This window comes from Cyprinus carpio, chromosome A1 (assembly GCF_018340385.1).
Source record: "Cyprinus carpio isolate SPL01 chromosome A1, ASM1834038v1, whole genome shotgun sequence".
In the NCBI taxonomy this organism is placed as follows: Eukaryota; Metazoa; Chordata; class Actinopteri; order Cypriniformes; family Cyprinidae; genus Cyprinus; species Cyprinus carpio.
Genome location: NC_056572.1, coordinates 37,865,979 through 38,010,157, shown reverse-complemented (window position 1 = coordinate 38,010,157; position 144,179 = coordinate 37,865,979). Strand labels below are relative to the sequence as shown.

Genomic DNA, 144,179 nt, shown 5'->3' with positions numbered 1-144,179 from the left:
GTAAAGATCTGGAGAAACCAGTTTATTGGCATTTGTCTCACACATTCAGTTCAGAGAGAACAGGAGGAGCTCAGTGACTCTTCATTCCACTAATCACAGTTCTTAGACATTATGGTTCAACTGCTCTCATGCTTACTAAACACCTCTGACATCTGAAGCGTGAAGAGAGAGATTTCTCACAGAGAAACTAGACTCAACACCAGAAAGGTTTGATACGCTTCACTATTTACAGTTTAACTTCACAGTTCTGCACTAAAATCTGCACTTTCCTGTGTTTATGAGAATCAGCTGGTGAATCCAGCACTAGAACCACCATCTATGACTGAGACACTATTCAGAGGAACTTCACAGAGAAGATCCAGATCCACAGCTGAACCCCAAACCTGCTGAATTTGACTCAGACTATAACCCAACTTTCAATTAGCAGTGTTTTAATGACTAATCGATAACTCAAGTTCAGTATTTTACACTTAAAGTGAATCTCAATAAAGACACATCACAATTCACATTCAAATTGCAATTCTGAATTCTATCTGCTTACTTCCCTTAAATTCAGTTCAAATTCAGGAATTTAAAAGACATTCTCAGTTCAGCTGTGAATGGTGAACATAAACATTAAATAACGTTCTTTGTTTTTTCCAGAAGGGGGGGTCAAGATGTTCATCAGAGATAGAAGAACATTCAGTTTCCTTATCCCAATCCACCATAAAACGTACAGTTAGATACAGTTCACACAAATAGTTCATACATAAAATGAGTAACTAGTGTTATGAACTCATCTAGTGTAAATGTCTAAATAATTTATCAATATAATATTTTGGTCCTTTGCCATGGTGCATTAGTGAGCGTTGTTTGAAGCAGGTCTATTCAAAGAAAAACATAGCCTGCTGTATATAAACTATGAGTTTGGCTTATTGTGTCCGTTGAGTAATTTATCCATATCTGCTTATCTACTGATGTCATTACATTTCTGGTGTAGACACAGATCACTTGTTTCTTATGATCAGATTTACAGTAAACACACTGCAGGAACAGCATGTCTTTAGGAACTGGTTCAATTGCAGTGCTGAAGAAATTATGGCCTGAATGTGACTCGGGCTATAACTTAATGTATTTGCATAAATTAACTACAAATAAGACACATCACATGTTGTTTTATGATTGACTATATTTAGTATTTTAACACTCTCACATTTTACAGCATGTTTTTATAGACATTTACATGTATTACATTTTCATACATTAATTTAGTTACATTATATACTGTTATATATATACATTATATACTAGTTATATTCTATATAAAACGTACACAGTGATTCTTACAGGTATCATCAGACATATAACCAAGATTTCTATGGAGGTATAAAAAGCAGTGTCAGAGGTAGGCTGTGTGTGTGTATTTGTTGTTAAATCTGACACAGAGACAGTTCAGACTCAAACACCTTAAATCCAGCATAGAGGGGTTCAGTGAATATGGTCTTGAATGTGTGTAAATGTGTGAGTGTGTGTGTGTCAGAGACCCTGTAGAAGGACAGAGTGCCGGCCGGCCAGTCCAGATAAATGCCTACTCTAGTAGAGGGAGGTGACTGTGTTACAATAGTGAAGACATTGTTGTGCCAAACAGCAGTTCCATTTAAAGAGCAATTCAGACACCAGGATTTGTCATTGTATCCAAACTTACAGACAGTCCCTTCTTTCCTGCTGATTCCTTTATATGTCACTGCTATACGAGCCCAAGTGCCCCATTCAACCTCCCAGTAACAGCATCCAGTCAGACTCTCTCGACACAGAACCTGAGGAATATCAGCAAATCTCTCTGGATGATCAGGATACGGCTGATGATCTTCCACATACGAGATCTTTCTGTTCTCCTCAGACAGGATGAGTTGAGTGTTTGCTGTGTTTGGATCCAGTGTGAGATCACATGCATCTGAACACAAGAAGACAAATAAAAACAGTTTATTAATCTCAGTTGTTTTCATTTAATGTGCAAGTCTGTGTTAGAGAGAGAAACCTACATTTTCGAAGTCCTGGTTTGATCCTGAAGGGCCCTCCATGATCCAAACTAAAAAGAGACACAAACATACAGAAAAAAAACTAATTGTGACTAGCTGAAATAGTTTTTCACATACAGTCCATTACTATACAGTCATGCCAAATTTACATGCAGTGCTTTTCCTTATATGTATCATTTTAAATCAGCTTTACAGAGCTGTTTGACTCAATGTCTTTAGGTCCTAGTGAACAGCCGAAGGAGGAAAAGGAGTTTTGATTCATGGATATACTCTTGGATAAAACATTACTTAATATTTAATTTCCATGTATTGAGTTCTGTTAAAACTTCAAATTCTCCTTACCCAATTTGCATCTTCTAATTAATGCCCTTCTCTAATTTTTTGTTCTATTTTAAGCTTACAATTTCTCTCTTAGATCTAGACTGAGAAGAACAATTCTTCCCAGTAGGTCTGGGCCTACAGACAATGTCATCATCCACTGCAAATATTGAGGTTTATTAATTGGACTCAACATACTTGAGTATCTGCAGTTTATAGTTTGGATCCTGCAGTTTGTGGTTGAGCAGCTGGACTCCTGATTGTCCTGGGTGATTGTAGCTCAGATCCAGCTCTCTCAGGTGTGAGGGGTTTGAACTCAGAGCTGAAGAGAAATAACCACAGCCTTCCTCTGTCACCATACAGCCAGACAACCTACAGACACACAGACACAGACACACACAGAGACAGATCATTTACAGACACAGAGACAGATCATCTACAGACACAGTCAGATCATCTATAGACACACACAAGTCATCAACCTACAGACACACACACACAGACAGATCATCTACAGACACAAAACAGACAGATCATCTACAGACAGATCATCTACAGACACACACACAGACAGACCATCTACAGACACACACACAGACAGACCATCTACAGACACACACACAGACAGATCATCTACAGACACACACACAGACAGACACTACACACATTTACACACACACACACACACACACACACACACACACACACAGATCATCTACAGGCACACAGAGATCGACGACAGACACACAGTCAAATCATATACAGACAAACACAGTCAAATAATCTACATACACACACAGACATGCAGGTCATTGTTACTCAGACACATCTTTCTATATGTTCTTAATACCTCAGTATCTGCAGCTGACAGTTTGGACTCTTCAGTCCATCACAGAGCAGTTTCACTCCCGAATCCTGCAGGTCATTGTTACTCAGATCCAGCTCTCTCAGGACATAGTTTGAGGATTGTAGAGCTGATGACACAGTTTCACAGGACTGAGCAGTGATATTACAGCCAGCAAAACTGAAAGAGAATAAAACACATAATATCAACTGCATTCTTGTAAAAGTGGTTAAAAGGTGGTTTACTGAACAAACTGGCTCTGTCAATACTGCTGCAACTGGCTGAAAGCTAATATACAAGTAAAATTTAATCGAATCTAATTTAATTTAATCTAACATTTTATATCAAATAAATATATATATATTTTTTTTATAAAATAAACATCCATTAAGATACAGCATTTAGAACAGTGCTTTAACTGTACTGCCCTTGTACTAAGATAATGGTACTATATTATATTTGTTTTCTAGAAAAATTTACTTGTCCACGTTGTTTTCAGAAAGAGGGAATTTCTCTCAACCAATGCCCTGCATTATACAGAAAAGGCTATTACACTTACTTGATACATTTACGAATTGAATTACTTGTAAAACTGACAGAGCCCAAACTTTTAAATTAATTTACTTTTTGAAGTTGTAGTTTTACATCAACTTCCTAATTATATAACTACATGGTTCTACTCCAATTTGTGGTATAATCACACAGTCTTTTCATGATATATTCAACATACATTTATTAATACACCACTAAAATATTAAGTAAAATAAAATAAATATATAATACAGTACATATATTTAGCAAAATACGCCTCCCTAGAGTTAATTTCTCTCGCAAGTTAATGATCAATGGACACAGAATGGTTTTCCTGAGGTAAATGTAGTGCTACGTGACGTTATTTACAAACTGTCTTTCCACGTTCTCATTAACAATTACACAAGACATGATACATTTAAGTCATTTGTACTGTATCTTTTAACATACCTTCTTAAGTTTGTTAATGTTTATTTCGTGCTGTAACTAGTAGAAAAGAGGAAAATGTAACCATTCACTCACATTCTGCGCTGTCAGCTCTGTTACATCACAGTGTCAAAATGGTATAAACTTTGTGATTAAAATGAGCAGAATTCGTAAGCTGAGAAAGAATTAAACCATTCTAATTAAAAGTAGCTCAAAGTTCATTCGGATAATTGGATGACATGTGCACTTGGCACAACAATCGAACTGTAATTCCATTTAGAAAAAAAGTTACAATTAATCACTCACAGGGCTTTTCTGCAGTTGATCACAGCTGGTATCAGTCTTCTTCTCCCCTCAGCTGATGTGTTGTATGTCATGAGGTCAAGTTCATCCAGCGGCTCATCTGATATCTGAAGCATGTAGGAGATTGTTGAGCACTGAGCAGCAGAGAGTTCCTCTGAGTGTTTGTCTGATTTCACAAACTCCTGAATCTCTGTGGACAGAGTCTGGTCTTTCACTTCCAGCAGACAGAGGAACAGATTGATGGATCTTTCAATTGAGAGTTCACGTCCATCTTTGATCTTCTCTTTAATGTACTGTGTGGTTTCTCTGATGCTCTCTGAGCTGTTCTCTGTGTGTGTCAGTAGATCCTGTAAGAGTCTCTGATTGGACTCCAGTGAGACGCCCAGCAGGAAACGCAGTAACAGATCCAGCTGTCCATTCTTACTCTTGAGAGCTTTATCTACTGCACCTCTAAGCAAATTATGTAATGAATCAAAGACCTTAAGTGTCTCATTGGTGCTGCTTAAATAGCAGTAAAACACATGGAAAGCAGCGAGAAACTCCTGAATGCTCAGATGAATGAAGCTGTAGACTTTCCTCTGATGAATCACAGATTCCTCCTTAAAGATCTCATTGCAAATCCCAGAATACACTGAGGCGTCAGTGACGTCTATTCCGCTCTCAATCAGGTCCTCCTCATAGAACATCACATTGCCCTTCATCAGCTGTTTGAAAGCCACTTCAGCAAGTTTCACAATCACTTCTCTGTTGGACTGCAGGAGTTCTCTGGATCTCTCTCTTCATACTTCTGGTTCCTCATGTTAATCTGAATCAGCAGGAAGTGGATGTACATTTCAGTCAGAGTTTGAGGGATTTCTGCACTCATATCTTCTTCAAGGAGCTTCTGAAGCACAGTGAATGAGATCCAGCAGAAGACGGGGATGTGGCACATGATGTGGAGGCTTCTCGCTCTTCTGATGTGTGAGATGATTCTGCTGGCTTGATGCTCATCACTGATTCTCTTCCTGAAATATTCCTCCTTCTGAGGCTCAGTGAATCCCTGAATTTCTGTCAGACGGTGGATGTATTTGGAGGGGATCTGATTGGCTGCTGCTGGTCTGGAGGTGATCCAGATGAGAGCAGAGGGAAGCAGCTCTCCTTTCATGAGCTCTGACATCAACACATCCACTGATGAAGTCTCAGTCACATCACAAACTTTCTGAGCATCTGAAAACATCAGTGTGATTCTGCTTTCATCCAGACCATCAAAGATGAACACAACTTTACACTCCTCATAAATCTGTGAGTCCAGATCTTGAAGTTCAGGATGAAAGTCCAGCAGAAGTCTGTGAAGACTGTACTGATGATCTCGGATCAAGTTCAGCTCTCGAAATGGAAGCACAAACATGAAATCTACATCCTGATTGGCTTTTCCCTCGGCCCAGTCCAGAATGAACTTCTGCACAGAGACGGTTTTCCGATTCCAGCGATGCCTTTAGTAAGAACAGTCTTGATCTGCTCTTTCTCCTCACATCCTGCTTCAGCTGAGGCTTTAAAGATGTCATTGCAGTCAATTGGAGTGTCTTTCAAGTGTTGTGTTCTGGCTGTTTTCTCCATCTGTAAAACCTCATGTTCTTCATTCACTCCTTCTCTCTCTCCCTCTATGATGTAGAGCTGTGTGTAGATGCTGTTCAGGAGGGTTTCATTCTCCTGGAGTTTCAGTCCCTCAAATAATCTCTCATACTTGTTCTTCATGCTCATTTTGTGTTGGTCTTTGACTCTCTGTAGTTCATCAGTCAATGATTTCTGCAGGTCTCCAGTTTCCTCCTGCAGGGCTGCATTATTCTGCCTGGGGTCTGAAGTCACGGCTCCATCACTTAGACCAGGGGGTTGAGTTATGGATCTCTCACTCCTCAGAGACACCTGGCTCGGTTCTGGAGATGTAACTGTTTGAGTTCTTCCCTCCTCTTTCTCCTCATGGAGACTCATTTTAGAGGCAGGACTGCTTTTCTTTTTCATTAAGCAGGCTATTACTCCTACAAACAAATGGTTCACCTAATATAACACTCAAAATGATTTGACAGCAGTGTTCATATTATTACACATTACTGTTTTCAATATTCATGAATTGAGCAAAAAAGAAAAGAGCACTATAGAGACAGAGCAACACGTGTCATAATCTGAAAACTACGCTTAATCCAATGCTCTCCATTGACTTTCTATCGTGGGAAGCTCATGACCTTGTCACATAGCAGCTTTTAGGCATTGCTCTGTTTTTTGTTACAAGTCATGAAAGACAAGAAGGCAGCTTCCCACAATAGGAAGTCAATGAGAGAATTGGATTAAATTAGCAGCTGCCTGCTGGTATAATATGGTCCTTAGCTGGTTGTGTGCTGGTCCTAAACTGGACCTAAGCAAGCTCCTGCTCAGGACCAATTAAGGACCAGCATATGACAAGCTTTAGCCAGCTCATGACTACCTAATGACCAGCAGTCATGATTCAAAACATATCTAACCTGCAAATGCTGTTTTTTTTTTCAACAGGGTGTGTAATAGAATGCAGCAAAACAATGCAAGAATTTAAAATAAAGGGCCAATTTGGCCAAATAAACTTGTTAATTTTGGCCATTTCTAAGTGGTGGGAACTTGTCCCCCTAACACTTGTCTCTTACAGCCATTACCCACGGTCATCAAATCTTTTGCAAAGACAAACAAAACAAACAACAAAAGCTGAGTAATGTCCATGCCATCTACTACGTGATTTTTATTGCGGTTAAGTTGGTTTCATATTCTCACCTTTGGACTTTGGATCTTTCCAACAATGGATGCAAAAAATGTTAACATAAGATAATTAATATTATTGTCATGTTTGACAAACAGCTACAACTAATTCCAACAAGAAACATATACTATTAATAATCTGCTCTCATATTTTGTGCTGAATGTCCTCTGAATATCTTTCTTTGTGCGCTGGAAAAGTAAGGGAGCATCTAAAAAGTGTTTGTAAGGAGTAGGAGGTGGAAACAAGTCAGTTTAAAATGTGTCTGATTTCCTTGATTTATTTCATATCGTAGTGCGTGAAAATAGTAAACTTTGTACTTTATTGATTTATATATACATAAATTCATTTAAAACAAGTTTGAAAACTTTTTGAACATAGTAGAGTTTCACCATATTCATTCATTATACTTTTAATGGTTATAAAAGTTTCCCTTTTAGCCTTACTGAATATACCACAGTTAAAAAGTTTAACCTCAAATAAACATTGCAATTGGCACAATTATTTTTTTTTAAGATGATTTGTTCTGTGTTTGTATCACATCACTGTCTAGACGTGCGTCAGTGCTGTGCGTCAGTGTATTGCAATAACTGTGTTTTAATTTCCTTTAAGTGAATAAATATTATATTAAGTTTGTGCCTGGATTGTGATTTAGATGATCTTTTCCAGTCAAATGCTTCTAGACGGCGTATATCCAAAATTATTTTTTTCAGTACGTCGTAACAGTAATGCTCATGGTGTTTGCAAAGACACTATCAAACAACTAAAAACACTCTAAAAAAAAGGTAAAACCTTAAATAATCTAAGCGACACATTTTTAGCAGTTGTGTATAGCTTTATAAATGTACTTACGTGGAAAAACTCCTCAGCTGTTACAGCCAACTTCTTCCCGGTCAAACTATCCGTGTTCAAATGGTGCGATTGACTGGTTCTTCCTGTTCTACCTGCTTTAGTCAGATTTCGTGAAGAACTTTAGAGCTCAAATGTTTCTTAGAAACAAACACATTTATTTACTGAACACAAACTGACACGCACACATACTTTACACAAGTTCCTGTATCAATAACAAAGCATCAACTACTCCATCAAAAATCTACCTGTAGTGCAAGACAAAACAGAGTAACAGTGTAAACATTTACAAACTATATAGAATGACTGGATTCAGTAAATGACCATTCATAGCTATTTACAGATGTAGGATTATGTGTGTTTCGCTTTTGTCACTTTAATTTTGTCATGTCAGAGATGGACTGATGAATATTCAGAAGATGACGAGATCAGCTCTTAAAATCACCAAACCCCAGTTGTATTTTTAATAGCTGTCAGTTAAGCTGTGATTCATTAGAATGAGAGAAATCAAAATGTAAGATTGGTAAAATCCTAATTTAAAGTTAGGAGTCTAAGTTTAAAATTTCATTTTTATCATAAATAGATCAGCTCTTGTAGTATCTTACACATTTATTTGTGTATCAGATTTTGTCCAGAAGAGTGCGCTAAATGATCACCACAGAGATCGATGAAGATCTGACAGCATCATCTGCATACAACAATCCTTCATTTCTTACCCCAACATTTTCAAATATGTCATTTACCATAATATTGAATAATATGGGACTAATAACACTCCCTTGGGGAAATCCACTTTCAACCATAAACTCTTCACTTATTCCATTACCAACTCTGACTCTTATTGAACGTTGTGATAGAAAGTCTAGTATATAATTATACATTCTCCCACTGATTCCCATTTTATGTAATTTAATTAATAGACCCTCTCTCCACATAGTGTCATACGGTTTTTCAATATCTAAAAATACTGCCACCATGACCCCTTTCATAACTGTCTTCTCTATTTCATTGCTGAGCTTTACTAAGGCATCAGTAGTTGATTTACTTTTCCTAAACCCTGTTTTATATTGTTTAAATGGACATTTATATTCTAGAAAATAATTTAACCATGCCACTACTATCTACCATTAATTTACCTAAATGTGATGATAAAGCAATGGGCCTATAATTATCTGGATTGCTAGAATCCTTTCCTGGTTTGGGAAATGGAAGGATGGTTGCACTTTTCCAAACTTTTGGTAATTTCCCCTCTTGCCATATCTTATTGAATAATTAAAGAATTTTTCCTAAGAATGTATCAGGTAGATTTCTAATCATTACAAACCATATATTATCACATCCTGCCGAAGAGTATCCTGTATTACCTAAAGCCATTTTATGTTCTGATAAACTAAATTCAGCATCTAATATAGACATATTTCCCTCTCTAGGATTAAGAATGTCTTTATTAGTGTTTAGAATCTCTTCCTTTCTTTTCTTAAAACACTCACCCATATGACTACCTTTATGAATCTCTGCAAATTTGTATCCAAGTAATTTGGCTTTCTCCATATCTGAAATTGCTTCATTTTGTCCTTCCTTTAGTACAGGAACATGTGGGGGTTAATATTTACCTATAAACTTTTTAACCATCATCCACATTTTATTTAGTGTAGTTTCTTTTCCAATTGTTGAACAGAATTGTCTCCAAGATTCCTTTTTTGCTTTCTTAACTTTTCTTGCTAAAGCCTTTTTTCCTTGATATTCCATAAGATTGTTCATTGTAAGTGTTGTGCACAACCTTTTAAGCTCTATTTCTGTCCTTAACAGCTCCTGAACATTTCTCATTCCACCATGGGACATTAGTTTTTCCCTTTTGACTCATATTGCTAGGAATGCTCTGACTTGCTGCTGCAATGATAAACATACTTAACTTATGATTCATTTCATCAATACTATGATCTGTTTCCACATGTATTTCATTTAATTCATCTATACACCATTCAGAAAATTTCTCCCAGTATGCTTTCTTAAACCACCATCTATGATGGACATACATTTCATCAATTTTAAAATCAATATCTACTTTACATAATATTGGAAAGTGATCACTTCCAATACTTGTGCCATGATCAACTTCCCATTCACAACTGCTGGCTATTTTCCTATCAATTAAAGTGAGGTCAATACATGATGTCTCATTCTTATAAATATTTATCCTTGTACCATTACCATTATTCAAACATACTAGCATCCTATCTTTTATCATTTCTTCTAATATTTCACCATTTAAATTTGTGTATTTACTTCCCCATAAACTATTATGAGCATTAAAATCCCCACACCATATTTCTCTATGGCTTCTTTTATTAATGCTTCTCATTAAATCATTTGTTAATGCTTTACATGGGTCATAATAATTAATAACAGTTAGTTTTCCTTGGTCTCCATTAAAGATTTCAGTAACTATATTTTCATGTTCAGTAGTTGTTAATGTGTCTAAATGAGATCCCTTCTTTAATAAATGTGATGCAACCTCCTCCTCTGTCTTTTTCTCTGTCAACTTTTATATTTTGATATCCTTTCAATATAAATTGAGGTTTTAACCATGTTTCTTGGATACATATAATATCTGGTTTGTTTGTCAATTCTTGAACATATCTTTTAAATTCCTGTCAGTTCGCTATCAAACTCTGTGCATTCCAATGGAGAATGAAAAACATCATTAATACTTTAACCATTTTGAGACCCTCCATACTTCTGGTTTAGTATTTTATGAATATCATCTGCCTTTCTAACCCCAAAAAATCATTAGCAACTTCCACAACTGATTTGATTTTATCACTTTTCTTAACATGTAGCACAGTGACATTAAGCACTGAACACATAAAAGCAATAATCTAATTTTTCTTTATCAACAGTGTCTCATCTGAAATTCTTGTCTTACATTCACAGTAGTTTGGACTAGTTGTCCTGTAAGTCTTGTCCTGTTGGTTTATTTTCCCTATAGTATTTCTATTACTCTCTGTGCTTATGCATGGTCTATTGCTATCTGTACTCCTTACTTCTGGTGGATATATAAGAGCTGCTTTCTCTTCATTATTATTTTTCACAATGCTTTTGATTGCCTCAGCATATGAAACATTATGTGCTATCTTATATTTCTGAACTTCCTTAGCTTCCTTTTGTTTCACACATCCACCGTATGCTGCACTGTGTTGGTCTCCACAATTGCAGCATTTTAGCTCTATATTATCCCCACATTGTCCATACTCATGCTCACTTCCACATTTAGCACACCTAAGTTTGCCTCGGCACTGAGCAGCTACATGTCCAAATCTCTGACATTTATAACACCTCATTGGATGTGGAATATACTCTCTTACTGGATAGTACATGAAGCCCATTTGAACTTTAGAAGGCAATTTCATTCTTAAACCATATTAATATAGACATACTTTCTAATTTCTCCTTTCCTTTGGTCAATTGCTTTACATCCACAATATCTCCCCCTTTCAGATTATTTTTGATTTCTTCAATAGAAACTGTCATTGAAATTCCAGTTATAACTCCTCTCTTTCTTGACATTACTCATTTACATTACATTTACATTTAATCATTTAGCAGACGCTTTTATCCAAAGCGACTTACAAATGAGAACAGTAGAAACAATCAGATCAACGAGAGAACAACAACGGTATACAAGTGCTATGACAAGTCTCAGTTAGTCTAGTACAGAACACGTAGGCAGGGTTTTTTTTTTTTTTTTTGAATATGATAGACAAGAAAAAGAAAAGGTAAGTACTAGTATTAGTTAGTTAAGTGCAGGCGAAAAAAGATGAGTCTTTAGATGTTTTTTGAAAATGAGTAAAGACTCAGCTGTTCGAATTGAGATCGGGAGGTCATTCCACCAGCTGGGAGCAGTCCAGGAAAAAGTCAGTGAGAGTGATTTTGAACCTCTTTGGGATGGCACCACAAGGCGTCGTTCACTTGCAGAGCGCAAACTTCTGGAGGGTGCATACGATTGAACTAGTGAGTTTAGGTAAGTTGGTGCCGTGCCAGTGGTCGTTTTGTAGGCAAGCATCAGTACCTTGAATTTGATGCGAGCGGCTACTGGTAGCCAGTGTAACCTGATGAGGAGAGGAGTAACATGAGCTGTTTTTGGCTCACTGAAGACAACCCTCGCTGCTGCATTCTGGATCAGTTGTAGAGGCTTGATAGTACATGCAGGAAGGCCCGCCAGGAGAGCATTACAATAGTCCAGTCTGGAGAGAACAAGAGCTTGGACAAGAAGTTGGGTGGCTTGCTCTGACAGGAAGGGTCTAATCTTCCTAATGTTGTATAAGGCAAATCTGCAGGACCGGGTCGTTGTAGCAATATGGTCTGTGAAGCTTAACTGATGATCCATCACAACTCCTGGCTGTCCAGGAAGGAGTTATGGTTGACGAACCCAGCTGTATAGAGAAGCTGTGATGAAACGATGGGTTAGCTGGAACCACCAGCAGTTCAGTCTTAGTAAGGTTGAGCTGAAGGTGATGGTCATTCTTCCAGCTAGAAATGTCACTCAGACAGGCTGCAATGCGAGCAACTACCGTCGGGTCATCTGGTTGGAATGAGAAGTAGAGTTGAGTGTCATCAGCGTAGCAGTGATAGGAAAAGCCATGCTTCTGAATGACAGATCCTAATGACGTCATGTAGATGGAGAAGAGAAGCGGTCCAAGTACTGAGCCTTGAGGAACCCCAGTAGCAAGTTGTTGTGACTTAGAAACTTCACCCCTCCAAGACACCATGAAGGATCTATCAACTACTCCCGGAATGTGTAATGTTATTTTGGCCTTATTCAGTGTGTCTTTCTCAGTGTGTCTTTCTTTAAGATTATCTCCCTTTGCTCCTCAGATGCTGCAAAAATCGGCAGCCTACCATGCATGCTTAATTTACCCTATTTCTTTTTCAATTGCTTTAGTGATATGTATTGGGTGTAAGTGTGGCCCTCCCTTTTGTTCAAATACAACAATCACTTTCCATGTTTCTTTAATTAACAGCTGATCCTTAATCTTACTTCCATCCCTTTCAGGTCTACTTTTCTTTTTAATCATGTCAGTAGATTCAGGTTCAGATCCACTATCTGATCTTGTTCTACACTTTTTTTTTTTCTGACTTCTTCCCACAACATTTCATCCAAGCACTCGCTATCCGACACTTGGCCATCTGACTCGTCTGACATAGTTTAGCTTACATTCACTGTACAGTTGTTATTAGTTATTTATGTCAGCAGTAACAAACAATTTAAATTCAAACCTTCCGCGTTCCTCGGATCGCCTCAGTAGCCGCGTTTCCACTGTCACTTCCGGGGCTCGATCGTGCCTCATCGGGGCTTCCTCGGGGCCAACGGACAGGGTTTTTTGGCCCGACGAAAACCTTTTCAGAAAGATAACAGCTATAACACCAGCATTAAACACTTTTTAAAATAAGTTGAGCTCAAAACTCACTTTCAGTCAGCAGTGAGTGTTTGAAATAAAAATAGGAGCTTTTATAAAAATAGAGAAATTATCATTCATTCTAAATGTGATGTATGTGACTACAAATAAACAGAAACAGTCTCGACAGAATAAGCAGGCTATTTTCATAACGCTTCAGCGTTAAAAATAAATAAAATAGAAATACATTTATTTCTGTGACAAATTGTCAAGCCTGATAAATTGATTCATTATGCTCAATATCACTTATAGTAAAACATCGATGCTTTTGAATTTAAATATTTAACAAAGCATTCAAACAAAAAGGCCGCTGTTATCGTGTTCGTTTTGTGATCGCGCATGTTCCAGTGATTTATTTCTGATTAGTTTTCTGATAACTTCTCTTTGTTGGTGAAATGATGAGGTTGCATGACGTTGTTCCTGAGAGGCGTGTAAAGGGCGGGTTTTAGTGAAGCGCAGCGGAGCTTCTGGCCCGACGGTGGAAACACAGCTCTATTTTGGCCTCGTGCTACAGGTCCGAGGCTATTAGCCCCGACCGGCCCGTTTTAAGCACTGGCTCGCACTGGCCCGACAGTGGAAAAATCGGCTAGTCTACCCAGTGAAAAACAACCCCCCGAATGTACTCTCCTTACACACCAACTCCTTCGCATTAGCAGAGCACGTCTACGGTGAGCCTTCCCACTCCCTATTAAGTATGAAACAGCACAAAATAACACAGTAAACTACTCACTATTGCTGTATAAAAAGACTTCTGTTGAGCTTGATGTCATTAACACAGTGATGGTACACAAACACTTTCAGTGCAGTAACTGAATCACAGAAAATACATTTGGTAACAATAGAGAACTTCAGATGTTAAATATCATTGATCCTGCCAGTGCATGGGCAACTACCCAGAGATTGAAGTATTTAATAAAAAAAAAAAAGTATTATCTGTAACATAATATATTAAAAGAAACCGTTCAAATAGTTTGTGGAGCTTAACTTTCATTTTCATCATAAATAGATCAGCTCTTGTAGTATCTTAAACAAATTTCTTTGTGTATCTGATCGGTGTCTGTCCAGAAGAGGATGCTATATGATCATCCTAGGTATAAGAGGAACTAGACGGACAATAAAATAGACTGAACTAGGTCTTGTCAGACTGCACTGTGAGAATACTGTAGATACAGGACTATAGTTACAATAAAAATAGTGTTATCAGTGCATCTGGAGAAACCAGTTAATCTGCTTTTGTCTTACAAGCTCAGTTCTGAGAAAAAGGATGATCCTAGTGACTCTGCATTGCACAAACCACAGTTCTTATGACATTATGGTTTTGCCGCCCTCCTGCAATGCTTACAAAACACCTCTGACATGTGAAGCATGAAGAGAACTGCTGAACATTTTACTGTTTTCCAGACATTCCTCTGTATGTTCTTTGCAGTTTTGTCATATGAAATACTGTAGTTTGTCTCCTATGTGAATGTCATGATATGAAAGCTGCTGTAGTTTTTTTCACATATCAAAGTATCTCTAGAAAGTAGAGTGTGTCATACAGACAGTGCCATTCCTAGTCAGTGTGTTCCTTTCCCTTAAATGATGACTACAGACTTTATGCTTTTCTAGCAGAACAGTTTTTACTGTAATAAGACAACATACAGTGAGTTCATTTTAAAATAACATTTGTATTTATTATTATTTTTTATATAAGGTGCAACATTTCTGTAAATAAAATTAAAGGAACATAAATGGAAACAAACTGCATGTCCAAAACATTCATGTTAATAAAGTACAGGACTGCTGGCTCAGTAAATCAAAGAAGATATGTTTGATCATTAATTCACATTTGTGATTTTATTACTGAATTGATACAGTAATTTTACAACGTTTCTCTAAAATTTTAAATGTACTTCATTTTACATTTACGAAATCTGTTGTTAAATGAATACATTACCTCAACGAATTTTGTAAGCACTAACAACCTACTGTCATAACCATTACTTTTAAGAATAATACAATAAATATTGTCATAGTAATACTATTGTTACTTTACTATTTCAAACTTTTAAATTCATCCCAGCTTTCCATCTGTCCTATAAGTGAAGTGAGAGAGACACTGTGACCTCTCCACCAAATAATGACAAATAAGACAGAATCAGTGTAATTTAATTGCTTATTTTAATCCATTTAATTATTTAAAATTGATCAGTTTTCTAAGGTAATATTTAATAAACACATAAAATAGATGAAAATGAATATAAACATTATATACACACTTGGTACAAACAAAGTGGTGGCATGATTCTTGCAGACAATTATAGATAAAATTCAGAGGGAGTGGAAATGTTTAATGACTTGTTGCCATATATTAAAACTGGCCATTTATAATTGCATATTCTTGTTTTTTCACAATGTCCTCCCAGGTCATTTTTTTAATTTTTCAACCAAAAGTTATTAGCTGTTCTGCACAAGTACTGTACTGACCAGAATAAATATGTTTGTTTGTTTTTCTAATGAGATGCTTAAATCATAACAAAATTAATGTTTCTGAGAACTGTCCCCATGCCAGTGTGAATATAAATATACAGTCATCATCTGTGTGCAATGTGCAAGAGAAAGAAAATATTTAGTGTTACAACTGTACTCCATTACATCTGTACTCCGTCCATGCCATCATTTAAGTTTGTGTGTGTGTGTTTTTGTTGTTAAATCTGACAAATAGACAATGAGGACTCAAACACCTTAAATCCAGCATAGAGGGGTTCAGTGAATGTGGTGTTGAATGTGTGTAAGTGTGTGAGTGTGTGTGTGTCAGAGACGCTGTAGAAGGACAAAGTGCCGGCCGACACGTCCACATACACTCCTACTCTATTAGATTTTGGTACATTAGTTGTTATGTTATTGCTTACATTTTTGTGCCAGACAACATATCCATTACCAGTGCAGAAAAGACACCAGGATTTGTCATTGTATCCAAGCTTACAGACAGTCCCTTCTTTCCTGCTGATCCCTTTATAGGCCACTGCTATACGAGCCCAAGAACCCCGTTCATCCTCCCTTGAGCCCCATTCAACCTCCCAGTAACAGCGTCCAGTCAGACTCTCTCGACACAGAACCTGAGGAATATCATCAAATCTCTCTGGATGATCAGGATACGGCTGATGATCTTCCACATACGTGATCTTCTTGTTCTCCTCAGACAGGATGAGTTGAGTGTTTGCTGTGTTTGGATCCAGTGTGAGATCACAGGCATCTGAATACAAGAAAAGAGATAAAAACAGTGATGATTAATTAATTAATAACATTTGTTTTCATTAAATGTGCATGACTGTGTCCAAGAAAGAACCTACATTTTTGTAGTCCTGGTGTGATTCTGTAGGGCCCACCATGATCCAAACTTAAAAAAAAAAAACAAAAAAAAAAAAACAAACAAAAAAAAAACAATACAGACATTCCAAATTAGGTGCAATAGACAAAGGCAAGTTAAATGTATTTTTATAGCATATTTCACACCATAATTTCAAAGCAGTTTTTAAAAGAACCCTGTGTCTCAATGTCTTAATGCTTTTAGAACAGCTTTAGAGGAAAATACTGTCTTTATTGTCTTCAGCCAAAGGAGTTAAAAGTGATGTGTTATATGTTTATGGTCTTTAAACATATTGTTTAATATTTAGGTGTAAAACCTAATCTACATCCTCTAATTAATGTGCTGTATGATTTTAGTTGTAATTTTCAGCAAACACATTCTCTGATATATTTAGGTTGTACAGAGAAATTCTGCACATGTTGCAATTTAATGTAAAATGCTACTATATTTGAGCAACAGTAAAGAATATGGTACAAATACAAATTCATTGTGTAAATTAAAATATGGATTTAATTATTACATGCAGAGATAATAATGACCAGAAGAAATTATGATTTTACATTCAAAAATTTTGGTTAAGAGATTATGCTTCAAACATTAAGGTTTCTTATCCTAAACACAACATACTTGAGTTTCTGCTGCAGTTTATAGTTTGGATCCTGGAGTTTGTGGTTGAGCAGCTGGACTCCTGATTGTCCTGGGTGATTGTAGCTCAGATCCAGCTCTCTCAGGTGTGAGGGGTTTGAACTCAGAGCTGAAGACAAATAACCACAGCCTTCCTCTGTCACCATACAGCCAGACAACCTACAGACACACATACACAGAGACATCATCTACAGACACACATAGTCAGATCATCTACACACACACACACACACACACAGTCAGATCATCTACACACACACAGTCAGATCAACTACAGACACACACACACACACACACACAGTCGGATCATCTACAGACACACACAGTCGGATCATCTACAGAGACACACACACACACACACACACACACACACACACACACACACACACACACACACACACACACACACACACACACACACACAGTCGGATCATCTACAGACACACACAGTCGGATCATCTACAGACACACACAGTCAGATCATCTACAGACACACAGAGTCAGATCATCTACAGACAGAGAGTCAGATCATCTACAGACACAGAGGCAGATCATCTACAGACACACAGTCGGATCATCTACAGACACACACAGACAGATCATCTACAGACACACAGCCAGATCAAACAACAAACACACACACACACACACACACACACACACACACACACAGTCAGATCATCTACATACACACAGTCAGATCACCTATAGACACACACAGTCAGATCATCTACAGACACACACAGTCAGATCCTCTACAGACACACAGAGTCGGATCATCTACACACACACACAGTCAGATCATCTACAGACACACACAGTCAGATCATCTACACACACAGAGTCAGATCATCTACAGACAGAGAGTCAGATCATCTACAGACACACAGTCGGATCATCTACAGACACACACAGACAGATCATCTACAGACACACAGCCAGATCAACTACAAACACACACACACACACACACACACACACACACACACACACACACACACAGTCGGATCATCTACAGACACACACAGTCGGATCATCTACAGACACACACAGTCAGATCATCTACAGACACACACAGTCAGATCCTCTACAGACACACAGAGTCAGATCATCTACAGACAGAGAGTCACAGACACACACACAAAACAAAGTCAGATCATCTACAGACACACACAGTCAGATCATCTACAGACAAACACACACACACACACAGATCATCTACACACACACACAGTCAGATAATCTACAGACACACACAGTCAGATCATCTACAGACACACAGACAGATCAACTACAGACACACACACACACACACACACACACACACACACACACAGTCAGATCATCTACAGACACACACAGTAGGATCATCTGCAGACACACACAGTCGGATCATCTACAGACACACACAGTCGGATCATCTACAGTCACACACAGTCGGATCCTCTACAGACACACAGTCAGATCCTCTACAGACACACACAGTCAGTTCAACTACACACACACACACACAACACACACACACACACACACACACACACACCACACACACACACACACACACACACACACACAGTCGGATCATCTACAGACACACACAGTCGGATCATCTACAGACACACACAGTCAGATCATCTACAGACACACACAGTCAGATCATCCACAGACACACAGTCAGATCACTCTACAGACACACACAGTCAGTTCATCTACAGACACACAGTCAGATCATCCACAGACACACACAGTCAGATCATCTACAGACACACACAGTCAGATCATCTACAGACACACACAGTCAGATCATCTACAGACACACAGTCAGATCATCTACAGACACACAGTCAGATCATCTACAGACACACACAGTCAGATCATCTACAGACACAAAGTCAGATCATCTTCAGACACACACAGTCAGATCATCTACAGACACAGAGGCAGATCATCTACAGACACACACAGTCAGATCATCTACAGACACACACAGTCAGATCATCTTCAGACACACAGTCAGATCATCTTCAGACACACACAGTCAGATAATCTACAGACACACAGTCAGATAATCTACAGACACACAGTCAGATCATCTTCAGACACACACAGTCAGATCATCTACAGACACACACAGTCAGATCATCTACAGACACACAGTCAGATCATCTACAGACAGACACACACAGTCAGATCATCTACAGACACACACAGTCAGATCATCTACAGACACACAGTCAGATCATCTTCAGACACACAGTCAGATCATCTACAGACACATACAGATCGTCTTCAGACACATATCAGTATTATGACTGGATAACATTATTCCTTTTTCTTAATACCTCAGTATCTGCAGCTGACAGTTTGGACTCTTCAGTCCATCAGAAATAAACTTTACACCAGAGTCCTGCAGGTCATTGTTACTCAGATCCAGCTCTCTCAGGACACAGTTTGAGGATTGTAAAGCTGAAGACAATCTTTCACAACACTGAGCAGTGAGATTACAGCCAGCAAGACTAAAAGATATGAGAATTATATTCTTAACTGCATTCTGCTATTTGCATTTCAATAATAAGAAAAAAACTCTACTCAATTTAATTTAATTTATCATTTAATTTCTTATCATTTATAAGAAAAACAGATATTGTAATTCCATTCAGATTAAAGTCTTCACTATAAAACATTGTAACGTAATTAATTACTCACAGAGCCTTTCTGCAGTTGATCACAGCTGGTATCAGTCTTCTTCTCCCCTCAGCTGATGTGTTGTATTTCATGAGGTTCAGTTCATCCAGCGGCTCCTCTGACATCTGAAGCATGTAGGAGATTGTTGAGCAGTGAGGAGGAGAGAGTATCTTCTCTGAGTGTTTGTCTGATTTCACAAACTCCTGAATCTCTCTGGACAGAGTCTGATCTTTCACTTCCAGCAGACAGAGGAACAGATTGATGGATCTTTCAATTGAGAGTTCATGTCCATCTTTGATCATCTTTTTAATGTACTGTGTGGTTTCTCTGATGCTCTCTGAGCTGTTCTCTGGGTGTGTCAGTAGATCCTGTAAGAGTCTCTGATTGGACTCCAGTGAGACGCCCAGCAGGAACCGCAGGAACAGATCCAGACGTCCATTCTTACTCTTGAGAGCTTTATCTACCGCACCTTTAAGCAAATTTTGTATTGAAGCAAAATTCTTAAGTCTTTCCATAACTGTATTCACATGATAATAAAACACATGGAAAGCAGCGAGAAACTCCTGAACGCTCAGATGAATGAAGCTGTAGACTTTCCTCTGATGAATCACAGATTCCTCCTTAAAGATCTCAGTGCAAATCCCAGAATACACTGAGGCGTCAGTGACGTCTATGCCACTCTCAATCAGGTCCTCCTCATAGAACATCACATTGCCCTTCATCAGCTGTTTGAAAGCCACTTCAGCAAGTTTCACAATCACTTCTCTGTTGGACTGCAGGAGTTTCTCTGGATCTCTCTCTTCATACTTCTGCTTCCTCATGTTGATCTGAATCAGCAGGAAGTGGATGTACATTTCAGTCAGAGTTTGAGGGATTTCTGCACTCAGATCTTCTTCCAGGAGCTTCTGAAGCACAGTGGATGAGATCCAGCAGAAGACGGGGATGTGGCACATGATGTGGAGGCTTCTCGCTCTTCTGATGTGTGAGATGATTCTGCTGGCTTGATGCTCATCACTGATTCTCTTCCTGAAATATTCCTCCTTCTGAGGCTCACTGAATCCCTGAATTTCTGTCAGACGGTGGATGTATTTGGAGGGGATCTGATTGGCTGCTGCTGGTCTGGAGGTGATCCAGATGAGAGCAGAGGGAAGCAGCTCTCCTTTCATGAGCTCTGACATCAACACAGCCACTGATGAAGTCTCAGTCACATCACAAACTTTCTGAGCGTCTGAAAACATCAGTGTGATTCTGCTTTCATCCAGACCATCAAAGATGAACACAACTTTACACTCCTCATAAATCTGTGAGTCCAGATCTTGAAGTTCAGGATGAAAGTCCAGCAAAAGTCTGTGAAGACTGTACTGATGATCTCCGATCAAGTCAGCTCTCGAAATGGAAGCACAAACATGAAAGTCTACATCCTGATTGGCTTTTCCCTCGGCCCAGTCCAGAATGAACTTCTGCACAGAGACGGTTTTTCCGATTCCAGCGATGCCTTTAGTAAGAACAGTCTTGATCTGCTCTTTCCCTCACATCCTGCATTCAGCTGAGGCTTTAAAGATGTCATTGCAGTCGATTGGAGTGTGTTGTGAGTGTTGTGTTTCTGGCTGTTTTCTCATCTGTAAAAACTCATGTTCTTCATTCACTCCTTCTCTCTCTCCCTCTATGATGTAGAGCTGTGTGTAGATGCTGTTCAGGAGGCGTTCATCCTGGAGTTTCAGTCCCTCAAATAATCTCTCATACTTGTTCTTCATGCTGGTTTTGTGCTGGTTTTTGACTCTCTGTATTTCATCATTCAGTGGTTTATGCAGGTCTCCAGTCTCCTCCTGCAGGTCAACAGAACCAGCAGAACTGGATCTTTTCATGGCTCTGTTTGTTCTGGATCTCTTTCTGCACTGAGGACAGTCAAACTGTTCTGATGGTGATGGTCTGGACTGATTTCTGTAGAAATTGATGCACTGTCTGCAGAAACTATGTCCACAGGTGATAGAGACAGAATCTCTCAGAACCTGCTCACAAACTCCACATCCAGACTGAACCCAGGTCAGATCATCCCTTTCACCACTGCTGAGTCACAGGAGAAATATCAGTTTTGAATCACATTAGGTGACAAAGAGAGTAGAATAATTATTTGTACCAGAAAATTGTTTTCACAGCCCACCATTGCAATGATAATTAGGGCTAAACTTAATCAATAAAACTTCTAATGAAAATAATTGACAACAAATTTTATTTTCGACCAGTTGGGTCTATACACATGAGATGGTTTTCCCAATGAATAAGATTTTATGGTTATATTCATATCTTTACATGTAAGAAATCCATACAGTGCAAGAATATTTTGCAAAATATCTTATCATAACATCAGGTTACGATGGCTTCACACATCAAATAAAACTTTAATCAAATGATTCAGCAAATCTCTATTATATTTTACATGGGATATTCGGGATTAGTGTTTTGCTTCACCTGGGGTCAGAGGTCACTGCTCCATCACTGACATCAACAGGATAATCCATGGATTGTTTACTCTTCATGGACACACAGCTGGATTCTGGAGATGTGGCTCTTTGAGTTCTCCCCTCCTCTTGATCTTCATAGAGATCCACTTTAGATTTAGTGTTGCTATTCTTTCCCTCCATTAAAGAGGATAATATTACTCCCAGTTCACCAGACTAGACGTATTACTCCTACAAACAGTTATACATTATGAATGATAAATTCACATGCTCTTCACTTACATTCAGCACTAAACACAACTACTTAGTATCAAGCAAAGTTGTTCTCCTCTTAAACCATCTATCACTTTCATTATGTCTGCAGACCATGGTGTAAGTTTTCTTATAGAATGACCAGAAAAACAGGTTTACTGTGTGACATTTCCTACATCAAAACATTTCCAACTCCATTATCAAAACAATGTATTTCCAGAACATTAACCACTATAGTGACTTATTGAGACCAGATAACAGCTCCACCCGAGTCCACAACACACATCCAATCTGAAAGATGTCAAGATAATTTTAAATTTACTACTGAATCATTAAAATATGAAAATGTAATAGAGTTGATCTGAATCATGCGTTTTAGGGTGCAGCTTTTCAGATAACACATACCGGTCAATTGTTGAAAAGATTATATGATTTTTCAATTCAGCCTAATTCAAAAAAATATATAACAAAAATAATAAAAATAATAAAATAATATTATATATATATATATATATATATATATATATATATATATATATATATATAGATATATATATTTTTTTTTTTTTTATATTTATTATTTTTTTTTATTATATTTTTTTTTGAATTAGGCTGAATTGAAAAATCATATATATATATATATATATATATATATATTATAACCACTTTATTATATTTACTGTTAGGCATTATATATTATTAGATGAACTTATATTTTCATTACTATGTTGAGATTTTCAAACTTTTAAAATAATTCCCAGATATCGTTATTCAGCATAGATCACTTCACATACTAAATCTCTTCTAAAACTAATAATATATATATATATATATATATATAATATATATATTATATATATATATATATATATATATATATTATAATATATATATTATATATATAATATATACAGTACACCCACACACACACACACACATATACATATATATATATATTATATATATATATATATTATATATATATGGTTACATAAGTGATAGATAAACTTATTGTGATACTAATTGGAAATAATTTGCTGAATAAGAAATCTGTAGTTGCCTTGATGCATTTATTAGCTGAATGATGTATGTACATTGAATAAGTTAAAAATGGCAAAATAAAACAGTGTTACTTAGGAGAAGTAAGAAAACAGATGAAAGAGCTTAAAAATCTGAATGAAAAAAATCTGAAGCTAGAAAACACTTATCGAATTGTTTAATTTCTAAACAAAAGGCTTTTTTTGTTATAGCTTTGTAAATGTACTTACATGAAAAACTCTCTTGCATTTCAGTCTCCTTTGTCGATTAAAATTTTTTGAGGAGGGATTTCATTAAGTACTTTAGAGAGGAGAGAGAGAAAAAAAAGATGTCACACTACATTTCATAGAAAAAAACATGCACATTATTTTTCTGTACACATATGCCTGTATGAAGACCCTCAGGGTCATCTTCATAAAACGAATACCCAGCAAACACTTTTTTACAGTAAATATAAACACACAGACACACACACACACACACACACACACACACGATTACTGAAGGACACGTCATCCTTAGAACTATCTGCTGTAATTCCCATTGATCTGAAATGACAGCTGTTCAGCTGATCACTCTGGAGTTGCAGGAGAATATCAAACTTACATGCTGATTGGCTGATGGCAGCACAAGAACAAGTAATACTAAAAAATGACAACAATCAGCAGATATGTCATATATGTGCTATGGTAAAGATGGTCTTAGCAGTGGCTAGGCAGGCAGCAAGAAAAGCAAAAACTCTGAGGTCCAGTTAAATTTAAATTAAGATTTAATTTTCTTGGTAAGGCATGCTCCAACATAAGGCTGTGTCTGAAGTCAGTTGTTGTTCTTCTTGTGTTTTCTCTTTTCTTCAGTGATTCTGGTTGTTAACAGCAGCTGTTCGTCACTAATGCTCAATCAAACAATTAATTAATCACTTGATTATCTCATTAACTTTAATCTGTCTTCAGTGTTACTTTAAAACTAAAGTGGGACCAAATGTGCTCTGAGCAGAGTTGTTTTAACTTTTAGTGGTCATGAAAGCCACATTTGCTTGCTTTCTAGGCTACATATGATCCATTTAGATCAAGGGTTGTCAAACTCAGTTCCTGGAGGGCCGCAGCCCTGCAGAGTTTAGTTCTAACCCTGCCTAACAAACATACCAGATACAGTTTTCAAATAAGCCTAAAGATTAGATTAGCTGGATGTACTAATTAGGGTTAAATCTAAAAACTGTGCAGGACTGTGGCCCGGAACTGAGTTGACACACTTGATTTAGATCATATAGATTATTTGAAAAAACGTAATCTATAAGAATAGATCTTTATAATTATCTCTTAGAATAGATTATTTGAAAAATATATAATTTTGCATCAAATATTTTTGAAATGCGGTTATTTGTAAAAGTAATGACTTGTAAACCTTTTCCGTTCTTCATTGCTATTGTCTTGTTGTGGTGAAAAGTTAGTAGTTTTGCAGGACTGCAACATTTATTTTACATAATATATTCTAGTTGTATTTTTGATAACTGTTAGTTAAGTTGTGCTTCATTAGATTGAGAGAAATTAAAATTTAAGAATTAATTTACAGCTTTTATCGCACAGCTCTTATGCGTTTGTCTGTTATGAGAATGAAGGTGTCTGTTCATTATGTCATGTTTAGTGTGACACATCTCCCTCTAGTGGCGCTTGTCCTCCTCACATTCTCAGGGTGAGTGACTGTCGCTGACATTCAGCACTAAACACAAAACTACTTAGTATCAAGCAAAGTTGTTCTCCTCTTAACACCCATCTATCACTTTTCATTATGTCTGCAGACCAATGGCTTGTAATTTTTCTATAGAATTGACCAGAAAAAAAACAGGTTTACTGTGTGACATTTCCTACATCAAAACATTTCCAACTCCCCTTATCAAAACAATGGTATTTCCAGAACATTAACCACTATAGTGACTTATTGAGACCAGATAACAGCTCCACCCGAGTCCACAACACACATCCAATCTGAAAGATGGTCAAGATAATTTTCAATTTTACTACGGAATCATTTGAAAATATGAAAATTGAATAGGTTGATCTGAATCATGCGTTTTAGGGTGCAGCTTTTCAGATAACACATACCGGTCAATTGTTGAAAAGATTATATGATTTTTCAATTCAGCTAATTCAAAAAATATATAAACAAAAATAATAATAATAAATAATATTAATATATATATATATATATATATATATATATATATATATATACTATATATATATATATATATATTATATATATAATATATTTTTTTTTTTTATATATTTATTATTTTTTTTTATTATGATTTTTTTTTTTGAATTAGGCTGAATTGAAAAATCATATATATATATATATATATATATATATATTATAACCACTTTATTTATCTTTACTGTTAGGCATTATATATTATTAGATGAACTTATATTTTCATTACTATGTTGAGATTTTCAAACTTTTAAAATAATATCCCAGATATCGTTATTCAGCATAGATCACTTTCACATACTAAAATCTCTTCTAAAACTAATTATATATATATATATATATATATATATATATATATATTATATATATATATATATATATATATACATACCACACAGCAACACACACACACACACACAACATATCCATATATATATATATAATCTATATATATATATATATAGATATGGTTAACATAAGTGATAGATAAACTTATTGTGATTACAATTGGAAATAATTGCTGAATAAGAAATCGTAGTTGCCTTGATGCATTTATTAGCTGAATGATGTATGTACATTGAATAAGTTAAAAATGGCAAAATAAAACAGTGTTACTTAGGAGAAGTAAGAAAACAGATGAAAGAGCTTAAAAATCTGAATGAAAAATCTGAAGCTAGAAAACACTTATCGAATTGTTTTAATTTCTAAACAAAAGGCTTTTTTTGTATAGCTTTGTAAATGTACTTACATGAAAAACTCTCTTGCATTTCAGTCTCCTTTGTCGATTAAAATTTTTTGAGGAGGGATTTCATTAAGTACTTTAGAGAGAGAGAGAGAAAAAAAAGATGTCACACTACATTTCATAGAAAAAACATGCACATTTATTTACTGTACACATATGCCTGTATGAAGACCTCAAGGTCATCTTCATAAACGAATAACCCAGCAACACTTTTTTACAGTAAATATAAACACACAGACACAGACACACACACACACACACACACACGATTACTGAAGGGCAGGTCATTCTTTAGAACTATCTGCTGTAAATTCCCATTGATCTGAAATGACAGCTGTTCAGCTGATCACTCTGGAGTTGCAGGAGAATATCAAAATTACATGCTGATTGGCTGATGGCAGCACCAAGAAACAAGTAATACTGTCAGCAGATTAAAAAAAATGCAACAATCAGCAGATATGTCATATATGTGCTATGGTAAAGATGGTCTTAGCAGTGGCTAGGCAGGCAGCAAGAAAAGCAAAAACTCTGAGGTCCAGTTAAATTTAAATTAAGATTTAATTTTCTTGGTAAGGCATGCTCCAACATAAGGCTGTGTCTGAAGTCAGTTGTAGTTCTTGTGTTTCTCTTTTCTTCAGTGATTCTGTTTGTTAACAGCAGCTGTTCGTCACTAATGCTCAATTATCACTCAATTAATCACTTGATTATCTCATTAACTTTAACTCTGCTTCAGTGTTACTTTAAAACTAAAGTGGGACCAAATGTGCTCTGAGCAGAGTTGTTTTAACTTTTAGTGGTCATGAAAGCACTATTTGCTTGCTTTCTAGGCTACATATGATCCATTTAGATCAAGGGTGTCAAACTCAGTTCCTGGAGGGCCGCAGCCCTGCAGAGTTTAGTTCTAACCCTGCCCCAACAAACATACCATACAGTTTTCAAATAAGCCTAAATGATTAGATTAGCTGGATGTTTAATTAGGGTTATATCTAAACTGTGCAGGACTGTGGCCCGGAACCGAGTTTGACACACTTGATTTAGATCATATAGATTATTTGAAAAATAATCTATAAGAATAGATCTATAATAATTATCTATTGGAATAGATAATTTGAAAAATATATAATTTTTGCATCAAAATATTTTTGAAATGCGGTTATTTGTAAAAGTAATGACTTGTAAACCTTTCCGTTCTTCATTGCTATTCTTGTTGTGGTGAAAAGTTAGTAGTTTTGCAGGACTGCAACATTTATTTTACATAATATATTCTAGTTGTATTTTCGATAACTGTTAAGTTGTGCTTCATTAGATTGAGAGAAATTAAAATTTAAGAATTAATTTACAGCTTTTATCGCACAGCTCTTATGCGTTTGTCTGTTATGAGAATGAATGTGACTGTTCATTATGTCATGTTTAGTGTGAACATCTCCCTCTAGTGGCGCTTGTCCTCCTCACATTCTCAGGTGAGTGACTGTCTGCTGATTCTACTGTACATGAACATATTTCTCACATTCAGTGAAACCTGAAGTAACTGAACACGCAAATTAAAATAGATTGAACTGGATGAGTGTTCTGATAAAAAGGAGGATCTGAGTGACTTTCTGTGACTCAGTGACAGTCCACAATCCACGGTTCTTATGACATGGTTTCACTGCCATCTTGTGATTCTTTTAAAGCATCTCTGGCATCTGAAGCATGAAGAGAGCTGCTGATCATTTCACTGGTTTCAAGACATTCTGCTGTATGTCTGTTGCAGTATATTTGTGTCAAATAGATTGTCTCCTAACAGACTGTCAAGAGATGAAAGCTGCTGGAGTTTTCTACACATATCAAAGTGACAGACATACAGGTGCATCCCAGTAAATTAGAATGTCGTGGAAAAGTTCATTTATTTCAGTAATTCAACTCAAATTGTGAAACTCGTGTATTAAATAAATTCAATGCACACAGACTGAAGTAGTTTAAGTCTTTGGTTCTTTTAACTGTGAAAATTTTGGTTCACATTTAACAAATCAACAAATTAGAATACTTCATAAGTATAAAAAAAATTTAGTGAATAGTTGGCCTTCTGGAAAGTATGTTCATTTACTGTACATGTACTCAATACTTGGTAGAGGCTCCTTTTGCTTTAATTATTGCCTCAGTTCGGCGTGGCATGGAGGTGATCAGTTTGTGGCACTGCTGAGGTGGTCTGGAAGCCCAGGTTTCTTTGACAGTGGCCTTCAGACAATACTCAATATATTCTCTCTTGTTTCTCATTTTCCTCTTGACCATACCTCATAGATTCTCTCTGGGGTTCAGGTCTGGTGAGTTTGCTGGACAGTCAAGCACACCAACACCATGGTCATTTAACCAACTTTTGGTGCTTTTGGCAGTGTGGGCAGGTGCCAAATCCTGCTGGAAAATGAAATTCAAAAAGCTGGTCAGCAGAAGGAAGCATGAAGTGCTCCAAAATTTCTTGATAAACGGGTGCAGTGACTTTGGTTTCCAAAAAACACAATGGACCAACACCAGCAGATAACACTGAACCCCAAATCATCACAGACTGTGGAAACTTAACACTGGACTTCAAGCAACTTGGGCTATGAGCTTCTCCATCCTTCCTCCAGACTCTAGGACCTTGGTTTCCAAATGAAATACAAAAACTTGCTCTCATCTGAAAAGAGGACTTTGGACCACTGGGCAACAGTCCAGTTCTTCTTCTCCTTAGCCCAGGTAAGACACCTCTGACATTGTCTGTGGTTCAGGAGTGGCTTAACAAGAGGAATACGACAACTGTAGCCAAATTCCTTGACATTTTGAAGGCTCAGGAAACCTTTGCAGGTATTTTGAGTTGATTAGATGATTGGCATGTCACCATATTCTAATTTGTTGAGAAAGTGAATTGGTGGGTTTTTGTTAAATGTGAGCCAAAATCATCACAATTAAAAGAACCAAAGACTTAAACTACTTCAGTCTGTGTGCATTGAATGAATTTAATACACGAGTTTCACAATTTGAGTTGAATTACTGAAATAAATGAACTTTTCCACAACATTCTAATTTATTGAGATGCACCTGTACATACATCTCAGACAACATACAGTGAGTTCATTTAAAAGGCATTTGTATTTATTATGCTGAAAACAGTATATAAGGTGTTACATTTCTGCAAATAAAACAAAAGGAACATAAAAGGAAACAAACAAACAGCACCTCTAACATTTTAATTCAAATGAAATATATATTAGCATTTTCTGGAAGCGCTGATTAACCACAAGAATCTTGAATATTTAAAAGCAGCAACTAGACTGAAGCTCAGAAAGGTTTGATGAACTTCATTATTTACACAGTTTAACTTTACAGTTGTTAAGAGATCAGGCAATACGATCTACACTTTCCTGTGTTTAGAAGAATCAGCAGATGAATCCAGCACCTGAACTGGATCAGATATTCATAGTTCAGTGGATATTTATGGAAAATATCCAGAGAACAGATGAACCCTAAACCTGCTGAATCTGACTCAGAATATAATGTGACTTATATTTTACATTGTTTTTATAATACACTGATAACTCACGTCCTAAAGTGCATGTCAATAATGAAGACATGTCACATTTGTTATTTATAACTATATGTAAATAAAGCAAGATGATTTATATAACACATTCCATACACAATGGAAATTCAAAGTGCTTTGCATAAAAGTGAATAAAAATAAATATAAAAGGTGCATAAGAAATGAAACTATGAACAAAAAACCCCTGGTTTCACAGACAAGGCTTAAGCCTAGTTCCAGACTAAAATGCATGTCTGGGCTGTTTTAATTGAAAGAAACTTTCACTGACTGATCTTAAAATATGTCAGTGCCATTGTTTTGTCTTAAGATGCACACCAGTAATGTTTATAAAAAATACTTAAATGTCCTAATTGAACTATGGCCTAATCCTGGCTTTACCCACGCCCTGTCTGTGAAACCAGGCCAAAATCACAATAACATTAAATGTCAAGGTCAAGGTTATCTGAGGATTAGGCATTAATATTTGTTTCAGTGTTGTATAGACACTCAAACATTATTGTGCACCAGTTTCTGTGCTCCTGTAAAAACTAGTCATGCATCAACATGTGCTGAGCATCAGTTATTGTTTTTTCCCCTCTCTTTACAGCTTGTGGTCCATTTACAGTGTCTGCAGATGGACAAGTCTGCTGTGTCTGATGCAACAACATGAGACTGACATAGACTAATATTTTTAATAGAATTAATAACTCATGGTTCAAATATATATATATATATATATTATATATATATATATATATATATTATATATATATATAATATATATATATATATTTTCTACAAAAGTGTCGTTCAACGTGAATTATTTTTTGAAACTTAAGTAGGAAACATTTTTTTCTGAAGGACTGAAGAGACCCACGAGCAAAGATGGCAGCAAGCAGGTCACGTTCCAGCCAAGCAACTAGGATTTTGCGTGCTAAAAAAAAAAAACTCTTTTGTTATTTTATCCTCTGTTTCTAATGTTAATCTGCATACTGTATTGTCTTCCTTTATTTATTCATATAATATTGTGTACACTTTATCACATAAATTAAATCCCACTCCTGCAAACTATGATCTCAAACTTTGAGGGAAAGTATTATGAAATAAAATCTGAAAGAGTTGTTGGAAACTTAGTGAGGGTAATGTTGAAGTCATGTGATCATAATGTAGAACAAAGTAGGTTTAGAGTTGGCAAAACCAGACACACCCAACCCAGTTTAGATCAGGATCAGCTGTTGCACAGCGCTCAGTATAAACATTCTCTGTCAACTCAGGTTTGATCAAGAGTTTGTGAGGGACGTGCACCTGAAAGTGTTATATGAGCAGCAAACAGCCAATCACATGAAACATGGAAAGCATCAGTCTGAATGACTTCTTGTGAGAGTCAGTGCAATGGACTATATGCAGCGTTCCTGGCTTTAGATAAGCCGGCTCAGTCATTTCCAGTCAACTGTAAAAAAAAAAAAAACTGTGCTTTAAGGGGAGCGCCCTTTCTCTACATAACCCATCCATAATTTGAAGAAAAGTTTTTGTTTATCTAAGAGTACTGTACACTATATACAACCATATACTGTTGGAAAGGAAATGACAAAAAGTGAGTGTAAAAAAAAATTGCACAAAATTGTTCCATGAGTCATTACTATAATTGAGAGTGCTAACTGTAGCAATGGATGGAACAAACTAGCCAATGTCAAAAAATAAACCTGTGCATTAAGTGATTCAGACTAAACTCAGAGTAACAAAACTACAGCAGCAAGTCTGTTGGCTGAATGTATTTAGCAGTTGATACAGTTAAACATAAAAAGGTTTAAAAATGTAACTTTTAAATTAAATCTAAAAATATTTCAAAATATTTAATGCATTATTATGTAATTGGTATGTCATTAATAAATTAAATTGTTGAATTTGTAGTTAACTAGATACGTATTTAAATAATTAACCCTTCAAGGATGTTGGTGTCTGGGATTAATTATTTAGTTTTTAAGTGACACAAGACTTTGTGACTTCCCGCACGTGCTATACTTTATACTTCAGTACAGTACAATTACTAAAATGCATCACAATAGTCATTTTATAATAAATCCAGAGTTGAAATGGCTACTGAGATAATGAGTGATCATTTGCTGCCATCTACTGGATATAATGCCAATTTCATGTAATTTTCATCTAAAAAAAAACTTTGTATTGTATTTAGGCTTCAAATAAAGTTTTGTTCATTTGTGAAGACTATCACGATGAACAAAACTTTTATCTTATTTTCTGTAATAATCTAAAAGCCAATAATTAAAAAAAAATCTTTTGTGGAGGGAACCAAGGTGATGCAAATTTATGGGCTGGCCTACAAAAAAATACATCATCGCTGCACTGCTCTATGACTACTCTGTAAATTTCCCTGTGAAGGGATTTATCTATGTAGCCTTATTCTCTATGCTGTTTGCAGTGCATTCCAGTAGACTGTAACTTCACACTTAATCAATCAGACAGACCTGACAACCTAAAGAAGAAAGGTTGTACCTCCCCACTGCACAAAGAATGAAGTGGAAACAGAATTGTACTTCAACAACATACCCCAATTATGCACAAATTAAGGAAACATTTTTCCCACTTCACATTTCAGCAGAAAGACTTTATACCGATGGAACTAAAGGACAAACTTTCATACCTACCTGAAGAAATTCCAGCAAACTCAAGCCTGGCTGCAAGGTATCGGAGGTCCTCACACACACACACACACACACACAAACACACACACACACACACACACACACACACACACACACACAACACAAAGGGGCACCATTGGAACAGGACCACGACCAGAGAAGAACTGAAATATTGTACAACATGCAGAAAACTGCAAAAATATAGCAAAAAAAGCATGAAAATCTTGAGAGATTTAGCATGTGTCTAGCTCTAAAAGCAAAGTTGTCAGTTATATGTGTAACTATTTCAAAAACAATGACATTGCCACCATCCCACTGAAAAAGTAAGAAATGTCATGAACCATTTTAGTAGTGAAATTATTTTATTGATATTCTACAAAATCTCAAAATAAAAATAAAACAAATCTCAAAATAGTCTTTTTTTAAATAGTGAACAATCAAAGAGGTAAAAGCATGACATAGTACAACAATAAGGCAGACTTAAACATACAAGTTATGTATAAGAGGTTACACAAGGTTAACATCATTACTTTAGTCTAACAGTTGGTATGCCTCAAAACCCTACACTAGTGACTTTCCTGAGCTGTGATGTCTAAACCAGCAGACAGAAAAATACTATTTTGGGGTGGGACTGACTACTGACCAATGACAGACCGGGATGTTTTGGGGAAACCTGCTCGAAAACACCGATCGCTGCTTTGCCATAATAAACAATCCATTACAAAAAAATTCATCTGCTAATTCTCTTAAAAAAAAGCCAGAACACGAAATTAGTGAGGATGAAAACATTGAATGACGGCTTTAAAGATATACTGTTGAGATATTTCTCAAAGACACTGAGGCTTCATAAACTCTGAATCCAGCATATAGGGGTTCAGTGAATGTGGTGTTGAATGTGTGTAAGTGTGTGAGTGTGTGCGTGTCAGAGATGCTGTAGAAGCAAAGAGTGCCAGCCGACCAGTCCAGATAGATACCTACTCTATTAGAGGGGGGTGAAGGTGCAATTAAGTCAGTTCTGTCATTATTGTGACAAACAGTGTAACTGTTATCAGAACAGAAGAGACTCCAGGATTTTTCATTCCATCCAAAAACACAGTCACTTACTCCCTTCCTGCTGATTCCTTTATATGTCACGGCTATGCCAGTCACTCTTCCAGTCCATTCAACCTCCCAGTAGCAGCGTTCAGTGAGACTCTCTCCACACAGTACCTGGGGATATGTATCAAATCTCGCTGGAAGATCAGGATACGACTGCGGTGTTTTCATATGCATCACCTTCCTGTTCTCATCAGACAGCATGAGCTGAGTGTTTACAGTGTTTGGATCCAGTGTGAGATCACACGCATCTGAAAACAAGAAGACAGATGATACATAAATGGATTGTTTTAGAGCTGTATGTATATGTGTGTGTGTGTGTGTGTGTGTGTGTGTGTGTGTGTTGGGAGGGGGGCCTACATTTTCTCAGTCCTGGTGTGATTCTAAAATTGCCTCCATGATTCAAGCTAGTAAGAGACAAATATAAAGAACAAATAACAAATGTTTGATTATTAAAACTGTGCAAGAAGCAGCTGAAATATCAGTGAACACATGATATTACATGTATCAAAATAAGGCACTCATTCTTGTAGGTAACTGTAATAAACTCTAATAGCTCCAGAGCTCCAAATATAGATCAACTCAAAATCAGGCCTTGAAAACGGTTCACTCCGAGCAGAATCGATATTTTAACGTTTCTGTTCCTGCGTTCCTCTGATATTTTTACTGTTCCGAAACTGGTTTGAGTGGGAGAAATACCGGTTAATAACGTTATTTTTTAAAAACGATTTTCTTTGCCTATAATCTGCCTAATAATAATAATAATAAAGTACAGTGTTTTCTTTACTCAAAAAGAAAAGGAAAAAAGAGAGATCTGGTAACATTAGCCAATAACCTGTTGCGCTTAGTCACAGCCAATTCAGCATCATCTTTTCTAGATTTTGGCCAAATGTAGGCTAGGCTACTAAAAAAAAGCAAAAAAAAATTCTATCAACACTTTAAAGACATCAAAGTATTTTAAGATATTTAAAAAAATGTTTGCTGCATTGTTAAAAAAAATACTATAAGATTGGATTTTGAGAGTGAAAAAAAAAAAAAACACAAGTCGCGGCTCACGTCACATTTTATTAGCCATATTACTTTCTGAAATAATATGAAGGGTTAAAATGCCTGTAGTCTGAAGCAAAATGTTTATTAGTTATTAGTTTCTCTCGAAAAACAAATCCTCTAAAGTTTAGGCTATAAAAATGTCAATCCAAAAACAAATTAATTTAAGATGCCTACCTCTCTCATTCGGCACAAATCCAAATGTTTCCATATTCCTGACGTATCTGAATGCTAAAATATTATTTATTATATAATGTTTGTACTTTAATCGACATAAAACATCATCCTTCACATCGGCTATATCAGCACAGTGAGGCGCGGTCATGCTGAACGCAACACATTTTGTACAACGGAGCAGTGTAACTTTTTATTTGTTTCTTTAACTATCTTATTTTGATAATGAACAAGCTTCAATATAGCAAAATTATGTTGTGTGTGTGCGTAAGGCGTCGATGGGATGGTCATACCAATGCTGGTTGGTTATACAGAAGCAAGACATTATTCAAAGCTGTCAAGCTTTTGCAAAATAAATAAAACTGCAAAGCTTTTGCAAAATAAAGAAATCCTTGGTGTTTCGTTTTCCTTTCCGAAAACTTTGGAACATGTCACAATGACCCGTAATTTAGCAATTTTTTTCTTTCGTTTCATTAATCTATCAATATGAATTAAGTGAAATATACAGTATTTAGTGTATATGCCTATATTCCTTTTTATGTAAGCCTATAGTTATTCTGTTTTCTCCATTCACAGAAGCACTGCAGGTGCGTGTGATCTGTTGAATTCATCTTGCACTATCCTCAGATAAACTCTAAGAGCATCATTACCTCTGATAAGTTCACAGCTGAGCGGACATTTCAATCGTTGGCTTCAGCATCACATTTGCCATAGTACTACTGGTATTCGTGATTGGTTGACAGCAAATTTCAAATATTAAATGGAATGATAAAATGACGTTATTAACTGGTTAATGGCCATTTAAGATTTTTGATTCTGTTCGGAACTATAAAATTTTATTTTGTTTCAGTTTCTGGTTCTGTTCCTGTCAAAATTTTGTTAGTTTCCGGTTTTCCTTTTCGTTACATGAACCGGTTCAGAGCCCTGCTCAAAATACCAACAGAATCCATAACACTTAACTTAAAAAAAATATAGTGTTTAAATAGATATCACATTGGCTTCTACGATGGGTTAGTATTAGCACAAAAACATAATCTATAAGTACACAAATGTAGGCACTGATACTTGGCCAATTATTTTTTTATGTTCCTTATTAGTCAGCTCTTTTTATTACTACCTAATATATGCCTGAGGCAGCTTATGACAAAATAATTGTCATTAAAAGTCTAAATTGAACTAACTACTGTTTTAGAAAGACTTATTTACAATAAAACATGTTCAATAGTGAAGTCAAAATCACATAGTAAATAAAATTTGTGGTCCCACTTTATATTAAGTGGCCTTAACTACTATGTACTTACATTTAAATTAATCATTGGTACAAAGCACTTATTGTGTACATACGTTTTTTTTTTTTTTTTTTGTACATTTTACTTATATATATAAAAAAAAAAAAAACCTGGATGTAATTTCATCTGTAATTAATTTCTGTAATTACATTTATAATTACACTGTTTATTCATCCCTTACATCTTAACCCACCCTTAAACCTACCCACATCACCAAATCTGTCCCTAACCTTACTCGTTTCACACCTCAATAGCAACAAAAGTGATTTGCAACACAATATGAATACAATAAGTACAGTGTACTTATTTTTTGATGTAAGTACAAAGTAGTAAAGGCCACTTAATATAAAGTGGGATCAAATGTGCTATACATTTTTTACTGTTTACTACATCTTCTAATGTAAAATTACCCTGTACAAATTAATAAACCTTGGACAAGTGTAACTTAGAGAATAGGTACTTTATTAAAGAGAAAGGGTGGTCGCCAAGTAAAGAACACATTGTAACCGACTATAGTAAAGTTACTATGTTGTTGTTTTTGTGTGCAGTTTCTCTACTGTGTGCCAGGGTGCCCTGCATGGTTTTCTATGTTAAGGGATAAAATGGATGTAGGCAGTAGAGTAAGACATACCTGTTTGGTTAAGCGGAAAGCATGGCTTACATAACCTTACTGCAAATGGAGTTCAGTTTGATAAACTTAGGTTTTCAGCTCAATTATGTAAGTGTATCAGTTTATTCTGTGCTGTGTAACTTTGCACTTATTTTGTAAATAGTTTATCTAGTGTTGAAATTATGGGTTGTTGTTAAATGCTAATACTAGTTGTTTGTTTGTTTTGTAGAAGATCTCTTTTTGTTTCTGTCTTTCAGTTTTCTTCTTTACTCTGAATGCCTCATCAATGAACTAAGAAATAACTTCATCAAAACTATATGCTCATCGTGGGACAAATCAACATCAAAGAATTGCAACTCACTCTATGTTTTAAGGAAGCTCTGATTTTTGTTTATTTATGCTACTCTTGCTATAGGACTATTGGATTTTTCATCTCCTGTCATCATTGAAGACTTCAGTATTCAGATTCAGTGCATGCTAAGGCTTATAAATGAGTATTCATTCAACCAGAGACATTATTTTGTCCTTTATTTTGATAAATGATAAATGCGACAGGTTGTCTTTGCAGTCAAAAATATTTTTTTCACTGTTTTTCACGTACATGCTGTAATGCTCCGTGGATTGCCTTTATTTTATTTAAACACTTTGTAATGCACTACTGTGTTTTGTATCATTTTCAGTTGAGGGACCCTCCCCTAAATTATTTTGTGATTTTGCCCTTTTTTTGAAAAATTTCACTGGAACAGTTACAACATACTTCTGTCTGAAAACATTTTCACAGCAAGTGCATAAAACTTTTTCATATTTATTAATTTGTTATGCAAATTAGATCACTCATTTGATAGTATCGGGATCAATGATCTTAATTAAAACCCATTATTGCCCCAAATACCTGAGTTTCTCCAGTTTATAGTTTGGATCCTCCAATTTGTGGTTGAGCAGCTGGACTCCTGACTGTCCTGGGTGATTGTAGCTCAGATCCAGCTCTCTCAGGTGTGAGGGGTTTGATCTCAGTGCAGAAGACAAATAACCACAGCCTTCCTCTGTCACCATACAACCAGACAACCTACAGACATGTATCAGTAGTAAACAAGGGTTGAAATAACTCATGTATAAACATAAGAATATGACAGTCAAACCTTAGTTTTTCTAGCTGACAGTTTGGACTCTTCAATCCATCAGAGAGCAGCTTCACTCCTGAATCCTGCAGGTCATTGTTACTTAGATCCAGCTCTCTCAGGATACAGTTTGAGGATTGTAAAACTGATGACACAATTTCACAATCCTGATCAAAGATATTACTGCCAGCAAAACTGAAAGACAGCAGCACACAAGATAATTCAATTTGTAACCTCACTCTAGAACTGGTATTTTGATAATATTACTTTTATTCTTCTAATAATTAAATTTAGAAAACTCTATGCTATAACATGATTAAACACTCACATGGCTTTTCTGCAGTTGATCACAGCTGGTATCAGTCTTCTTCTCCCCTCATCTGATGTGTTGTATTTCTTGAGGTCCAGTTCATCCAATGGCTCCTCTGACATCTGAAGCATGTAGGAGATTGTTGAGCAGTGAGCAGGAGAGATTTTCTTCTCTGATTGTTTGTCTGATTTCACAAACTCCTGAATTTCTCTGGACAGAGTCTGATCTTTCACTTCCAGCAGACAGAGGAACAGATTGATGGATCTTTCTGTGGAGAGGCCTTGTCCACCTTTGATCTTCTCTTTAATGTACTGTGTGGTTTTCCTGATGCTCTCTGAGCTGTTCTCTGTGTGCATCAGTAGATCCTGTAAGAGTCTCTGATTGGACTCCAGTGAGACACCCAGCAGGAACCGCAGGAACAGATCCAGACGTCCATTCTCACGCTCAGTGGCTTCATCTACTGCTCCTTTAAGCAGATTATGCATTGGAACAATAACCTTAAGGGTCTCCATGGTGCTGTTTAAATAGCAATAAAACACATGGAAAGCAGCAAGAAACTCCTGAATGCTCAGATGAATGAAGCTGTAGACTTTACTCTGATGAATCACAGATTCCTCCTTAAAGATCTCAGTGCAAATCCCAGAATACACTGAGGCATCTGTGACGTCTATGCCGCTCTCAATCAGGTCCTCCTCATAAAACATCATATTGCCCTTCATCAGTTGTTTGAAAGCCACTTCAGCAAGTTTTACAATCACTTCTCTGTTGGACTGCAGGAGTTTTTCTGGATCTCTCTCTTCATACTTCTGGTTCCTCATGTTGATCTGAATCAGCAGGAAGTATATGTACATTTCAGTCAGAGTTTGGGGCATTTCTGCACTCAGATCTTCTTCCAGGAGCTTCTGAAGCACAGTGTATGAGATCCAGCAGAAGACGGGGATGTGGCACATGATGTGGAGGCTTCTTGCTCTTCTGATGTGTGAGATGACTCTGCTGGCTTGATGCTGGTCACTGATTCTCTTCCTGAAATATTCCTCCTTCTGAGGCTCATTGAATCCCTGAATTTCTGTCAGACGGTGGATGTATTTGGAGGGGATCTGTTTGGCTGCTGCTGGTCTGGAGGTGATCCAGATGAGAGCAGAGGGAAGCAGCTCTCCTTTCATGAGCTTTGACATCAACACAGCCACTGATGAAGTCTCAGTCACATCACAAACTTTCTGAGTGTCTGAAAACATCAGTGTGATTCTGCTTTCATCCAGACCATCAAAGATGAACACAACTTTACACTCCTCATAAATCTGTGAGTCCAGATCTTGAAGTTCAGGATGAAAGTCCAGCAGAAGTCTGTGAAGACTGTACTGATGATCTCGGATCAAGTTCAGCTCTCGAAATGGAAGCACAAACATGAAATCTACATCCTGATTGGCTTTTCCCTCTGCCCAGTCCAGAATGAACTTCTGCACAGAGACGGTTTTTCCGATTCCAGCGATGCCTTTAGTAAGAACAGTCTTGATCTGGTCTTTGTCCTCAGATCCTGCTTCAGCTGAGGCTTTAAAGATGTCATTGCAATAGATTGGAGTGTCTTGTGAGGGTTGTGTTCTGGCTGTTTTCTCCATCTGTAAAACCTCATGCTCTTCATTCATTCCTTCTCTCTCTCCCTCTATGATGTAAACTGTGTGTAGATCCTGTTCAGGGCAGTTGGATTTGTTTAAGCTTGGTTCCCTCAAATAATCTCTCATATTTGTTCTTCATATTTTGTTTTGTGCTGGTCTTTGACTCTTTGTAGTTCATTATGTACTGGTTTATGCAGGTCTCCAGTCTGAGCAGAATTGGTTCCTGTTATGACTCTTTGTGTTCTGATTCTCTTTCTGGACTGAGAGCATTCGAAGTATTCTGATGGTCTAGACTGTCTGCAGAAACTGTGTACACAGGTAATAGAGATCGGATCTCTCAGAAACTGCTCACATACTCTACATCTGGACTGATCCTGGATCAGCCCGTTTCTCAAACTGTTGAGTCAAATCAGTTTTGAAGCACAAAAAATTAAACACAAATGCAGATTACAAGTATTATTTGCACCAGATAGTGTTGTTAGCTCTGGCTCAGCTTTGCATTCGTAATTATGGCTACGAGTAATCAATAAAATCAGTAAATTTAAATTTGACTATAAATTTCATTATCAATCAGTTAGAGCTGTGCACATGAATTTTCCTCAGTGAATTGCTTACCTTTTATGTTTATACTATTAAATTTTAGAAATTCATGAAGTATATTAAAGAAATCCACTTGCTAACATCAAGTCACCAATAAACTTAAAAAAAATAAAAAATAAAATTCACTCATCATAAGATTAAAGGGGACATTGGATGCAAAATTCACTTTTACATGGTCTTTGCGTATAAATATGTTTTAGCACTGTGTGTACACAACCACCCTACAATGATAAAAATACATTCACTACTTTTTTAATCCCCCAAAAACCTTGGCAGTCTCATTTATCAAGCCATTTTGATTTTCTGAGTACTAATTCATGTTACTCAGTCCCCGCCCATGGCTGCTGATGGACTGTCCCATATTAGCATATCTGTGCTCTCAGCCAGTTGTATGGTGTCCACTTTTTCTCTGCGCCTCCCGAGCAGCTGTAGTGACAACAATGTCATGTGAGCAGTGTAGGTGTTTTGTAGTTGGATGTAAAAGTGAACATAAGAATCTTCATTCAATCTTCAGTGCATCAGAGCCACTGAGGACGTAGTTGATTGGTTTTTGTTTTTGACGGTAATGTGTCACCAAATACACCTAAATTAATTTATGTCTCCACAAATCATTTTACTCCAGACTGCTTTCTAAACAAGCCACAATTAAAGGCAGGTTTTTCTGAAAATTTAAAACTCAAGGATCGATCAGTACCCACTGTTCGTGATCCAGCTGCACCCACAGATGTAGTAAGTCTCACACTTTATATTTTATATGATTATTTGCAAATAGAAATAATCCATGGAAGACAGAGGTGGAGTTAGGAGAGCTCATTAGCATTTAAAGAGACATACGTACACCGAAACATGTCACAGTGAACAGAGCTGTTTTAACAAAGTAAAAAGAGTGTTGTTTAACTCAACCATTGAGGAATTTTTACCAAAATATGTTGAAGAACTTTCAGGAAGACCCTAAAGAATCATATCAACCTGTGGAAAATGGGCATCTGATGTCCCCTTTAATAAAAGCATTCAGCTATTCTCAATCTGTGTTTTTTAGTGAGATATTAAGTATCAGTGTTTTGTCTAACCTCAGGTCAGAGGTCACTGCTCCAAAGCTGAGATCCGAAGGCTTAAGTAAGAATGCTTGACTCTTCATAGACACACAGCTTGGTTCTGGAGATGTGGTTTTGGGTTTCTTCAGCTTTTGACATCAATCAAAGGATTCAATCAATCTCCATTTATATATGATATGAGGTCTATTCTGTATCTGTGTATTGTCTTACCTGGGGTCAGAGGTCACTGCTTCATCACTGATATTAGGAGGCATAACTATAGATGCATTACTTTTCAAAGAGACACAGCTGGGTTCTGGAGAAGGCGCAGTGTACCTCTTCTCCATTTTCTCATTTAGACTCATTTTAGAGGCAGCGTCCTTGTCCTCCAGCTCCTCACAGAGATTAGCCTTAGTTGTAGTGCTGTGCTGTTCTTCATTACTCTATACAAATAGGACACTATTACGCATTTATGGAACACATTTGAAGAATTCACATTTTCCATAAAAAGAACAATAAACATAATATAATGGTGTGTCATGAAGTCAATTAAACTTTTTATTTTTATTTTGTTTTGACCATAAAAGCAGCTCTAATTTTAAATGATTTTCATTAATGCATTTAGACTTGACCTGCAAATATATTATAAATATTTTAATATAGTATAAGACAGGTGTCTTGTTTATATATATATATATATATATATATATATATATATATATATATATATATATATATATATATATATATATATATATATATATTCATTTTAACCTACTATTGAAATTTGTATTCATAAATATATTTACACACTGATTCACACACTGATAATTAATTCAAAGCCTGTAGGCATTATACAAATCCAAAATCAAATGTTTTTATGCTGGAGGTTTAAAGGCAATTTTGAACTGTATTTTTTTTTGTAACAATTTCAAAATACATATATATTTTATAATCTGAACACAACAGTAAAAACATAAGAATGTAAACTCTTCAGACCAGAAAACACACACACACACACACACACACACACACACACACACACACACACACACACACACACACAAACCTCATAACCACCAGAAAAAATGTGTTTATAGGGCAACATTAAAATAAATAAATAAATAATAATGTTACAAAAATTAATAATAATAATAGTATAATAAAAACATTTCACACCTGTTCCTGAAGGGTAAATACATAAGTAATCAATTTAATAAGTGAACAAATGCAGCGTACAACAAATATATTTCTGTGGTTAAACTCATGTTCTCTGTTTGACAAAGTCTTTCAAGAGGAACACACAGATGCCGCACCCACTACACCTCAACAATAACCAAAAAAATGCAAAAAATCTCAGCACTGACAGTGAAATGATGTCACTGTTTTCAGCCAATAACACTTTTACACAAACATTTTACAATCTATTCAATATAATCTGGTATATTTTTTTCTGTAAGATATAATATTACTTCATCACTGTAGCTTACTTTGTTGTTGTAAAACACATTCATGGGGCACACTGTACAATACTTAGACAGGTCCAACAAATGTGAGCCAAGCAAGTGAACTCCTACAAAAAGGGCTTCACGTGGAAATATTTATAGCTTTAAACTGTAACATGTAGCTTTAAACATGTACTTACCATGAGAAGTATCCCACTGTTCAATGTTGCTTTGTTCACCTCTTTTCTTGCCGATGAAAGCTGAACTATCTTTCTGCTTTCACTTCCACTGGAGCTGTTCTACCTGTTCTTCTTGTTTAACTCAGAATTCAAGGCGTAGCTTCATGAAGCATTTGACCCAAAAAGAAAAAGAAGGAAAAAAAGAAAATAAATACAGAGTTCAATAAAAACATATGTTTCAAAAATGCATGCTATAGTTTACTTTTTTTTACCCTGCTTACAGGAGAAACAATGGGGTTGTGATCAAAGCACAAACTATTAAACAGATTTTATTAAGACATCCAAATAGCATTTGAATAACATTTAGCATTATCGCATGTGTTACTGCAAGCAACACTGAAAAAAATAAAAAAATAAAAATACTCTCATATTTTTACAGTTTTTACATTTAAAATTACAATAATTGTTTACAGTGCTGGCACAAAAATCATCTTAAAATAAATATCATATGATTGCATAAGTCACAAAAAAATCACGATAAAAAAACTGTTGAACTATATACAAAATTATATATAACTACTAGAGAATTGAAAACCAATAGAATATAAATTAGCCTACAGGATAATTCATCTCAACCAACTGGCACCATACAAAATTCAAAGGAAACATGACAGTGGTGATTCCGCATTCATTTGCTTAGGATGTACACAATCCAAACAATACATCTTATTTATTATATTATTGGATTATTGTGGCAATTCGCTCCTAGACATTCACATAAACAATGACAACAGATTTTAACAAAATTAAAAAGTAGGATATAACTTTATATTGCCATACAGTGCATGCACTCAAGCAGTAAGCATGTGAAAATTTGTTATATATCTACAATATATTTAAAATATTGGCATATATGTAATAATAATAATAATAACAATAATAATGTTTTATTTATATAGTTACTTTCAAGAACCCAAGGACGCTGTATATAATGTTGATAGATTACATACTAACAAGTTAAGCTCAGTAAAAGTCATTAGTGATTGCCAGTTTTCAATGAGTAGGAGCAAGTCCAACTGTCTCTCAATGATAATGTCATCAGCAGTGTAATGTTTGTTGGCTGAGGAACGAGTGTTCAGTAGAGCATAGTTATGTCTAAGGGCCAAATGAGTTTTACTGTACTGAGAGAAATTAACAAGTCATGAGTAATTCGCTTTATTAATAATGAAAAACATTGACTTATACAATTTGAGACGCACAAAATAATGGACTCAAATACTCACCCACTGTTTGTGTGTTTGGCTTGATATGGTTAACACACAGCAATGGTGCACAAACTCTTTCAACTCAGTGACTGAATCTAGAGCTATCCATAACCATTTGGATGTATCTGTGTCCTCCTCCTTTTATAATTCATGACGACCAAGTTTGTAAAACTCAACGGGACATTACCGGTGGACTATTTATTATTTGTTTTCTTTGCTAAAGAAAATATAAATTATATTATAAGAAACAGATGTACATTGTCATCCAAGTATGATTTTATGCTATATTCACCAGGAAAGACATCTGCATGACTAAGTATCAAAATCGCTACTAAAGAATTAAATGCGTGATACACCATAAAATGAAAAGCATGCTCATGCTTCACTCAAGATTCGGTTACCGGATGTATGGAGGGATTATTTGGTCAGATTATAAACTAAAAGTCTAAAACTAAAAGTCTTAAACCAAAACTAAAAATCTAAATTTTAAACTTAAAGTCCAAGTCGAAAATTAATTTGGTATTTAGGATAGGGCATTTTGTATTTAGGATTGGGCAATTTCTATTTAGGGTTGGGCATTTGGTCATAGCCATTTAGGATTTAGGATTGGGAATTTAAAGATTGAGGATTGGGCATTTGGGGATTGAGGAGTGTATGCAAATTAGGAGGCGTGGCCCAAATACTGGAGGCTGGGTTTGAAAATTGCTGGTGCGCAGAGGCACCTTATGGACAGCAGAGGGAGCTCCCAGTGCTAAGGAGCACACTGTAATGAAGCCAAACAGAGCGACGTGAGCGGCTTGAGCGAGGACTGTGTGATAACTTCAACTTAATGGACAGCTTTGTAACATTTGTGGCCTCAAACACTATGGCGGCATTTCAATGCTATTATAACCCCACACAACCACAACCCACACACACACACATAAAGCTAAAGGATGACGTGATACAAGTGTCTTAAAAAGGTGTCTCTTATCTTTAATCCTTGTAAGTAGACATACATCCTAATAATGGAAGGTTTAGTCTTGTTTCCATCAAACAAGTTTCATCATGTATGTGTCCTATTTTTGATTTACAGTCCTCTCCCACTATTCATCTACGTATCAATGCTCATCATTCTTGTAATACTTATGCAATCCTCAAATGGATTAATTATTGGTTTCATATGCGATCGTTATTATGATAGATATAATACATATTCGATATCATCATATTATATACTATAGTATAGATGAATCGTTCATACAGTCCTACAAACATATAATATACTATATATTACTATTATAGAATATATAGATGATAGTATCTATTTTCTTTTGCTTGTTTTGGATGGGCAGTCGTGATAGTGAATTTGCAGAAAATAACAACCTGCCAAGACATCCATATGAATGCCCTATTCTTCTCAGAAGGAATCCAGAAATTTGGCATACTGAGTCAAGGCAAGTACACAGTGAAGAAAAAGACATTTGATGTGTTTTTTTTATGGTTTTTTTCTTCTGGAAATGGTATTGCATTTTTTTTTTTTTTCTTTTAAATCAGTTGGTCATGTAGAACACAAGGACTAACGAAGGATGTACAAGATTGTCCAGGGTTCATGTTTTCGTTCTAGAGGCACTGTAGACACAATAGTTTTCACATAGCTGGTAAAACAGTGTCGTGCGCATAGTCAAAGGTAAAGAGATATGAGGTATGTGTGGACCTGTTTTAGTTTACCCTTTTGTCACACACTGCTTGTTTATGTGGATTAGATACTCAGTGGGATGTTTTATACATGTGTGTACATTATGAATGGTATTGAAAGCAACATTGTTAATCGCTCTTAAACATATGTAAAGAGTACTGTAGAGTCAATCTGTTAAATGCGCAAGCACCCAATGTTCAAGTACGACAGAAGCACTAATCACAAAATCATTGGAGATCGTAGTAAAAAAGATATTTGCACTATTAGAAATCTTAAGATTTTTAATTTTAATTTCTAGATGGCCCGAAAGCATTTAGTTCAGAGAACAACATTCTAGACGCAAATGAAATCTCTAGAATCACGTGCGGGGGCGGGATTTGTGCTTAACTGAGTCAGAGGCTAATATGTTCGTTTTATAGGCGTATTTCTATGATTTTTACTATGGCTGAGTCAAATGTTTTCCACAAGAGGTGTTGCATTGATAACCCCTACATAAATGACTTCTACAACGTTAAACATGTTGATCAATGTGGTCATTGTCACTTGTTTTGGTCATGATTCTTGTTTCAATACCGTATGGCTTATACATCCCATAGAGATACATAACCACTTTCCAAATGTCAGGTGGACCGGACAATCTGCTTCTCCGTAGCAGTGTAAATCGAATCACCGTTTGGTGTTGCGTAATCCTCTCATAAAATTGTAATTTAATAATGATCGGTTTGAACATTTCCTAACGGCAACATGAATCACATTTATATTAATAAAAATTGAGCTATTTGTGGACACACATTCAGCATTTTTTTCGGAGAAGGTAAATTAGAAGGTAACATGACCAGGATAGGGGGAAACTAGTTCCCGAGCATCTGTTCTCTGCATGAACTCTGTAGTAAAATATCACTGTTCTAGTAACTGGAGAGTTATTATGTGGGACACTCATTTGTGACACTCTCCTCTCTCCTTCTCGTACTTTCTCTCATCCCTCACTGTTCCTCTCTATCGCCCCATCTATCTCCTATCTCTCATTCACCACTACACACACACCACACACACACACAGTTCAGGACTCTGGACTTCTGTGTTTGGCAGATGATGAAAACTCTTTAAAAAACCACCAGAATCCAACACACAGTTTCATTGACACTCATTCCTTATTAACTCTGGCTATGAAACATATGAACCATGGGTTTCCCCATGTATTTCCAAATCTACAGTAATAAACATAGTAGCCAGACAGTGACAGCTATCATTGTTAGGTGTTATTCTGAGGTTAAGAGGAGTAATAAACTATACTAAGCCATGGTACAATAATACATGAAACCAACCATCGACTCATTGGACTGATCTCATACTCTTCTATTTCCCTATTTTAACAGGCGTTTTTGAATTAGGAGGTTCATCAATTCTACACCCATGACACTTGAACTTTTGATAGTTGAAAATCCACATTGAACTGATGATTCAAACTATGTTTTAAACATACAACACTCAACAAGTGTTGCTGTGAACGTTGCGGAAAATACCTGGAGGTACTATTATGTTGCGACTGTTTTATCTACTTCCATTGCAGTTTGTGTTGCATCTGTAGCCAGGCACTTCAGTGCAGTAGTAAGAGCCGACTCATGGCTGGTGTTTTTCCCGGTGATACATCTGGTGTTTAATTGGTAATTCGTCGGTGGACGGTAGTGTTAATTAGTTTATTTGTCCTTCGGCCAGAGTGAGAACTCCAGTCCATACTCAACATAATGTTTGTTGAGACAATGAATGAGTTTATCGCGATGGAAGAACCTTGTAGTGGTTTTCATAAAAAGGAGCATTTACAAATCTACGGAGGACGAACCTCCAACGCCTACCCAGAAGACAATTCGCAGTCTCAGAAAAAACTTCTAGTTGGGTGTCTGATCAGTATCGCAAGTAATTAACACGGATGTGTTTGAGCATAGTATGCAACTAGATGTGATAATCAGAGGTTTGTTGCAGCAGGACCGTTTCATTTAATAGTATGGTAGGTACATTTTTTATGGTTGTGCACATACACAGTTCCCACAAAGGCCAAACCACCCACAGAAACAAAACGAGATTGAGGTTGATGATTAGATGCTACATCCACTGAACTTTACTAAAACAGGATAAGCTCTCTTGGTGGTGTGTAGGACTGTTTGGGTGTGGGTGTCGTGTGGGTGTGGGGTGTGTGTGTGTGTGGGTGTGTGTGTCTTGTGGTGATAAAGAGAGGCGGAGTGTTATTAAAAAAAACAAAAAATAGCATCCCAGGACAGTGAGAAAGAAGTACTACATCAGTCCATCATGAAACAATACCGAAACGCATAGCGCTGATTCTCAAGCCTGCTAAAGTCGCGTGACACACGGGTGAAATGCTCCTCCTCTGCCCTTCATTTTTAATATTAGTTTCAGAATAAAAGGCGTAAACTCAGTTTAGGAGTCTAAGTATGTTGTAATAAATCTGACGCCCCCCATCAGAAGTCAGCCAACGTTTTCAATGTTGTACAAAACCTTAACGAATTACTTTGTTGTTTTCAATTTTTTGAATATGACTCTTTTTTATATACTGGGTTCATGTAGTAGTTTTTAGGGTTTGAGTTAAATTATGCACGTGGTAATCAAGAGTAACTTTACATTTTAATGACAACTTAATTATCTAGTAAAAGCGAAGCTACCGTTGATTAGGTTGTTTGTGCCTGTATGATGCAGCTTTTATTGCTCATTGATATGTTTTATTGTGGTTTCTAACTGATTGTAAGTCACAGATTTGAAGAGTAAATCACTGATGTAAATCACGGTCACGTATAAATCTTGCATATTCCCGTTAACCATGCAAGCCCTGTTTTATATTTCTGTTAATAGAAAAAAAAACATGTAAGATCCGCTAGTTTGAAACTTTGTAGATTGTGTTTTTCATCAAGGCTAAATATGCCTCTGTGTGTTTCACTGGTGTTCCTGTTCGTCATGTTGTTGCACTCTGTGGTGTAAGCATTATTATATTAATATAGTTTTTTGTGCTTTGAGTCCATATCTGTGATAAATCACACATCTCGAATATTTGCTAAGCTATCTCCTCGTTTGTGGAAGGAGTTTTATTTCAATGCGGTCAGAGCTGATTAGCTCATGCACTGCTTTCTTTCAAAGTCACTTAAAAAAATGATGAGCAAAATGGGGTCTTTAAATCACATGCATCTGGTTTAAATTTGCTCATGAACATACTAGTTTGGTGCTGTACTAAAGTCACGCATGTGATGAGTTGTGATTTTGTGTTGTGTTTGTTTTACCAGAGCAGTCGTAATGAAGGTCAGCCAAGCGCGACGGGAGTACAGGGTTTCATCTTGACATAGACCTTCAAATTAAAACTTCTTTGTTTTCTGCTATTATACCTAAATAGATTTTTTCTCAAACATGGCATAGTAACTACGTCCAGTGAAGCCATTCAGGATCCGTAAGGTGGAGATGTGTGCAGTAATGTGGGATTGACTCGGAGCGTCCACAGTGTTGTTTTCCTCCTCATTGACAGTAGGGGGTCCAGCGTCCCATCGTGTCGGTTCGGGCCGAAAGACAGGACAGCCTGCTGTTTACACTCAGGCGATACGGTCAACTTCTCTCTCCTGCCGCGGATGACCAGCGGATCACAACCCCGCCGCCAGCTGGAGTGGTAAAAGAGCACCAAACAAACCAGCCGCTTGGGAAGGTGTTCCATTTTCACAGTCAATAACATCTTGAAAAAAAGACACAGATCCCTAAGCAATCACTTAGCCAGACAGAGCAAACACACGCATTAATCCTCAATCTCGAAACAACGGTACGAAAGCTGTCCTTACGCAGGGCGGGAGTACCTTTTAAACAGGCACCCACCTTTGTACCTAAAGAGTCCCGTATTGGGCCCCATGGACGGTTACATATTAAGCATCTAAAGTGTACATCATAGGTACCGAAAGGTACAATAAGTGTAACTTTTGAAAAGGTGTTTCCACCCCAGTGGCAAGATTTTGTTACCTTTTTTTTTTTTTTCTGCTGGATTTACATCAGCTGATTCTCCTAGATCCAATTAGATCAAATGATGTTTCAGAAGAAACAATCCTCAACCAGCTATTCCTAGCTCCCTTGCAGAACGGGGTTGCAATCAAACGTCTGAGATCTCAACATAAAACATCAAACCAATTATCTCACCAAAACTCTTTCAAGAAAAAAAGATTGAGGTGATTTGCTTACATTTGCAAGATGATATATTCTGAACAAAGCTGTATACTTAATGACGGAATAGCCCTGTTTTAAGTTATCTCCTGAGCACGGCAGACAAGACGTCGGTGGGTTAAAGCGTAGTACAGGACTAGGGGACACATCAGAATCATCTGCCTTTAATGGATTTATGATGTTATGGTTTAGGTGGCTTCAGAATAACGTGGAAGCTGGACCTGATGGTGACGTCCTGACCATCAATGATGTCCGTCTCCGTAACCAGGCGGGTATCGCTGCATCTCCACAGCCAATGCTCGGGAGAGAAAGACGAACCACGGCCTCCCTGACCATCAGACGTGAGTCAGATGGTTTCTCTGAAAAATCACCAGTGTTACCTCTCAGCCCAAGTCAAAGTTATTATTCACCAACTATCAACATGCTAAGACATAACTAGCCTGAAAAAAATCGAGGTATTCATAAACTAAAAAAGAGAAAAAAAATTAAAAGAATGAAAACAGAGCTTAAATACTTGTTTATTTATGTTCACGTTTGATTCAGTGAAAAAAAAAAAAAACATATTCACTCAAACATGATATGTGTGATCTGCACAACTAAATGTTTTGTCCTCTAAATGTATTTCTGTGCTTTTGATTAAAGTAAAAGCAAAAACAAGTAATTAAACGCAGTTTGAAAGTAATTATTATTATTTAGTTTTTTGTTTTTGTTGTTGTTGTTGTTGTTTTCTGTTAAAATAACTATTCAATTAGACGAGAAAAGTCACTTTTTTATATATGTAAACATACAAAACACATTTTTTATTTTTATTTTTATTTCTGCTGAGATGTCGGGGGTGGAAACTTAAAGTAATATTCTAATGAATTAAAAATTAAACTAAATAATGTCCGAAAGATATGAATTTAATAAATACTACAACTAAATAAAACTAACCTGAACCAAATCTAAACATGCTAACAAATCATTTAAAACCTGAATTCTTTCAAAGCCCGATGGGATCTGGTTTCAGAGTGTGTTTGTTGATGCAGAGCCTCTCAGAGGTGCGCGGAAGCCATACGCGCCGCTGTCGGTCTCACGCAGGAGGAGAAGTGTGACTCTGGAGGGCAGCGTCAAGGGGAAGCCCCGCCCTCCATCGAGCTGGACCAAACAGGGAAAGGAGGCGGAGCTTTTTCCAACGACAACAGACAACACAAGCATCCACTACAGTGGTTTTTGGATTTATCAATTCAGATTTCCTGTATCTGCTGATATGACACATTCACAATTGCTGTTTCTACACCAAAGGTGACAGTGATGTCAGCAGAGGATGCTGGGGGATGTTGGTGGTGCAGTGCTCCAGAGCAGGGAGGGGGGCTTGCTGCAGGGGCAGGTGGAGATCCGGCTGGAGCCCGGAGCGCTCTGCTGGCATGTTTCCCCAGGCTTCAGTTACAGAAACAGATCTGATAGCAGTGGAGGGTCAGCGCGTGACCATGCTCTGCCACGCCACCCACGGTAAACACACACACACACACACACACACACACACACACACGCACACACACACACACGCACACACACACACACACACACACACACATTGGTAGTGGTGGTTTTCACGGGCACTCAAACATAGGTGTAATGGTTTCTTGATACTGTACAAACTGCGCATTTCTATCTCCCGCATTCAACCCCAAACTCATTATTATTCACAAGAAATTAATTGTGCATTCTTAGATTCAAAAAGAAACAAATTCTCCTGCCTTTTGAACTACAAGAGACACAGGTAGTGTTCTCATGGCACCACCTTCATATTGTAATACCTGTACTATACCCTCATTATACAAATTTGTGACAGGTCCTCAGGTAAAGTAGCCAAACCAGTGCCGGAAACACTGTGCCTACACATTACACACACTAGTGCACTCACACACACACCTCTGTGTGTCACACCAGTACATCTGTACACACACACACACACATCTGGGCTTCAGCTTGTTGGCCTCGTGCAGCTGGAGGTGGACTGTGAGTGACTGAAACACTGTCTTATCTTGCTGACCTTGTCATCAATTCACATTTGAGTCTGATTTGATGCATGTTGGCTCTGGAGCTGGTCAAATGGTCAGTGTAATTCGTTGACTTCTGCTGTATTCATGATACTCATTATTATTTCTATTGTTTTTTGCGGCTCACCCACTTCAGTCATCTTCCTGGTCCAAAATGCCATGCACCGAAGCGTGGGCAACACCGGCAATGAGCGGGCGGGAGTCTGACCTCAGATAACGGGGTCGAAGAAGGACTCAGGTACAGTCGTCTGTAAGCTGGGGAAAAACTGTAGCCTAATATTCGTTCAAGTGGACTCACACAGTCTGTGTGTGCCAGGCCAGTACATCTGTAACGCCACGCAGGCAGCTCTGGGCTTCAGCCGAGGCCTACGTGCAGCTTGGAGGTGGACTGTGAGTGACTGAATTAACAGTTTATCTCTGCTGACCTTGTCATCGCTTACATTTGGAGTCAGATCACATTTCACACCAAAATAAATAAACGCTGTGATGACTGTCGTCAGGCTGAACTGTAGAAACTCATGTCAGCTGCTGGTCACTGGGACTTCAGTCATATTCTGGGGAAAGTAAATACATGGGAAGCTGAAAAGAGCAATCAGGTGGAGTTTAGTTTCAGATTTGAAGAAGAGTATAACTGTGTTTGATAAACAGCATTAACTCTAGACTAAACCAATCACCACACAAATGATAATAAGTGTGTGGAAATACACTTAGTTTACATCAACACTCAATTTACAGTTTTCATGAGAATACATGTCCACGTCCATTACACACAAATTAAATAAACAGATGATTCTGCAAAATGAAAATTAGTTTTAAGATCATTATAATAGGATAATTAAACACAATACCGTAAAACACCCTAGATGTAAAACATTAAGTAAAATTTAATGATTAAATGTATATTGTAGTATTATGTATGTATGTAGTTTTATGAGAATTTAACACAATAAAATAAAAAAGAACTTTAATACACTGATTTTAAACTTTTTATACATTTATAAAAAAAGTACATTACAAAACATTATTATTAATAATATTATTATATGACAGTTAATCCAAATAGTTGAATATCTTAACTATTTAATTTACTGTAGGAATACTTAAAAAATAGTTATAGAATTTAATTATGATAGAATATGGAATAGAATAATTTAACAAATAGTTTAATACACCTGTTTACAAAATTGTTAATTTTAAAATGATTATAAAAATGATTAGTGTTATTATGTGTATGTACTTTTCATGACAGTTATACAATACAGTAAAAATACTCCCTTTTTAATAACTAATATAATGATAATTAAACCGTGCAGTAAACTTACAATAATACACGTTTAAAAAAATAAAAATAAATTGTAAAAATACAAAGATTTGTGTGTATTTATTTGTAAGACAATTAAACACAATACAGTAACAATACTTTAAAACACTGGTTTAAAATCTAAAAATACATTTCGTATGCAAACAACACATTTTGATTATTATTTTGTATTTATTTTTAAGTACAGTAAAGAATACTGTAAAAATTAAGATTTTTTGTTTGTTTGTTTGTTTGTTTGTTTGTTTTTCTAATAATAACTTGTAAGGCCCCTAATTTCCTAATGATTTATTATATTTTGTGGTGAAATATATTCGGGGGCGTGTTCTCATATGTATTGTGGTCTGGTCCTCAGCGCCTCCGTACGCCACCACACTGACGGATGAGACTGTGGCTGGTCCCGGCGACGCTCTGCGTCTGCAGTGTCTCGCTCACGGCACTCATCCAATCCGCTTCCGCTGGACGCGTGTGGGCGGAGCCTCTATGTCACCGGGGGCGGAGACCACCAAAGACGGCCTGCTGAAGATCGCGCAGCTCAAAGTATCGGACAGCGGCACGTATAAGTGCGTGGCGACCAATCACGTGGGCTCCAGTGAAGCGCTGGCCAAAGTCACTGTGAGAGGTGCGTCAAACTCAGAGGAGACTTAGTCAAACATAAATTAATTTGGAAGTCACTAGCAATCCATTATGTGGTTAAAATAATAGTGTTTATGTCATTAAATGCTCAGTTCTTTTCTCTCCTTTGCTTTGACCTCCCAACAGCTTAATTACAGACCTGCTGATTATAGAAATCTGCCCGCTAATTATGAGGACATTAGAGACTTCAGACCTACAAGACGATGAAGAGACCAAATGTGAAGTTTTGCATATGGTGTTCAAAACATCTGAAAACATGTTTTGTTTGTTTATATTCTGACATTTTGAATATTTCTGTAATGGCACGATGGAAAGATGCTTTCAATTTGGCATTCAAGTCAGATAAACACATAATAAAGTTAATAATAATGGCTGTGTGTTTATCTTCCATTGGATTTCCACACCAGATTCATTAATGAAAAAAAAAAATAATCCTAAGACTGACTGTGGACATTTCCTGGACATTATTTCAATATTGCCGAAAAATATCCAGATTTTGGCTTTGTTTTCCTGTTTTCATACACTCTGTGTTTTGACATATGTGATGTCATACAGCGATCGGTCTGTGCAGAGCAAACAGCCAAAACCTGCATATTTTAGGATATTTAAGCTGGAGGTTTCACTGAGACAAATCAGCTAATGCAGATCACACCATGAAAAGAATCAAATTTGCAGGTTAACTCTCATGGACTTTTCTCAATCCTGCCTTTCGTGGAAAAATATATATATATATACCAACCCCAAACCCAACCCCAAACTTATACATTACATGTAAACAGCAGCTTTCATTTCCTCATGCAAGAAAAGGTTAGTGAATTTGAACCAGTTTGAATCTGTCTTCCAAAAGAGGTTGTTTCTCTGGTCTTAATCTGCTCTCAGTTAGTCAAGTCACATCTAACTATTATTTATTTTTGTAATCTAAATTCAGACAGACGTCAAAGGTCAGCTGACTATTTTCTTTATTTCCAGTCCTTACAGGCAACTTTTCACAAAAAATTAAATAAACGAACATAATTTCTGAAAAAGGTGTAGGCAGAAGCCTTGCATATTATGCCAACCCTTTATATTTAACGATGTACTTCACTTTTTCACTAGATTTGACAATACAAGATAAACAAAAGTTACATAATACATTTCCCAAAATGTACATATTTACAAACATACATAATTACAGAAATACACATTCCAGCTATTACGCCAATATATTAAATAATAGTTACACAATTTATTGATAATGAGACATATAAGTATTTAACACCATGTTTTTAAACATTTACTTAAAATTGCTTTACTTAAGTGAAATTACATCATTTTAATTCCTTTTCACAATTATTCCATAGATTTTCCCCTTTGACAGATATACACCTGTTTTAGCATTAGTTCTTGCCCTTACTTTTTAAACATAGACATTCATCTTAGTTTATATTGACTTGCTCTTGTTTGAACAGCCTCTGAATACAACTTGGGAGTAAATTATTATAAACTTTGTACATGTGCTGTACAGTATATAAATCAACTAAATCATCTATTTTTAAAGCATGTAATTTGATAATTTGCTTGTTGGTTCATAATAATCAACCTAATAATCAAAAAGTTTTTTCATTCAGAGTATGTTTGTTTTATGTAATATTGCAATGAATTTGGACATTTTTGTCTTTACATAATTTATATGAAGTTTCCAACATTGTTTATGATCAATAACAACTCACAAAAATTTATTTTCATACACTCTTTCTATTTCCTCATTGCCAGTCCTTATTTTAACTTTATTGTTACTTTGTCAGTTACTAAATATTATAAACTTTGTTTTACATAAATTCAATGAAAGTCTATTATCATCAAACCATTTTTTTTAACTCATCTATTCGATTTCCACTGTGTTCAGAAGCTGTTGCAATTTTTTCTCGAACAATATAAATTTGTATCATCAGCAAACAAAACTATTTTTAATACTTCAGAAACTTTGCAAATATAATTTATATACAATACAAACAATTTGGGGTCTAGCACCGAACCTTGTGGAATACCACAAGTAACTTTCCTTAAATCTGATTTAACACTATTTATTTGTACAAATTGATATCTGTCAATGGTGTACATGGTGGCTTTATACACAACCTAAAAATAATTACATGATGAAGCTATGATGATTTTCGGGCAGCGTGTTTCTTCTGGTGGGTCTGAAAACCCCATTTAAAAGTGAATCTCCCACGCAGATGGAGCAGCAGTAAGGTTTCTCTCCAATATGATGTTACTCATGGACCTTAAGGACGTTTGATCGATTGAAAGCCTTGTCACATTATGAACATTTAAAAGGTTTTTCCCCTCTATGAATCATATGGTGTTTTTAAGTCAGCTGTCTTCAGATAACTCTTCCCACAATCACTACAGTGATACAGTCTTTCTCCTGTGTGACGTCTCTGATGAACTTTGAAAGCAAATGAACTACTGTAGCAAAGCCCTTCCCGCAGTAGGAGCACAGGTACGGTTTCTCTCCCGTGTGAATCCTCTCATGGCTTTCCTGGTGAGTCGAATGACGGAGGCGTTTCTCACAGTGTGAACACTGATACGGTTTCTCATCAGAGTGCATTTTCTGGTGTAACTATAGAGAAGCTGAGCTTATAAAAGATTTTCCACATTCACTGCACTGATACGCTTTTTCACTGGTGTGCATGAGTAGATGGTTCTTCAGAGCCGATCTGAGACTGAAGCTCTTCTTGCAGTGAGGGCACATGTACGGCTTTTCACCTGTGTGGGTTCTCTTATTAATAGAACGATTTCTATTGTTGCGGAAAATACTTGTCACATTCACTGCAGTGGAAAGACCTGTCCTTGTGTGTCTTTATATAAGCTCTCATATTATAAAGAGGTGGTGAAAAAAACCTTCCTGCACTGTATACAGCGAAACTCCTTCTTCACGCTGTGCTCTTTTGAATGAAGTTTTTCTCTTTGATGTAGGAAAACTGATTTTGCAGATCTCGCAGGTGAAGTCTTTCTGTTTCTGTGTGTTTTCTCTCGTGTCTTGTTAAATTGCCCTGTTTGCTGAATGTTTTTCCACAGGTGATGCAGGAGAAACTCTTCTTTGTCCTTTGGCTGTAGATGTAGTTTCTCCATCTGAAGATGAACCAGCATTATCACCTGAAGTGAAAAAACTGGCCATAAGATATCTTAAATTTTCTTTAAATTCTAGAGCTTAACGATCAGTCAGAATAAAACTGAAATTATCCTAGTGCAGTTGTCAAACTGCAAAGTCTGTGATTTAAATAAATACAAAGTCTGATGTGTGGCGCTCTGATATTTCCAGTGTTGCCAGATTGGGTAGATCTTTCATTTCTGGGCCAAAAAAAGCTCAATCAATAGACGTTAATTTTTGAATAATGCGAATTCACGGCTTTCTGTGGAAGACAGGAGAAATGCAGGAAACACATGAAGAATCAAACGAGTGCAGTAAAGGACTATGAGGAGGGCTTCAACAAACCTAAGTTCTCTTATTAAAACACTGTAATTCAGTGGCGCACATGGATATATATATATATATATATATATATATATATATATATATATATATATATATAAAGCCGACAAAAAGAGCTTTATTGCCTTTATTGTTCACACACACAAGTAATTTGTTTCATTGTTAGTAGCTTCCGGTACAGAAAATACAAACAAGGTGCAGACATACATACAAAAGGGAGAACAGACAATAAAGTATAGATAACCATAGTAATAAAAATACACAAAAAAAAAAATGTACATAGACAGAACTGTGAATGTGCATACAGATGTGCAGTACTGAGGTGTGTTATGTGCTGTTCAGGTGTGATATGGCCTGGGGTAAAAACTGTTCTTGTGTCTGGCTGTTTTTGGTGGTCAGTGCTCTGTAGCGCCGCCAGAGGGCACCAGTTCAAAGAGAGAGTGGGCAGGGTGTGAGGGATCCAGAGTGATGTTCTTAGCCCTTTTCCTCACTCTGAAGATTTAAAGATCTTGGAGGTTGGGCAGAGGGGCATACAGGATGTGTGTGTGTGTGTGTGTGTGTGTGTGTGTGTGTGTGTGTGTGTGTGTGTGTGTGTGTGTGTGTGTGTGTGTGCGGAGTTGTGTTTATTTTTTATTGCTTTACAAAGTTTCACTGTAGGCTATGCTGAGATAGTATGTATGGCTATTGGTAAGTAAACACAGGCTTGACTCCCATTGCGCTCATACGACTGTAAATAGACTATACAATAATGTTAATGCAAAATACATGAATAAATAAATCTATGATTATCATCATTTTTTTTTTTTTTGCATCTTCGGGAGTGATTTGACTTTTTATATTTTTGTTCGCGTTAAAATATTTCAAGGAGTCTGTGTGTGTGTTTGTGTGTGTGTGTGTGTGTGTGTGTGTGTGTGTGTGTCTATTTGTTTGTTTATCTAAACTTGTGTGGACCAATATGTCCTCATTTATATTGTGAAATACTCTGACAACCCACTAGTGAGGACAATTTACTGTTATAATTATCAGCCAAACGATGTTTTATTTGAATCTAGTTTTTTGCACATGTTTCTGTGATGGGTGAGTTTAGGGGTAGGGGTTGTTTAGTTGACAGAAAATATCATTAACCAGACATAAAATTTGTGGAAATCTATGCAATGCCGTATGCAATCTATGTATGCAGTGTTTTCACGTGATCACCACTAGATGGCAATATCGACAGACAGGAATACAAACCAACACATCTGGCTGAACATCCACTGAAAACCCAGCTGGATCGAATGAAAAAGATTTAAACACATAAGTAAAGCCATCTAGAAATTGGGCAGTAGCAGCAGTTCAGTCTGTTTGGTTGGGGAATTTATTGAACCAGTTATCTGGAGCGAGCATCTCAATAATTCACTGATGATTGACGCATGAGAAATAAACTGCAATAGTTGTCTCAAGAGTTTCCGCTGGGTGAGAGTAATAAAGGTTCTGGTCTGGTCACTTCCTGCCCAAAGGTCATGTCAACATCTTTATCTCTGTCTCTTGTCTCTGTTCTTTGCTCCTCTGATGCAAGTTTCTCTGCCACTGAATCACACGCCCCGCCCCTCAGATATGATATTGGCAGATTTTTCTGCTGATATGTGCATTAATTTGTTCACTGCACACCATGAAAGTATTAAAGGCCTTGCATTGATTATGTGTTTTTTCCCTTTCTCAAACACACACACACACACACATGCAATCTGTCAAAACTGCTGGAAAGGAAACATCTGCTCATCTGAAATCCCGCCCCCTCACTATGAGACAGAAGAATGACTGCAGGGTGGACCGGTCGATTAACTTTTATTCTCTCTGAGCCTTTTAACTTTTATCTAGCAAGGCTTTTTGGAATCTAAATATTTAATGCATTAGTCTATTAAGAAACGGTAATTCTGCTTACACACACGTTTAACTGTAAATAAGGACGTCACTCTAAACAGTTTTATTGATATATAAATCTATACTGAGCCATATCCTACTCCTGAAAAATGTTTTGCACTCACAGGAAATTTTGTGAGGACATTTACTAAGCTTTCCAGATTGTTTTATGAACACATAAAGTTCAAAAGTCACATTAAAGAGGGCGGAGTCTGTGATCTGAAAGTCACGACCATGCCCCACTGGCGGCTCGTTCGTGTGGCCTGCCGCCTCAGCACTGTGATTCACAGCATTAAGATTTAAAAAAAAAAAATGCCTTATTTTCAATATTTCTATTCATACCACATGAGTGTGTCTAGAACTGAAATGTTTCTGTGAACCATTTAATGGGTCCTGTTTCTTAACTAAAAATGTAAAAATGTTAATTCTTCAAGACAATTCTTACTGCTTGCAAACTTTTGGACCGGCATAGTACCCATGCTCATTTGGGCATGAGGAAGGGAACAATTATATGCTTATTTTTCACTGTGTCTGAGCAGGAATGAACCAATAGTCTGATTTGGGAGCGTTTCCTCAAGGAAGAGGGTGGAGTGACTTCAGTTTCCCACCTGGAACACAACTTGATATATCACATCATAAACAACAAGTAGCCAGTAATAACAAGGCCACTCACCCACCATGCCTGTGAGCAGCTTACTGTCCCATCCGTTCTATCATTGTTGTTTTACATCCAGTATCTTCAAACTGGTGAACACGTCCGCGCAGAAAGTTTACAGTGACTCTATGCAGCTCATTAATATTTAATGATGAGTATCGCAAAAAAAAAACGGTTTCTGTTTATAATCGTTTGTGTGTGTGTCTAAGCAACCTAATTGCTAACACTCTAGCCAAATGTAAAGCACTCATGCCAATGGTGGCAAACCATTGTCAGACATGATTAATCAACCTGTGGACGTGACCCTATGGTTACTATTTCCATCTCAAACCAAAGAAAGAAGAGGAAGTGAATAAGTGTTGCACTGTTGGTTTGTGTCGAAGAGAGTCATTCATACCTTTTAGCAGAACCCACCACACATAAGACAGCAACAACACGGAACCAAACTGGTTGTTGTGTGTGTTTTGTAACAGACAGCATATCAAAGAGAGTAAACTGAAATGGAAAAAGTTTCCGTTACACACAAAACTTCAACCAGGACAAAATAATCCAATGTGGAAAACATGTGGTGCTTCCAAACCGACCACAACTCAAATGTGATAGATTAGTGTAATGTATTTTTTGTCTGTGGTGTGGTGTATCATAATGTCAATACAATGACTTAGACAGTACTATGCATCCAGAATGAGCTTGCAATGAAAATATGAAGTGTCTTCGCTTGTGTATCAGTTTGCAAACTTTATTGGAACGTTACATTTGAAATGTTCTCTGGACGGTCCTAAAAAATAAGTAGTGAACATTTATAAACACAGATGATAAACGTCTAAAGTTTTCAGAAAAAAAAAAAAAACATCCCATGAACAACGCATAAATACTCTTTTGAAAACATTTATAAAACCAAATAACGTCAAACATACTATTAACATTACAGAAGACCAAGGGTTTCATAACTTCTGAGAGAACCTTGCCAGGTCCAGTTCTGTGAACACATATGTTTCTGTCGGCTGTCGTGAAACGTGGCACACTGCACTAGAGATATCTGCTGGACACACTCGTGAGATGAGACAGAAGCCGAAACACTGAACGCTCGTGCTATTCTAAAAACTTGCACGTTTTTCAGGTTCATTTAAATGGCACAAGACAATTCTGAGTGAACGGAAATTACACTGTAATTCCGTCATTAACCTGTATTGGGGCTTTGCCTGTGTTGGTTACTTAATCTGTGTGTTATTTAGTATTATAAATTTATTTAGACATAAAAAGGCTCTTGCAAGTGGAAGTGAAGTGTTGTGTGTTTGACAGTCTGATTTTTAGAATTCGTACTCAATATGGAAATAATCCCCTTTATATCATATGATTAAGGAACACTTTGTTGTCTTGGATGTTATCACTGACGGTCATGTAGATCATTAAACACTCATCAGCACTCAAAAACTCAGCATGACCCATGACCTCTTCGTGGCTGAAAATAGAATACAGCAGCACAGTTCAGTTAGTGAAGTGACGCAAGATCCTCTCAACTCCTTATGAGCCCTGAAATTCTGAAATCATGCCTTCTTTCCAGGCTTTTTTACCCCAAAGACGTGAATGCGCTTACATGTCAAACCCACGCTAACAAAAATATGTTCTAAGAAAGTTCAGCTACTGTACCCATCAAGTTCTAAAAATGTTACTTTTTGAATGTTCTCTGAACAAAGAGTAAATTCAAAGGATATTATATGAAAGTCCAAAAAAGGTTCCATGAACATATTATAAATAACGTTTTTGTGCTACACGTTTTTTTAGACCATTAGTAAAGATCAGATAATGCTTGAATGAACATTGCACTGCGTCCAATGTTCCTGGAAGAACGTTTGTTCACAGCTTTTCACAGTACTCATGCCCATGGCTTATGACGCACCCACATCTGATGTGTCGTCACTAGCGCATCACGCACACAAGGCTCAGAAATGGATAACACTCAAGACCATGTCTGTGCTTACTGTTAAATACGAAATGTATGAGGTCTGTTATACCTCAAGGTTCAAAGGCCTTCAAGTTAGGATGAGATCAGTAACCTTCCCAACAACCTGAAAAACAACAATTTATAGCTAGTGTTAGATAAGTACAACACTGAAATGTTCAGACGATTAAGCTATCTACTCACTGACTCATATTCTCCACTTTGACACTTGAAACAATTTATAAGTACTTTAACTATTCTATTTATTATATCGACTCAACACGCTAGGGATGGAAATAACCATAATGCACCATGCGAGTCCGGGCTCCGAATGAAATGTGGTGTTTTAAATACTTATAGCGCCTGCACTGATAAATGAGATATGCCAGAATCGTATAAGTTATCCCTAAAGATTTACCAAATTGTTAGTACAATAACTTTATAATGTAAAATTTATGGCTAATAATAATAATTGTTGTGTTTCATGTTTTATTAATGCAGCACAAACCTATTGGCTCCTTAAAATCTGCCTGATTAAAGAGTTTAATTTGGGCTGACAGGAGATTTTGATGGAAGGATCTGTGGATATATTTATGGATGAATACACAAAGATATCCATGGGAAGAAACAACAGCTGTGTTGGTAATGAACACTTTATGTGTTTTAATACAATATGTTTCTTTCATAACACAGAGTTAATGGTCTGTATGTCACTCAGATGAGGGAATTTGTGAAAATGTGATTGTAATCTCTTTGTTTCCTTCCTGATTGCACTCATGTGTCTGTCTTCATTACAGATAGGAGTGTGTGATGGTTCCGGGTGTGTGTGGCGATCACGCTCTGTGTTTCAATAAACAGGGAAGTTACTACTGCAGCTGTAATGAAGGATTTCAGTCAACACCACCCAACTTCACAATGACAACAGGACAGTGTTTGGGTACGAGAGAGGATTATGGGACACGAGAGTCCACTTCTGTTTTAATTACTGTAACTAATATCAACTGTTTCCTCCAACACAAATTAATGAGTGTCTCGCGGGAGCACATTATTGCTCAGGTGATATGGAGTGTGTGAACACCATCGGCTTCTTCAGTTGCACATGTCCAAATGGATTCTGGCCCTCAAGAAAGGGCTCAGAAAGGCTCAGAATGTTTTGGTGTCCTCAGTTGGATTGCTTTTAATTCATATGATTTAACATAGCATTTCAACAGGACTTTGTTGCATGCAATTACTGTTCATTTATCATCTAGGAAATAAAAAATAAAAAAATTAAAATTTATTTGCATCGTATATAAAATGTCTGATAGAAAGGTTGATATCACTTCTGGTTTATTTGTCACATCATGAATGTTTTTTTTTTGTTAAAATGACATAAACAGCACTGACGGTCTTCTCTCTCTCACAGACATCGATGAGTGTTCAGATCCAGATATTATCAGGGCGGATACAGCTGCAAATGTCACCAGGGTTACAGTAACTATGGAAATAACCAGTCAAAATGCACTGGTAAGTATTTAGTGCATGTTTGCATGAGTTGCACTGATGAAGCTGCCAGTGTGCAGTCCAAAAATGAGAATTACGTATGCATTATATTTTGTTTTTGTGTACAGAGATTGTGCATTTCTGTCTGGTTAATGAATGAGTCTCATTTGTCCATGATGTCACCCAGTTTCTGGAGAACAGATCAGCTGTTATTCTGATCATATGTTTGAATGCCCATTTCCTCTTTTTTTCTTCTCAAATATAATTCAGAAAATATTAGGTGTCTTGTTTTTTTAGTTGTTCATGAAAACAGAATGTGCTAAACTCTCTTCATTTTATTTCTAATGTGCTTTATGGTATGACAAATCTTGTAATGTGTTGCCAAAGCATTTATAATGTGTACGATGAATCTTGAACAGATGAGGACACATTATGAAATGGTAAATAAAAAGAAAGTGAAACAAGCATGCCTCTGTTTCTATAGATATTTCTGTAAGATTTGAAACACTAAACCAATAGATGTAGTGTTGTGTTGAAGATGAAGAGTGTTTGTTAGTGGATGATGTTGATAGTGTGTGTGATTCTCTACCAGTGTGTGAACTGCAGGAGAACTGATTTCATACATCAAATAAAATCAACAAAACATCAGCTGATGCTTCAGAGTCTTCCGGCTTTACATACCATCTCATGAGTGTGTTTAGTCTGTTTCTCTTCCTCTCTCTCTCTCTCTCACACACACACACACACACACACACACACACACACACACACACACACACACACACACACACACACACACACACACACACACACACACACACACACACACACACACACACACACACAGGCCGGTCAAGTGAGTGATTTCATAATTATTTAAAATAAGTTGAAATCACATGTCTTTCTCCCTGACCTTTCCCATGACCCAGTGCACTGTGTGTGTGTGTGTGTGTGTGTGTGTGTGTGTGTGTGTGTGTGTGTGTGTGGAAATACAACATCAATTACCAAAATTCCATCACAACAGGAGACAGAGAGAGAAAGAGAGAGACAGAGTGTGTATGTGTGTGTGTTCCCTCACAGTCCCATCACATCACTTGTAACTGGAATCCATCAGCAGCCCATTTATGGAGACTGTGTGTGTGTGTGTGTGTGTGTGTGTGTGTGTGTGTGAATATTCAGTTATATCTGTGCTCATATTCTCAGTTTGACCTGTCAGTCAGATCAAACCAAATAAATATGACCGTAAAGCATCCTTATATATTATATAAACAGAACAGTAAGTGTATTTCCGAGGGTGTGTATTGTCACAATCACTGTTGTGCAACTCAGGATGTGACATCATCAGCGTGAGCGTCAACGCTGGCCCTCATTGTGTGTGCAGTGTGTGTCCAAAAGCCCCTTTTGCTCTGATATGAGTCTGTCGGACCACCGGGGGAAAATAAATCTGCTAGTGCAGTGAGAGGAATATACAGTGGAATAAAGTTACTTCCACTTAAAACAAGTCTTGTAACGTTTCAAGTTAATGCCTTGCCCTTACAAAAATCAACCATGATTTTATTACCAAGGTGTAGTCACCATGTTTATTTGGCGTATTGATCACCATTTGTATAACCACAGTTTTATACCATGATTAAACTATGGTTAGTGTGTCAAAACCACGGCTAATTTCACCGTGGTTTAACTATGGTAACCATGATTTTTTGGTCTTATTTGTAGTAAAACCATGGTTAATTTTCATAAGGGTGATAGCCAGGGGCATGTCTACATGGTGGCACCGCCCCTCCCTGAAATTTGGCTGGCCACCCCAGGTATACATTAAATATACATTGTTCTTTTATGAATGGTCTCTGCTCTCGCTCAGATATTGCGTGCACACACTCAAACGTTGTCTTCACATCACTGAAGACTAGAAGAGCTGTTTTTCTAATTCAGGAAGCAAGCTGATTATAGTCAACCTTCTCTAGTTATTTATTTTATTAATAGCCTACTTATTTTAGTTAAGTGCTTAACTTGTAAATATGCATTTATTCAATTATTTTATTTAGTGCATTTGTATTTTGTTGTTTTTGTATATAGTTTTGCAATAAAAGCGTATCAACCAGGTTCCAGAAATAAGTTCCAGAGGGTGCTTCTGAAACTAGTGAAGGTGCTCTAGTCTTAATGCACATTTTCACATATTTTGTCCTGTCTGTTGCTTTGGTTATCACTATGTAAATTACTGCTGCTGTGCGAGTGAACGCCGCATAAATATGCAGACATCATTCCCGAAACTCTGCAACGTGTGTGTGTGTGGCCAAAAAACAAACTTCTACATTTTAAATGGATTATAGACTAGAAAGCTTGCAAAGAGTGCTCATAAACTCTAAAAAGCGGTCACCTTTTGTTTAGTGAGTGTATACATGTATTATAACATACATCGTGCACAAACCAAAGTGCAGTACTAAACCTTGCAAAGAAAGAGCGCGTGCGTTTAGTGTGTGTGACTGGCACGGCGACAACAGCTGCGCTCTCTCTCTCTCTCTCTCTCTCTCTCTCTCTCTCTCTCTCTCTCTTAGGTGAGTGTCGGCTGATCTCTCGCTCAGTAGCAGCCCACACATCTGTGGAGCGCAGACACAATAACGGACGAGTCTAGTGGAAAAAAAGAAGATAAAATAGTGGAAACTCTGCGACCGCGTGGATTAAGAAAAACAGAGCAGAACCAAGAGTGAAAGACGAGAAGGTCCCAAGGAGGAATCATCTGGGAAACTGACTGGAAACTTTAGAAAAAGAGACAGAGAACTATTTTAAGAACAAAGGAGACCTCATTCACTGAAGATTTCAATCTTCTCAGGAGTCCTGAAGGATAGAAAGTTAAATACTGTGACGGCTTACTGGAATACAGGTTTATTTTGGGAATTTTATATTAAAAAACAAAGCATAAACAGACTGACGGCAGTTACGGTGTTTCCTAACATGGAGCTGAAGTGGACACTTCTTCTTTTGGGTGAGTAGGTGTTTGTGTGTGTTGAATATCTTTAAGCTGAAGCTGGACTGGTCATTTGAGCAGTGTGTGTGTGTGTGTGTGTGTGTGTGTGTGTGTGTGTTAAACCATGACTCTATTCTTTGAGCTTTTCTCCATGACAGCAGACAGACTACATCACTGAATCATAATGAAGTCTCTTTCTTAGACAAAACACAGACACCAGAGCACAGATGAGACTGATAACAAACTACATCAAAACAGTCTGTTTGTGTGTGTATTTTAGTCAACGGCTCTATAGTGAGTTTATTCAATGGTGGATATTCAAGGTTTTATGTCTTTTTGTTAGTACTGGATTTTTTTATTGAAATGGTTTATTTAGTTCATCTGTAGAGACAGAAATACAGTTCCCATTTTGAAGTAAAAGGCTGAAGACACATGCACTCTTAAAAACAAAAAGTTCTTTACACATCCATTCCACGAAATGTTCTTTATAGTGGAAAAAGGTTCTTTAGGATATATATAAAAAAAAAACTTCATTCTTTTTAAATGGCATGCTGTGGGTTATTTCTACTTGTTTTCATTTTAAAATTCTCATGATAATTTGCATTCTATCACAGGCTGATTGAGTGAAACTTATGACATCACTTCCAGTTTCTTTAATTATATTATACTTATAATTTAACTTTAGGTTAGATTAGAATATTTTACACTCTTAAAAATAAAGGTTCCAAAATGTTTTTTTTTTTCCACCAAAGTCAAAGAACCATTTTGTGTTTGCCTCAGAACCTTTCAGTGAACAGTTCTTCAAAGAACCATTTTTGAAGAACATTTTAATGATCTAAATTCAAAGAACATATTTTGCAATTGAAAGGTTCCAAGAATATTAAAAGTTCTTCAAGAGAACGGATTTTCAAAAGCACTTCTCTGTACTTCTCATTGATCAACGTCAGAATGTGGTGCTGCAACAGTTAAAGCTTTCTCAACTCTTATGACGAAGCTTCAGTTTCACAAGGCCTTGTGTTTGTTTTGTTTTTTTCTCTGCATGCCGCTGAAACAATCTCTGATGCAGAGTAAAATCTCTAGAGCGTAGGTGTTATCACTTTTATTTGACACTTTTTGCACCATGTTTGTGGGTTAAGATTTCATACATCATATGTAGCCAAAAGTCAAAACAAGGACCGTAAAAGCTGAAATTCGTTACCAAGAGGAAACATCTTAATAAAGATACTAAATAATGTCTTAGTAAAAATATAAGACGCTAGAAAGAAAGTCTTGTGGGAGGCTTGAGATTAGTGCAGAAGTCTATCTAAGTCAGCTAAATACCATGATGTTGCCAAATGTTCCTGTGAAACTTGTGGTAAAGTAACCACAGATGATTGAGAATTTGATAACTTCAGACCTCACACACATGATCAGCTGACACATGATGCTGAACTAGTTAATCAAATGCCACTTTACTCTTTCATTGCAAGTTGTGCTTATACAGACTAAAAAAAAACACATGAAAGTAACACATCAGACAGTTTTATTAGTACATCACTGAAAAACATATTTTACCACCAACAGTCCAACTGAAAGCCAAATTTAGACAGTTGATTTGACACTGATGTAAGATTGAAATACATATCACAACATTAACCCAAAAAGAAATGCATGAGTTGAGTGTGAGTGTTGGGTGGAAAATCGTGCGTCGCGTCTATTGCTCTGTGTTAAACTAAAAGACACCATGTGATAAAAGAAGGTCTGAAAATGGTGTGAAGCGCTCTATTGTTCTGCAGAAGAACAGATTATTCTGAGAGTTGTGAGAAATGTTAATTCAGTCCGTAGAATCGCTTGACACATCATCTGCAGCGCTTGCTTCAGCTCGTACGGGACATCTTCAGCGCATCTGTGGTTTCCTGAACACGTACACTATCATGTTCATTTCTGAGTGTAAGTAGATAAGTGTTTTGTATATATGTGAAAGAGCAAGTGTTTTGTTTTGCATCCAGACTGCAATAAATGTGTGCAAGCATTACTTGTTAATGATCCAAAAACTGTATTCAGCCTCATTTCATCACTTTCAATACCGATATTCAGACTATTTTGAAATTTGTTAGAATAGCCTTCTTTTTGAATACTTACCTCGTACTGACCACAAAACAAGGCAGATACAATATTCTCCACACATGTCCTCTTGAAATGTATCAAAACTTAAGCATGCCACGGTGAAGACTGCATCTTAAATGTGACATGACATACAGCCAAGTACCCATACTCAGAATTCGTGCTCTGCATTTAACCCATCCAAAGTGCACACACACAGGAACGAACACACAACCCGAGCAGTGGGTATCATTTATGCTGTGGCGCCCGGGGAGCAGTTGGGGGTTCGATGCCTTGCTCAAGGGCACCTCAGTCGTGGTGTTACCGGCCCGAGACTTGAACCAACAACCTTAGGGTTAGGAAACAAACACTCCAAAAACTACCCAACAAATATCCCACTGCATCTTGGATTGCAGCGTTTGAATCCACAGCGCCATGGAAAAGATATGTCAGAGTTATTCTCATTTGCTTGGAGAGCTGAATTGTTTCATTCTAAATTGACTAATAAAAACATTGAGTTGTTCTCGCATGCAGAAACAAACACAGTGTGACCAGAATAGTCAATTCACAAACAAATGACTCTTAAAAGGAGTGTGTTGTTTTTAGTGAATCAAAAATATGCCATGCATCTGATGTAGTCTGATCCAAATGACTCTTACAAGTCGGTTCATTTTAGTGAATTGAAAACATTCCACAGAACTAGTGTAGTCCAATTCAAATGACTTTTATGAGTCAGTTCTTTTTAGTGAATCAAAAACACACCTCACATCTAGTGTAGAACAGTTCAAATGATTCTTATGGGCCAGATCACTTCAAAAAGAATCACGAGGTACCGGTTTGGCGAATCTTTCACTGAGTGATCACTGTCAGAGTGTTACTGAATCAACAACATGAACTTTATGCATAATCACTGGATCTGCTAGTGGAAGCAGGGATGGGCAGCATTTATGATACATGTATTTCAAATATGTATTTCAAATACAAAATAGTATTTTGTGATTTGTATTTAATAGGGTTGATGAAAATGGCTTCGTATTTTGTATCAAAATACTTCAGTGTTTTGTATTTTTGTATTTTTAAAAATACTGTAAAATACTTTGTAAGAAGTCTACATGATGACATCATAAAAATGCAGCCTCTGATTGGTGCCTGCTCAATAGGCTAGTTTGCCCAGACTTGTTGAGATCAGAAAAGAAAATTGATGCTTATGGAAGAAGGTGGTCAAGGTAAGAAATGTGCAGGCTGTCAGCTTTCCATCCATTTTTTTCCCTATATTATTCATATATTCATATATTAATATGAACTTTTTTTCAGTTCATATTAAGTTTTGGTGTTTGTTTTAGTAGCCTAGGCTAAATAGTTTACCAATTTACATAATGTTCTTGAAAACTATTATACAGAACAGCAGCCCCACAATTAACGTTAGCTTGCTACTTTCAGCCTATGTTAAGTTTGTCAGTTGTACACGAAAATAATAATACAGCGTTTCAGTGTTGTACAACATTACATTTTAATGCCACGATATTGGTGTAATGGTCTAAACTCTTGTGGATTTACTGTGAGCCGCTCTGAGAAACTTGTTTTGCCTAAAGGCATCAGTAGCTAAAGAGACCTCTGCAATGTAGTCCACAGGCTACACACACACACACACACACACACACACACACACACACACACACACACACACACACACACACACACACACAAATATATACATTCTCACCCACATTCACACAGAATTTTGGCTGTTTCTGTTAGAATGTCTCAAATGTTTTGGAATACCTGCTCTATAGTATTCTCGTTCCGTGTAACGCTTCACAATTCAATTTTCAGACCATATGGTGCAAATGCAGAAATGAAAAAATGAAACCAAACATTATTTTTTTCATTTTTTTCAGTTACTTCATAAATTAATAATTGCCATTTCTCTTCTTTTTTCAGTTAACTAACTTGTGACTTAAGAAATTATAATTTGAATAAAAATCCCCAATTTTTGTTTTTTTTCTTTTTTTTTTCTTTTTTTTATCATACAATTTGCGCTGTGGGCTTTACCATTAGTGCGGGGGTGTGCCGCAGACTGTTTCACAAACACTTAACATGGCTTAATGTATCCTACTAAAATAGTAACACTGGAGGACACACCTTATTAATAATAAACATATAGGCTACTATTTACAGACAAGCAGAACTGCCCAGAATATGGAAGCAAATTGCGCTTAATTGCACGTTAAGTGTCAGAATATGAATGCAACGAGCCAAGTTTCACGTGAAGCGATTTCCTCCCATAGAAAACTATGCCATATACACAAACATAACCACTGGAGATGTAGGCTAAAAATTAATACATAAACATCAGCCACGGAAATCTGTTAATGCATTAAGCCACGTTAAGTGTTTTAGAATGTCCCCCAGTGGTTGTGTGTGTGTGATAGATAGGGTGAATTGCCCTAAAGTGGGACATTTTTTTGCAAAAACCCTGGGCTCAGGATGTGTCCTAATCAAATCAAAAGAGAAAATGCAGATAACACATTCATAAAAGAAATTATAGACACATTAGCAGCTTCCTAATGTGGGACACTGAAAAGTATATGATAAAAGGCTAAAATCACCTTGATTCATGTGGAATAGTAAAATGCTTTTGGTTATGTATGGTTGAAACATGGATAATTGAACATCATCAGACAAATAATACAATATGATGCATTGTTGAATTTATTATAAAGACATTAAGAAACTATTATCATTGGCCTATGTTGTCATGTAGATACAAAAAAGTTAAATGCATAGTCAGAATTTCTTGACTGTTCTCTAGTTCATTTTAGTTAACAACAAACACATACAACAACAACAGGCATAGCCTTGGCCTTTTTGAAGGCAAAATAAAAAAATCTTGCAACACCTAAACCTACCCCTCACACAAAACTTTCTGCTATTTAAAAACATTTGCGATTTTTAAAGCACTTCAACATACACAAACAAAAAGCTTGTTTCCTCATGGGGACCAAAAAATGTCCCCACAATGTAAAAATGTACTGGTATTATTGTACTTGTGGGAACATTTGGTTCTCAAAAAGTTAGGAATACCAGGTACACACACACATACACACACACACACTCACACACACACACACACACACACACACACACACACACACACAAGAACCACAAAGAGCCTTCAAACCATCCCGTGACCTTAAAGGGGTCATATCACGTTGCTAAAAAGAACATTATTTTGTGTATTTGGTGTAATGAAACGTGTTTATGCGGTTTAAGGTTCAAAAAACATTATTTTCCATATAATGTACATTATTATTTCTCCTCTATGCCCCGCCTTCTGAAACGCATCGATTTTTACAAAGCTCAACACTCTGAAAAGTGAGGGGTGCTGTGATTGGCCAGCTATCCAGTGCGTTGTGATTGGCCGAATGCCTCAAGCGTGTGATGGAAATGTTACGCCCCTTAACATACTGTGATGCCCTGTCCGGCCGGAGCGATGAGACATAAACATAAAACCCATTATAAACATGATATAAACATGATTTCTAGTCGTGTCCTCTTTTGGAAGGACAAACAAAGTAGTTTCTCTTTCACAGTGAAACATACAGCGTCTATATGACATGGCGGCGGCGGCAACAATACCACAACGAGAATAAAAGTTACACTTTCTTTTATTTGCGTGAACATCTGGGCAGCATTATGCAAATCTTCCCACATACTGACGTAGAGATGTGGGGGGTGTTAGAACGAGCCGTTTCAGGGGGGTGTGGACGAGTATTAACTTTTATAAAGAATATCTCTTTGGATTCGAGACTTTAGTCTTTGCAACTTCATAAATCTCTTTATGCACCATGAGCTTGTAACACTCCAAAGAGAAAGGAAATTTTTAAATCGCATCATATGACCCCTTTAAACATCTTCAGTAACAGCATTCTAATATTGCATAATATATAAAATATATATAATAACCATGTTTGTCCCACAAACTATGCCCTACCACACATTCTTGACTGACTGAAGTACTGTCCCACATTAGGCTAATCATACTGTCCCACTTTTCTGAACCATATTTCCTAAAGTGGGACACTAGGAAATTTGATAAAAATATTAAATATATAGTTTATACATACAAAGTTGACTTCAGAAATGATCGTTTGAATAAATTAAATCTAAACAATTTTGTATTTTTCCATTTTTTTTTCAAGACTAAAAATCATGTTTATCTCACGTTTATAATGAGTTTTATGTTTATGTCTCGTCGCTCCGGCCGGACAGGGCATCACAGTATGTTAGTATGTGGGCACATCTGTAATATATTGCTTAATTAAAGTATTTAATTAATTAAAGTATTTAATTCTGCCTGATGTCATTTGAATTTATTAAAGATTTTAATATGGCTTGACAGGAGAGTTTTTGGGATGGATGGAAGAATGGACGTATTTGTGGATAGATTTACGAATTTCTGAAGATAATTATGCAGATCTTGTTTTTTCTTTTTCTTCATTAGGTCTGTTCCTGGTGTCTAGTGAATCTCGCTCATGTGGAAAGGGATTTGAAAGAATAAACAGCACCTGTGTTGGTAATGAGAATTTTATGTGTTTTAATACAGTATGTTTCTGTCATAACACACAGTTAATGGTCTGTATGTCACTCAAACAATGGGAATTTGTGATACTGTAGTTCTCTTCTAACTTTGTAATGATGTTTCCTTCCTGATTGTCTCTATTACAGATACAAATGAGTGTGTGACGAATCCAGGTGTGTGTGGCGATCACGCTCAGTGTTTCAATACACCTGGAAGTTACTACTGCACCTGTGATGAAGGATTTCAGGCAACATCACCCAACTTCACCCAAACAACAGGACAGTGTAGAGGTACGAGAGAGGATTATGGGATAAAAGAGTCAATAACTATAATCTAAATACTGTAACTAATATCATCTTCTTCCCCCAACAGATATCAATGAGTGTCTGGTGGGAACATATGAATGCCCAGGTGATTTGGTGTGTGTGAACACCATCGGCTCCTTCAACTGCTCATGTCCAAATGGATTTGCCCTCGATCCTAGACTAGACGCAGGTTGTAAAGGTGTGTGTCCTTAATCATACTGCTTGTTTTTTGACTGTTGATCAAAGCAAAGATCATCATTACAATCGATGTCATAAATGAACTTTCTTATTAAAGATCAATGTTTGACTTCCAGAACAAAACATTTCTTTACCGATATGGCACATTTATAGTGTTAGCTAGTTAAAATGTTATTTAAATCCATACCTAAATACTTCTAGCAAAGATAAATATTAGATAACAGATAAAAACAGAGACATTTTCCCCCAAAAGCCCTGGATATTTTCTACCCTGATTATAACCATCCAAGATCCATGTGATGCATTTAGCTTTTTTTTTAAGCATAGAATATAAGAATCAGAATCAGTTCTTACCACCAGCTCAGTACTATATTAATGATGGGCTCTGTTTGGGATGAAATAGCAGCTTACTGTATGCAGTAGACGCTGTGGAACTGTAGTATGCTACCTCTCCACATGATTTCACTAGAACTTTGCATGCAAGTACCGTTAACTTATCATCTAGCAAATGAAGACATTAAATTTGCCTTTGCAAAACATGCAAAAACGTCCGATAGAAAGGATGGTTGATTTGTCACACTGGAGATAGATCAGGTTGAGTTGCAGTGTGACATATTGTGTCTCATGCAGTGAGCTCACTGCACATTTTGACAAATGTTTTAGATTGTCTTGGGTTTCCCTTAAAAAGAGAAACATTGCAAAACAGTACAAGTTGCTATTTATAATACTAGCAGCGGGCGATTAGGAAGTCCTGCTTTCATCCAGAAGCACAGAGACTTTTGTTGGCATAACCTCATTTAGTTTGGCTGCTGCACTCGTATTAATAAAGTTTGTTTCTACATGAAGCTGATAAACATGCTTTCCAGTGTAAGATAGCTTTCATTGTCTCTCTAACCTCTGTCATCTCACTACTTTGTGTGTGTGAACTTGTGCTTGTGTCTAAATGAAACACTCGTCTCTGTGTGTGTGTGTGTGTGTCGGCTTAAGATGTGGATGAGTGTTTGTCCTCAGTGTGTGGAGTTCACAGCAGCTGCTTTAACACAGCTGGCGGTTTCCTCTGCACTTGTTCTCCAGGGTTTGTTGAACATGAAAACAGCACCTGTGCAGGTAAGCGCCAGTGTCCTGCTGCTGCTAACAATACCGACATCAGTGTGTTTGAGTGCTGATCATAATCATCATAACATGCTGTATGTGTCTGCTCATGTCCAACAATAACAGCTCATTACATGTATGGTCAAGTTTGGGGTAGAAAAGATTGCGTAATGTTTTTGAAAGATGTCTCTTCTGCATTTATTTGATCAAAAATAAAGTAAAACAGTGAAATATCCTTACAATTTAAAATAGCTGTTTTCTGCGTGAATATCTGTTAAACTGTAATTTATTTCTGTGATCAAAGCTGTATCAATACTGCAGTCTTCAGTGTCACATGATTTTCAGAAATCATAATAATATGCTGATTTGCTGCTCAAGAAACATTTCTGATGATCATCAATGTTGAAAACAGTTGTGCTGCACAATATTTGTGGAAACCGTGATACATTTTATTTGTCAGGATTCACAGATGCATAGAATATCTGAATGCAAACAATATTATTAAATAAAACTATATCATAATAGGAATCTGCATTCATATGACTGACGATCTTCTCTCTCTCACAGACATCGATGAGTGTAAAGATAATCTAGATATTTGCGGCACAAATGCACAGTGCCGCAATAAAGTAGGCAGCTACAACTGCGAATGTCACCAGCGTTACAGTAACTATGGCAACAACCAGTCAAAATGCATCGGTGAGCGATCAGTTTGCATGTGCATGTCTCTGTTTATTGTGTAGCTGCTAATGTTCAAAACAATAAACTGTGTTCTGTTGCTGTGCACAGAGATGAGCTGCGACCAATTTAAAGCAGAGTCTGACGTGGAGAGCACGCCTGAAACGGTAGAATGACTCTTCGTGATTATTTTGGTAGTATTTGGTGAGTAATCAGTATTCAGACTTTGATTTCTGTGTGTCTTCTAGTTGAAGCATTTACAGGCTCTGTTGAGGAGCAGCTGTGAGTCTCTGCGAACTGCAAATGGCAGCCGTAAGACAGGAGAGCAGTTACTGGAGGTGAAACAAACAGCCTTCTTCCTCCTGTTTTCGTCTGCATTTCTGTTCTTGTTGATAGAGCAGTTTGACCCTGGAACATTCCTCTAAATCTCACTGTGTTTGACAGAACGTGTTCAATTCCACTGACGAGCTGCTGTCTGAAGGAAACATCGCTGACGGTGAGACGCTGAATCAGTTTCTGGACGTGGTGGAGAACAGCATGCGTCTGATCGGACCTCAGCTGAAAAAGCCTGTGACCAGGATGGAGACACACAACACCTGTGAGAAACCACACACATTTCAGTTCAGACACAGTCTCACTCTGCTTCTCAATGGAAAGACTGAAAATAAGACATTTTTTATTAAATCTTCATGATGTGAATCACAGTTGCTGAGGTTGCAGTCATGCGGGGTCAGACTCCGCCCAGTGGGCGTGTCACTCTGCGCACAGACTCCGCCCTCTTCAACACCAGCTGGGAAACAGTTGTAGGGAAATCATATCCAGGTACAAATAAACACGTGCACATATATGTACTTATAAAACCATCAGCACTTCCCTGACGAGATGTAAACGTGGTTTCTCCTTTAGGTTTTGTGTTTGCGGCTCTGGTCAGTTATAAAGATCTGAACTCATCCAGAGATCTGCTGCACAAGATGAGCAGAGAGAGACCAGACGATGAAGAGAGAAGCGTCACTTATCAACTCAACTCTAAAGTGGTGACAGCCGTCGTCAGTAATGCAGAAACCAAGCAGCTGTCAGAGCCGGTGATGCTCGTCTTTACACACGAGGAGGTGAAGATAATGCCAGATCAGCTCATGACCAGCACAAGATCTCATGGAGACACACACACCGATTCTCATGCAGAGCATCAGACGTTCATGTATTTTTCCCCTTTTCTTAACTGTCAGTCATTCTGTTCTGTCTTGTTCAGGAGAGGGCGGAGTCTAAGGGCGTGGCTTACTCCTGTGTGTACTGGGATGAGGGGGCGTGGTCTGGGCGGGGCTGTGAGAGGGCGTGGTCTAACAGCACTCATACAGCCTGCTCCTGCTCCCATCTCAGTAGTTTCGCTGTGTTAATGGCTCTCTATCCTGTCCAGGTACATCTGTGAACCAGAAAAACTGGGATTTAACATTTAATTCAGATCTTTAATATGAAATGATGATGATTTTTCCTCTTCCTCTCCTGCAGGACACGTTTGAGTTGGTGTTGATGACGCATCTGGGTTTAGCTCTGTCTCTGGTCTGTTTGTTTCTCTGTATCCTGACGTTCAAGTTCTGCCGCTCCATCCAAGGAACCCGAACCAGCATTCATCTCCATCTGAGCATCTCTCTTCATCGCAGACCTCGTCTTCCTCTGTGGGATCTCCAGCACTCACAATCAGGTGTGTGTCTGTATACTGGGGCCTTAAAGTCACAAAGGTAGAGAATCACAAGCAGTGTCTACTGTTTATTATGCTGTATTGACAAAGCCAAGGTCTATTATTTAAGCTTCTATTTAAGCTTCTTCTGCTTCTTCTTAGACTTGTTTTTTTTTTTCAGTTACAACCACCAAAACTTGGGTCAGACCTTCATGTGTTATTTGTACTTATCTGTAGAGTATTTAAGCTATCATTAGCAAAGCCTAATGAGTATCCTAGTACAATGCGCTAAATCATGCTAGCAACATGATAAAACATGCTAATCATGTTAAAACGTTAGTAACAAGCTAAAACATGTCAATATATTAAAATATACTAGCAACATGCTAAATCATGCTAAAACATGCTAGCATTTCATTAAAACAAGCATTTTTTAGCAACGAGCTAAAACATGTTAACTTGTTACAACATTCTAGCAACGTGCTAAATCATGCTAGCAAAATGCTAAAACATGTTCGCGAACTGTTGAATCATGGTAGCAAAACGCTAAAAATAATAGCAATGTGTTAAAACATGAAGTAACATGCTAATTCATGTTAACAACATGCTAAAACGTTAACATGCTGAATCAGGCTAGCAATGTGTTAAATAACGTTAGTAACATGCTTAAACATTTTAGCAATGTGCTAGAATTGCGTTAATAATGTTTTATTGTCTTCGTTTGAAATCTTCAAAATTTCAAACAAAGCTGTCAAGCCAACATCAATGTTTGTTAACGAACTTTACTAATTTAGTTGTGCTGTTTCTCTTCGTTTGTCTCAGGTTGCGTGTAGGATTGTGGCCGGTCTGCTTCATTTCTTCTTCTTGTCTGCGTTCTGCTGGATGCTGCTGGAGGGGGTTCAGCTCTACCGGATGGTTGTGATGGTGTTTCACACCACATTAAAACATCTCTACATGTATCTGGTGGGATACGGAGTCCCTCTCGTCATCGTCATCATCTCTGCCATCGCCTTCCCAGCGGGATACGGCACCAATCGACAGTGAGTGAAGCGCTGTTCGTGTTTGAGCTTTTTGTGTGAACAAGGTTTGACAGACTCTAAATCACAGTGTTATCAGAGTGCTTTCCAGCTGTTTTGATGATTATTTTGTGTTTGTGCTCCAGCTGTTGGCTCTCACTTGACCAAAATTTCATATGGAGCTTCCTCGCGCCCGTCTGCATCATCGTCGTCCTCAACAGCTTTGTCTTCACCATCACTGTGTGGAAACTGGCCGAAAAATTCTCCAGCCTCAATCCAGACCTCTCCAAGCTCCGCAACATCAAGTGAGTGTTTATTATCTAAACCCAAAATATATTCAGTCATTGAGTCTAACCCATTTCTGGTGAATTCAGGGGGTTTACTGTGACCGCTGTGGCTCAGTTCTGTATTCTTGGAGGGACGTGGGTTTTCGGTTCCTTCCTCTTCTACGAGAAAGTAACTCAGGTTGCGTTGTACCTCTTCACCATCCTCAACAGCCTGCAGGGGGCGATCATCTTCATCATGCACTGCCTGCTGTCCAAACCGGTACTTACACACAAACAAATGCACAATGCACTAAAAAGACAGTCAAGTCTGGATTCAAACTACATTTTAAAGCTCTCACCAGCTCATAGTCAAACTTCTGACTCCCTGTATAAAGCATTTCACCGTATTCTGGCCAAGAGCCATCAGTGTGTTTTTTCAACGTGTTTTGTCGCCCCCTTCAGGTCAGAGATGAGTATTACAAGCTGATTAGCAGGATCTGCTCACTTAAGGAGAAGAAATATTCAGAATTCAGCACCAATCATTCCAGCAACAGTCAGGTACATCATCGGTTGAATGTTAACTTTTGCTTTATTAAACGTTTTATTAAATATATATAAATGTTAAGATAAACATTCTAACAACATTCTCAGAATGTCCATATGATGTTAACAATGTTTTTTTGAATGCCAACGCCAATGTTCTTGGAATATTACAAATACATGTTCAAAGAATGTTAGATTAAAGGTGAGGAGAATGTAGCATTGAACCTTTTTAAATAATGTTCTAATCACAACAAGAAAACAAAAAAACAAACAAAAAAAAAAATTCAAATCAGTGTTTCCACAATGTTTTTGGAACAGAAGTTTGTTAGCTGGGGTAAGTGATGCATTGAAATGTCCACCACTAAATATAATTAGTGCCTCTGGTGACGTTTTGATGGTTTCAGTGTCTATTTTCATGTCACAACGTGGATAAACTATAACAGGTAAACATGTCAGGTGTGTGGATGCTAATGCTAGATTAGCAATAATAAGTTCTCGTTTTTAATCAGTAATGGTATTGTTTCTTAAATCTTCAGAGCAAACATGTAGTCTATGCTGTTTTGTGTTGATAAAAACTTTTAGTACGAAACAAAGACTCAGTTTCTAAATTTAGTCCGTTTAATCACAGAATTCAGAAATAAATACAGTTTTAATGCTCTTCAGTGTTCAAGCGGCACGTAAATCGATCATCTCTTCCTCTTTACAACTAGGTATAGCACAAAATAAACATGAATGAGCATCAGAAGGTGTTGGAAGAAACAGAACAACTTGATGAAATGTTTCATGTCTCACTCAATCAGTGTTTCAACCACAGAAAGATGTCAATAAAACAGCCTGTAAACAATGTCACATTTATCTCAGAAAAGCCACTCAATGTCCATTAACTCGTTAGACAGCTAGAAAAACACAACTCTAGAGAGGAGACTTTTGATAAATATATTTATCAATATATATTTTACTTTACCTGTTAGTGATGTATTTATTGTTTAATGCATGTGTGAATAATTATATTTGTTGCTTTAATGATGCAGAGAAGAAACTTTGTTATTAAAAGTGCTATGTAAAAACTAACTTATGTGCAATGTTAAAGAACTCAGCTGATTATTAAATAAATGCGATTTTTGCCAAAAGTGATTATTTTGGCTAAATGAAAACTAATTTCAGTGCATCACTAGATTGAGGTTCTGCTTCTAACCGTCTCCTCTGACCTTTACAGCAACCTCTACGGAGCAATCCGACCACAGGAGAGTCCAAGATCTAGAGCGGCTCTCAGTCCTGGATGATCTTTAGAGATGTTGACCTTTAAAGACACATGGAGCTTCAATTCTGCAGCACATGCGGCTTCTTTCCATTGAGAAGGTCTAAAACTGCGTTCTTTCTGTCTATTAAGCAAGAATATTTCAGGTGTGGGGCTCGTCACATGACCGATGTGTCACTAGAGGCGGATTGGAAACATATCAGCTAAATTAATAAAACATGCAGCTCAGTTTTCTTCCTCCTGGTCCTGGAGAACCCCAACACTGCACGCTTTTGGTGTCTCTCTTATCTGACACACATTTGAGGTCTTGGAGTCTTCACTAATGAGCCTGATGAGTTGGAATCAGGTGTGTTTGAATAGGGAGACATATAAAATGTGCAGTGTTGGGAGTTCTCCAGGACCAAGGATTGGGAACCGCTGCTCTAATGGACTTTGGAGACACTTTAACTGTTTTTGTCGTGCTTTTAGTGAAGAACATCTTGCATGCTAAAGGCAGCTTACATTTGCTTATAAAAGAAAATGTTGTGAAGATGATATTTGAAGAACTAGTCTCCGATCAGCCTTATGAAAGAGGCATTAATCTATTATCAATTACAAACCATCATGTTTATATGATCTGCACTTACATGCCACTTTACGTCTTTAAGCTGTTGGGAAATTTAACCTCTATTTCTGTGAGAAACAGATGACAGGTACTTTAGATTCATAAAGCTATTTAAACAGAGCCAATGTCACATTGCACAGAGCAGGTGACAACGACTGCTTACTTTACCTCCAATCGTCCTTCAAATCAACGTAATACTAGTCCCGAAACTACAGTATCGTGAAGACGTCTGATGTTTCCAAAGAACTTGGTAAAATGGTAAAGTAGACTTTTATATTCAACTTCCTTCTAAAGTTTCTATGTGTATGCTAAGGTAACATAACACATGCAAAATCTACGCAAAGTCTATGCTTAGTTCGCACTCGCAGCTTGAATTTTTCCATTAATTTGTTGGCCCACAAGGTGGCAACACTGGATGCGGCCATTGTTTCAGATTGGAAAAATTATTTTTTATCCATCATCTGGAAAAAAAAACAAAACAAAAATAGCGATGACAGCACAAAGATGAGTGCTCACACACTTTATCATTTGCATCAGAACTAACACATACTTTGGACTTCAGTGTTTCCAGTTTGAGAACAAAGTGATTTTGTAAGATGATACAGCTAATGTGAAAGTTTTAAACCCCTTGCTTCTGCAACACAAAAGTTTAAACTCTCTATTGTATGTGTAATGATATTTGATAAGAAACAAATGCTTTATTTTACATTTTACATACATTTTTTTTTTGTAACTTTTAAATTCAAAGTATTTTGCTGTTATTGTTTTACTTGAAATAAGGGTCATATCTAGCCCTGATGTGGTACTGCGATGTTTTTCAGCAAGCATTAAATAATTGCTAAAAGAAGCTGTGGCTGATTTCTGTTTTGTGTTCCCATGAGTGGCCTTGCCAAATACACCATAAACATACATTTGAATTCTATATCATACATCCATCTGCACATGTAGTTTGAAGGAAGAACACCTGCCACAAAAACACTTTTCTATCAAGAGGATTCATTTCATCCCAGTGAATATGTTCCCTTACATGACGGCACAAATGAGAACAGCGATGACATGGAGCTAATAACATTCAGAGAAAAGCTCTTTCTTGATTAAATGAACTTATTCCAAGGAAAACCATCCAAGCAAATGTTCCCTTAATGTTAGCATTCGGTTCCCATTTGACATTCTTATATTTTCAAAACCATAAAATACTGTTTCCAGAACAGTGCAGGAAGAATTCTTCCCCGATGGTTACTTTAAGGTTTAATTTCTAAAATCATGTAAACTCAACTTTGCCATATTCAAGAAACAAACAAAAATAAATAAATTCTGATGTTTTGTGCAACGACCTAGAGAGAATAACAAGGCTATGCAGTGTTTTATCTTTACACTTGATTACTTACTTCAGTTTCTCTAGTAATTTCTAGCCCTGGTGTGGCACTGCCATGTTTTTCAATAAGTATTAAAGAACTGCTAAAAGAAGCTGTGGCTGAGTTTGTGTTCACATAAGGCCAATATGGCAAGTATCCCATATAAACATGCACTTTTCTAATTCTACGTCACACACTGTATAAAAATACAGTTAAATTAGAGTAGCAACCACAAAACAAACAAAACCCCCAGAAGATTCACTTCTACCCAGTGAATACCTTTCCTTACATTGCGGCACAAATGCTCTGGAAATAAACAGAGATGAAATGGAAAACTAATAGCAATGTGTGAAAGGAAACCCATTCAACAATGAAAAAAAGGGGGTTGCAACTGCCTTAAATCCATCACATAAAGCACAAGTGCTCAAATTATTGATACAATTTTATTCTGAGGTTTTTTAATAGGTCAAATTCAATCTGTCAAGTTTAAGATACAACCATTGTTCTGCTTTGCTAAACATGAATACATCCACAGCATTGGGGTTCAATCCAGCTCTTTCCCCCAAACCACATGAAAGCTCACTGCCCCCTACTGGCAGTAAGAGCTCAGTGTAGAGTTTCACCATGAGCTGAATGAGTCTTTATTCAAGACTGACTGATGAAAGTCACTCTGATGATTCTGGAGCAGCTTGTTCTTTAGTGTGTTTGTTCTGATGGGTCTGAAAGCTACCTAAATAAGCGAATCTCTCACCGCAGATGGAGCAGTGGTAAGGTTTCTCTCCTGTATGAACTCGCTCGTGGACCTTCAGGACGTCTGATCGAGCAAACGTCTTGTCACATTGTGAGCATTTGAATGGTCTTTCTCTGGTATGAATCGTTGTGTGTCTCTGTAAATTAACATACTTCCTGAACCTCTTCTCACAAACGCTGCAGTGATACGGTTTTTCTCCCGTGTGAATTCTTTGATGTTCTCTGAAATGAGCCGGATTGGAAAAGCTCTTCCCGCAGTGGGAGCACAGATATGGTTTCTCTCCGATGTGAATCCTCTCGTGACAAATCAGATTGGAAATCTGCCGGAATCCTTTCTCACAGTGTCTGCACTGATACGGTTTCTCATCAGAGTGGATTCTCTTGTGTGAGTTTAGAGTGCCTGAGTTTGTGAAGGTTTTCCCACATTCACTACACTGGTTACGGTCTCTCATTGGACTACAACACGCACATGTTTCTTCAGAACTGACCCATGGTTGTAGCTCTTCTTGCAGTAAGGACACTTGTATGGTCTTTCTCCCGTGTGGATTCGCTTATGAGCATCCAGACTACCTTTGGTGCTGAAATACTTGTCACATTCACTGCCAGTGGAAAGACTTGAACCTCTTGTCTTTATATGTGCTTTCATGTTCTGAGCAGTGGTGAAAAAATCCTTCCCGCAATGTTCACAGCGAAACTCAAGAGCTGTGCTCTTTTGAATGAAGTCTCCTCTCTTCTGTGCTTGAAAAGCTGAAATCTTTCTGTTCTGTGTGTGTTCGCACGTGTCTCAGTAAGTTTCTCTTTGAGCTCAGTGTTTTTCCACACTTGGCATGAGGAAAAACTTTTGACCTTTAGCTGCTCTTTTGCTGTTGAAGGCTGGTTCCTCCATCAGAATATGAACCGCCTTTTTCATCAGAAATCAACAAAAGGCTTATAAATTCTGGTTTTAAAATATACTCGAAAAAGAGTTTGTGTGTCATACAGAAATCCTTTAATATCTGTCTATATAAGTTTAGGATTGTGAAACAGTTAATTAGAAAAAAAAAATGCAATATGGTTTAGTGCAGTTAATCAATCGCAAAAAAACTTGCAAGTTAATTAAACCTCATACATAGACATTGCTAAAGTGAATTTGGAAATGCAACATTCACCACCACCCATTTCAAACACGTTTGATGATTGTAAATTTTACAGTATAAATTCTAACAATGTGCTAATCTACTAAACAGGCTTTATTACCAATACCATATTTCAAACAACGGGCACTGTAGTAAAAAAAACGCGCCGGCAACATGTAATGGTTACAGTGGTTTTATTAATAATACATATCTGCACATTCATTAAAACAATTATGTTTTTTCCCCCCTCTATGTATTAGTGTCATATTGTAATCTCTTCTGTGTAATTCTTATGTAATGTCTGCACTTTCTTCTTTCACTGGAAGCTTCTGACAGATTCTTTGTGTGTGTGAACACTAACTTAGCACTACTAAATTATGGTTACAGTAGTAAAACCATTATTAATTAATAATCATAAGTGATGGGAAAAAAAAAATTTATTTTGATCCGTCACTGAAACACTGAAGTCAGAAAAAATCAACATGCACAAACACAGCTTAAAACCCGCCATTAGCATGGAAGTGTGAAAAACTGGTTTGTTGGTGTTACGGATCTACAGTGAGAGCTGCAGGCTTCTCTCTTTCTTCGGTGGTGTTTAGTGCCGAAGAAGAGAGACAATAACAAAACGACCAAAGTCTGAGTGGGTAGAGCTCATTTCTTCGAATCCTTCGACTAGTCAAACTAGGAGCAAAGAGCATATTGTATCGAGGTTTTTACATACGATCTCGATCATGTGTGTGTCTCCAGCACAGACGGAGGCGCTCGAGAATCTTCAGAGAGAGCAAACACACCACATAGAGACCGAAACGAGAGCTTACTGTTGAACCCCTCAAACCGGTGCGGGCTCTTGAGTATGTTTTACACCATCTACCAGATTTATAGACTTACGCTTATGTTCGATTTATATGTTTTATCCCTTTATGGGATTACTGTATTTGTCTGTTTAAATTATTGTTTTTTGTTTCCTTGTTTAAGGGCGGAACCGCTACACGAGTTATTAAATGCAGTTACAATAATATGGTATGCGCTAACGCTTGAATCAGAAATGAAAACTGAACATTTACATTTCTAAATATGTTCTCTGAGATCGAGTTCATATGTATGAATAGATCAGTTCTGCTCTAGTTTGCATCAGTGTCAGTGAGTGTGTGTTTCAGTAATCACGGTGTGTTTGTGTTCAGATGTTGATCATGAGCGCTCAGGTGGAGGTGGTCTGCTGTAAATCAGTAGGAACTGATCTGTCCATGCTGGATATGGAGGATTTCATCACAGAAATCTTGTCAGCTGAAGAAAGAGGTGGCTTCCTGGAAGCAAAGCTGAGAGAAAGAGGAGAGGTTTGAACAGATTCCTAATCCTCACTTGTGTGGTCTTTTAACTCGTAATTCAAGTTCAGCATCAAGTCTACTCATGAGCACGGCCTTAATGCACCTTGTGTTCTTCTCTCTCAGGATTTCAGTCTGGAGCGCGAGAGATCAGCGCCTCCAGAGACAAACAGGACTCGGAGCTCAAGTCTCAGTTTGCTATGTTTCTACTGATGCTCAGGAGAGAGCGTGTGTGGACGGTCACCCGTCCGTCGACCAAACCTCCACAGAGTCCCCGGGGTCCGACGGCAACGCTGCAGAAACAGCAGACGCAGATGAAGACGTGCTCCGTCAAACTGGTGGACCTGCAGGAATACAAAGGAGGACGAGAGAAAGAAACCACTGCGGAGACTAAATACAAAGTGGCAGTGATGATGACTGTTAACTGTGATGATGATGATGATGAGTTTATTCCTCCGGTTAATGTTTAAGTCCGGTTAATGATATTCCCTAATGGTAGTTATCAACAAATGGGTTTACAAAATACATCTATGGTTTTTGTTTTGACATGTACGCTTGGGGAAATGCAGGTTGGTTGATAGCAATATTACTCTTGTTCCATCTTAAGATGGAAAACAGCAGTTCATCTGATGATAGCCAACGGCCTCGAACATTACAAAAACAAGCAGCCGACGGCCGCAAGAGTTTCCACTGCGTCAACCGCGGGAGAACCATTCAGCAACACAAGGGGTGATTAGCCAGACCACGAGCGTAAAACACACAGAGCCGAAAGACTACAAGTGTAAGACATGCAACATCGGGCTTTCCTACCGTAAAAGAGAGGCGACTTCATTCAAAAGAGCACAAGGGTGAAGAAAGATTTTTCCCGCTGCGAGCAGTGCGGGAAGGTTTCCTTCTCTTCTGGCTAATCTGAAGATTTCACATGAAGGACGCACACGGCGCGAGAAAAACCTTTCCACTGCAGCAGCGGAAGGTCGCGACAAGTGCATTTCAGACATCCAAACAATCTCTTTTTGTTCATAAGGCGGATCCACACGGGGGAGAAACCATACAAGGTGCTCCATAACTGCGAGTAGAGATTCAGAGATTGGGTCCCACTCAAGTCCCACATGCCGTTTCGCACCAATGCCAGCGAGAGGCCGTACCAGTGCAGCGATGTGGGCAAAAAACCTTTAAACCAGCCCATCTGTCTAATATCACACCAAAAAATCCACTCCGAGAAACTGCACCGTTGCACAAATGTGTGACAAAACGTTTCCGTCAGTATTTTTCACGCTGAAACGGCACGAGAGGAATGCATCTCTGTAGACCGAGACCTATTAGTCCTGGGATTCCATCGCGGGTAGAAGAGCTTTTCCGCGATCCGGCTGGATTTCAAGGTCCATCAGATTGAGTCCACACGGGAGAAAAATCCGTGTACCCATGTAGCGTCCTGGCTGCGGGAAGAGATTTCCGTCAAAACACGAACCATCCTGATAGCACCAGAGGGATTCCAACGTGAGACATAAGAAGAAAAAAGACCGTTCAAAGTGTTCTCACTGCGACAAGACGTTTGCACGATCCGGACGTCTTGAATACATCCTACTGATTTGCGAGTTCATACGGGAGATGAAACGTTACCCACTGCTCCATTCTGCGGCGAGAGATTCGCTTATTTTTTAGGAGGGTCCCAGAGCCATCAGAACAAACAGCGCTAAAGAAGGAAACCGCTCCTCAGAATCATGCTGTAGCGACATTCATGAGTCAATCTGGAAAAAAAAGGGCTTAGCCCTCCGTGAAACTAGTAGGCATTGAGTATATTGATCGAGAGTAGGAGGCAGAGTCATGTGAACGGAGTAGTAGTAGGTAGAAAATGCTGATGACTGTAGTTTGTGTTTGGAACAGAGAGCGGGGACCGTGTGTGATGCTGTAACTACACCATTCTGCAGGCAAAACACACCTAATCTAAAGTAGATTGTAGATTTTTCACTGGTTTTTTTTTTTGCCAAGCAGCTTTTAAACAAAATCTCAAAATAACGTTTATGCTATCATATCAGAAATGTTTGCAAAGGGGGAACAAATACTCTTAGCATTGAGATGAATGGGGACTACTAATGCATCGCTTTCATGCAAGTCTATTGATATTGCACTAAGAAAGAAATTGTTGGGGGTGAAAAATGGAAATCATTGTGGTAAATGTAATAAATTGCATGCAATAATGTGGGTTACTTGGACATTCTGTTTTGGCCACAGCACACAATCAAGCCCCTGGAACCAAGGTACTTATGATATTATTAACCATTAGTTTTATCATCATCACGTATTATTTTATTATGACCAGAATTAAGCAACATATAGGGAGACTCATATATAATTATATCTATTAATAAACGGATAAATAATCTAATAGTCATGCTGGATATATTTTTAAAATTCTCAACCTATTACTCACTATAAATCAGTTGAGGATGAATCATTTGTACTCGGGAAGGAGGGACACGTTGTGTATTGGAGTATATCCTGCACACTAGTGGCCACCAGAAAAAAAAGCAGCCAAGAAAGAAAACGAAGCGAGAAGTCTCTCTTGACACGAGGGAGAGTGCTGATCCTCAACCCCTACTGAAATGTTTTCCTAAGTTTTAGGAATCTTAAACAACCTTTTATGGTCATCCTTGGAAGACAGCCACATGCCAGAAGGTCTAGTAGGTACTACTGAACAATAGAGCCGAAGACTGACTTTGAGAAGTGTAATATAACGCTACCCTCACGAACCTTGAAAAAGCATCACAACACCTACATAAACATAATAGCTTTTTTTCGGTTTGCTACCATGGAGCTGAAAATGGGCTCTTCTTTTTGGTTGTGAGTAGAGTTGCTTCACTCTGTTCACGTGTGTGGTGAATGCATTTGTGAGCTACATTTGGGATAGTAAGTCAGACTTCTGGGAATACTACTACAGAGACCGCAGCTGTTTTTGGTACCACAAAATAAAACCCCAAAAACTATAGTTAAACCCCGATAACCACACATATCTATCACCGTTTTGCTACTTTGAAACGATAGTGTACCCATGGGCATTTGTAGTGTAAAACTGGTAATGCAAAATGGCCCGACGAATCAGTGCGCGAAAAAAAAATGAGTACACGGTTATTATACTTTTACTACAATGAAACCATGTTAATTTTCTTAGGACGTGGATGTTTGTGTTAAAGAGTGTTCTAAGCTTTCGCGATGATTTTCGTTGTTAATCTTTAAGACTCACGCAAGGCGACAGTGAACCAGAGAGACATCGAGCACACGTTCACACCAAAGTGTTAATTCCTCTTACACGACACAGAAACCACAGGATAGTCAGAATGATAACGACTGTATCGAGGAAAAGATCCATGGTAAAAAAATAATCACACTGCGTGAGGGTTTTTTTTCTTTTTCTTCAAGGTTGTTTGTTAAAGTGCATATATCGTAAAAAGTGCAACCAAGCAAGGAATCCAGCACGATTCAGGCTCCGTATCGACCACAACCTACACAGCAACGTGGTTCGATTTGTTCATAAAAAGTTGCTAAATGACATTGTGACGTCATTGCGCGATGATGGCAATATGTAATCCCATCATTCGCAATCCAATCTCTGCGTCATCAGATTACGCAAAAGTCTGAGCAAAAAAGTATTTCATTTAAATGTTCACGTATATTTGGTTGTAAAAAAACAATCCTATAAATAACGTAACATTTAAATATAATATCAATAATTATATTTATTTTTAAAAACAACATTTTTTTTTTTTGATCAATTTTGTTATTGGTTTTTCCATATAGGAAAAGCAAAAACCAAAACCAACAACAACAAAGCAAACTAAACAAACAACGATGTAGCTAGCATCAATTTACCAGTAATAGCAAAAAATAACAGAGAAATTAACATGGTAGTAAAAACATAACAGAGTAAATAATTAAATACGTAACAAAAGCGCAAAAACTTTTGCAAAACCAGCACCCCAAGCGATATGAAATTCAAATAGACGAAAGTACATGCAGGAAAAATACCACATATCCACCCATCCACGGCCAGCTCACCCAACCCCCCACCAAACAGTACCCCGAAAGAGAGAAAAAAAAAAAAAAATCGCTACAATAAAGATTTGTAGCGTAGAGATGGTATCATCCGCAACGCATGAGATGTTTTTCAGGTTTGGCCAAGTGCAAGTTCGCTGCCCAACGTTCCATAATGCGATATCCATGGTAATCTCAGCAGCATTTGTTTAAGGATAATAAATAGAGGGGGTTTCCATCTACCTGCTATCAGCCGTTTAGGGCCTGCTGTAAGACCCAGCCAAAAAAGGCGTTTGGATTTAGCAGGTAGGTCAAACCCCGAAGAATCATTCAATAATAGAGTGAGTATGCCTTACACAGTAAGGAATATCTCATGAGACAATAATGTGGACAATACATACAACTACAAAGATCATTTTGTCCAGTCAAAACCACAAACCCCTGGACACCTCCCACACCATAGTGACAAAAAAGTGCCCAAACTCTTTTGCAAGCACAGAGTGCAATTCGGGACCCGGAGGCAAAGCTTCAAATCTGAAACTACAAACACCGGGGAGTGTCAATATGACCGTATATAAAGTTGTAATGAATCATTCGGGGTTTGGGTTTCGGAAGAGGAGAGACAAATTTTGCCAAGATCAAGTGCCAAGTCCAGATTATATTGATTATCATGATGGCACAAATCAGCCTGCTTCCAAACTTGCTATCCAGAAGAGAGTGGTTTGTCGTGATGCCTGACAACAAGACAGCATAATATAATAGAGTACCAGACCCCTTCCCCCCCCCTGTCAAAAATCCTTATGAAAAGGACAGCTAATCCTATGTAGTGCCATTCCAAGGAACCCCATAATTTGTGCACATTGCTGGTACGTAAAAACTGAACAGATAAACAGAAAAAAGGACGACTTTCAGCCCCAAAAATGTCAGGATAGTGTGAATACCACCATTATTTGCCCATCTAGAAAAGTATATTAGGGGCGTCCGTCCCAGCTGTTAGACGAGGAGTTAAAGAAAATAGGGATGACTGGTGATACCAATTTGGAGATATTCTACAACATATTTTTTGGCAGCATTCCAAGGTGGAAATTAGCTCAGTAATGAGAGACCAAAATTTAACCTTAGATGTTGAATAGAAAAGATTAGAGTAGTAATAAGGTCTTGTAATCGGGGGGCTTACAATATTTTTCCTCAATACGAACGCCAAGACTACACAAGTTATGCCGTGTTACAAACCCCAGGTGGAAAGAGGGCGCAACACAAAGGCCCAAATGGTATAGTTGGAAGGTTGGGAGTCCTAAAACCCCCAGACTTTTTTGGCCTTTGAAGGACAGAGATTTTAATTCTGGGGTCTTTTAACCCGCCCAAAATAAAGTTAGAAAAGTAGTAAAATTAATTTTTTTGCCAATAACCCTTTGGTGATTCGGTGCAATCAATGGAAGTCATAGAACGAAGCAAAATTTATTCGGGGGAGAACTACTATCATTTTAATCACTGAAATGCGGGAAATGAAAAAGACAGAGCTGGAGAAACTCCACTTTTTGAAGACTATTTTGCACCTCGGCAATTACTTTATTGTAATTATTAGTCACTATGGCTGTACTGTAGGGAAAATGAGATTCCTAGATATTTAAACATCACTGAACAACTATATGTTCATTATTGGCCACGGTGGCAGGGGCACTGTCCTGTAGAAGAATTCAGAGGGCAATAATACCAGATTTTCCCCCCAATTGATTTTATATCCTGAAACATGACCAAAGTCCATTAAAATACTTAGAAGGTGAGGAAACTATGAGAACATTATGAAGGAAAAGAAGGATATTCGTCTTTCATACAGAGATATAAAATGTATAGTATTATGTATAACATAGGGTTATGACTAACTGACTGCCGAACTGCCTGAGCACGAGGCTCAAGAGATAAGACCAAACAACAAAGGTGAGAGAGGACAACCCTGTCGAGATCCTCTAGATATGGGAAATTGATTAGAACAGATGATCCCTGTCCAAGACCGTTGCAGTAGGATCATTATATAAGTTTGAAATCATAGATTACACAATTATGTCCCAAAGCCCATATGGATATCAAAACACCGCACAGAAAATGCTTTTCTCCACCTCCAGCGATCAAACGCCTTCTCTGCATCAAGAGACAAATTCCATTTGAAAAATCTTGCGGTATTGGAAGCTTCTATTATGATGAAGAAGGCGACGGACATTATCTGAGGCAAAGCGATTCTTGATGAAACCAGTCTGATCCACGTGGATTAGAGTAGACAAATGTGGTTCCAATCGGGAAGCTAAGACTTTGGGCGAACAACTTAATATCAGCATTCTAGAATAGAAAATAGGACGCTAACTCGAACACTCAGAAGGTTCGCTTACCCGTTTTTAAAAGTAAAGAAAAAATAGGCAATATTGTGAATTGTTAAAAAAAGAACCCTTAGTAATTGTCGAATCGACATCATCTCCAGTAAAAGAGGACCTATTTGGGGCCAAAAGGCGCCAGACTAGAACTCGGGGGGGCACTATACCATTCAAGCCCCGGAGATGTTATTCTTATTCCATGCTTCAATAAGGCTTTGTACAACTCACATCAGAGTTATTGGAGTATCAAGTTCAAGAGCAGAATCCTAAGAAAGCTTTGGAAGTGGTGAAGAGGGTTCAGAAAGATTGTGCATGCTCGGGTCTCCATTATAAATTAAAACTCTGAGGAATATAAATTAGAATAAAATGAGCAGAGACATCATTAACCTCATTTGGATCAGAAAACACAGTTTACCTTGTGGAAGATTTAACAGAAGTTATGTTTGCCAATTGTTCATTGGGTTTTAAGTTTCAAAGCCAGTAGATGACTTGGTTGAGCACCTGTACAAGTAATGAAGTGCCTAGGTCCTATGAATGAGCAAAGTCAGATTTGTTCCTACGTAGTTGATTAAGGTCTTTCATGAGCAAAGAACGCTCTAAGTTTGAAATTCGTATTTTCTAAAGTCTACGATATGCTTCCATCTTGTTTTGTTTAGATTAGAGGCAAAACCGATTGTTTTGTCCCTTATGAACCCTTTTACAGCTGACCAGAGTACCCTAGGATCATCGACTGAGGATCTATTTATCGTTAAAAATTGATCCAGCTGTTCTTTCATTTCCCTTAGAAAAGTTTCATTCTGCAATAAAGTACAATTGAAACCGCCAACGGGTACGCTCGTTTGGGGCCTGGAGCGATTGCCAGTTTGCCAAATACAGCCCTAGGGTCAGAAAGAGACATAGGAAGGAGAGGAGCGAAATACAACATATTTGAAGAATTTTCCTTATTAACTACTAAAGGACACATTCTGAACAATTATTGTTTTAGGCAGTGTATTGGGAGAAGACAAGTCATATAAAAATAGGGGCACAATGTACTGTGTTTAGTACGAAGGAATGGTTTATGGATTGATTTTTTTTTTATTTTTTATTTTAAAGTTGGTCATTGTATTTTGTGTTTTGTCTGTATACCATGATTACAACTTAATGGATAATGCCCTTTACAATTACAGATATCAAAGTACTAACTGCGTAAGGAGTATCATAAATGAACAATTTATTATGTGAACAGTCGCAACTGTGTCAACAACTTAATTCACGTGATGTGTGTACTGCTAGGCACCTTTGGTTTCCTTCGTGTTTGTGTAAGTTAGAGGGGAAAATGTGGTGCATTTTATCATTAAGTCTCTTTTTTTTCAAAAGTTGCTAAATAAAATTTAAAAAAGCAGCTAAAAAAAAAACAACTGTTTGCTAGGTGCTTTTAGTTTTTCAAGAAAAACGTTGCTAGGGTGGTCTGAAAAGTTGCTAAATTGCTAAGCAGGTTGGCAACCACTGGTGAGGGATCAAAAGTGCAGGGACATTAAAGCAAAAAAGAAGCACAGATGCATGTTTTTTTTTTTTGTTAAAGATTGTGGTTGACTTTATAACGTTCCTGTCCGCACATTATTATGGCAGTTTTGGTCTACAGATTGCATGCACATTCAACGTGATGTTGAGCATTATGTAGATGATGTAAAATAATAGTAACAAATGAATAGTTAAAAATATGTGGTATTTTTTCCATTCTCTTCCCAGGTCTCTTCGTTACCGTCAATGCAGTGGATGTGCCATTGGATATACATTTCATAAAAGGAAATGTGTTTGGTAATTATGGACTTTGTGGTTTGATTGAACATAGTAAATGTTTCTGTAGTTTTTTGAATGGTCTGTACGTCACTCAGAAGGGGGAGACGGTGTATTAAATGCAGTTTGCTGCCTGCTCTCCTCCCTGACTGCACTCATGTGTCTCGTCTCTCTTTCAGATGAGGTGAGTGTGTTATCTTTCCCGGTCGCGTGCGGCGATCCCGCTCAGTGTGTGACTACCAGAGGGACCGTTACTACTGCAGCTGGTCATGAAGGATTCAAAAGTGAGCTTAACAGGATTGTGTATAAGGTACGAGAGAGGATTTCATCATACTTACACGTACCTTTATAGTTAATCATTAGCACAATTGTTAATTTACAAATCACGGTAAAAAACATTTAATTATAAGAGACAGTATTTGGCTCCATCAGTGTTGTCTTTATGTATAGCGCTTAAACTGTATAAATTTAAATTAAATGATTTTTTTTTCCTCCCATCTTCTCTCTCCTGTCACAGACCTCGATGAGTGTTCAGATCCCGATGTTTGCGGCACAAACGGCGACTGCTGCTACAATCATCAGGGCGGATACAGCTGCAGATGCAACCAGGGTTACAGTAAACTATGGCAATACAACCAGTCAAAATGTATCGGTTGAGACTTTCTAGCATTACTTGCTTTATTTTAAATGCACAGGTGCATTTTTTTAGGTTGGTCTATTTATAAATGCAGCAGCTGCTGAGAAGCTTACAGACGATAATCAGTGTTGTTTTCACTCTCAACCTATTTGTGTATTGTATTTTATCTTTCTTGCTGTCATGCACAGAAATGGACTGCGATCAGTTTGGACCCTTGTCTGTAGAACACAGGCCCAAGAAGGTCTAGAATCTCCTGTACTTCTGCTTATGATTTATTATTATTAGATAGACAGATGGTACTACAAAATCAGATTTCTGTCAAAATGCCTCATGATTTCTGTGTGTCTTCTTCTCTAGTTGAAGCATTTGATGATCTCACTGTTGAAGAAGAGCTTAGTGTGAGTCTCTGAATGATCCACGTGGAGAGACATTTCACTGGAGAGGAGCTTCTGTGCGGGTGGAAACACTCACTGCAGGATATATATTCACACAGTAGTTTGTGATCATGACTCACACAGTGGTGAATGAACATCTCTGATTGATTCGACAGAACGTTGTTCAATTCCACTGACGAGTCTGCTGTCTGAAGGAAACATCGCTGGTTGACGGTGAGACGCTGAATCATTTTCCTGGATGTGGTGGGAGAAGACAGCATGCGTCTGATCGGACCTCAGCTGTGAAAAAGCCTGTGACCAGGATGGAGACACACAACACCTGTGAGAAACCACACACATTTCAGTTCAGACACAGTCTCACTCTGATTCTCAATGGAAAGACTGAAAATAAGGCATTTTTATTAAATCTTCTCATGATGTGAATCACAGTTGCTGAGGTTGCATGTCATGCGGGGTCAGACTCCGCCCACGTGGGCGTGTCACTCTGCGCACAGACTCCGCCCTCTTCAACACCAGCTGGGAAACAGTTTGTAGGGGAAATCAACTATCCAGGTAACAAATAAACACGTGCACATAAATGTACTTATGAAGCCATCAGCACTTCCCTGACGAGATGTAAACGTGGTTTTCCTTTAGGTTTTGTGTTTGCGGGCTCTGGTCAGTTATAAAGATCTGGAACTCATTCAGAGATCTGCTGCCACAAGATGAGCAGAGAGAGACCAGACGATGACAGAGAGAAGCGGTCACTTATCAACTCAATCTCTAAAGTGGTGACGGCCGTCGTCAGTAATGCAGAAACAAGCAGCTGTCAGAGCCGGGTGACGCTCGTCTTTACACACGAGGAGGTGAAGATACTGACAGATCAGCTCATGACCAGCACAAGATCTCACGGAGACACCAACCGATTCTCATGCAGAGCATCAGACGTTCATGTATTTTCCCCTTTTTTTCTTAACGGTCCAGTCATTCTGTTCTGTCTTGTTCAGGAGAGGGCGGAGTCTGAGGGCGTGGCTTACTCCTGTGTGTACTGGGATGAGTCTGAGGGGGCGTGGTCTGGGCGGGGCTGTGAGAGGGCGTGGTCTAACAGCACTCATACAGCCTGCTCCTGCTCCCATCTCAGTAGTTTCGCTGTTGTTAATGGCTCTCTATCCTGGTCCAGGTACATCTGTGAACCAGATTTCACATATTTAAGATTTCAGATTAAATAATGATGATGTTCACTCCTCCATATGTCTGTTTTCCTCTTCCTCTCCTCCAGGACTCGTTTGATTTGGTGTTGATCACTCGTGTGGGTTTAGCTCTGTCTCTGGTCTGTTTGTTTCTCTGTGTATCCTGAACGTTCAAGTTCTGCTGCCGCGCTCGATCCAAGGAACCCGAACCAGCATTCATCTCCATCTGAGCATCTCTCTCTTCATCGCAGACCTCGTCTTCCTCTGTGGGATCTCCAGCACTCACAATCAGGTGTGTTTGAATGCAGATATCAGGGAACTTCTCCAAACTTTGGCTGATGTTCTGGCAAGGTTCTCTGAACAAATATTCATTTTATTGTAATATAATCTAAATATGAGTGCTTAATCTAGATGACATGTAATCAGTTCCTAGCCAGCACTGCTGATACATACATGAGGTTTTACTGTAAGCAAACAGGAGCATGCTCGACGTGTGTTTTCTCTCTCAGGTAGCGTGTAGGATTGTGGCCGGTCTGCTTCATTTCTTCTTCTTGGCTGTCTGCGTTCTGCTGGATGCTGCTGGAGGGGGTTCAGCTCTACCGGATGGTTGTGATGGTGTTTCACACCACATTAAAACATCTCTACATGTATCTGGTGGGATACGGAGTCCCTCTCGTCATCGTCATCATCTCTGCCATCGCCTTCCAGCGGGATACGGCACCGATCGACAGTGAGTTTCTGCCTCCAGCGCTGTTTCTGCTGTAGAAGTGTATTTAGAGTCACAAGAACATTATATATCACTCTGGCTAGGCCAGAGCCATTCCAGTCCAGACATTCATAATCATAACCTGTGACGTAAATGACAGAATAAAATCTTATCAATATTCATCAGTTATGAGATTAGACTCGCAGCCTGACTGAACTTTCTGTGGAAGAGCATGATGAGGGTTTAGTATCATTATGAGTTTATTATCATTCATTACAACTAAATCATTAACTGAAAAAAATAAAGAAGGTTAAACATTTTATTTTTATTATAACTTAACTTAGTTAAGTCCTTAAGTGACTGAATTAATTAATAAAAACTATATAGAAATATTAAAATGATAAAAAAATTACCAAAACAAACACCAAAATCACTAACACAATTACATTTCAAATGGAGAATATTTAAAACTAATTTAAAATATTAATAAAAACCATTTAAAATAGAAAGATTTTTTTTTTCTTAAAATGAAAAAACTAAATAAAAACTATAATAGTACATCAGTGACACTAAAATAATACTGGATGGTATAAGTGCACTGGATGATTATGAAAGGGAAAGAGGGATGACTGGTGTGTTTTTGTAATCATGTGACTAATTTTCTTATCCTAATGTGTGTTGCAGCTGCTGGCTGTCTCGCGATCGTTAGTTTTATCTTGAGCTTCTTCGCGCCCCGTCTGGCATCGTCGTGATCCTCAATGGTTTTGGTTTGTCTTGCATCATCACTGTGTGGAAACTGGCCAGAAAGTTCTCCAGCCTCAGTCCAGACCTCTCCAGTCTCAAGCAGATCAGGTGTGTGATCTGAAATAGATTCAAATCAGTCCTTGATGTTTGTGCATCAGTGGTTCTGATGAATTATATTTGGTGTGTAGGAGCTTTTATGGTGACCGCTGTGGCTCAGTTGTGTATTCTTGGAGGAACGTGGATCTTCGGCTTCTTCCTCTTCCAGGAGAAAGGGACTGAAGTCATGTTGTACCTCTTCATCATCCTCAACAGCCTGCAGGGGGCGCTCATCTTCATCATGCACTGCCTTCTATCCAGACCGGTATTTACACACACCATGACTCAGAAACCACAACATGACTAACTCGATGAACGTTGGGCAACAGTGGCTTGTTTTTAGACAAAACATCTGACAGATTTCAATGGTTTTAAAATAATAGCTCACTTAAAAATAAATGAACTTTTCTAAATCACGGCATATTAAATATGCCAATATTTGTCTTTTTTAAATTATCTGCATTAACCGATAAGATTTCGTCTTTAGCCGATAAGTGTCAGAAGCGGGTTTTATTAGGACAGTAGCGGGACATTTATATTAGCAGCCCTAAGAAAGACAGCATCTGAAGCAGCATCTGAAGCAAGCATAATCTTTAAATCATTGATTTCAAACCGTGTCGTATTCATATCACATTCATGTCATGTTCACTCTACTTTATGCATGTTCTCAGTGCTCAAAAAAATGTACCAGAGTACTGGATGAACTATTGGTTATAGTGTTTAATAACCTTTCAAGCGATTACTTTATTTGTGAAAAAATAATACTATAATAGGGTTATTAATTTTTTTTTTTTAATTGGCATATTGGCATTTGTGCCATCAGAAAATCCATATTGGCCAGCCACTCTTCTGAATGCATATGATAGGAATGTTCTAGAAACACCTGTTATTTATTATTTAATCAAATATTATTAAGTTAGTCTGTTGTGTCACCCCCTTCAGGTCAGGACTGAGTATTACAATCTGTTTGTTCCGAATGTGTCCACACAAGAAGAAAGCTGAATACAGTACCAGCAGCAGTCAGGGTACATTAGAGAGAGTGTGTGTGTGGGGTGTGGTGTTTGACATTAAAGCAGTGTTTGTGGCTTCAGTTTCTCTTCATTCCTCCTTTGACTTTTCCAGAAACCTCTACGGAGGCGACGGCAGCACAGCAGAGTCACAGATATAAAGCGCTTGTCAGGTGCTGATGGATTTTACAAACTTTTGAACACTTTCTGTGACAAATGAAGACTTTTCAGTTCAACAGGGGTTATCAATTCATCCTCCTCATTCTTTTCCAATCAGAAGATCTGAAAACTGCGTGGTAAGAATACTGATAAGAATCATCATATGGACATGTGCATCACATCTTTTACTGGAGACTGAGCTATAGGCCTGTCATGGAAACATCTAAAATAGATCACGCCACTAAATGAACAAAATATTTAGGTTTTTCTTTATTTTCTGCTATGCATGTAGAAAGTCTTACAATTTTAGATTACGCAGAAGGCAGCTTCTTTAAAATGATAATGTTTTATTATGTTGAAGGGTGATCTCTTGTTTTGATTGTCACAAAACTGTATAAAGACTGTAATAAAACAAACAAAAAAAAAAAAACATAAAAATAATAGAACACTATGTTTGTTTTAAACAGGAGAAGTTTTATGTTGGCTTTAAAATACATAAATGATCTAATCAGAAATGCTGTCATTATAATGATAAAGATGTATGATGTTTGTATAGCAAATATTTTCCTGAGAAATTTATTTTGAATTTGAGTTTTGTTTTTTTATAAATTTTTTTTTTCTGTAAGTTATGGCTGACACTCAAACTAAAACATCTTTACTGAGAAACAGTAATCTTGTTTTTTGAGCTCAAATATTCCCAGCTTGTTTTTGTCATCATTAATTTTAACAACCAACAGTTACCCCAGTCTCAGTTACTCTGATCAGGAAGCATGTGGAGGAAAGAGCTGGAGTCTCGCACACTGAGCAGGAGCTGACATGAATGAGACCAGCAGGAAAAACAAGGGGAAAACCCAGTTGGAAGCTTCTGGGAAAAGCCAAAAAAAAAAAAACATTTAAGAGGAGCGAAGACTGAGATGGACAGATACTCAAAGATTCTGAGGGAATTAATGCATACACAGGCTTACAGAAAAAGCAGTTTCATAAAATGGTGAGCTGAAATGGACTTCTCTGGATAAGTAGATTGTTCCACTTTCATTTGTTGTCATTAGTTTTGCGCTTATTTCTCATCAGCTGATTATTCTGTCGGTGTCCCCCCCCTTCAGGCGGAGAAGCGTAACGCATATAAAGAAAAGACACAAAACCCATATTTTAACAACAACAAGTAGTCCATTAACAATCAGGTGAATGTGTTAAGTGCACTTCTGTTTTTGGGACGACAAGCGTAACCTCTAAAGGGTGATGCGGGTGAAGATGTGCAGTGGGTTTCCACATCCTGATGGATCATAAACACATTAAGAGGCTTCTCACATGGTCTGTGTGTGTTTGTGTAATGATTTAATCTCTAATTGATTTAGTATTAAAGGGGTCATATGATGCTGCTAAAAAGAACATTAGTTTTGTGTATTTGGTGTAATGCAATTTTGTTTTATGGGGTTTTAAGGTTAAAAAAAAAAACATTATTTTTCCACATACTGTTACATGGGGTTCTTGTTTCTCCTCTAGTGCCCCGCCTTCTGAAACGTGTCCGATTTTTAAAAAAGACTCATCGTTCTGAACAAAACAGTGAGGGGGAAATCTGTTAAAGTTTTAACTCACTTCGAAACATTCATTCATGGATTTGCGCCGTGGCAACGTCTTCTCACACGGACAAGTGTGACATCATATACCTCTGTAAATAAATACTTTTAAAATATCACGTCTCGTACACTTCAATGAACTTGCCTGCAACATATACGTTCGCTTCGAACTGGAATCATGTCCACTTCGCAGGGCACTTACCTTCAAACAACAAATGTTGTAAGCTGTGATAAAAGGACTGGGATCGGGAAACGCTGCCTTACCAACTGTGATGCCATGTCCCAGCGTGATTAGACAAAAAACAATAAAACCCATTATAAACGACGGCATTTGTTTGCATCCAGTGGGGGACATAATTATACAACATAATGACTTGTACTGTGTTTTTATGCATTGTGTTGCATCTCGTGCTGCTTAAACATAAAACCACGTCTCCATTTGTGATCGGAGAAAGGACAAACAACAAGCACTCCTCTACACTGTTCAAAACTCACGTTTGAATCATCAGTGGCAAGTTCTTTAAATATGAAAATGTACTTACAGACCGTGAGACAGATGTGCCAGACTTGTCCTTGCAAAGTTGGAATTGCTCCACTTTATAGAAACAGACGCCGGCAATATAGGCTACTCTCACAGGAAATAGTCCTCGTCTTCCGTAAAATGCGCTGCACACATCTGAATATTTGTGCTGAACTGTTCTGGAACAATGTTTTAAATACAACTTAACCACTGATTTCTAGTTGTGTCCTGTTTTGGAAGAAACAAACAAATGGTGCCAGCGGCAACAATGAAACAGTGTCTCCAGAACATGGTGCCAGCGGCAAACAGCGAGAATAAAAGGTACGCCTTCTTTCTTTGCAGCGTTATGAAACGAATCGGTCCCACATAACTGACGACGTAGAGATGTGGGGGTGTTAGAACGAGGCGTTTTAGGGAGGAGTTGGACGAGTCTTAACTTTAATAAAGAATATCTCTTTGGTATTTGAGACTTTAGTCTTTACAACTTTACAGATCCATCTTTATTCACCAAGATTTGTAACACTCCAAAGAGAAAATGAACAAATTGAAAGTCACATCATATACCCCTTTAAGTGGTGTGAATGTCTTTTTCCTCATATAGTTCATGTTAGGCTGTTTTTATTTTAATGCTGTTGAGTGTTGAATTAAGGAGTCCATCTTATAGTTTGCAATTGGTATAGGAGCTGACACCTGTATTTTTTGTTTCTTTCCCCCAGTATCTGTTTGGATATACAGAAGCTGCGCCGATCACATCAGCAATGGATTTTACAGTAAGATATTAGACATGCTTTAGTCAGTTGATTTAGTAAAAAATAAAGGCCTCTTCCAGCCGCTTCGATCTTAAAGGGGTCAAATCATGAGGCATTTTTTTCTGAATCTTTTGAAAAGATTTTTAATGGACTATAATTTCAGATCTGAAATCTCGAACACGACACATTTTTAGCAGTGAAAGAATGGAATTAGGTTTAGGCACACATCTCTTTAAGTTTATGCTGAACTTTCCCCGTTATTATGTAAGCATTTAAGTGCAAGGCCTGCCAAGAAAAAGGCCAGCTTTCGCAACCAATTGTAAAGACCTTGTGATGACACCCATTCTCCAACTTGCAGAACACAAGATGGGGAGAATGGAAAAGAAAATAGTTTTTTTTTTTTTCTGTCTTTCTTTCTTTGCTTCCTTGGAAATTATATTTTCTAGTAGGAGGAACAAATAACAGGAGACCTATATAGCCTACCAGTTTCAAGACATGAAGTAAAAGTAAAAATTTAAGACATCCCCAACCTTCAAAAAGCATAAAAAATACTTAACTTAGAAAGCAGCAGTTTACGGTTTCGTAACATGGAGCTAAAGTGGGCACTTCTTTTGGGTGAGTAGATTTTACTCTGTTTTACTCTGTTCCACGTTTCTGAAGCTGTATTAGCAGTCAGACAACTTCTGGGAATATAGCTTCAGTATGTGTGTCAGAGACTATTACAAAATAAACTGTGTGTCTGTGTAATAAAGACTGCTCTTTAAACTAGACCACTTCAGTTTTTAGAAAGTCTGACCGCAGACACCAGGAACTCTCTTTGTTTTGCATCAACAAGGAGCCAGAAATACGTTGGTATTAAAGGACTGTTAACGATTAGGAAATGATTGTGAAAGTTTTATTTTTTACTCCTACACTGATCTTTTTCCTGATTTCCACAGTGTGTTTGTCAAACCTTCTCCTTTATGTCGCAGTCGCTTCATTTCTGCACACTCTTACATAACTTATTACATAAAACCACAAGGAAAAAATGAAAAACCACAAAAAAACACAAGAAAAATGAAGGGCGATCTCAGGTAACAAAAACAAATCCACAACAGAAATATGTTTCTGGGTGTTTGTGTCTGTTATGTAATGAAAAAAGTTATGCAAATAGTGTCAGTTCATTCTTCCATCTGCTGAAACCCTTAAATACTTGCATCTATAAAAATAAAATCAGGCTATTTAGTAAAAAGTCTAAGTTTTTATCCCTTGGCAATATTCCTACTGTAATTGAGATCACGGTGTAATGGGTGTAGTGACATATGTTTGGAGTGCAGCCAGTTTTGAAATACAAACCAAAATTCCTGTTTTACTCTTTCTCTGTCTTATACTCACAGCCCCCACATCAATGCTCTTTATAGAGAACAATACAAATTATTGTTTATTTGAGCAGTACTGGCATGTTCTTTCTGCTGCTTTTAAGCATTCATTAGGTTATGTTGGTCAACTCTGTGTACAATGTTGATTGTTTTTCTTCAAGGAATTTTTTTTTTAAGAAAAAATTAATGGGTTCGACCCTTACAATCATAAGTGGTCCTGTATTCTCAAGACAGCTGCCACAAATAATATTTCCAGATGTGTTTTTCCAACTTTATGTGGTGTGTGAGTGCTTGCAGTTCCAAGCAATAATACATATATATGAAGATCTAAATTCTAAAACCCACATTTTTTAAGTTTTTGCAATTTCCAAATGAGGAAAACAACAAGTGATTTATTATAAAGTGCTTTGTAATACAAAATTTGTATTCAGACATTGTTCAAATTAGTACAAGTTAGAACGGAAGGATTATTTAAAGAAGGAAGAAAAGCAAAGGTTTTTGTATTTTTCAATACTGATGACACATCAGAATTTTCACCTGTCACTTTGAAAATTGTCAGGGATTCATCATTCCAGATGATGGGAGGGAATCCACCAGCCAAGAAGGGTGAATGAAAATGTTCTGGAAAGTGATTTTGAGCCTCTCTGTGATGGTACCACGAGGCGTCGCTCACTTAGGCGGATCTCAGACTTCTGGAGGGGGTTAGATACATAACAGTGAGTGGAAGTAGAGGGGTGCTGAGCCTGTGGCTGTTCGTATATGCAGACATCAGTGTCTTGAACTTGATGCGAGCCGCAACCGGTAGGTGGTAGCCAGTTCAAGGAGGATAAAGAGAAGTGCTAACATTGGCTCTTTTTGGGCTCGTTGAAGACCAGTCGTGCCGCTGCATTCTGAAGCATTTGTAGAGGTTTGATTGTGCTTGATGGAAGTCCAGCCTAGAAATGGCCAGCGGCCTGGACAAAGAAGTTGTGCAGCATTTCTTTAAGGAAAAACATGATCCGTTCTGACGTTGTGCAAGATTGGGTTGTTTTTGCAGTGTGGTCTTTGAAGGTCAGCTGGTCATCAAAGGTTTACACCAAGATTTCTGACTGAAGTGATGGGAGTAATTGTAGAAGAAACTAGCTGGATGGAGAAACCATACTGAAGAGTTGGAGTGGCAGGGAAGACAAGAAGCTCAGTCTTTGAATAGGTTGAGCTGTAGGTGATATTCTTTATCATCCATAAGCTGAGATGTCTGCCAGGCAAACCTGAGATCCGTGCAGCTACAGTTGGATCAACTGATTGAAATCAAAGAGTAGAGCGCGTGTGTTATCAGCATAGCAATGGTAGTGAGAAGCCATGTGCCTGTATAGATGGGACCCATTGATGTAGTGTATAGAGGAGAAGAGGAGGGGTCCAAAAAACTGATCCCTGAGGAACCCCTGTTTACAAGTTGATTGTGCTTTGGATACCTTACCCCTCCCCAAGGCCACCCTGAAAGGACCTACTAGTAAGATAGGATTCAAACCAGCGAAGTGGAGCTCCTGTGATGTCCAGTGATGAGAGAGCAGACAGAAGAAATCTGATGATTCATGGAGTCAAAAGCGCAGAGAACAGATGATCTGGAATTGGTTAATTTCCAGTTGGTTACTCTGTGAAAGAAATAATGATACCTTGTTAAAAAAAAAAAAAACATTCAGTGTTTTCGCTATGAATGGCAGGAGGGACAGGTCTGTAGCTGTCCATAAGAGAATTGTTTAATGTAGGTTTCTTGAGCAGTGGGTTTACCTGAGCCTGCTTGAATGCAGTGGGGAAAGTGTCTGTGAGAAGAGATGTGTTGATATGTGTGAGTGCTGGTAGAAGTGTAGGAGAGATTGGGTTTGGAGGGGACGTGTCAGGGGACTGGGTCTAGAGCACATGTTTGCAGGATGGCTGGAGAGGAGAAGTTTAGATACTTCTGCCTCAGTGAGGAGACAGAAGAAGAACAATTTTCCACGTCGGTATGAGAAAGGGTTATGGCAAATGATGAGACAGCAATCATTCTCCATTTCAACATGTTCTTAAGTTGAATAATGTAAACATAATATTCTATAAAGTGTCTACTTTGTCTCTCCGTGTCCTAAATCCCACAATGCATTGCATGGTGACATTAGGTTTAATTAAATTCAGTTCAATCAATTTCAATTCAATTCACATTTATTTTTATAGCACTTTTCACAATGCACAGCCTGGCAATGCAGCTGCACAGAAAATGAAAGTTTCTACACTAAATTTAGGAGTAGCTTTATTGTTGGTGACTATGTCAAGGTGAGTTAGCTTGTACTATTCTAAACAATGTCTGAAACTTTGTATTACCACCACTTCTTGTGTTTATTTGCCTCTTTATGATGAATCACTTGTTGTATTCCTTTTTCGTAGTCACTTTGGATGAAAGCATCTGCTAAATGAATGCAGGTAAATGCATTAAAAATGCACTCAATATTTAGGCTATTTTAATTAGCAATATCTTACCTTTAGTAGAGGTTTCAGCTTCTCTCCATCTTCAGTAGCTTAGCATATTCCTTTCAACCAGAAGAGCAAATTGCTTTTACAATATAATTTAAACTCACATCTAAAACAAATTATTCATTAATAGAAGCAGATTTGAATCAGTGAACAATTTAACTATTGAATTTTGATTACGATTAGTGTGCGGAACAAAAGAGCATGTGTGTGAACTTTGTAAACTTTTTCTACATTGTTTTTAATCGGATTTATAAATTTATCTCATCACATGCGTTTTTTTGCGGCAAATTGCATACACATTTAATGAAGTTCAACATTATGTCGAAGATAATAGTAAAAATAATAGTAAAAAAGAAACTATCACTGGGATTTATAGCTGTATTTTTTTTTCTCTTCCCAGGTCTCTTTCTACCATCATGCAATGGATGTGCCACTGGATTTAAACTTTTAAACACTAATGGAAGGTGTTGGTAATTATAATCTTATGGCTTGACTGAATAGTGCAAAGTTAACAGCTTGACTGTTATGTAGTTTTTTAATTGCTCTGTATGTCAGTCAAAAGAGGGAGTTTGTACAACTAGTTCTAGTCATTACAGTTAAAATCTGCATGTTCTCTGGATTCCCCTCATCTGTCTGGCTATTTATAATTATAATCATACATGTACAAAAAAACAATAGTTCACACCACCCTCCATCGTTCCCTCAATGTCAGATATAAACAAGTGTCCCGATAATGAATTTTCTGGATATGGTGGTATTACATTTGAGACCTCAACTGGCAATGAAAGGGAATATGAAGGTACCTTTTATTTTTTTACCTTTTATTATTCTGGTCTATCAGTTTAATTTGTCATGTGTTAAACAAAAGCTATCAGTTTGGACTGTATGATGCAGCACTGATGCCAAACACCGACGTCACATCAGATGATGCTTCATAACCGCACAGTGTGTGTCTTAGTATGTGCAACTGTGTTAAAATAACATTAACAGAGAATGTTCTCCCTTCTTCTCTCACGATGTGTAGAGTCTACCCTACAAATGCTGACTGATACTGCTACAATAATCCAAATGACTACAGGTGCATATGTCATCAGGGTTACAGTAACTATTGCACTGTCATTATGCGGCAGCTAATGTGAATCCTTGTGGAAGTCAATCAGTATAGTTTGTTTGCTTATGTTGGTCTTTCTGTTGTTGTGCACAGAAATGGACTGCGATCAGTTTGGACCCTTGTCTGTAGACCACACACCAGAGAAGGTAGAATCTGTTACTTCTGCTTATGATTATTATTATTAGATAGACAGATGTACGTTCAGACTCAAATGCATTGATTTCTGTGTGTGTCTTCTTCTAGTTGAAGCATTTGATGTCACTGTTTGAAGAAGAGCTGTGAGTCTCTGAATGATCCACGTGGAGAACATTTCACTGGAGAGCGCTGGAGGCTTCTGCGGGTGAAACACTCACTGCAGGATATATATTCACACAGTAGTTTGTGATCATGACTCACACAGTGGTGAATGAACATCTCTGATTGATTCTACAGAACGTGTTCACTTCCACTGACGAGCTGCTGTCTGAAGGAAACATCGCTGACGGTGAGACTGCTGAATCGTTTATGGGACGTGGTGGAGAACAGCATGCGTCTGATCGGACCTTCAGCTGAAAAAGCCTGTGACCAGGATGGAGACACACAACACCTGTGAGAAACCACACACATTTCAGTTCAGACACAGTCCTCACTCTGATTCTCAATGGAAAGACTGAAAATAAGGCATTTTTATTAAAATCTTCATGATGTGAATCACAGTTGCTGAGGTTGCAGTCATGCGGGGTCAGACTCCGCCCAGTGGGCGTGTCACTCTGCGCACAGACTCCGCCCTCTTCAACACCAGCTGGGGAAACAGTTTGTAGGGGAATCATATCCAGGTACAAATAAACACGTGCACATATATGTACTTATCGAAAACCATCAGAACTTTCCTGACGAGATGTAAAACGTGGTTTTTCCTTTAGGTTTTGTGTTTTGCGGCTCTGGTCAGTTATAAAGATCTGAACTCATTCAGAGATCTGCTGCACAAGATGAGCAGAGAGAGGACCAGACGATGAAGAGAGAAGCGTCACTTATCAACTCAACTCTAAAGTGGTGACGGGCCGTCCGTCAGTAATGCAGAAACCAAGCAGCTGTCAGAGCCGGTGAGCTCGTCTTTACACACGAGGAGGTGAAGATACTGACAGATCAGCTCATGACCAGCACAAGATCTCACGGAGACTGTTTCTGTTAAATGGTTCACAATTACAAATGAAAAGCTACAATGTAAATGTGTTTAACGCTGTGATTCTAGCAGGGTTTACAAATGGTTCCAAAAACCAGCTTGACCACACTAAGCTTGTATGACCAGCTGCTGTGTTGTTGGTAGAGGCTCTACCAGAAGTATTTGAGAAATTTATATATTATTATAGTTTTTATATTTTGAATTAGACTTTATTTTTTTCATATTTTGTCTAGTAATTGTGTTGGGTTTTTGTCTTTTTTTATTATTATTATTTAGTTTTAAACATTTGTATAATTTTTATTAATTTTTATTTAGTTTTTTAGCTTTAGTGATTTTTAGTGTACAAGCTAAGTTAAATAAAAATTTGAAATGTTACCATGGCACTGAAATAAAATAAGTTTTATTTTTTTTTTCAGTTATAGTTATATATATATATATATATATTTAAAGAGAATATAAATATGTTTATTTATGGTTTTGGTTTTACATGCAGCACCAAAATGAATTTTAAACAAAATTGTGACTGTAAAGACATTGTTAAAAAATAATTATAAAATGTCTAAAATGGATGTGTCATGCTCTTGATGCTGCTTTTCATTTGTGCCAAAGAGAGCCGCAGAAACTGAGCTGGTATATTTTTGCCGTCATATCAACCACTTAGCTCTTTGTGTGTGTATCCAAACTTTAACAGAACTTTTCAGGCAGGTGTTCACTTGATCCTCATTTTCTAAACTCTTTCTTCTCTCACTTGTTCAGGAGAGGGGCGGAGTCTGAGGGCGTGGAAGGTCTTACTCCTGTGCATGTACTGGGATGAGGCAGAGGGGGCGTGGTGCTGGGCGTGGCTGTGAGGGGGCGTGGTCTAACAGCACTCATACAGCGTGTTACTGGTCTCATTTCAGCAACTTTCGCTGTGCTCATGGCTCTCTATCCTGTCCAGGTACATGCAAAACTAAGATTTAACACATTTCATTTAGATTTTAGACTAAATTAAATTACATTATTTCCTCTCCTGCAGGACACGTTTCATTTGGTGTTGATCACTCGTGTGGGTTTAGCTCTGTCTCTGGTCTGTTTGTTTCTCTGTATCCTGACGTTTCAAGTTCTGTGTCTGGTTCGCTCCCATCCAAGGAACCCGAACCAGCATTCATCTCCATCTGAGCATCTCTCTCTTCATCGCAGACCTCGTCTTCATCTGTGGGATCTCCACACTCACAATCCAGGTGTGTTTGAATGAGACAAACATGTGTATTAGACACTTAAATATGTCTGAATTCATTATACTGACAATATTAAAACAAGTGTTTATTTATTATCAAGAAAGATAGGACTTTACACTGATGATGAAGCATTTCTGACTTATAAATTGCTATTAAGTGGCACCAAAATGGCAAGTAACATTGATTAAACATGAAATTTTGAAATAGAAAGTATTCCCACTAGGATTTTTTTTTTTTTTTTTTTTTTTGATATTGCAGCCTAAAATGACTGAATTTGCTGTGTCTTTGCATTGAAAATCCATCAATAATCATGATGTACCTTAGTGTAATTAGTGTTAGTGACAGTTAGAGCACAATAACCTGTAAACATACTATATGCATATTCACTGGAAATTGTGGTTTCTGGGTCCCCCATGCACAAGGCAATGGGTGACACCAGAATAGAACACTCAAAATTCTGCTCTGCTGAAACACAGAATTAAGTCAGTATGTGATCAGTGACAATGATTATATTACTATACATGTTAAATGCCTCACTATCCCTACAGCATCCGCTGGAACGCCACTCTATTACAGTTTATAAGTTGTAAATATTTTTTCTTACACAATACGCATCAATTTGCTTTCAGAAGGCCTTTATTCCACCCCCCAGAGAAACTTTTTATGATGGATGGATGCACTTTATCTTCCCCTCAGAATCTGGACCACTGCCCATGTGCTCTGACGTGTTTTGTGTCTCGAAAAGAGAAGACTCAGGTTGCGTGTAGGATTGTGGCCGGTCAACTGCAAGAAAAAACAAAATTAGTTAACCCAAAAAAAAGAACTCATTTCTTCTTCTTTGTCTGCGGTCGTGTCTTCTTCTTGTCTGCGTTCGGATGCTGCTGGAGGGGGTTTCAGCTCTACCGATGGTTGTGATGGTGTGTTTCACACCACATTAAAAAAAAAAAAAACATCTCTACATGTATCTGTTGGGATACGGAGCCCCTCTCGTCATCGTCATTCTCATCTCTGCAATCGCCTTCCCAGCGGGATAAGCGGCACCCGATCGGAACAGTGAGTTTCTGAAATTGTTTAATTATGCACTTGAAAAAAATATATGATCAGAATATGACTAATAATCATGGACATGAGACAACATATATAATATATAGTATATAATAAAGACCCCATGAATCAAAATGTGGGTTTTGTCTAAATTTGTCTCTATATGCTAGTGTACTTTTACAAGTTTTGACAGTTATGAACACTCATATTTATATTTTGTTTTGGGAAATGTACCAAAAGTATTGACTACTTATCTTATGTGCAAACAAATCATTTAAATCAGAGTTCATGTCTGTTCTGTGATTATAAACTAAACGCCTCTGGAAAAATGTTCCCAACACCCTGTCTGAATGGCAAATATGTTTTCAAAGAAATTATGAAAGGGAAAGAGGGATGAACTGGTGTGTTTTTGTAATTTTCTTATCCTAATGTGTGTATTGCAAAAAAACTGCTGGCTGTCACTCGCCTCGATCGTTATTTTATCTTGAGCTGTCTTCGCGCCCTGTCGCATGGCAAGCGTCGTGATCCTCAATGGTTTTGTCTTCGTCATCACTGTCCTGGAAACTGGCCAGAAATTTCTCCAGCCCTCAGTCCAGACCTCTCCCCAGTCTCAAGCAGATCAGGTGTGTGATCTGAAAAACAAGATTCAATCAGTCTTGATGTTTTTGTGCATCAGTGGTTCTGATGAATTATATTTGGTGTGTAGGAGTCTTTACGGTGACCGGTGTGTGCTCAGTTGTGTATTCTTGGAGGAAACGTGGATCTTCGGCTTCTTCCTCTTCCAGGAGAAAGGGACTGAAGTCATGTTGTACCTCTTCATCATCCTGCAACAGCGCTGCAGGGGGCGCTCATCTTGCATCATGCACTGCCTGCTGTCCAGACCGGGTATTATAAAACACAACACAACATGACAACAGAAAATCCATGAAGAATTTACTTACACACTGAAAATTTGGTTTACAGTGGGCTTGTTTAAGACTTTCAGTAATATCTTGTGGCGACGTCAGTGATTTGAAAGTGACAGTTCACCCAAAAAATGAAAAATATTGTCATTTTTTACTTGCTCTCTGTGTTCATATGCCCTTAAGGAGAAATTTAAAGAATGCTCATACTTTAATAGTGTATGATGACCTTCTTCAGGCTTCAAAAAATTATGCAAAAGGATCACAAACCTGATCCCATTCAATTCATACCATATATACTACAGTAAGTGTACAGAAGTAGTAGGTGACCCATATATTGGCAAGCGCCAATATTTTGGCATTTTTAAGTTATCGGCATTGACCCGATAAAGTTTTCTGTTTGGCCGATAAGTGGCCAGGAAACAGCTTTTTATTTTGATAGCAAAAAGGCCTTTTATATTTGACAGTGCTAAGAACAACAGCATCTGAGCACAGTTGCGAGTGTAATCTTAAATCCTTGATTTCAAACTATACTGTGCTGTATATCCAGCTATATTCATATTCATGTCATTATTCACAGTGTATTGCATCATTAAATTAGGTGTTACCTGTGCTTCATTTGGGAACATATATTTCCAAGTGCAAAACAACAAAACTTAACAGATTACTTGGTGAACTGTTTGTTTACTTTTCTTTTTTATTCATGTTTTTTAACTAGGTCTTTATTTGTTGAAAAAAAGATTAGAATAGCCCGTTAACAGAATCCTTCCTAGAGGTTATTTTCCCGATGTTATTTTGTTGAGCAAGTTCAATTATTTTTTCATATATGGATTAATTTTGGGGGGGCATTTAATTATTTCTAAGTACTAAATATGGAAAAGACATCTAAATTTAAAATTAATAGTGTAATATCATATATCGGTCGCCATTCCTGCTTTCCTAAGATCTCGGTTATCCTAAATCCATGTCCAGTCAAACACTATTCGGATGTGTGCAACCGGGGTTGGCCAGAAACTAATTTGTTTATTTAGGTCATATATGATTTCGATTGTCTGTTGTGTCACCCCCTTCAGGTCATGAACAGAGTATTTACAAACTGTTTGTCCGCATGTTGGGTTCCACACAAGAAGAAAGCGGAATACAGTACCAAGTCCCAGCCAGACCGAGCAGCAGTCAGGTACATTACTGTGTGGTGTGTGTGTGGGTGTGTGTGTGTGGTTGTGTGGTTGTTTGGTGTGTTGCTGCTCTCTTCTTTGTTGTGGTGTGGTGTGTGTGTGTAATTTTAGGTTGCTGTGTAATCTGCATTAAAGCCATGCGTTGTAGATTCTCTGCGTCCGTCTTCCTGTTCTTCTCTAGTTCTCCTCTCGTCTTAGTCCTTTCTTTTTTGCCCCTCTGATGGCCTCGCTTGAACTTTTACAGAAACCGTCCTACTGGAGCGATGGCAGCACAGCAGAGTCACAGATATAAAGCGCGTGTCATGTGCTGATGGATTTTTGTTACAACTCGACTTCTTCAACACATACGCATAAAGACGATTTTCTGTGACAAATGAAGATAAAGCTTTAATTCCAGCAGCACACGTTCACGTAGGGGTTTTCAATTCACCGTCATCTGATGAGGTACTGCTGGTTCATCAGCTTGTGAACTGCATCACTGTTAATGGAGACAGAGATATTGTAATGCATCCCATAGAGACAGAGTATAAGTCATCATGCCATTCTTTGAATAGAGTATTTAGGTTGCTTCTGTCTTCTGCTGTTTTTTTATTTGTTTGTGGAAATGGAAAGGTCTTACTTTTTAAAAGGAAAACATTGGTTTTATAATGCTAAAATGTTTGTATCGTGTTGAGCTTAGTTTTAATTGTGTTGATTAATGAAGTAATTCTTTAGAAGCAATGCTAAACCAACTAGTCTGAAATACATCCTGATTTCGAGCTTATCACACGGTATTCTCTCCTCATTTCTTCCTCCATTATAAGCAATGTAAGGAGACTGAAGCAACCAAAAAGTTATAATCTGTATGTGACCATGGTCCTGTTTAATATTATATCTACATTGTCAAAGATTTTCTTTATTATATGCAATTTTCTATATGCAAAACTTATTTTTACTTAATTTTTCATGGAGGAAAGGGGAATAAAGTGGGATATACATTTTAATAACCTGCCATGTTATTTATTAAAATCTGGTTTGAAAAACCAATTTATTAATTCTTAAAAACATAGACAATAGTGTTGTTGTCTCCTCCTTACAGGGTCAGAGAGAGTATTGCGAGAATATGACCACATGAAGAGAAGAAACGACCGCGATATTTAGCAAACATGAGTCCATTCAATAAATGTGTGTTTGTGTTGGTGTGGTGTGTTGTGTGTGTGTGTGTGTGTGTGTGTGTGTGTAATGCGTAAATTGCGTTTTTACTAAGGTCAACCTCTACAGGATAATGATCAAAAATGAGTCCAAAATCCGTAAACTGGTTTCCAGGCTTCTTAATCTACTCCTGTATAACTTGACATGTTTGCACCTCCCTGTGTTCTTTCAAAGGATCTTACAATATATTACTGATTTGTCTCCTATGGTTAAGTAAAATTAATCGTACATTTTCTGAATCATGTAAAACTAAGTTTGAACCAACATGCACTGTAACTAACTTTCATAACTCATATTTCTTACCCATTTCAGGGCTGACTTGAATCAGTGTGCAATGATGCGTGTTTACTATACGAGGTTTTTAACAAGGCTAGTTACTCGTTTTCAAATGGGAAGTTAATTTCCCTTAATAGCACACATACATCAGTGATTTTGTCTATTTGAAGTCTGCATTTTACATCTGCCAGAGTATTTGTCTCCTCTGCGCGTTCGTTCCTATAGGAGGATGTTTCCTATCAGAGTTCAAATAGACGTCTAAAGAAGAGTTCGGTAAAGTTTAGCAATATTCACAGATTCGACGTTCCGGATCAATAACTCGCGGAGCAACTACACAGTTGGTTCCAGCTTATTTTCATTCGTAGTTCATGAAGAGAAGCGAGTTACAAGCGAGTATTCCTCAAACCACGATATTTCCTCCGCTATGTAACACATACCATATGACATCTCAAATGCGGCTTGGTCTATATCCAGGACCTGTTGTCCCAAACTTTAAGTGCATGTGACTCCGGAGTGCGCATTTGAAGTGCGCAATGGCGTCACAGCGGCGCAACGATAGGCCTGTCCCAAACTGAATTGTGTGTACGTCCCCGAGTTGCGGATGTGAAGGTGCTATTGCTGTGCAAACGTAATGATGTAAGCTGTCCCAAATTCAAAATGCGCACTTCCTAAGACCGCTTTGAAGTGCGAAGGCGTCACCGCGGCGCGACGCAAGGGTGACGAATTTCGACTTCTCAAATGGCCTTTCATTTGCCCAGGAAATGAATTGTACATCTTATGGAACTGTAACTTCGCACCCTACCATATTCCCAGCAATTCACTTGCGATGCATATGGCAATGGGTTTTTATATTTAAAGAAACACGGCCAGGCTGAGAGTTCTAGTGGAGGAATTCACATTGAAATGTAGTAACATTGCCGCTCAAACAATAAGGACAGCCACTATATAGAGCAATGGTCGTTCCCCCTTTGTTGTGTTTTTTGAAGAGCTGTCATGCAAGAAATGTCCTACAAATGTTTAAACCAAACTTGAACACTTGATATAACTTTTATGCATGTGCTTGCTGTTTCACTATTTTTCTAATGTTAAGATTTCAAACCTGTCTTTCTATATTTTTCACTAAGTGTTTTTCCATTTTCTCTTGTTTTAGTACTATTCTTCTGAGAACATGATCCTGCTGGGGAAAGACGTAAAAAGACTACAAAGTTAATAGACACATTTTTGCTGAAATTTCATTGATGCTTGTTGCTCTTTCTAACAGGCGGTTTATTTGGCTAGTGGTTTTTTATTTTTAATTTGCCTAAGTGGAACTCGGTGCTGGGGGCGAGTGGCCAGGGACTGGTGGGGGGCGAGTGTCCCGGACTGGTGAGGGGCGAGTTGTCCATGGACTTGTGAGGGGGCGAGTGTCCCGGGACTGGTGAGGGGCGAGGTCCCGGGACGTGAGGGGGCAGGTCAGGGACTGTGTGAGGGGGCTGAGTGTCCAGAGCTGGTGATCGTGGCGATTGTCCCGGGAGGCGAGTGACGGGCGAGTGTCCAGGACTTGTGAGGTGGCGAGTGTCCCCGGGACTGGGTGAGGGGGCGAAGTTGGTCCCGGGACTTGTGGAGGGGGCGAGTTGTCCCGTGGACTTTTGTGAGGGGGCTAGGTGTCCCTGGACTGGTGAGGGGCGAGTGTCCCCCGGACTGGTGATCGGTGCCCGAGTGTCCCCCTGGACAGGAGAGGGGGCGTGTGTCTCCCGGACTGTGTGAGGGGGCGAGTGGTCCCTGGACGGCTGAGGGGGCGAGTGTCATGACTGCTGGAAGGGTGCGCATCGTGTCCTCTTGGACTGTGGTTGTCCCGGGACTGGTTTGAGGGTGCGAGTGTCCCGGGACAGGAGAGGGGTCGAGTGTCACCGGGACTGTGTCAGGGGCGAGTGTCCTCCGGACTGGTGGGGGGCGAGTGTCCCGGGACAGGAGAGGGGCGTGTGGGTCCCGGGACCGGAGAAGGGGGGCGTTGTCCCGGGGACTGGTGAGGGGCGAGTGTCCAGTGACTGTGAGGGGGTCGAGTGTCCCGGGACTGGTGTGGAGCGAGTGATTCCCCCTTGACAGGAGAGGGAGTGAAATGAATGCTGTTGACGACTAAGCTCAGGAAGGCCATCAAACTACTCTACCTCAGAGTATATGGTAAGAGAGACACCGATGAGACCGTGAAGAGTTTGTCAAGTTTTCCTCTTTCTTGAGAGAATGCCTTAACAAATACAGTCTTCCGAGTACATTACGGAGAACTGAGTGGGAAAATTCAATAGCTTACAGTTTGTCAATATCTTACACTACTGTCTTATTGTCAATGAACAATCTAACATTTCCTGTATCGTTTTATTTTTGTTGATGCAAGTTAAAAATGAAATGCTATAGCTGTAATACTTATTCCATTTTTTTTGTGTGTGTTAATTTATTTGGTAAATAAGCCTGAGGACTTTCTGTCATTTCTTAACCATTGTTTGCATATTCCATGTTAATAAAAGAAGAAGTACTTCTGTACATTGTTAATTTTTTAAATGCAGCGTATATTTTTTTCACACAAACATTCTTTTTATATGTTTTTATTATTTTTGTTCCTCATGTAAAATAGTTTTTACACATTAAACCGAAAATTCGCGTTTCTATCACAGAATATTATAAAGCAGTAACCTTTTTACAACTATGTTAACCATAGCTTAGGTTGAACATCAGACAAAACACCGTCGTTTGAGCCCGGCCCTGCCTCGCAGGTGTTCTGAGGGTCCTTCAGGAGGTGGAGCTCTTGGTGAATGGCCAGCACCATCCTCAGCAGCCTCAGGAGGACAATGCCCTGTGACAGTGGACACGAACACATGTCAAACACATCCTGTATGTTGGGGTAAACAACTACCTTGGTCATATTTAAAACTATTAGCTAAAGCGATATGTTTTCACCCAAAAAACATGCAAATTCCGAACCTGGAACAACTTAAGGGGTGAGTAAATGATTAACAGACACTGATTTATTTGATGGCTTAAACACATCAAAATAAAAACTGATGTAAGTGCGCTGGTTGACTTGCTAAGAGCTATAAAGTATGAGTTATCTGCATACTCTAATATACTTAAGGTGTTGAGAGTAAAAGAAGGTTTTTACATGTATTGTTTCTGATAAAGAAGTTGTCAGACGTAGTGAAGCATCTACAAGCCGCTGTTCAAAAAAGAGCTGTCATGAAGTGAAAAACTTAAACACCCGTATTTTTAAATTAAAAACCTTAACATTTAAAAATCTTCAGTGCATTTTTATTTGTTAGAACTTATTTAATTTGTATTTAACTATATAGATTATTTAAATTAATTCAGCGTTATAGATCTGTTGATCCACAGCTTATTTAAATGACAAGTGACTTTGATGACCGTTCCTGCCACTTGCTATATAGGCCTACTTCGAATTAGATAAAGTACTAAATTTGCTATAATATTTATTTTATAATAAATCAAAATATGTGAAAAACTAGGGAGTTGAATGGCAGCAGCAGCCAGTGAGTGATCCTCTGCTGCCATCTCCTGGTTATACTTGGTAATTTTCATTTTTCATCTTAAAAAGGCTTTTATTTTTCACCAAGACACGTTTTTGGCACATTTCTTCATAATCGATCATCATGAATTAGAAAGAAAGTGAACCTTTAATAATGTAAATTTTACTGCACATATTCTGAGAAATAATAAATTAATGCTTTGCGATATTATAAGATTTTAAAAATGTGTTCATGACTATGAAGGTAAGAGATTGATTATTGTTTAAGAGATTAGCCTAACTGCCTAAACAGTTGCGATAGTGTTTATTTGTCAGCATTCAAATGTGTACAGTTATGTGTCTGGGTGTTACTTTCCTGGGATTACCAGACTCTGCATATAAAAAGTATATGTGCTTTAATAACATGGAACTGTATGTTAATGCCGGCTATCATTATTTACGGTGTTGCAGTTGTTCTTTCTTCCTCAGTTTCTGATACAAGACTGAGGCAGGAGAGGTTTCTGTGAGAGTCTATGTATAAAGCACATATAAAATGAGCTCCACCGGAAGATTACGAGCTGCATTATCTTTATCCGAAGTTCTAAAGAGGGCTCGAGGCTCCGATGCATTTGGTCAGATATGTGTAGTAAAAACGTAGATTTGCTTGTGGATTTATTGATATGAGCCGAAAGTCGAATCTGTGGAACATGCATCTGCCAACTTTACCAAAATTAAGATGCCCTTAAAATGTTTGCGATTTAGAATGTATGTAAAACTGGTACATCTTAAAGAGGTATGTCAGATGCTTGGTCTACACCTGCAGATGCTTTCCAGATCTTTAACAGACCTCTTGCAGATGTACCTGTGCTATCATGGCGCTCGAGTTGAGTTGGCAAGCTTAAATGTTTGTTCTATTATTATTATTATTATTTTCAAGATAACAATTGAGTAAAGATTTATTGGCAGCATCAGAGAGTTTGTGAAAAAGCCACTCTAATTGTATTGGCAAAAAAAAAAATCTTTACTAACCTTAGAAGCTTACTCTTACCCCCCCCCCCCCTCTTTGGGTGGAAAAATCAAAATGAGAGAAGCATTCAGCTGTCAAGCAGATCTTAAGAGGCAATTAAACTTCTGGGTGCAAGAAAAGGCATTGCGCGGTGTTTTTGACCACGGAGTCACGGACACAGGCCCTCATTTCTTCTCCTGAGGCTCGAGTTCTGACAAGACCCCAAAACAGCCAGTCTAGACACGCAGAACCTGGAAGAACCTGCAGACCCTTTGACTGACAGCGGTGTCCTCCAATCAATCAGAGCGCCGCGCGTGAAAAAATGCGGGAGGCGGGGGCTTCAGGATTCGAAGTGTCTGCGCACCTGCGAGCCAAGCGAGAGTTCACAGGGAGTAAATACATCGTGTTATAAAATATCTCTCTGCGGTCGTCTAGCGGTCACGCACATTGTTCGGTTAACTCTCATTTGAATCTGTGAAGGTGTGCGGCGTTTCTCTGGGATTATTTCCGCCAGAGCACTGAAAAGCGAAAACTAAACAGGCTGTTCGCAGGCAAGTGCGTATCATGAGCAGTGCTGTTATCGACCTACTTTTCTTTTTAGAATTACTATTTGCACACATGCAATGATAGTTCAAACTTTAAAGTGTATTTCATATATCTGGTTGAGCGTTCAGTATTTTACCTCTTTACCTGGTTTGGGGAAAAAATTAGAATTTTATTTAACTTTAAAATAATATATAAAAAGAATCTACACTTTTTTAATTACACTTCCTGTAATCACTAATACGTCTTTTGGTGAGTCTTCAACTTCTTAACTTACATTCTATAATAATTAAAGGATGTGCTAAAATAGGTGAAATTGGATTTTCTTTCTTTTCTTTCTCTTTTTTCTTTCTAATTTCTAAGTGTAGATTTATTAGATGTCATTACCAAAAACCAATCAAAATATTTGAGAATTGCAACTTAACTTAATATATAGCTAGTAGAATTTGTGTTAAGCTGAAGTTCAAGGCTTATCCAGCTGTTTCTCATGTCTCATTGCCATCACTTCTTGAGTACTTAAAGTATTGCTAAAGAATGTAACATACAATGTATTTCAAAAAGATTTTTCTATTTTATTTTTTGTAATCAGTATCAAAATTATAGGTTAAAATATGCAGATAGCTGTTTATAGTAAGGACTGCTTTTTTTTTCTGTTTTCACCTTTAGAAGTACATATAGCTACTCCAATGTAGTTGCTCCAATTAATATGTGCTTGAAATGCATAATACAGTTTCTCTGGTCTTCTCTCCTTCCAGGATGGGTGCTGGAGACGGGTTTCAGAGTGCCCCACTGGCTGGTGATCACTGCTGGGTTACTGAGGTGTGCTGGGCCTCTCGTGGTTCTGGAGTATGCTGGCTCTCTTATAGGAGTTTATTTATGTTCTGGAGGATGGAGGTTTCTCTGTGTGGCTGCATGCACCATCAAGAGAGACATTGTGTGAGTATAACCTATTATCTCTTACCTCTCTTTAGTCATATTGTTTGCCCCAGTGTGTATGATCTAAAAGGTATGATGTAGAGAAAAACTGGACACATTTGCACTATTAGTCATGATGAGACCTGTTAAAGCCAGGAACCACTATACACATATGTAGCCTCTTCTTTCTCTCTCCTCCAGTGGTCTGTGCATACTGTTGCGTGTGAAATACTTCATGCATCATTACATTAGTACGCCGCAGCACCGTCCCGCTCTATATTCGGGCTTCCAGCGGGTGGCGCTTCCACCCGATACAAGCCGGCTCTGGTGGAGGAGTCCACGGGCGAGGTGTGGAGCTTCTCTGAGCTGGACCGGGCGGTCGAACGCTGTGGCGCAGTGGGCCTTGGCGCAGGGCTGGTGTCAGGCGATGTGGTGGCCATCTTCATGGAGAGCCGGCCGTCATTTCATGTGGCGCTTTGTGGCTCGGTCTGGCTAAAGTGGGCGTGGAGCCGGCGCTCATCAATTTTAACCTGCGACGCGATTCGTTGATGCACTGCATGGGCGTGTCTGGAGCGCGAGGGATGGTGTTCGGGGTGGAGCTTCTGGACGGTGAGATGTTAGATGTTAGAGATGCACAATATTATCGAACCAGTATTGGAATTGGCCAATAATGGCTTTAAATTTAAATATCGGGATCGGCCAGATATGAAAAAAATTATGCTGATATGTCTTACCGATATGAGGAATACATTAACTCACATGTGCTCTGGGTGTACTATCGATTAGATCATTTCAACAGTGTGATTAGATAATGTCAGCATTGTGGCTCATTCTTGAAGCAAAGTTTTGCCTGAATGATGATTGGATTCACTGTTTTGGATTGCTGCAGTACAGCGGCCGCAGTGGCAGCCCCCCAGTCGTCCTAATGCCTGCCCTCAGTAATGGAGTTTCATTTTCGTAGGTGGCGCTGTTGGCCTACTCCTAATAAAATGAAAAGCAAAAATACATGAGAAAAAAACAACCAAAATGCATTTTAAATTTTTGACATTTAATATATGATACATTTATATATACTGGTTTAGTCATTAATGTGTAATATGTTTTTTAAACAAATTATGAGCTCTAGAAGATTTTCAGAATTTTTACAACTCTTTTGCTTTAAACCATTTGCAAATGTTAAATCACAAAATAAAATGTTACTATTGCATCTTTCTGAAAAAAAAAATGCAGTGACTAATATATAGTTTATTTATAGTTATTTTCAAATCTTCGGTGTACTGTCATTATAAAATAACTTACTTATTGTTTATTTTAATTCTAACAAATATTGTTAAAAACTAACCAAATTACAAATAATCGGATTTGGTATCAGCACTCCATCCAAAAATCCAAAAACGTGATCACGACATATCTAAATAATATAACTACTGTATATACTGTAATGATAAAATAGCAATAAATCATAACTGTACTAAGAAATCAAAATCCAGTCTTCTGATGGTTTCACTGAAAAGGACCTATGACGTGAGCACTGATCCTGTCTTGTGTGTCTGCAGTGGTGTTGGAGGTGAAGGAGTCTCTTCAGCTCTCTTTCTCTCTTTCTGTACGGTGCGGCTGACGGCCCAGTCTTTGTGTTCGGCTGTCAGCTCAGAATCTGGATGGCTGTGGCTCAGATCTCCTGAACCGCCACCGACCTGCCGCACACACAGCACAGGGATTCAAACGGTCTGGTATGAGCAGTGTTGTGTGTGTGTGGTGTGGGTGTTTATGGATGGAGTGGCCATATTCTGTGGTGGTGGTGGCGTGTGTGTGTGGGGTGGTGGGTGTGGGTGTTCTGAGTGCGTTATTTACAAAGGCGGCAGCTGTTCTCACAGTGTCTGTTTAAAGACTGATGTGCTGTTAAGGTGTTGGTAGCTTGTCAGGTCACAATTTATGCCAAAAAAAAAAAAAAAATTCAGAGAAATTTATTTTGGGCTAGAAGCCGAAACCTTCGGAGTAATGCTGCTTTTTAAACTTTGCTAACATTAAATTACTCTTATCACTGCTTTATTATATTGTGACATTTGGGTGGAACAGTATTTTTCATTAGTAATTCATAAGTGTATATTCTGGTTTTAGTGATGGTAATCTTCGACTATACATTAGTACCACATTTGTGTATCTACATTACGTATATTTACTTCATATGTCAAAATTTATTACATAGAACTACCACTTAAAAAGCGGGCGCGTTGACCAAGGTACTACGCAATAAATACACAAACGGAATTGACAAAGTAATAAGACAATAACAAAACTCTAATATTATTAGTTTGTAAAATTATTATAATCTATTGTTTACATATTGTTTACTTCAGTATGTTACTCATTATATTTTCTGTATCATATAGGTATTTAAACTTGTGACATTAAAAGGTATAGTATCACCATGATGACATCTTAATCTCATTTTATGAACACTGGTTAAGATTTCGATATATGAATACTCAGATCATCGTGTATGTTACTTTTATGTCTCATCTAAAAACTGTGAATTTTTTCATGTTTTGATTGTATATCATGAGAATATTGTGACAATGTTGAATAATTATCTAGTTTATCTTGTTATTTTCTATATTATGTTTACATATTTACATCGGCATAAATAACAATTCATTGCACAATATGATCTTGATGAATATGAAACTTTTCGCAATGTAATATTTTCACTATATGCATTCAACGCAATATATCATTAAATAAAATTAAGTAAACATACACTGGTTTTCTTTTGGGCGCTTAGTTGCTAAAGTTATACTGGATTTCACACTGCCCAAAAATCTTCATGGTCTTTACCTACAGGGGACCTTGTGTTGGTCATGCTCCAGTCCTAATTCATTGGTGCTGCTTGTGAGTTTGGGTTGTCTGTGTGCCGGACGTGTTTTTGGCTGGGTTGTGTGAGGATTCACCCCTCCACAAGACGAGAGCGAGCGAGTTGAGAGAGAGCGAGAGAGAGGGGGGCAGTGGTCTTATGTGTGTTCCGGATTGTGGAGCGCCCAAGTGTACAAACGTGGGGCAATAGGTTATGCATCCCAGCCAAGTCCAGCGCCTGACACGCGGGAGCGGAGAGAGAGCACCGCTGCCAGGACCTGAACACGGGACCAAGTCTGCCGCTCCAAAAGCAGCGTGTGTGGCTCAGAATAAACACGATTACAGGTGGCGCCGCGAGGCAGAACAACAGAGTTCCTGGTTCCGATGACGGGTGAAGCCACATGCGCCCATCCTGATGCAGGCGAGGAGATTCGCACGAGCAGACGACAAACGAGGTCTGGACACAGGCATCCGAAGCTGGATGAAAAGACGGATGGCTGTGTCACCATGTGTCAGGCGAACGCGAACCGGCGCGATTGCATCAATTTCCATCCTGATCCCAAGGACAGATTGACCCTGATCTCTATACGTGTGGTGTGTGATTATCGATTCTATTGGGCTCTCATGCTTAGTGACGTTGCTCCAGAACCCATGTGCACTCGAAGATCTTGACACATCACGCCCTCATGAGGGACGGTTCCACGACGCGCGCGCGTGCTTCGGCCTGGATGAACATGCACTAAGTGACAAGTAGCATTGCTGACCTGTCCCCATGTAAATATGCTATATGGTGGCGGTCCAGTCGTTTGATTGGCCGATCGCCTGCTGTATCACAACACTCTAGTGTAGTTCAATGCGGTGTGTGTTGCTGCTGACAGGAGTAGAGGCTGTTGAGTTTACTTCAGGACTGTACTGGGATAGGGCCTGCTGTTCACCCTGTGGCATAACTCACACCTGAAAAACAGAAGGTTTGCCCTACCGTTCCTTAACAATTGCACATTAGCATAGTGTGATTTAAAGGCTGGACACTGAGCCACATCCTTACAAAAGATCTATTCCAAGGTTTTCTTGTCGCTGTAGTGTTGTGTGTGTCTTTGTGCATTGATTGTTTTCTTTCCTCTCGACTACCTCAACAATCTGTAACTCTGTTACAAAAACTGACTTTCAAGATTCTATTTCTTCGCAGAATGAAAGATGAATTCATTCTTGTAACGCCTATCGCGCCAGATAAATTCTCTGGATGTTACATTCTAAGCAATCTAACTTACGAAGATAATAAAGGATCTCCCCTCGGTCTCATATTGCTAGAATAGTCATGCGATCACCGATCACGGGTCTTCTTCATTCGTTCTTTATTTGGTTGTATCTTTTTGCGTTGTCCACGACCACTTTACTGGTCAACTGTAGGTTCATTTTTGGTCATGGTGCTGTCCTGCCATCCTGGCAAACATCCTAAGATACTATGTTTACAACTATAATCATACGCCACAATCCAACTACCAACCCCACAACGTCCCACGTGTTGGACAGGGCTAAGCTTTTTCATGACAACGCAGTCAACCCACGTCACGCTCACTACACGTGCTTCTAACACCACTCAACAGACCGGTTTGTCTAACTGTCGACAAAATCTATGTGAACCCGGCCCAGCGACAAATTTAGGTCAAATCCTAACTATTGCATTGCGAAATATTTCATCGTGTGGCTCTCTAGCTTTTGTTCTTCTAGTTTTGCTCAGATCATAAAACATTGATAACTCAAATTGCGGGTTGGACTTAGCGAAGAGCACTAGCAACAAATGATTTTCGAAGTTTTTATTTCCTAAAAGTCCTTATAAGAATGGAGTGGGCCAAAAATGTATTGAGGACAAATTGCTTGGGTCCACTAACATCACATATGCACTGTTAATTGCGTACTCTGGCAACCCGTCCCAGCTGCAAGTTCCGCTATGTCCCCCTTAAACATATATTAGAATGAATACCCTGAACTGTAAATCATTTCTAGGAGTTCACAATAACATTAACATTTGTGATGCGTATGTCTTCTTTTAGAGGGTAAAATTGTAGGGTTTCAAAAAATTGGAAGTCCCTGCAATCTTACACACCAAACAGACAGCAGGTGGCTTGACGACAGTCTGAGCTCATGTTGATGTTGGTTTGATGATGTGATACACAACATGTTTCATCTCCGCAAGAACCAGGTTATTCGTACCTATTACACGTCAGGAAACGACGGGGTGTTACCTATAAGCTGCCTATCATATTACAAAAAGCTAGGTTGTTATTGTGCAACAAAACACGCTTCTATAAAATAATCGCGCACAAAGAGGTTGTGTGTGCAGCCGCCACTGTATTCACTGTCCGCCGGTTTGTGTGCACTGTGTATACCCCTACAGGTAACTGCTGCATCGCTAGCGTGTGGAGTATGGACTCCTGTGTGTGTCTCGACGGGCACAAAGGAGAGAGAGGGAGGTCGCGCGGATTCTACTGATGCTTGCACCGGCTCTAGTCAATTCGCAAGCCCCGGTGCGGTGAATGCATCTACACCAATACATACACAGTTCACCCCCCTTTATGTCACTTCCCATCGTTAGTGGTTCAGCTTACTGAGCTGTTAACAGACAGCAGTAGAATTATAAGAATGTACCCTCCAACTAACCTCTCATTCATCAAGTGGAAGGTCGACGTCAAGGTTGAATAAATCACTCCCGTATTTGGTAGTCGCGAAAATTTGATCCGTAACATGTCTGATAACCTGATCCAGTGTGTATCAAGCCCTAAAGGTCAGTCCAGAACTCGACAAACAAGGCCTTGGTCTAACTATGAGGAATACATTTGTTGATCTGTTGAGCGTTGAGTAAATATTTTGTAAGTATAGTGTGAAAATGTGTTTCGAGTTCTCACATGGTTTATCCTCAGTCCCCCCCCCCCCCCCCCGCCTTGAATATACAACACACTGTACTAATCTTAGAGAATAAATCTGGAGTGTGGCTTTTCTCTTTTTCAATCCATTATCAGGCGCAGAAAATGTAATTCATAAAATCAGAAACCATAAAACACAGGACGTCCACCATGTGTTAGGAAGTACACATGTCACTAGTTAATCAGGGTGAAGGTGATCTCTATGAAACAACTGCTCCAGTGTATAGATTCCCTCAGAATATACCAGCCGAGGAATTATAAACTCGTACGTTTCGTGTATGGTAAGTGTGGCTGAAGTGGAGGAAAAGACAAAAAATTTGACACCTTCAAATAGGATATATTATTTTTAGTATGTTTCAGTATTCGTTAAAATGTATGTATAAACTAGTGTGAATGAGATGTGAACAATCCACTCAGTAAAACTCTAAGGGGTCAGAATATAGATAGGGATAAAAATCTGCTAAATTAGTGTATTTAAGTTGGTTGCTTGAAGTGGAGAAAAAAAACTGCCGCACACTTTAACAGATATACATTTTTATACAATTGTTTTTTTAGGTGTAAAATGTTTATAGAAATCAGTATGTATGAATGATCCACATGACCAAAACCTGTCAGTAAAATCCTTCAGAGTATAGATATTGAATAAAACGGACTGAAGTTTGGTGTATGTAACGGGTGTTACTGAAGTGGAGAAAAAACTCGCCACCTTTAAAGATATAAATTTTTACCATGTTTCTAAGAATAAAATGTCATATAAATCAGTGTGAATGATATATGAACAAACCCCTCAGTAAAACCCTTCAGAGTATAGATATGAATAAAACTGCTAAGTTTGGTGTATGCAAGTGTTGCTGAAGTGGAGAAAAAACTTGCCACCTTTAAAGATATACATTTTTTTACCATGTTTTTAGGTGTAAAATGTTATATAAATCAGGTATGACTGATATAAGAACTGTCAGAAAACTTCAGAATCAGTTGGACTTCCTTGAGTATATAAGAGTTACTGAGGAATAAAAACTAACACTCGCAACCTACAGTTTGGTTACATGTGTAAATGCTGCTGAAGTGGATTTGAAGATCTAAACAAAACTGCTTATTGAGAATATAGAGAGGCGAATAAAACTGCTACGCCTGGTGTGTGGTAAATGCTGCTGGAAGTGCGATATTATGAGAACATGGGACCTTTAAGATATATATTGTAAGTATTAAATTACACAAGCTTTAAAGGAACATTAAGTATACTTTTTAAATGATGAAAACTGAAGTGTAGCTTAGGTCACATGAGTTTAGCAGATAGGATCAGTCTAATCAGGCAATCAGTGTCTTCCTCTCTGTGCTTCCCAGGTAACATTGTGGGTGTGGGTCAGTGTCTGCTGCACGGTCTGACGGTGGTGATCCGCAGGAAGTTCTCCGCGAGCCGTTTCCTGGGGACGATTGTGTGGAAATACAACTGCACGGTGAGGACCTCTGACCTCAGGAACCATTAGTCATTAGTCATCTTAGATCTCATATTCATAGCTGCACACACAGCAAAGCGAACCATTAAAGTGCAACTAATCATGCAAGCATTATGGCATTTCGGATAGTAAATTATCTGACTCTTACCGTACATTAAAAGGAAGGAGAAAAGACTTTACATATCTTTTGTTGAAGGTAAAATTTTCCAAGCAAAATGTTCAGTATTTTGGTGCAAATTCATGTCACTGTTCAAAGTAAAGGGTAACTGTCCATCATCTTTCGTCTAGTGGAAAATATGAGTAAAACCAGTCAAGAACCATCAAAACCAGCATAATTAGTGCATGATATCAGATATTTCTGCACCAGGTTTGAAGGGTTAGTTATTCAGTTAGATTGTTGGTGGTTGATTTTAAGTGTTTAATTTTAGGTTTGTGTCTGTTTGCAGGTGGTCCAGTACATCGGTGAAATCTGTCGATATCTGTTATCTCAGCCGGTCCGTCCGTCCGAGTCTCGTCACCAGGTGCGTGTTGCCATGGGCAATGGGCTGCGGGCCTAACCGTTTGGGAAGATTTTATGAAACGTTTCAACATCAAACGCATCGGTGAGTTTTATGGAGCCACTGAACTGCAACTGCAGCCGTCGCCAACATGGACAACAAGGTGTGTGTAAATGTTTACTTGAACTAATTAGATTTGAATAGGTATTCTGTGTGATTTAAGGATGTGTAATGTGCTCTTCTGGCCAGGTTGGGGCGTGTGGCTTCAACAGTGTGATTCTGCCCAGTGTTTAATATCCCATCAGACTGCTGAGAGCAGACGAGGACACAATGGAGTTAATACGGGGACAGTCAAGGACTGGTGTCCCATGCAAACCAGGTGAGAAAAACACACACACAAAAACATACAGTAGATGTGTGATTTAATATCTTAAGTAAAAAAAATAACAATGAAATGCATAAAATAATAACATTTGTTTGTGTGATTTAATATCTAGTAGGGATATATGTCTTCTGCTGAGCAAAGCTGCATTTATATGATCAAAAAACATACAATAAAACACTGTGAAATATTGTTACATTTTACAACAACTGTTTTCTATGTGAATATTTGTTAAAATGCTAAATTTTCAGCATCATTACTCCAGTCTTCAGTCAGTCACATGATCTTCAGAACTCATTCTAATATACTGATTTGCTACTCAAGAAACATTTCTGATTATTATCACTGTTGAAAACAGTTGTGCTTTTTGCTGAAACTGTGAAAATTGTTATTTTTCATGATTCTTTAAGTTCAAAAGAATGTAATTTGAAATAGAAATATTTTGTAACATTATAAATACTTTTACTGTAAACCTTTGATCAATTAAATACATTTTTGATTAGTACAAAATATATATTCCTTCTAAAAAAATATTTTGAACATTAATGTATATTTTGCAATAATGACCTGCTGATTGTACATTATTATCCCTTTCTTAATGAAACTAAGTGTGTGAGAGTTGACATGATTTATCTGACCTTTAACATATTAACCTGTCGTGTTTCCAATATAATAGTATTTGCCCGGAAACACAAAACAATTTCACAAAAGTATCTGTGTAGTTTTCTGAACACATACCATGGCAGAGCAAACAAGTGAATTTCAAAATTGTTTTGAAAGGTCTTCCTTTGTAAATCATAATTGGGTTAAAAGTCCCATCAAACGCTCAGTGCTCTGTGTGTTACCTGTTTGCTCTTGGAGTTTAAAAAAACAAACATTTCACATCAGAGATAAATGACAGCCAGGGGGAAACCAGCATATATTATGACTTTGAGTGTGAAATTAGAGTTTTTTTGTGACATCCTATGGTGTAAATCAAGTGTCATTTTAGTATAATTGAAATATTATTATAGTTTTTATTAATTTTGATTAATATTTTCCATTTAATTTTAAAATGGAATATATATATATATATATATATATAATCCTGGTGTAAATATGCACAAGACATAAAGCCCTACAAATTTTTTTCCTGTATTCTCTTGTACACTTTAGGAGAACCAGGGATTATTGTTGGCCGAATCAATCCACATGATCCATACGTCGTTTTGATGGCTACGCGAATCAAGAGGGCCACCAATAAAAAGATCTCTCACAAATGTCTTCAAAAAGGGAGACTCTGTGTATGTATCAGGTAAAGTTGAAGTTCTCCAGAGATGAGCTAATCCATATGTGTGCTCGATGGATGCTCTCTGACTCTGTGTTCCTCTGTCTCAGGTGATTTGATGGTGATGGATGAGTTTGGTTACGTGTATTTCCGGGACCGAGGCGGCAGACGACGTTTCGCTGGCGGGGGTGAGAACGTGTCCACCACCACAGAGGTGGAAGGAATCCTGAGCTCTCTGTTGAAACATACGGATGTGGCCGTCTATGGCGTCTCAGTGCCAGGTGAGTAACAGTAGATTTTTATATATAAAAAAATAATTAAATTAAAGCACAAAATCATCTCTCCAAAAGCTCATTTCAACTCAGAGAAAATAAAATAATATATAATTGGACTTTATATCTTGCAATTGAAACTTTAAAATCTTCTAATTGCAAGTTTTTTTATTTTATTTTATTAATTAGATTTATTTATTTTGCGGGATTTTTATGTTGCAATTGCAAATATTTCTCAGAATTTTGGCTTTATATCTCCCAGTTTTGACATAATATCTCACAATGTGACTTTCTTGTAAATGGAACTTTATGTATCTCACAGTTGTGACTTTATAATTCATTGTGACTTTACATGTTGTAAAAAGAAAATACACAGGTAAATGTGGCAGAATATCTTGCAATTAACACTTTAAATCTCATAATTGTGACTTTATATCTCCCAATTGTGACTATATATTGCAACATGATTTTAAATATCCCCATTACACTTTTTTTTCTTTTTTTTCATATTTGCAACTTTCTAACTCAATGCGACTTTAAATGTTACAATTATTTCTTGTAGTTTCAGCCTACCATCTCCCAGATGTGACTTCATATCTTGAAATGTTACTTTAAATGTCACAATTGCAACTTTTCTTTGCAATTGTGACTTCATAATTCACATTGACTTTAGGCCCAGGTTTCACAAACAAGGCTTAAAGCCTAGTCTTAGACTAAAATGCATGTCTGAGCTGTTAAACTGACATAAAATGCATCTTAAAATATCTCAGTGCAATTGTTTTGTGTCAATATGCAAACCAGTGATGTTTTTTTTTTTTCTTTTTTTTCTAAGGAACATTTATAAAAGATGCTTAAATGTCTTTATATATGTTATATCTCCAAGTTGTGACTTTATATCTTGCAGTGTGACTTTAAATCTCTCATTTGCAACTATTATTTTTTTTTTTGTAATTGCAGCTTTATATCTTACAGTATCACATTATATATTACACTGCCACCCTGTTTTTTCATAAATAGGACTTTCCAGCATATAAAACTTTTTTATTTAAAAATTTTCTCACAATTATGCCTCTACCTAGAAGTTTTGTTCTGAGAAAGACTAAGCAGGGTTTGACTTGGTTGGTAATCAGACGGAAGACAACACAGGACAATAAACTCCCAGATCATGATACAGAGATGCCAACACATGTGTTTGATGTCAAGGGACATTTGAAGATGTTTAAAGCACATTAAAGTGTAGTGTGTCTGGTGAAACTTTAGGGGTTGTCACTGCAGCTGTACGCTGTCTTATTCATCAGGTGTGGAGGGAAGGCAGGAATGGCTGCCATAGTGGGAACGTGACAATTACTTCAACTGTGAGACATTTTCTACGAGATGTGCAGAACGCACCCTGCCCTCATACTGCTCGCCCAATCTTCTTACGACTTTCACCTGAGGTCGACAAAACAGGTGTCAGAAAAAACAGATCATGCTCAATTTCCCTCCATATATTTCTGTGTTTTCCTAATACACACACTCTAAAAATGATCCTAAATTGATATGGTGAAAAAGGCTATGGTAAAAAAATGTTAATAGTTAAACAGTTCCCCTTACTACATACCTGTGAAAAGCTGTAATAGTTATTATGAGGCATTGCTAGTATTGTAACAGAAAAAAAAAAAATAATCTAAAGTTTTTCTAAGTAACAAAAGTTTAAGTAAAGTTTTTTCGAAGTAACTAAATGCATTTTAAAATGTAACATTTTTGAGGTAAATAAGTTTTAAATGTATTTTTATTCTAATTAAATAAATACATTTTAAATTTACGTTTTTCTAATGTAGGGTAAACTATAAAAAAGTTAATAAAGTTTTAAATGTAAGTTTTTCTAAAATAGGTTTTCTAAATAAGTTTTAAATTTAAGGTTTTCTAAGTAGCTAAAGAAGTTACTAAGTGTTGTAAATGCAAGTTTTTAAAATCAATTACATTTAAGGTTGTTCTAAGTAAATTATATATGTTTTAAATGTAAGTTTTTTCTCAAGTAACTAAGAAAGTTTTCATTTATGTTTCTAATTACCTTAATAAGTTTTTCTATTTTAAAAAAGTAAACTTTTAATTCACAGTGAAAACTGGTATTTACATTATCAAAATTACCTTTCATTGTATTTTTGTGGTTATATTTTATGTTGCTTAATTATTTTTTATTTTTCTTTATATGTATTAATTAATTTTACTGCATTATTTTAATGCCCACGTGTTGCCATGATGGTGTTTGTATTTGTTGTGCACTTTCTATATATACTATTTATTTTAGCTTGTGGAAAAGCTATTTGTGATGAACTTTGATTCATTATGTGACTTCATATTACCTCCTTTTCAGTGTAGTGTCAAGGCACAAAACAGATTTGAGTACTTAAAGCAAAATTAACAAAATATCCGTTCATGAAATATGCTTTTAATTGCCAAAATAAATTGAATCCTTAAAACCTAAAGTTTTTGCTACTCATTTGTTTTACAATTAAGTTCTGTCACCACAGCTGCCAGTTTTTTTTTATTTCTGTAGATTTGACTGATTGTTATTTTTACAGTATAAATCTGTATTCCTGTAAAATCGTTCATGTCTTTCATCCACAGGCACATTTAAAATCCAAAAGACTCGTTTACAGAAGGAGGGATTTCGATCCACAACAAACCACTGACCAGCTTTACTTTCTCACACAGCCGTTTGGGGAGAGACGAGAGTCTGACGGAGGAGGGTCTTACAGCGCCATCATGCAGGGAAAATTATCACTATAAGAAAGAGAGAGCCTTTATTGTGTAAATGTATTGATGGGGTATTGATTACAATTATTTTACCAAATCATCTAAATAGACTGCAGTCAAGCTCATACTTGTCACACTGTTGAGTTAGTTCTTGAAAAACTACTAGTTAAGCCTTTTTCATTGATAGCAGAAAAAAGTACCTTATTTCAGTTCAAGCACAACAGTAATAGCCTCTGGAAGTGCAATTCGTTTAATTTTTACAAGCCTCGCAATATGTTAAAGATTTCTTATTAGAAGAAATAGACTCAGTCTTCTGAGTAGTTAACTAAACATAAAGGGTGCTTTACAATACTTTTTTCTTTTCCTCAATAGAGTGCAAAAAAAGTCTCTACTGCCTGATGGATATCACTGAAATAGGTTTTACGAGGTAAACCACACAACTGTAAAAGACAGAAAATGATTCAGGGTATCAGTGTGTGATTATCAGAAGACTAGTTAAACAGTTGTGCTCTCAGTTTGTTTTTGGGTTTGCTGGTTTTGGAGAGGTTTTCACATTCAGCTGGCTTTGAGAACAGGACAGTTTTCTCCAGTGTTACTGACTTACAGCACTTTTAATGTGGTCAACACTGTGATATTGAGACGTCTCTATGATTTCAGTATTTATATATTCATTTTTACAGGTAATAGTAATAGTATTACAGATGAACAGTTTGCAAAACATTTCAAATCACACATGTTAAGCTTTGCAATTACAGTGTTAAAAGCAAAAACTTCTGAGAAACTTAGATTTTAATAAAATTAAGTGTATTGAATTTAAAATGTTTTGATGTGACATGTACATAATCATTAACCATTAGCAAATCAGATTGATGTTTTGGCTATTTTACCTTCACTTGAATGCAGATTTCTTAACAATTTTAATAAAGTTAACATAAAAATTGTACACCATTCAGTACATGAGCGTCTGTTTTTTCAGATTAATCTGACATACAGAAACAGCAAGAGAAACAAATGCTGCAAAGTGATTTGAATTCTTCTCTTACTCTCATTATCATAGAAACAAAGTGATAGTTCATGCAGAAATGTAAAGTCGTTACACACCTCTATGGACTTACTTTCCTCCGTTGAACACAAAAGAAGATACTTTAAAGAATGTTTATGCACTGTAAAAAAAAGTCTGTAGTTTTTACAAAATAATTTTGGCAGCTGTGGTTGCCAGAATACTTTTGTAAAAAATACAGAAAAACTGTAAACACAATTACGGCCAAAAACTGTAAATTTTACAGTATAAAACTGTTATTTACAAACAAGAAAATTTGAATGTAAACAGTAAATTCAACAACGCACACTGCTATTAAAATCTGTTTTGTACCTTTAACATACTGACAACCACCATAATAATGCAGGGTGGTAAAAGAGAAAGCCACATGAAGAATCGAAGTTCATCACAAGTAGCTTCGCCACAAGCAGAAGTTTATATTAATATATAGAAGGTGCACAAAAGTCATTCATGCAAACACAAAACACCATCATGGTGACACACGATACTTAAACAATTCAATAAACTTTCATTAAACAGCAGAAGATGTAACATAAAGCCCAAATGTACAACTGATAACAAAAAAAAAACTATTAAAAAACATGATTATTTAAACAAAATACTTTCAAATGTGGAGCGTCACACAGGGAATTCTGGGAATATCAGTTTACAGTTTTTGACTGTAAATTATACATTGATTTGTTCTTTTTTTATTTCTAAAAACTGTAAAATTAACAGCATTTTACTGTAAAATTACATGAAATGTCTGGTTAGATCTTTACCGGTTTTTTGCCCTGTATATAGTACAGGAACTTACTGTTAACCTATTAACACTTTTTTTTTTGTAGCATTTTGTACAAAATTGTACAGTTAAAATGACACTTATTTTTTACAGTGTGATTACCCATTGACTTCCATTATGGGTATCTATCCCTTTAACAAATTACCAAATGTTGAAAGTATAACAAATGTGACCCTGGAGCACAAAACCAGTCTTAAGTCGATGGGGTGTATTTTTAGCAATAGCCAAAAAAAAAAACACTGCATGGGTCAAAATTATAGATTTTTTTTTTATGCCAAAAATCATTAGGATATTAAGGTTCATGGATCATGTTCCATGAAGATATTTTGTAAATTTCCTACTGCAAATATATTAAAACTTTGATTAGTAATATGCATTGCTAAGAACTTCATTTGGACAAATTTAAAGGCAATTTTCTCAATATTTTAATTTTTTTGCACCCTCAGATTCCAGATTTTCAAATAGTTGTATCTCGGCCAAATATTGTCCTCCTAACAAACCATACATCAATGAAAACTTAATTATCCAGCTTTCAGATGATGTATAAATCTCAATTTCGAAAAATTGACACTTAAGACACTTAAGTTTTGTGCTCCAGGGTCACAAATGATATAGGTCATCATTTATATAAAGGCTGTCCAAACAGAGGCTGTTAAATCTCACATAGAGACACTGAACAGTCAGACTGAAGCAGGAATCCAGCACAGAGGGGTTCAGTGAATGTGGTGTTGAATGTGTGTAAGTGTGTGAGTGTGTGTGTGTCAGAGACGCTGTAGAAGGACAGAGAGCCGGCCGACACGTCCACATACACTCCTACTCTCTTAGATTGAGAAGGGGCTGGTATATTAGTCATATGATTATTGTGATAGGCAAGATATTGTAACGAGAAACACTTCAGCACCAAGAGCGTGCATTTCGGCTGAACAAAAAGTCATTGTCAGCTCCTTTATACCTCGTTCCTTTATATGTCACTGCTATCTCAACCCACATTCTCGTGCTCCATTCAACCTCCCAGTAACAGCGTCCAGCCAGACTCTCTCCACACAGAACCTGCGGCTGCCAGTCGAATCTCTCCGGATGATCCGGATACGGCTGCTTCTCTCTCACGTGCGTCGTTTGGATCCAGTGTGAGATTACAGGCATCTGAACACAAATATAAAGAGCATTTAAAGCTATAAAGTATTTTGGCTAAACGCTGAAAATGTGTTTGTGTGTGTTTTTAAACCTACACTGTTTAATCTCCAAATCTTGGCCATTTATACTGTAGAAGAACAAGCACAAATAAAGGTAGCATATCAGTGGCATATTGAATGTGTACTGAATATATAGCCTGAAGCTTGCATGCAATGCAAGTTGCTGTATAACAAATGCAATAAGGTCCCATTAGTTAATGAACAATGAGCAATACATTTGTTACAGCATTTATTAATCTCTAAAATTCATTAATAAAAAGATAGTGATGTTCATGTTAGCTCATTCAGGTTGATTAAATAAATCTTGCGCTGAATTAATTTGGATGACGGCACTATTGTTTTCTGTGCAGCTGCTTTAATTACAGCTGAATCTGAACTGTCTCCATAATTATTTTATTGATTCTGTTACTTTCAATATCTCTGTCTGTATTGTATAAATGCTTTAGAAATAAACAGCAGTATTAACAAATAAAACTTTTGATTTTCATAATGTACAGTATTAGTAAATATTGATATTAACATGAACTGAGATTAATAAAAATGCTTTACATGTATTGGTCATTGTTAGTCTCTGTTAAGTTAGTCTCTACTGTCAGAAAACTTAACACATTGTAAAGTGTTTGCAAAATTATAAATGTAAACGTTCCTACCTTTGAAGTGGAAAACTCCTCAAAACCGGAAATCGCAATTTCTTCTCAGCACTGCAGTAGATTTGGGAAGTGTTTTTCATCATTAGTTCATGTTAACAGACACAACCTCTTCGTCTAATAATGCAGAAATATTGAAATCGACCTAAACTAAGACTAGTAAATGCTTTAGAAATATTTCTAATTATTAGTACCATGTTAACTAATGGTAACAAATTGAACCTTATTGTAAAATGTTATAAAAAATGTAAAGGCAAATGTTTCTACCTCTGAGCTGTAAGTGAAAAGCTCTTAAAAACGGGAAAACATAATTTTTTCTCAGCACTGCAGGGCTGCTGCTCTAGAAGTTAAAAAAAACACAGCATCTTATATATTGAACCATAACTCTACATGCAGTGTTTTCATGTTGACTGTGTTAGTCATACCGACACCACCGGAGCTCGAGGGGACGGTCACTGGACTGGAGAGAACAGAAGCATTTACAGCTTCACCTGATTGAAGATTCAGATCAACAGTGTGAGCTTCTGCTCGTCTGCACTGCACTTCCCACTGAAACAGAGACAGAGGGATGTATTCAGAGCATTTCTGTTACAGTCATAGCATTTGTAATGCTTCTCCTTCATTACATCCTTGTATTCGTTCTCTAACTGTTCAGCCAGATGGTTCTCGTTTCATCTTCCTCAGGATGTCAACATGACCTTCACGGCTCCTGCTGATGTGAATCGTGCCACCATTATGTCCACGACACCTGTGGCTTCTGCGTTCTCAGTATCAGCTGTTGAAATAGAGGCATGATTCTTCTTTAAGAGCCATTTAAACCTGTTTAGTTTTTTTTGAGTCCAGATCATCCAGAATCTTCAGAAGCAGTTCATCAACAGGCGCCATCTTTTATCATTGGTGTTTCTGTGCAGGAGAAGAAAAAATACATTTAAAACAGACACAATGACATGCACCAGACTGAAAAAATGCAGCACTAAATATCAAATTAGGATGTAATGCATTTAAAACGATGATGAAATACATTTGCAAACAATCTTATGGTCTGTGAGCTTATTGATTTTATTAACTACATATGTTTCTTCATATGTAGTTAAGTTCAGTGGAATGTTATATATATATATATATATATAATATATAATTATTCTTATCTCTCTAATAATAATAATAAATAATTTTAATTAATTCTTTCATACCTATATTTATGTTATATTTTCATCTGTATTGTATTCTTTAATAATGCACTGTCCATGGAGCGGACCTGACACACATTTCACTGCTGGTTATATATTCTCTATATAATCTTGTATGTGACAAATAAAGATCTTGAATCTTGAATCTTGAATCTTAAACGCACTTTGCATTTTGTAAAGAAACTACATTGAAAACATTCAGACAGAGGCACGATATTGCTGGTCAAGAAATGCTGCTGCAATGTTGCTTGGTGCTATTTAAAGCTGATTTCTGTTTTGAAAAGCTATACACAGATTTGACTCAAAATTATTCACAGTTCAGGTTGCATAAACCATTTGAAAGAGTTCCAGTTATTACAGAAAAAAATGAAATATTTCAACACGTAAATCATAGAATATTACCAAATTTGTAATCTGTCATTAAGTTCAAGTTTGTTGAACACAAAACATGAAAATGCAAATTTGCCAAGTAAAAACAGGCTTTATATGCTGCAGTACTTTATTAAGATGAAGTTAAAATGTAATTATCTTTTTAATAGTACATTTAGATCAAATCTGAATAAAGAGATTTATATTCATGCAACACAAATGAAATCATTTGAAGCGTAACACATTTATACATACATATATATATATACATACACACACAGTATACTGTATTTGAAGCAAACAAATATTTACTCTGAAATGTGTAAAAATCATTTAATCAAAGCCTTTATTTCAAAGCTAAGTAAAATTGTTTCACTCCATGAATTAGGATATTTAAAAACTTTGCTGTAACCTTGCCACATATAAAAATGTAAATATACTGCTCAACCGATAAAAAACATCACTTGATAGCAGTTCAAGTTAATTTCATACCTTCAGTGACAATCCTTAGAAACGAGATGAAGATTCACTGGAAACGGCTCTTGGACTTACATTCGCAGCTCAGTCTAACTTTTGGTAACTGTAAAAATGCAGCTGGGGCTGAAAACCTGTGTCTTGTGTCCTGCTTCTTTTAAAAGAAAGATCTCTTCCAACAGATCAACATTCACAAGCTCATAGAAAGCTCAGAGAATATACTCGTATTGTGGTGCAGGATTTGGTCTTGCTCTCATCTAAAACTAACAACTGACTCCTGAAAACACCATCCAAACCTCTGCAGAAATCAACAAGTGAAACTCACCATCATTCACTGATATGTTAATGTATGTTAATGTGAACATCTGGATAGTGAGATATTTACTTGTAATGTAATGGAGTGCTGTACACAGGAGTGGATTAATGCACAGGCTGAAGCCTAGGGGCCCCACATGTGCAGGGCCCTTGGTTTGGCCGGACTATTTTTTTATTATTTTAAATTTTCTTCAGTGCAAATAAAAAAAGACCCTCATTGGCCCATAAAGAACATCAAAGGAGGATTAGTTGCAGGACATCTGACAAAATGAATGTATTGTATTGTAGAATGCACGCTCAGCACCACCGAGAATTTGCACGATTGTTAAATCGAAACCGTAAGTAAAATGAGCACGCAACAATCAAAAGCGATTTTAATACCCCGCATTTTGAGAGCGACTCCCTGATGGCTAAAAATTTATGCTATGAGTATAATTCACAATATATATATATATATATATATATTTATATATATATATATATATATATATATATATATATAAAATCACATTGACCTATTATTTTGTTTTATTTGGACTCTGGGTGCATTAAATGTATGGACTATAACAAAATTATACAATTAATCATGATAAATAAATGCCCACCGAAAATAATCTGTAACAATAGTAACAGTGACATCCAATCAAGAAGAGAAACCATTCAAGTGGAGGCGGGGCATTTGATTTGTGCAAAAACCACAAATGGTTGCGTGAAGCTTTGTGGAAGATGTGACACACAGACACAAAGCTCGTGTCTGCAGCACTGTAAGTTACCGAAACCACACATAAACACACGGAACACACGTGTAATGTGTAACGTGACAAACTTGTTGTTGTGTGTCCTGATTCATGCGAGTTTATAATCTTATTCAATATCGCATGTGTGTGTTTGTGTGTGTAAATGGCAGCAAGCAAAATACGCCTGTCTCTAGGCTAACACACACACCATATGCAGAAAAAAAAAAAAAAAAAAAGCTCAGAATCATTTCTTAAATTTTCAGTATCGTTAAAGAGACAAAATTAGATGGATGTTGTAGTCAATGTATGCTTTTTGGTGTTTACATTTTTTTTTTTTTTTTTTTCAAAATTTTGTCGTATATCTTAAAGTTAAAAAGTTTAAAAAAAAAATTGAAAATACCAATTAAATATTTTCCTCCTATTTGGTAGTTTAATCAAATTTTAATCAAGTCATAAAAAACAAATATCCTGTCTGGACATCACTTTTGGCCACTACTGTACATCAGGGACTTAATGTCTAATTTCCTTAGAAATACATGGATTTAAGTGTGCACATATATGGCAAAATCTGAATAATTGATCAAAGCCTACTGATTTAATTGGTGACATTGATGATTGGTCAATTAACCAATCTAATAATCATTAGTGTATCAAAATAACCGTTTTGTAGCACTAGTAAAAAGTGCATCTTAAACAGTTCTTCAATTGTCTTAATATGTTAGAATTCTTCTTGATCATTTGTGTTAGTCTTCCTCAGCACATCTTTCTCTGCGGGCAACTTCCTACCACTTTTAAGCAGACTCTCGTGTCGACTCCATCTGCTCAAGAAGCCCAACACTCAGTCCTCCAGCAGATCCACCTTCCTTCATTCTTCTTTTCAGCCCGAGGATCTCCCTTCTTTTTTCAGCTCATTCGCTGCCTGGATGAAGCATCAAGAAGTTTGAAATCCCTGCAAACCCTTCAGACCACCAAACACAACAGTGTAACTGGATCCACAACACTAACCCTACAACTAACACCAACCAAGGAGAGCAAAGAGCATTGACTCCTACAAGTGTTCACTCCCTCACTCCTTTATGGTCCTGATAACCCAATTAACACTTCACTTTGACTTGTATTTGGATTTGGCAAGATTCAGTTTATCAAAACATGATGCAGCATTCCTAATTATCTAAACGATTTGCAACGTAATGATCCGATGGATCGGTTTTTGATTTGTAGCTTTCTACTTCATACTCCAAATATTATAATTTGTTTTATCAATACAATAGCTTTTCTGCTGTTTAGAAAAACAGTCTGTAATTTTTGTTGTTAGGTAAGCGCACTTTGTAACAATGTCCAGAATGAGTTTTAATTTTCTTGTTTAATTGTATCTGATTAATTAGGGTGACGCTTGCTGATCTGTAATTGTTGCTGTTTTTTTTTTTCTACTTTCAGTTATGTTTCTCTTTTTATGGATGAATTACAACATTAACTCTATTATTTGAACAAACATTTATGATCACGAGTGCAGCTGCAGTCTGCATTACTTTTGTATTGCTATAATACTTCTCATCCATAGTTTAATTATAAAGCTGTCAGTGTGTGTTCATGACAAAATATCATCACCTACAGACTTAATTAACTTAATATATTTAATCAAAACCAAAAGCACTATTAATTAAGGAGTAAATAACATTAACAGACTCCAGCGCTGTTCCAGGCTATAGGTGTTTAGACAGTGAAGAAGAAGAAGAAAAAGAAAGGCATTAGAAGTATATTGGTTTGTGTATTAGACCTCACGGTGTCGGCTATATGTGTGAGTGTCAGTGACTGATGTTGGTAACAAATAACATTATTATATTATTTTTTTAATTTTTTTTTTTTTTTTTTGAGGATTGAAATGTTTTGTTAAGTTGCAATGTAATTAATTACTTTTCTCATTTAAAAGTAATTACATTTTTAAATATCCATTACCGCAATTTACATAAGTTGTTTTTTACATTCATTAAAATACATTTAAAACCTAGCAATAAACTGACATGACATTGAGTACCAAATATAATAAACTTTGCATTACACATATTTTCTTGCACACCTGCGCTCATCACAGAGTGGTTTAACTTTCATAACATGATGCTGCTCTTCTGGCAAACTGATGCTTACAACAGATTGAAGGTGTTCTGTCTTCAGTTTAAACGTTTTCACACAGAAGTCAGTGTTGTTTTTGGGCCAAGAGAGAAACATTTCAGCTTCTTTCTCAACACACACAACTGGTTCAAGTGTGTCATTCAGTCTTTATTCTCAGTGACTGACACAATTCAAATTGAGTATAAAAACAAAAATCCACTGGAAATATTAATTAGGTGTGATGCTGTGATTGACAGATGTGTAATCAGAGTAAATCTCCTCCTTTCTGAATCTGACTGTAGTATCGCTGAAAGACTCTTCATGCTTCTGGAAACTGATGGAAGAGTACAGGAGCCCATCAGAGGAGATTGTGGGTACAAGACTTTGGTGTGTGTTTGAAACGTATGATTATATTCACAGTGGAAAGTGATTGTTTGTCCTTTATATGCGTCTGGAGAACCGACCTCCCCACAAGAAGAAGAAGAGGCTGCAAACTGATTTATTACTTATTATTACACATGCACTAGGGATACTTTGGGCTCTCTATCGCCATCTCAGTTTGAAACCTAAAGTCTCATGTTCCTTGCAGAGTTCATTTTTAACATTCTTGTTTTTGGGTATATTTATGTTGAACAATGCATACTTGCACAGTAAACCAATTTCAGTCAGAGCTTGTTCATTTGTTCTAAAAAAAATGCTCCATACTACATTTAAATAGTACTAAAAAAAATAATAACAAAAAATAACCAGAAAGTAACGTAGAGTATCATACTTACTTCTGTTCACCTTTAACTCAACATCATGACTTCCACATGTATATTTCCCCTTATCCTCTATGCTGAGGTTCCTGATAAACACTGTGAAGAATCTGCTGTTATTCATCGAACATACATAAGAGAGATTCTTCCCATCATGACCCCAGCGTGCTGCTGTATCTCAGTACTGATCGCCCGTCGTAACAGCCACTCTTCTGCAGAAGTACCTATTCCTTTATGCTGATCATTAGACTTGCACTTGAACATTACACTCCCTCCATTGCAGCCAGTCACTCCTGAAACAAGAGTACCTGATCTGCACCAACACTAAGTTCATTTGCTCTGGGTTATTATATATGGTCAATTTGGTTACTATTTAATATAATGAATTTGACCCGGAGCAGTAAAGGACTGAACCGTGAGATCAGAGGGACAGAGCGTGATGATTAAGTGAAGATGATGATGGTGGCCGTCATTCCGGATTGACTTCAGTCTCAGGATAATGCAGAGAAAAGACCAGATCAAGATCCACAGTCCAAGAAAGCCAAGAACTGACAAAATTAACCTTTGAACTGTAAATGTAATACCTTTGGAATAAAAGTGCCTGCCGAATGCAGGAAATGTAAATATAAATGATCATTATAAGTACACACACATCCGCTCATCTCTCTCTCTTCTCTCTCTCGTCTCTCCTCGCTCTCTCTCCTCATCTTCGAAAAAATCTCTCTCTCTCCGCTATCTCTCTCATACCACACACACACACACACACACAACCACACACCACACCAACCACACAACATTTATTTTTTCCTTATTCTCTCTAAAACAGTTTCCCACCCAGCTGCACTGCAGACGAGGATTCTGTTGAGAATATGTGTGAAAGACATGCAGAGAGAAATGTGCTGGGATAACCACACTATTGCAGATGAGACAGACCCCCCCCCAACCCAGTGTCTCAGGTATTTAATATTATCAGATTCATCTAATAACTGTAATTCTCACATCCGTTCAGTTCTGCTTTCAGAAGAAAATCAGCACCAACCTCACGCAATAATTCCTCTCGCTGCCTTATCTGACACACACTTGAGCGTCTATTTCGTTATAATGGGGGCAGAAGCATTTCGGATGTTAATTTATGTAAGTTGCATGGCTGCTCATTAATATTATGATATGAATAATTACATCATAAAAAAACAAAATTTCTAATGACGATACTAACTGATTTGCCAACTGTCACCATAAAACCTCCCCACGCGCACTACACCACACCCAATTTTGCACACCATCGACCTGGAAGTAAAGTTTGTTTCTGTGATTGTGCAAAATTTGGCTTCCATAATGAACGTTATTGAGAAATGATTCAGAAGAAGTAACAAAGTACAGTAAATGTGTAAAAACTTTGTGGTACTATAGACAAGTGTGTTATGCATTCTGATATAAGATAAAATGGTTGCTTAGTATAAAGCGGCATAACTGCCTGTTTTTGTACAGTAAAATAACTGGAAGCGATTCGATACTGTAAGTCTCCAGCACAAGTAACAAATAACTGCGCCCACTTATAAGATAAAACAACAGCCACCACATACGGTGGATTGAACAGTCTCATGTTTTGCTGCCTCTGCTGTGATTCAGCACTCACTACAACACAGGGTTCTACTGACAGCCTCTCAAACTCCTCCTTTTAACTAACGTGGTGTAATTTTTTTTTTAATAATTTTCAAAATACCGTAAAATTTTTTTTAAAAAAATTCTCTATTTTATTTGTTTATTCAGGCATGTTGCCAGATAACCTATATATTAAACCTTACATTTGTCTATGACCAAAAAAATAAGAAGATATGTTTCAGTGGACTTTCAAAATTCAAAGACACTCTCATTATATTGTGTAAAGGCCGTCCAAAGGCCTGTTAAATCCCTCACATAGTGACACAGAACAGTGCTGACCAGAGCAAGAAACCCAGCACAGATTTCTTGACCATAGTTACTTCCCCTAATACAACCTAGCACAACATACAACACCACATCTCATAATATAACCCTTGTCACTGGCACACCGCTGTCCTTGTTTGGACAAGCACTACTGCGCGCTGTCCTTGTTTACAAGCACTAGTTTCAAGCACTTGTACGACCTTGAGATCATCTACAGTTACTACTGGTGTTCCTCAGGGTTCTGTTTAGGGCCTGCATCTATTCATTATCTACTTACTTCAGCTTGGTCACATTTTCAGGAAATATTGTATTCACTTTCACTGCTGTGAAGATGACACCCATCTGTATCTCTCTTCTAAACTCCCCTTGGACTCTTTTCCTCCACCTTTTTGTCCAACTGTTAGCTGAAATCAAGACTAGCTTGCAGCTAA

The 144,179-nt window shown here is 37.5% G+C and overlaps 3 protein-coding genes, 1 long non-coding RNA gene and 4 pseudogenes across 4 annotated transcripts in view; 6 read left to right on the top strand and 2 right to left on the bottom strand.

The window, feature by feature from the left end:
- Positions 1–23,200, bottom strand: part of LOC109053278 (protein NLRC3-like) — a 426,767-nt gene extending 403,567 nt beyond the window's left edge. The window contains 2 exon segments of the mRNA XM_042765376.1: positions 20,204–22,249; positions 22,652–23,200. Of these exon segments, the coding sequence (XP_042621310.1) occupies positions 20,204–22,249; positions 22,652–22,824 (2,219 nt within the window). The 5' untranslated portion in view covers positions 22,825–23,200.
- A 10,679-nt stretch (positions 23,201–33,879) lies between these two features.
- On the bottom strand, positions 33,880–43,731 carry LOC109087017 (annotated as a pseudogene).
- Positions 43,732–50,159: 6,428 nt separating this feature from the next.
- On the top strand, positions 50,160–55,103 carry LOC122147489 (V-set and immunoglobulin domain-containing protein 2-like). Its single transcript, XM_042770456.1, has 5 exons — positions 50,160–50,197; positions 50,929–51,077; positions 52,669–52,737; positions 54,452–54,718; positions 54,859–55,103. The coding sequence occupies exons 1-5, from the start codon at positions 50,160–50,162 to the stop codon at positions 54,861–54,863; spliced, it is 528 nt and encodes a 175-aa protein (XP_042626390.1). The 3' UTR covers positions 54,864–55,103.
- Positions 55,104–63,327: 8,224 nt separating this feature from the next.
- LOC122146536 lies at positions 63,328–64,652 on the top strand. The gene is made up of 3 exons (XR_006161051.1): positions 63,328–63,643; positions 64,112–64,212; positions 64,317–64,652. It is a non-coding gene; the product is annotated as an uncharacterized LOC122146536 (long non-coding RNA).
- A 2,079-nt stretch (positions 64,653–66,731) lies between these two features.
- On the top strand, positions 66,732–81,106 carry LOC109088252 (adhesion G protein-coupled receptor E5-like). The gene is given in 19 exon segments (XM_042765447.1): positions 66,732–67,171; positions 73,740–73,811; positions 73,964–74,107; positions 74,190–74,321; positions 75,308–75,427; positions 75,980–76,111; positions 76,202–76,257; positions 76,339–76,428; positions 76,535–76,688; positions 76,796–76,912; positions 76,997–77,199; positions 77,340–77,504; positions 77,597–77,733; positions 77,735–77,789; positions 78,588–78,805; positions 78,928–79,086; positions 79,156–79,327; positions 79,510–79,605; positions 80,807–81,106. Coding segments are annotated over 19 exon segments (2,298 nt in total). The 5' UTR covers positions 66,732–67,140; the 3' UTR covers positions 80,852–81,106.
- A 5,997-nt stretch (positions 81,107–87,103) lies between these two features.
- Positions 87,104–99,083, top strand: LOC122147476 (annotated as a pseudogene).
- Positions 99,084–106,474: 7,391 nt separating this feature from the next.
- Positions 106,475–115,057, top strand: LOC122147464 (annotated as a pseudogene).
- Positions 115,058–119,645: 4,588 nt separating this feature from the next.
- Positions 119,646–132,258, top strand: LOC122147451 (annotated as a pseudogene).
- Positions 132,259–144,179: the final 11,921 nt, after the last annotated feature.

Excerpts from the sequence above, each read along its gene's own strand:
- LOC122147489 (XM_042770456.1), top strand. The coding sequence starts at position 50,160 with ATGACCAGCGGATCACAACCCCGCCGCCAGCTGGAGTG. Across the intron at positions 51,078-52,668 it reads GGCCTCCCTGACCATCAGAC|TACATCTGTACACACACACA; the intron begins GTGAGTCAGATG and ends GTGTCACACCAG. Across the intron at positions 52,738-54,451 it reads CGTGCAGCTGGAGGTGGACT|CGCCTCCGTACGCCACCACA; the intron begins GTGAGTGACTGA and ends TCTGGTCCTCAG.